Source organism: Ictidomys tridecemlineatus, chromosome 9 (genome assembly GCF_052094955.1).
Source record: "Ictidomys tridecemlineatus isolate mIctTri1 chromosome 9, mIctTri1.hap1, whole genome shotgun sequence".
Lineage (NCBI taxonomy): Eukaryota > Metazoa > Chordata > Mammalia > Rodentia > Sciuridae > Ictidomys > Ictidomys tridecemlineatus.
In genome coordinates this window covers 79,916,858-80,051,660 of record NC_135485.1, presented here as the reverse complement: position 1 = coordinate 80,051,660, position 134,803 = coordinate 79,916,858, and the positions used below count along the sequence as shown (strand labels likewise).

At 53.8% G+C, this 134,803-nt stretch overlaps 2 protein-coding genes, 2 long non-coding RNA genes and 1 pseudogene across 15 annotated transcripts; 2 read left to right on the top strand and 3 right to left on the bottom strand.

Moving 5' to 3' along the window:
• Positions 1-26,893: 26,893 nt before the first annotated feature.
• Positions 26,894-60,869, bottom strand: LOC144366821 (uncharacterized). 3 transcript variants are annotated; one of them, XM_078021657.1, is made up of 15 exons: positions 58,962-60,869; positions 56,810-56,967; positions 55,740-55,833; positions 43,685-43,897; positions 38,680-38,867; positions 37,508-37,713; positions 37,067-37,272; positions 35,879-35,993; positions 34,383-34,498; positions 33,987-34,217; positions 32,777-32,891; positions 30,374-30,474; positions 30,091-30,207; positions 29,002-29,116; positions 26,894-27,104 (listed from the first exon to the last, which is right to left on the bottom strand). In XM_078021657.1, exons 4-15 carry the CDS (start codon positions 43,724-43,726, stop codon positions 26,899-26,901), a joined length of 1,758 nt encoding a protein of 585 aa, XP_077877783.1. In that variant the 5' UTR covers positions 43,727-43,897; positions 55,740-55,833; positions 56,810-56,967; positions 58,962-60,869; the 3' UTR covers positions 26,894-26,898. The 3 variants fall into 3 exon arrangements, with proteins under 3 accessions (XP_077877783.1, XP_077877784.1, XP_077877785.1); XM_078021658.1 differs by lacking the exon at positions 58,962-60,869 and adding an exon at positions 58,144-58,479; XM_078021659.1 differs by lacking the exons at positions 55,740-55,833; positions 56,810-56,967; positions 58,962-60,869 and having other exon boundaries at positions 43,685-45,911.
• A 1,909-nt stretch (positions 60,870-62,778) lies between these two features.
• LOC144366825 (adherens junction-associated protein 1-like) lies at positions 62,779-106,113 on the bottom strand (annotated as a pseudogene). Its single transcript, XR_013425962.1, has 3 exons — positions 105,367-106,113; positions 69,925-70,718; positions 62,779-62,869 (listed from the first exon to the last, which is right to left on the bottom strand). The product of XR_013425962.1 is annotated as an adherens junction-associated protein 1-like (transcript).
• Positions 102,291-104,197, bottom strand: LOC144366827 (uncharacterized). Its single transcript, XR_013425965.1, has 2 exons — positions 102,966-104,197; positions 102,291-102,588 (listed from the first exon to the last, which is right to left on the bottom strand). It is a non-coding gene; the product is annotated as an uncharacterized LOC144366827 (long non-coding RNA).
• On the top strand, positions 104,205-126,432 carry LOC144366826 (uncharacterized). 2 transcript variants are annotated; one of them, XR_013425964.1, is made up of 2 exons: positions 104,205-104,489; positions 121,997-126,432. It is a non-coding gene; the product is annotated as an uncharacterized LOC144366826 (long non-coding RNA). The 2 variants fall into 2 exon arrangements; XR_013425963.1 differs by lacking the exon at positions 104,205-104,489 and adding an exon at positions 119,503-119,806.
• Positions 106,147-119,293, top strand: LOC144366824 (uncharacterized). Of its 8 annotated transcripts, XR_013425961.1 has the most exons (9): positions 106,147-107,283; positions 107,594-107,678; positions 109,267-111,008; positions 112,199-113,005; positions 113,098-113,211; positions 113,633-114,251; positions 114,362-114,455; positions 114,585-115,347; positions 115,449-119,293. XR_013425961.1 is itself a non-coding variant. In XM_078021668.1 (8 exons), the coding sequence occupies exon 1, from the start codon at positions 111,035-111,037 to the stop codon at positions 112,550-112,552; it is 1,518 nt and encodes a 505-aa protein (XP_077877794.1). In that variant the 5' UTR covers positions 111,015-111,034; the 3' UTR covers positions 112,553-113,005; positions 113,098-113,211; positions 113,633-114,251; positions 114,362-114,455; positions 114,585-114,756; positions 114,888-115,017; positions 115,109-115,347; positions 115,449-119,293. The 8 variants fall into 8 exon arrangements, 6 of the variants coding, with proteins under 6 accessions (XP_077877794.1, XP_077877793.1, XP_077877791.1 ...); XR_013425960.1 differs by lacking the exon at positions 106,147-107,283 and having other exon boundaries at positions 107,291-107,678; XM_078021668.1 differs by lacking the exons at positions 106,147-107,283; positions 107,594-107,678; positions 109,267-111,008 and having other exon boundaries at positions 111,015-113,005; positions 114,585-114,756; positions 114,888-115,017; positions 115,109-115,347.
• Positions 126,433-134,803: the final 8,371 nt, after the last annotated feature.

The window sequence follows — 134,803 nt, the reverse complement described above, 5'->3', positions numbered from 1 at the left end:
GTGAAGAAATTGTGCATATTAAAATTAGAATAAGAAAACTATTTCCAATTAATGTCCACCTACCCTATGCATGGAAGCAGTGTCAGAGGATATGTGATTAGGAATGCATAAAACTCACTATGAGTGTCAAGAAAAAACCTTTATTACAATAGGCAATTTAACACTGACTCCCTAAAATCTTCTAAAACATTTCTGTGATCACATTGTAGAACACCCCTTGACCATAGTTCACACATAGCTCACAGTTTTCAGTATTCATTGTGAGTCTTATTCTGTGATTCCAGGGAAATTAAGCACAATTGCTATTCACAGTTTAGAGCATTAGCCCACCACAGACACAGTGGTCAGCCTAGGCCCTTCTACTTTCCTTCTCCTCAGGGGATTCCCACAACCACAGTGGTGTCACAGGGTTGTGTGTCCTTCTGATGAACAATCAGTGGCCATGCTGGAACTGACCTCAACACCAAATCAAGCTGGGCCCAAGAGTCACTAGTCTTGGGTACCTTGTCAGAAACATAAAATATCTCCCCCTGCCTCCTGCCACCACATGATATGGCTACTGCCATGGTCTGGGGACATTTCTATCAAAGTTAGAAATACATTACAATTCCTTTGGGTCAGATCTATGGGATCTCCCCGTTAGATGTCTAGCTGACTTAGATGCCCTGGCCAGAGCAGGAGTTCTGGATAGAGCTCTGGACACAATTCCATACTGAGATATTGACCAGGTACCTTATGTCATTGTCTGGTAAACATTTCAATGAACTGAACTAGTTGATATTTAAAACTTACTAAGAATAAAAAATGCTTCATTATTCCCAATAAAAACAAAATAGTTATCAATTGCCATGTTAAAAATGATTCAAAGTTCAAGGCCAACCTCATAAACTTAGCAAGTCCCCATGCAACTTAGTGTCACCCTAATAAAAAATGAAAGGGGCTGGAGATGTGCTCAGTGGTAAAGTACCCCTGTGTTCCATCCTTAGTGTGAAAATTAAAAAAGAAAAATGAGTTGTTTCTGGAAGGTTGACCATTTGTGAGATAAGTGTTCTTTTTTACTAACTCATGATATCTTACTGGTTATTGTCATTAATCCATTTCAATATCCTTTCTACCCTCTTTTGTATCAAGTCTTCACTTTTCTCTTGACTATGATTGTAGAATATAGAACATGAAACTCAGAATCCAGCAGAACTTATTGGAAAGAAATCAGATGACAAAGTTCCAGATAAAGCTATCCATTATACCACATTTGATGTTAAAAAGCAGAAACCATGCCAAAATATTCATCATGTCCTGCTGAAATCATGATATAATTTATGCCTTTATCATGGGAAAAGGTTTTCATATTTTCTTTTGGTCAAAATAATTTTTTTAAAAAATTGCTGAATCTATTATTGATTCCAACATGGTGGTGGGCGCGGAGAGATCAAGTCTCTGACCTCTTCAGCTGTGCAGGCATAGGGAGTCGTAAACAGCCTAATTCTGTTTGCTCAGGATCACTAGGCAATGCTGAGCTGACGTGGATCTGGAACGAGCAGTCTGGGCCTCTCAGAACACACACTGAACCTGGATTGGCTGAATTCAAGCTCCCCTTTGCCTGCTTCCCGCAGACAAACAGCTGTGACTCAGCACTAATCCATCCGGCTGAAACAACCGGTCAGCCCTTCTGATCCTACAGAGGTAAATGCCAACCGAGCCTTCATAGGTAGTGGCCACAGGTTTGAAACGGGGCTTGGGAGAGACAGTAAGGACCCACCTGTTGCATTGGTCACCCGGCAAAGGGAAACGAACTGTCGCCATTTGCAAGAGATACCACCATGGCAGACAACTGACGTCATCAGACTGTGGCGGAGGAGATAACTTCATTGAAACCTGCGGCTACAGGTGTGTAATTCCCTAGCCTTCCCTCTCCACACATCGGGGAAACCTTAAGGGCCAATCTCAGCTCTCCTGTAAGGGCCCCTCCTAGCTCTCCCGTGAGCATGGTACCCATACCGAGGGAATTAGAGGTGGCGCGGGACCTGCGGCTCAGGACTACCGCTCCCACCAGTGCTGACAGCTGAGGTCTCTTGCACCAGCTACCGGGGGTGTGGCTACCGGAGGGGCAGTAAAATTCGCTGAGGATTCTCAGCCCCAAGCTCTACAAACTTAGGGTCTGAGGGATTGGCAAACTGGAAGAGTGTGCCCAGCCATTCATGACAACAGGGCTCCCGGGAGCAGAAGACCTGGCGTGTACCCAGTATTGTGGTGAGCAGCACCCGTGAGAGGGGCCTGGCTAGAGGAAAAGTGGGGAAGTGACTAGACACAAGAGGACGCCCTAGGCACCCAGGATTGCAGACTCGCCCAGTCTGGGAGGAGGAGCTGCTGCACAGTGATTGGTTTCTGCGTATTGATAGGAGAAACTTGGCCTGGTGGTCACAGCGCCACCTACTGGAAGAGAAGTTAATCAAACTCTAAGACTGCATTTATTAGTTTTGTTGTTGTTGTTGTTTTTGTTGTTGTTGTTGTTGTTGTTTTTAATTTTGATTTGGGGTTTTCTTTCATTTTCATTTTTCTTTCTTTTTTTTTAAATTTTTTTTTACAATTTTTTTTAAATTTTTTTTTCCAATTTTAATTTTTTTTATTATTTAAATTTTTTTTCTTTTTTTATTTCCTATTTTTTTCTTCTTTTGTCTTTTCATTTCTTTTCAATTATCTTATCCCCCCTTCCTTGAATTCTACCTGCTTACTCTCATTCTCTTTAGTGACTTTTTCCCTTCCCTTCTAATACCTTTCCTCCCAAGCATCAAATAAATTTATAGGAGTAAACAGTAACTCAGCAGTCAAACAGAACAAGAAGTAACATGAGCAGCTTCAAAAAGCAAGGAAGAAAAGGAGTACAAACAATGCAGGAAAGCCTAAATATTCAGGAGGACCTAGAGTCATCAGAAAAATGGTCATATAAAGAACTCAAGGAACACCTTAGACAGATGGAATGGAACCTTAAAGAGGATACGAGACAGCAAATTCAAGCAGCGAAAGAACACATCGAGAATGTATTACACAAACAGATAAAAGAAGAAGTTAAGCACCTTTAACAGGAGATAGAGATTATAAAAAAGAATCAAACCATAATCTTAGAAATGAAGGAAACTATAAACCAAATTAAAAACTCAATTGAGAGTATCACTAACAGAGTGGAGCAAGTAGAAGCCAGAACGTCAGATAATGAATACAAATTATTTCATCTTGAAAAGAGTCTAGCCAACTCAGAAAGGCTGGTAAAAAATCACGAGAAAAACATCCAAGAGTTATGGGATAACATAAAAAAGCCAAACTTACGAGTCATCAGGATAGAAGAAGGTACAGAGATTCAAACCAAGAAAATGAGTAACCTGCTGAATGAAATAATTACAGAAAACTTTCCAGAAATAAAAAAGGAAACAGATATACAAATTGAAGATGCATACAAGACACTGAACACACAAAATCACAGTAGACCAACGCCAAGACACATTGTTATGAAGATATCCAATATACAGAACAAAGAGAAAATATTAAAAGCTACAAAAGAAAGGAGACAGATTACATTCAGGGGTAAACCAATAAGGTTAACAACGGATTTTTCATCACAGACACTGAAAGCAAGAAGGTCATGGAACAATGTATTTCAAACACTGAAAGACAATGGATGCCAACCAAGAATTCTGTATCCAGCAAAATTAAGCTTCAGGTATGACAACGAAATAAAAATCTTTCATGATAAACAAAATTTAAAAGAATTTGCAGCCAGAAAACCAGCATTGCAAACCATTTTGAGCAAAACACTACACGAGGAAGAAATGAAAAACAATAACCAAAACCATCAGAGGGAAGTGCCTCGATAAAGACAGAGGGCGAGGGGAAAAATAATCATGGAGAAACAAACTAAATTTTTTTTTAAAAAAAGGATAAATAATCAAACATGGATGGAAGTACAAACCATATATCAATAGTAACTCTGAATGTTAATGGCTTAAACTCTCCAATAAAGTGACATAGGCTGATATCATGGATTAAAAAAACAAATCGAACAATATGCTGCCTCCAGGAGACACATCTGATTGGAAAAGACATACACAGGCTGAAGGTGAAAGGATGGGAAAAAATATACCACGCACACGGTCCTCGTAAGCAAGCAGGGGTGGCCATCCTCATATCGAATAAAATCGACTTCAAGACTAAGTTAATCAAAAGGGATAAAAAAGGACATTATATACTGTTAAAAGGAACCATTCACCAACAAGACATAACAATTATCAATATTTATGCACCAAATAATGGCGCTGCAACATTCATAAAACAAATTCTCCTTAAGTTCAAGAATCAAATAGACCACAACACAATAATTATGGGTGACTTCAACACACCTCTATCACCATTGGACAGATCCTCCAAACAAAAGTTGAATAAGGAAACTATAGAACTCAATACCACAATCAATAACCTAGACTTAACTGACATATATAGAATATATCAACCTTCATCAAATGGATATACTTTTTTCTCAGCAGCACATGGATCCTTCTCAAAAATAGACCATATATTATGCCACAGGGCAACCCTCAGTAAATATAAAGGGGTGGAGATAATACCATGCATTTTATCTGATCATAATGGAATGAAACTGAAAATCAATGATAAAAGAAGGAAGGAAAAATCCTACATCACATGGAAAATGAACAATATGTTACTGAATGATCAATGGGTTACAGAAGACATAAAGGAGGAAATCAAAAAATTCTTAGAGATAAATGAAAATACAGACACAACATATCGGAATCTATGGGACACAATGAAAGCAGTTTTAAGAGGAAAATTCATCGCCTGGTGGTCATTCCTCAAAAAAAGAAAAAACCAACAAATAAATGAGCTCACACTTCATCTCAAAGCCCTAGAAAAGGAAGAGAAAAACAACAGCAAATGTAGCAGAAGGCAAGAAATAATTAAAATCAGAACGGAAATTAATGAAATTGAAACAAAAGAAACTATTGAAAAAATTAACAAAACTAAAAGTTGGTTCTTTGAAAAAATAAATAAGATCGACAGACCTTTAGCCATGCTAACAAAGAGAAGAAGAGAGAGAACTCAAATTACTAACATATGGGATGAAAAAGGCAATATCACAACAGATGCTACAGAAATACAGAAGACAATTAGAAATTATTTTGAAAACCTATATTCCAATAAAATAGAAGATAGTGAAGACATCGATAAATTTCTTAAGTCATATGATTTGCCCAGACTGAGTCAGGAGGATACACACAATTTGAACAGACCAATATCAATGGATGAAATTGAAGAAGCCATCAAAAGACTACCAACCAAGAAAAGCCCAGGACCGGATGGGTATACAGCGGAGTTTTACAAAACCTTTAAAGAAGAATTAATACCAATACTTTTCAAGTTATTTCAGGAAATAGAAAAAGAGGGAGCTCTTCCAAATTCATTCTATGAGGCCAACATCACTCTGATTCCGAAACCAGACAAAGATACCTCAAAGAAAGAAAACTACAGACCAATATCTCTAATGAACCTAGATGCAAAAATCCTCAATAAAATTCTGGAGAATCGAATACAAAAACACATCAAAAAAATTGTGCACCATGATCAAGTAGGATTCATCCCTGGTATGCAAGGCTGGTTCAATATACGGAAATCAATAAATGTTATTCACCACATCAATAGACTTAAAGATAAGAACCATATGATCATCTCAATAGACGCAGAGAAAGCATTCGACAAAGTACAGCATCTCTTTATTTTCAAAACACTTGAAAAACTAGGGATAACAGGAACATACCTTGACATTGTAAAAGCTATCTATGCTAAGCCTCAGGCTAGCATCATTCTGAATGGACAAAAGTTGAAGGCATTCGTTCTAAAATCTGGAACAAGACAGGGATGCCCTCTATCACCACTTCTATTCAATATAGTTCTCGAAACACTGGCCAGAGCAATTAGACAGACGAAAGAAATTAAAGGCATAAAAATAGGAAAAGAAGAACTTAAATTATCACTATTTGCAGATGACATGATTCTATACTTAGAAGATGCAAAAGGGTCTACAAAGAAACTACTAGAACTAATAAATGAATTCAGCAAAGTGGCAGGTTATAAAATCAACACGCATAAATCAAAGGCATTTCTGTATATCAGTGACAAAACTTCTGAAACGGAAATGAGGAAAAACACTCCATTCACAATATCCTCAAAGAAAATAAAATACTTGGGAATCAACCTAACAAAAGAGGTGAAAGATTTATACAATGAAAACTACAGAACCCTAAAAAGAGAAGTAGAAGAAGATCTTAGAAGATGGAAAAATATACCCTGTTCATGGATAGGCAGAACTAACATTATCAAAATGGCGATATTACCAAAAGTTCTCTATAGGTTTAATGCAATGCCAATCAAAATCCCAATGGCATTTCTTGAAGAAATAGATAAAGCAATCATGAAATTCATATGGAAAAATAAAAGACCCAGAATAGCAAAAGCAATTTTAAGCAGGAAGTGTGAATCAGGCGGTATAGCGATACCAGATTTCAAACTATATTACAGAGCAATAGTGACAAAAACAGCATGGTACTGGTACCAAAACAGGCGAGTGGACAAATGGTATAGAATAGAGGACACAGAGACTAATCCACAAAGTTACAACTATCTTATATTTGATAAAGGGGCTAAAAGCATGCAATGGAGGAAGGATAGCAACTTCAACAAATGGTGTTGGGAAAACTGGAAATCCATATGCAAAAAAATGAAACTGAATCCCTTCCTCTCGCCATGCACAAAAGTTAACTCTAAATGGAACAAGGAGCTTGATATCAAATCAGAGACTCTGCGTCTGATAGAAGAAAAAGTTGGCTCCGATCTACATATTGTGGGGTTGGGCTCCAAATTCCTTAATAGGACACCCATAGCACAAGAGTTAATAACAAGAATCAACAAATGGGACTTACTTAAACTAAAAAGTTTTTTTCTCAGCAAGAGAAACAATAAGAGAGGTAAATAGGGAGCCTACATCCTGGGAACAAATTTTTACTCCTCACACTTCAGATAGAGCCCTAATATCCAGAGTATACAAAGAACTCAAAAAATTAGACAATAAGATAACAAATAACCCAATCAACAAATGGGCCAAGGATCTGAACAGACACTTCTCAGAGGAGGACATACAATCAATCAACAAGTACATGAAAAAATGCTCACCATCTCTAGCAGTCAGAGAAATGCAAATAAAAACCACCCTAAGATACCATCTCACTCCAGTAAGATTGGCAGCCACTATGAAGTCAAACAACAACAAGTGCTGGCGAGGATGTGGAGAAAAGGGTACTCTTGTACATTGCTGGTGGGACTGCAAATTGGTGCGGCCAATTTGGAAAGCAGTTTGGAGATTCCTGGGAAAGCTGGGAATGGAACCACCATTTGACCCTGCTATTGCCCTTCTCAGACTATTCCCTGAAGACCTTAAAAGAGCATGCTACAGGGATGCTGCCATATCGATGTTCATAGCAGCACAATTCACAATAGCTAGACCGTGGAACCAACCCAGATGCCCTTCAATAGATGAATGGATAAAAAAAATGTGGCATCTATACACAATGGAGTACTATGCAGCAATAAAAAATGACAAAATCATAGAATTTGCAGGGAAATGGATGGCACTAGAGCAGATTATGCTTAGTGAATCTAGTCGATCCCTAAAAAACAAATACCAAATGTCTTCTTTGATATAATGAGAGCAACTATGAACAGAGCAAGGAGGAAGAGCAGGAAGAAAAGACTAACATTTAACAGAGTCATGAGATGGGAGGGAAAGGGAGAGAAAAGGGAAATTGCATAGAAATGAAGGGAGACCCTCATTGCTATACAAAATTACATGTAAGAGGTTGTGAGGGGAATGGGAAAATAAACAAGGAGAGTAATGAATTACAGTAGATGGGGTAGAGAGAGAAGAAGGGAGGGGAGGGGAGGGGGGATAGTAGGGGATAGGAAAGGTAGCAGAATACAACAATTACTAATTGGGCATTATGTAAAATTGTGGATGTATAACCGACGTGATTCTGCAATCTGCATTTGAGGTAAAATTGGGAGTTCATAACCCACTTCAATCTAATGTATGAAATATGATATGTCAAGAGCTTTGTAATATTGTGAACAACCAATAAAAAAATAATAATAATAAATTGCTGAATCTTTCAGAAGATTTGGAGAGTTTTCTGTGGGTCAGAAAGATAACATATGTGATGAACAAGTCAGTGAAAAGAACTATTTAAAAAACAATAAATGTAACAAAAGTGTTTCATCAGCCACTACAGGAAAGGGAAGTTTGTGGTCTAAAACCACAAATCACCTGTCCCCAGTTTCCCTCCAGAGTTCTGGCTGATAAGGTAAAAATACACAAAATTTAGCCAGAGGTGGTAAAGACACTTCACAGAAGGCTTTATATATCAGAAGGATTCATTCATTCAAAGATACTTATTGAGGGGTCGTTGTGTACTTGGCAATCTTCAAGGTACAGTTTAAGGCAATGAACACAATCAAACTCTTTTCTTGTGAAAATTACATTGTACTGATGAGAAAAATGAACATGAATAATATATGTTAGCTGGGTGTTTTAATATGACACAGGGAAAGGTACTAGGGATTACAATACAAGAATTGAAGGAATCTCTTTTATTCTTCCTCAAAATTATACCTTCGACTTCCTAGGCTTGGTCAGATGATATGCAACAGGGAACCAGAAAAAGACAACAGAGGCCTCTGACCACTTATTCTTCACACAGTGGTCTCAATGCCCAATACCCTTGGCCAGCCAGGCAGTAGCCTCTCCCTGAGTCACAAACCAGTCTCCCATTGATTTGGGTTTGAATGAATGGAATCACAAGGCCACCTGCCTCCTGGCTATTGGTGAACACAATGAAAAGAATAGGCCAACTCTGGACAGGGCAGACGGGTGAGAGGGGAAGAGAGGGCACAGGGTGATGTGGAATGATGGGGACAGCAATGATGGTGGAATGTGATAGACATCATTATCCAAAGGACATGTACGAAGACATGAATCGGTGTGAACATACTTTATATACAAACAGAGATATGAAAAATTGTGCTCTATGTGTGTAATAAGAATTGTAATGTTGTAATGCATTCCACTCTCTCGTTGTTTAAAAAATAAAATCAATTAAATATTTTAAAAATAAAAAATAAATAAAAATAAAAAAGAAGTATATGTCATAATAATTGGAACTTAAATCTCATGAAAGAGAAATAAAAACTCATTCTCAGGGCCCAAATGACCTGGAGAAGAGGAAAACTGCAACTTCAGGCTGTACAGGCTGGCATGGGGGGAAGGGAGATTATGAACCCCTCTAACCTTCCATGTGGAGGAAAAGAAATTCTAAACATGAATCCCCTCTAACTTAGTCCTCTACAACCTAAGGGAAGGGTGGAGGAGGAAGTAAATTTCACTGAGGATGATCAGAATCCCACACACATGCTCTCCAAAACACTAAGTTATAATCCCAGGACCACAGAAAATTCCCTTTCTTCGACATCTTACCCACACATTACTCAAGGCCTATGTATCTGAATTCTTTTAACAAGTACATCATGTCCAGATTTCAAGAAAAAATTATTAGGCAAAAATCACAGCTTGTAGAGACAGTGCATGCATCAGAAGCTAGACTCAGATGGCAGGCAATGATCAGACCAGGACTGTCAAGCAACTGTGACTCATAAGCCAAGCCTGATGATCTGCTATTTATGCCTATGCTAACTCAGGTCTTCGGGAAAAGGGGTGAGGGAACTGAGAGCAGGGCAGGCAGAGGGAAGAGGCCTCATTAGCATGAGAGGAAAATACACCTCCTAGGTCAGGGAGAGAAAATATTGAAGGGACATGAGTAACTAAAAATAAGTGAAACTGAGAGGACCAGGAGACCTGTAAGTTTCAGGGTTTAATCAATGCTTAACTTGTATATGTACTGCACTAGAGGAGAGTTAGGAAAAAGACAAAAGGCTGGTCAGTTTGTGTGTTCATTGCACATTCTAATACATATTATGTCCCATGTGAGCATGTGGCTTAATAAACATTTTTCTGATGTCCATCTGTTACAATTCGGGTATGAAGAATTGTAACAGATGGACACACACACACAAAGCTTCTATGTTAACACCACAAATTTTCAGAAGTGAAGTGATTGGATTGTGAGAGCTCTGACCTAAAGAGTTCATCCTAGTTGGAATGACAGGGTAGTAACTCTAGGCAGGTGCGATACTACTAGAGGAGCAGGGTTACTGGGGCTGTGCCCTGGCAGGATGTGTTGAACACATGTCCCCTTCCCACTTCTCTTTGCTTCCTGATCCTACTATGCGCTGAGCAGCTATTCTCTGCTGGGCTCTCCTCCATGATGAGCTGCCCCACTCCAGAGAAATCGAGTCAGCCATCTAAGTAGGGACTGAGTCCTCTGAAGCCATGTGACCCCAATAAACTTTATCTCTATCAGTTGTTCTTATTGGCTGCTTAAGTGACAGTGGGGAACAGCAAATGACTACAACAACAACAAAAAATCCAATAGACTGGAGGCAAGTACCAAGATTTTACATAGGTTTGCTAGATTATGGGTCTCCCTGCTGGACACAAAGGATGCAATAATTCTGAATCACCAGATCCTCCCAACCACTTGGAGTCACCTATAGGGATTAAATCTGGAAAACCAAAGTCCATTTGCAGAGGATTAAGAAAAAAATATCCCATAGACATTTCCTGTCCCTGGAGTGTTATGCAGTGGATGCTTTCTTCTTTCTATAGAGTCATGCTAATTCTCAGGCTTTTAAGTTAGCCTCATTTGGATAAGACACATCCAGAGTGCACATTTTCCAGCACTATCTGGAAAGCAAAGATTTCTGGACACATGTACTAAGTCCCCAGACATTTGGGCTTATGGAATACTAAACAATGACTAATTGATGAGTCAATAAAGCTGTCCAGGTCATGTTTACATCAAAATGGGAAAAATCTTGATTATTCCAATTAGTGAAAAAATGCACACGGACACAATGTCAGATATAAGGAATCCTTAGTCAGAGGAACATTTTTGCATATAATACAAAACAGAGAGAGAAAAAAATGCAACACTCATGTACCCACTGCTTAAGATATCACCAGCACAAGGGGAAGCCAATGGATACCATCTCAGAGAGCATTCCTTTTCCTTCTGTCTGATATTTGTGATTCTCATTCCCATGTAGTTTTGATACTTATTATAACCAAGCTTACAGATTTAAATCATCATACTATAGATACATATTCTTCCCCAAATTTCTTTTTCTGTTGGACACTATGTCTGGCATATTCATCCATGTTCAAACAGAGTCCTGGTTCTTTCACTGCAGTTTAACATTTCAGAAATGAGTAGAATAAACCCGCTTCTCTCTTGGTTTTATCATAAATCATAATTTATTTAGATATCTATTCCCCTATTGCTAGGTGGTTAGGCTGATTCCAAGACTTTGCCCTACCCTCAATGCCACTCTGATTATTGCGACCATGTTGCCTTGGGAGTTTATATCCAGTTTTCCTGGGTATAAACCAAAGTAGGAAATTCCTGGGTCACAGTGCTATATATTTACATACAGCATGACCAGATATTGAACAAAGGCAAAGTAGATTGAACCAGTTTACACTCCCAAAGTTGAGAAAGGTAACCTTTTCACTTCTTGACTGGTCAGTGGTTTAAAGATCTCATTAAAATTCAATACTTTTTTATGATTCTATACCCTTAATATGAATTCTTGTTTTTCAACACTTTCCTCTTTGCAGACATCATTGCCCACACTAAAATACCCTCCTCCCTTTTTAGACCTTAACGTTATTTCACATTCAAATATCTCCTGCTCTTTTTCCAGTAGAGAATGTCATAGACTATAAACCTAAGATACACAGAAATATAAATCTTCAAATTTTTCTATAATTAAGCTTCACTTCTGACTATGAGCCTCATGTTATTAAAAAATAAGAAATCAGGCTGAAATCATGTCCTGGTGAATATGATTAAGTTGACTATTGCTAGATCACTTTGAAAATTATTACCCAAATTCAGAATTTTACCATTCCCTCTCTGTCTTCCAAGGGGAGAATCTATATTAAGGGATGGAAAGGAAATAATTGATGTTACTGGGGAAAAAAACTGCATTTAGAAACATGGAGACTACTTGGAAAGAAAATCAGACCAAGATAAAATGGGACAGCAGCAGCAAAGACAGTGAAGGAGATCAAAAAATTTTGCCCCAACTGTGAGCTGAAAACCATGCCAGAAAGGTAAGACATTTTATATAGAATCTACAGCTAGTCAGCCTCCACAGAAGCAATTAAATAAATCCAACTTATGCCTATGTATAAGGAATTACAAATAAAACCCAAGGTAATGCCTCTGAAATGGGTTTTCTCAGTAATCTTTCTAAAAGGAACTCATTGAGGGATCCTTGCTGGATGAAGGCTATGGAACACCCTTAGTGGGGTGGAGCTGACCCCAAAGCAAATGGTTCCCAGGCAGTGCTAACCCCACCTCGTGCTACAGTCACCACAGGACTCAGGTGAGGGCCAGCCAATTGACACCCTATCCACTTCAGGATAAATGGTAAAAACCAGTGATCTGCAGGATCCAGCATAGAAGCTTCTAAACCACAGAATGCCTGGCCAGCCTGCACCCACAGGTCCTGCACTTGTACACAGGTAGCAAGCACTTAGCACTGCTACACAGAAGCCCCACTGGAGGGAAATAGGTGCACAAGTTCAAAGCTGCCAGTCTCAGGAGCTCAGATAAGAGCAGGTAAACGGACACCCCACCCTAGTCACATATTGATACCCAGGTGATCCTCATCAGCTAGGGTGCGGCTATTATGCCACAGACCACCCACAGAGAGCTGGCATTCACAGGGCCCACAGTTGCAGTCAGACACCAAGGCTACTGCTACTAAGTCGCCCCTGCAGAGGGAATCAGTGCTCAATGTTCCACAGCAGCCAGGGACAGTCCTGCACCCCGCACTCCTGCCTCCAAGGGAAACGCCAGCAGATGTGAGGCCCTCCAAGTATGCAGACTCAGGACGCTGGGCTGACTATCAAGCACCAAGTGGCAGGAAAAATCACAGAAGCCAGGGAAGTAGCTCCTATGATCCAGCACCTCTAAGATGGTCCATGGCTACAAGCCCCAGAATTGCTAGTCAACTTGATTCTCATTCAAACACATGAACTCACAGAAGGCAATGGCTGAGGAGAACCCCAAGCAGCCAGCAGAGAACACTGCACAAACATAACAGCAGTATACCCCACAAAAAGGCTCACAGAGGAGCATCACACAGAAAACAGCCACCACCCAGTGTGCCCAGATATAAGCCCACCAACCTGCATCCTCTGCACTCCAGAGGATGCAAAAACTCAATTCATAAAGGAGAAAACACAACTTTTCAAGCCCAAGTTCAAGGTTTAAAAAACTCATCCAGGAACTGCATGAAAAGAGAAAGGGAGAAAACAGATGAGTCCAGACACTAGATGATGTGGAGCCAGATCCCATTGCTGCAGATGAGGCTGCTCCCATGAAAGCAGCAAAAGTTCCTCAAAACCTGGAGAACTTCAACATGAAATGCAGTTTAGAGGAGCAGAACATTCTTTGGGCAATATCCTTTTACACTTATTAAGTTGTCAACATTTAAAACCTAATGAGACGTGAGAAAACCTATAGCTGGTGTAGATATGGATCCTTAGGTTCCCCGTACATTACTAGTTGAGGTGAAACTTATTTCAAATACTTTGCCATTTGGCAATATCTTCTAAAGCTGAATTGTCATAAATTTTCATGCAGCAATTCATCCCATTTTCCTGTGAGTATACTTTTCACATTCATAAAGAAGACACATATTACAAAGTTCATGGCCAAGTACTCTAATTGCATGAACTCTGGCATGACACCAGTGCCAGTAAGCAGTGTAGCAATCATGGTGAAGTACAATGATACAGATGGGCTTTAGGGAAATAGTAAATGCAAAAAAAGCCCTAATACATCAGAAACAACATGACATGCTATTCATGAAGTTAAAAACTAACATGGAAAAACATTTTCAATGATACTTACAGATGCAACGAAACTTCACACAAGGCAAAGAAATCATGAGCATGAATTTAGGATGATGGTTACCTTGGGTGTGGAAAAGTAGTGGGTGGGATAGGAAGGGGTGGAGACCACAGAGGAAGATGCATATCATTTTTTACATCCTAGCCTTTCTTTTGCATTCACAGCTGATTCAATTACAAATATTTCACTATGATGGAATCAGAGACTGCAAAAGTAAAAGTCAACTTTAGAAAACATGAACTTATTACTTCAGAAAGACAGAACATGTTCTATATTTTAAAGATATATGAAAGAATATTCAGATATCAAGAATGAGCTTTTTAAAATTAAACATTTAAATCCCAAAATAGAGTGGTAAGAAATCAGAAGTCAGTGACATTTCTTAGACAAAATGAAAATGAAAATCAAATGGACAGGGCCCCTGAAAAGGAGCCTGCCATTCTCCTTGTCTGCAAGGGGATGCTGTGACATAGGCCAGGCAGGGAGAGTGGTGGCCCAGAGCAAGGCCCAGACAGAGCGCTGGATGGGCATTGCTTGTAAAATGACTGCTGTGGGTCAGGACGCCAACAACCAATTGCCATCTGCATTAATAGTCATTAGGAAAATATCACTCACAACCATTTTTCTACCTCTATTTTGTGACTGTATTCCATTCCCCATGAGCAAGGTCATGGGCATGTGTTATTCTGTGCTTCCTCTGTTTCTTTGGGCTCCAGGACTGGAAGCTCTCTTACCATAGGGTTTTTTTTTTTTTTAATTCGGTATATGTGACAGCAGAATGCATTTGGATTCATTGTACACTATTGCAACACAACTTTTCATTTACCTAATTGGACACGATGTAGCATTGCATCCTATGTTACTCATCCATGTACCTGGGGGAATAATGTCCATCTCATTCCACCATCTATCCTGCCCCTATGCGCCCTCCCTTCTCTTCCCTCCTCTTTGGTCAAAATTTCTCCATTTCTCACATTCCCCCTATTTTGGATCAGCATCCAGTTCTCAGAGAGAACATTCAGCCTCTGGGTTTATGGGATTGGCTTACTTCACTTAGCATGATAGTCTCCAACTCCATCCATTTACCTGCAAATGCCATCATTATATTTTCTTTTAATGCTGAGTATTAGTTCATTGTGTTTATATAGGACAATGTTTTTGTATCCACAGCAGAACATCTAGGTTGCTTCCACAGTTTCGCTATTGTGAATTGAGTTGTATAAACATTGGTGTGGCTGCGTTACTACAGTATGCTGGTATTAAGTTCTTTGGTTATAGATCCAGGAGTGGGGTAGCTGGGCCAAATGGTGGTTCCATTCCAAGTTTTCTAAGGAAAGATAGGGTTTTGAACTGGCCATTGGTCACCTGATGGTACTTCATGGGTTCCTCCAAGCCTGGCTTGAAGCTGCCTCCCCCCATTCTCTGGGATGAGCCAGATGCTCAATCGTGCCATCTGCAGTAAAGATGGCTTTCCTATGTCCTGTTCCTCATCAGCTTGCAGTGCTGGGTCTGCCCCCAAGATGGAACTGAGCAGTGGATGCACAGGCATTGCTCCAATGTCCTGCTACCTCCTGAGATGGAAGGAATATCTCTGAGGTTTGTTGTATATCCACCCCTGCCCCTGCATTTGCTGTCTCTCCTTGAAGTCTTAAGTACCCTCATTCCACTTGTTCTAACTTGTTCCCCTTCTCCAAAACAATGACTTTTCTACTCTGATAAATACCCCTCATTCAACACCCACATTTGCAAGTTGCTGCAAAGACGAAAAAATTAGGTGCTGTACTAAAATTCTCAGAACAGATGCTCTAGCATTGAAAATGCTGCAGAGACACTTGGCTATACCACGAACTAGCTCTGCCATTGACTTCAGATCCTTCCCTGCTAGGAAAGGAGGCCAAGTGCTATCCAGATGCAGCTAATAGAATTATCTCTGTTCTCTGGCTTTGATTCTTCAGAATCAAACACACACACATTCTCTCTCTCTCTCTCTCTCTCTCTCTCTCTCTCTCTCTCTCTCTCTCTCTCTCTCTCTCAATGAAATACAATTTGGACCACAGCACATATATCAATATGTTAAATACTAATTATTTACAGAAGAAGGTTCTAGACTGTGTGTTTGCTTGATGTTGTTTTTATTATTTTCTCAAGAGGCTAGGAGCAAAGAGGATCCTGTGGCTGTCCTCTTTAAAGTCTTCCTTGGCTCTTCCTTTCTGGAAAATCTCATGGGTTGTACAGCCAGGAAGGGGAATGACTTTGGAGACTAGAGCTAAGGACAGCCCAGCCTGTGAAATCAGATTTGGTGTTTTCTGGCACAGTTTGGAACACTGACCACCTGAGTCCAAAGGTTTGTCCAGAGAGTCACCTTTGAAAACACTTGTCATTACACATGGAAGGCACATCTTCAGGGAAAGATTAAAAGAAGGAAATGTGACTTATAATTACTGTTAAGCATGTGTTAACATGGCCCTTGATGAATGCCAAATTTATGCCCTTTTTCCAAACCACACACACACACACGAAAAAAAATTCTAACACTTAAAACATCCATGACATCTTTTCAAATAATATTCAAAAATAGGTAAAATTAAATGTATAGCAAAGGAATTTCAGAATAAGCTGCTGAATTTATAAAATGAATCAATTTTTAAAACACATCAATATGATGTCTCAGGATAAACTATATCAAATATATGTTTATTCAGTGCAAAGTGTTCATTTCCTTCAAGAAAATGTTTCATGATACATATAGGCCAAGAACCAAAACCTGGAGATTTTTTCAGTTGAGAGAAGCCAGGAACTTTGTGTTTCATTGGAGAATTTCTGCCTAAATCTCAGAAGTTGGACCTCAATGACATGACCAGATAGTGGGTTTATTGGATAATGTCCCCCATTCCTAAAATGATAGTATGGACTATATCCCGCTAGGCCAAGGGTAGTTTTGGCTTCTGCCTTCTATTTGATAATATTTTCCCCTCTCTGCTCCCCCCAGCTCACTCTTGAAAGGCCTTCTGTTCTGCCAGCCATAGTGACATCTGCTGGCGGACATGGGAAGTCACAAATCTGGGGGACCCTCTCAACCAAACCTTGTTAATGTTGCCATTTATCATAGGGGCAGGGGTACGGGCTCTGGAGGGCTAGGCGTCCTGTCATTTCTCCCATACCCTCTCCCAAGAGAGCATCCATGTCTCAAGCAGCCAGTTTCCACCTTCGATTCGCAGAACTGAAAGTCAGGCAGATGCAAACCCCAATGCTAGCGTGGGCCCTGGAGAAGAAGCCACCACTCCAGGTGACAATAGACTTGACTGGATGCTTGGGGACTGAAGCAAGGCAGTTCTCACCCACCTCTTCTCCCTCCTCATTTTCAGCAGGCCTCTGCCTGCGGTTAGGAGAGGAGTGGAGCTCTGTCCCCCACCTGGCCCCGCTGTCTCAGCACTGCTTTAAGGGCAAACTTGCAACTAGGTGAGTCCAAAGAGGATTATTCCAACTCAGAGTTTCTTTTCTTCTAAATTAACGCAGTAGATGTCCACTTTGCGTTTCTGAGAAGTTCATGGTGTCCTAAGAACTCCATGTCACTTTTGCTACTCAAAGTGGGGTCCCTTGGTCAGCAGCACTAGCATCCCTGCTCAGAGCCTGTGAGAAACACTGCTACTCAGAGGTGCTGGCGTTTTGCACTGACAGAAGACACTTTGAAAGAAGCCCCGAGGCTATATCTGCACATACCCAAGTTCATGTGCTTGTACTCCACACTGGGTTCCTCACCTTGGCGCCCTTGGCCCATCAGGCCATATCCTTCTTAGTCTGTAGAGGTCTTCCCCGTGCAGTGTAGACATTCAGCAGCACCCATGGCCTCTACCTGAGTTGTGCACCAACACCCCTGACTTGTGATAACTCAAAAGGTCTCCAGGCATTGTCAAATGACCCGAGGGGAGGGGGAAAGTCACCTGTGTTGAGACCCATCAGCTTCAGGGTCACCTGAGACCTTGTTACAAACACACATTCTCAGACCCCACCCCAGACTGGCAAAACCAAGAGCTCCAATGGGGACCAGGAATCTGATTAAACTCTCTGCAAGACACAGGAACTCTGAGGTAGATGAGGACTCAGGAAAGGCCCTGTAGTGAATCACTGTTTGGTGACAGACAAGTCACAGGGGCCACAGCATGACCAAGAGGTTGCAGGCCGTGGGGGATAAAGAGCCCAAAGCTGGAGCCACATGGGAGGGTTTGCAGCCACACTTCCCCCTGTACTATCTCCATGACCTTGGCCAAGCGACCTGATCTGTCAGTGCCTCAGTTGCCACCTATGGACAACAAAAGCACTGTTCCTCCTGCAACTATTGAATGATGAGGAAGTTTTTACGTTAAGGTGCTTAGAAGAGTGCTCCGTACCAAGAGCTTCGGACACGTCACCTACTGGTCTCATCTTCACCATCACTTTCCTGTCTTGACCCGGATTGTTAAGTCCCCTACAAGCCAGCCAGGCAGGTGCTTCATTCTCTGCCACATCCTCGGCCGGGAGCCCTAGCCTGGGCTAGATCAGGCTCTCAATGAACATCAGTGGAGAAAGGCATTGCAGTGTGGGAAGTCGTTCTCGCACGTGATTGGGCAGCTCCCTGACTGGGTGTGAGGCCTTCCGGCTAAACTGTGTCAGAACTAATCCCCACCCTTTCTAGGTGCGAGAGCCCATCCGTGTGGGGGTGTGACTGACCATTGACCCTGAGACCAATCACTGACCCTGACCTTGGAATGCTGTCCCCCTCGACCTTCATTGGATGGAATTTTCCCCTGAATTTCTTGTTCCCCAATAAAAGGCCATCCTCTGGCGTGCTCTCTGTCTCTCCTGATAGTCTTGTGTAACCTCACTGCCCACCCGGTGGCTCGAGGCAGGAGCCAGAGGGAGAGCCGTCTCAGACCTGTTGAAAAAAAAAGGTAAATTGAGTTTATGTGTGTTTATTTTGATCTCACTAGTTAACTTCTATGCTTAGAACCTCTAGTATGAGGCTAGCGTGCTGGTTGCGTGGCTGAATTTGCAGTGCCCCCAAGGATATGAGGACACCAGCAGAAGCCCTCTGTCTCAGGGACTTGAACTTTGCTATGGATCCTGTATGTTCTGCAGAGGGACCCCAGCTTCCTGGATCTGATTCTATTAGAAGGTGGCCTTGCAAATGTGGCAACTGGGCAAAACTGAGCTTTTCCGTCCATGTGGATTAGACGGAACCTCGGGTAGATCTACAGGCATGCTGTAACCAACAGTCAATCAACACACGCTTAGAAAATCATAAAAAGGCTAATGATGGGGGCGGGGTGCTTCACAGATGCTGTGTGTTTTCTTCCTCTACTTCTAGGAGTCTCTCTACACTCCTCCTGAAGTCAGTCATACAACTATCCCCATTTCAGATATGCAAATACTGAGGCCCCAAGAGGTTACAGACATGCCCAAGGTCATTGTCTAGTAAGCAGTGAAAGTGTTCTTCTCATGCTGGTCTCTGATTCCAAACCCACACCTGCCTTTCTTCCCAGGGCACTTCCTGGTCTGCACACAGGGATTATATGCCTTAAGATTGGGAGGACAATCCTACTTTCAAACCTTCTACCTCATGTTATGCTGAAGACAATCCTAAGCAGCAAAGCACGTGTATTATTTGGTTTAAAAACTCCATCTCTGGTAGTAATGAGATCTCTCTGCCACAGCCCCACCAGACAGCCACCTGGGATGAAGGCAGAGTGACCACAGGAGTGTGAAGAGAGAGGACAAGATTCAGGAAATTGCGAGACATAGAAGCAAGAACTGAATACACTAGCACAGACAGGACTTGCAGAGAGTGCAGCTGAGAGACCTGGAGCAGGGAGGGAGCGAGCCAGCGCATTCCACGGGTATTGATGAAGGTCTGCTGTGTTCCTGGCACTATGCTGAGAAGTAGATGCTGCATTGAGTACAGTCTCTGACCTTGCCCTGCTAAAGATCCCAGTCTGGGAATTTAAAGCTGGATGATATTGTCTAGCACTATGCCATTTCTTCACACTCCAGCTGACCTCTAGCCCCCAGCACCATGGCCCATTTGCCTACAGTGAAGGCCAGCAGCAGCTTTCCGTCATGGCTAGCAGGAGTGGGTGGAGAACCCCAACTCTCTCACTCTGTAGGAAGGCTTCTATTAGTAGCATGATCTACATGGACCCCCAGCACTCCTTAGCAGGACTGTGCTTAGTGGCTCAGTGACAACAACTGGCTGGTACACCCTGTCTTCCAGTTCCTAATCACTTCCTGTTCCCACCTGGAGTTTTCTAGCATCACCTCCTAAGAAAACTACTTGCTAACAAATCTGGATCGCAGGTTCCCTACACTTTAACCTCAGGGAAGCCAGAACACAAAAGAAGGTTCTAGAAATGTTTGCAGTGATCCCAGTCTATCTAGCCATTTTACCCCTGTTGTTGGTTCTCCTTGGCTGCTCTGACTGCCCTGATAGGTTTAGGAGAAAAGACAAGCTGTATTTTGGCATGTAAAAAGAATTCAGGACAAGTCTCTTTCACACAACTTACCAAGTAGGGGCATATGATGTACCAGAGTTTAGGACTTCAAGGCTGCTGTCAGGTGGTTCCCGGGCTCTTCTGGTCCTCACCCTCACTCAATGTCTTTTTGTTGGTGATGTAGTTCAGCAATGGATTACTGGCCCAGAGACTTGTTCAATATTCCTCAGCAGTAGCAAAACACTGTTGCCATTATAGGTAGCCAACTCCAGTAGTAGCATGATCTACATGGACCCCCAGCACTTGCCCCCAATCTGCCCCGCAAGCAACCATGCTATCTAAAATATACATCATGCTTAATTGTGTGGAAGAATTCTACATCTAGCCAAACCACAAGAGCTTGCAAAAGCCAGCCCAATAACATTTAGAGGATTCTCTCTCCAAAGCAAGCTTGCCAATGCCTGAGTGCCCACACACTCTATTGGCACCAACCTCACTTCCTTTTACAATGCACATCCACCAAGATATCATCGCCTGTGGTGGTTGAGCAGGACTCTCTAACAAACAAGGTGTTTTCAGATGCACATGAATGAACTTACCAAAAATACTGGAAGAAAAAATTCACTCTCTAAGATATAATGACGGAGCTGCTCTGTGATCTAGACCATCCCCCTCTCCTGCATTCTTTCTGTTTTCCTCTGTCTGGCTGGACCTCCACCTCAGCCCAGAAGGATGTGTCCTTTCTAGTCAGAAGCCCTGTCATGGCTTCCATTTCCAGGCCCTGCTTCCTGGTTATCTGCAGCCAGGTCTCAGTTTCAAGGTAGTCTCTTCAGATCCCTTCCCTACCCTAACCACAGTGTGGGCTTTGGCCCCATCCTTTACTCTCTACACCACCATTCTACATTATAGTCTTTCTGTCCCTCTCTTTGACCCAGGACTACCCATGACTGACTCCTCCAAACAACAAGCTGTTGAACCAGGTGGCATCAGAAGGTAGAAATGACCTGATTGCTAACTTGAAGATTTCACAGAATAGTTCAAGAGACAAGGAATATCCTGAACCAGTGAAATGACATAAGAGGAAGTCAATGAATTCTAACCTCAAGGATAAATTCTACAGTACACTGGCTGTCAAATTCAGCTACACACTGGAGCCACCTGGGAGCTGTGCATAGTACTGACCGCTGGACCACCCACTGGCCCTGGGCTGATGGAATGGCTCTGGGCTAAGATGAGACAGTGGGGTTTGTAAATTACCAGTTGAGTATAATATAAAGCAAACTTTCAGAACACTGCTTTTTCCCCACATGAAGAACTGTGTGCATACAGATGCAGAAGTACACAAATCTGCAGGATAAGGCTCCTTGAGGGCCATAGATTAAAAGCACTGTAGTTACCAGCACCCTGGCTAGGCACACCACCAGCCCCCTGGAAGCCTCCTATTTCCACCTTCCAGGTTTTTGCAGCCCTGCCATCCAAGCATGGAGGAGTCCTCCCTGCTGAGAAATTTCAGTGTGCATAATGGAGAGCCCTCTCTCCTAGGAGTCCCTGCTTTGACAATAAGTGCACTGGAGAAGTTTAAATCAAGTGGGAGGCACATGGGCAGGCTTCCTGGATGAGGCCCTATTGAAGGGAGGATAGAATCTGAGGAGTGGACCAGAGAGAGGAAAGATGGGAAAGGGAGGGAAGCGGGTGAGGGCAGGGCGGCAGCATCACTGGAAAAGAGGCCCCAGGAGGAAATGCTACAGACTCTCAGCTGAAGACACCCATGAGGGCTTGAGGAGTTTTCAAGCACAGCCTTCCTTGCCAATATGTGTGAGCTTCCTGTTCAATAGACACTTTACAATACTTTTTTTTTTTTTTTTTATTCCAAGAACCACTACCGTGTGGAACTTGAATGAGTTTAGTGGTAAATGACATGGAGGGACCCGCATTTAACAAACAGGTTTACTGATGGCACAAAGGCTTCAAAGTGAAACTGTGTCTGCCAGTTATTACAAGTCATTCTGCGGCACTCTAGTTCAAACAGGGACAGCCACAAATTCCTCACTGGGAACACACTTTACTGCCAAAAGTGGAAGCTGCTTGGATGAACCGCTTCACTTCTGAACTTCTAAGCTGTCCTGAGCAAGCACATTCAGAACCCACTTCAGGCCCAATAGGAAAAGTGTACCTATAAGAGAACCCTTGTAGCTCTGATCACCAACGTTAAAAAGGAAAGCTGCTCTTTGAAGAAAATCCATTTGCCAATGTTTCACTGAAATCAATGGTTCCCCCTTACTCAGAAAACAAAATAGAAACACAGGAGCCTTCATGCAGGGAATCTGAATTTCCAATGGAACAGATGCTTCAGAGAGAAACTGAGAGTGCCGGCTCTGAGAAGCGGTTCCACTTCATGCAGCTTCAACCAGAAACAAACCTCAATGTGCTTACAAAGAACAAGACTGTTCCTTCAGTTGGAAGCTGCCTGCACAAAATGTTTCTGTCCTGCACTTCCAAGCTTTTCTCAGCCAGCAAGTTCAGACGACGTTTACACCCAAAGTGCAAATTGTGCTACTCAGAGATCCCTTGGGACATCACCGATATTCACATGGAACATTGGACGGTTGACAAGATAAATGGCCGAGTTTCATTGAAATATTTTTCTCATTTTTTTTCTGAAAACTCACTGGAAATGAAGGCGCCCACGAGCAACAAACTCTGCTTTATACAAGACACAGAAACTTCTAAGTAAAGCCCGTGACTGCTGGCTCTGAGAAGGGGTTCCAATTCCTACTAGTTCAACCAAGCCCAAATCCCAATATGCTCTCTAGAAACACATTTACATCCTGCAATTGAAGCTGTTGCACACCCTGCTTCTCTTCTGCACTTCACACTCTTCTCACCGAGCACATTCAGAGAGCAGTGCAGGCTCAGTATCCGAAGTGTGCTAGCAGGAGAGCCCTTGTACCTCGGAGCACTTGCTCAGATAGGAAGCCATGGGACTGCTGGGTGGATCAATTCCTCAAAGATTCTTTGGAATCCATTCCTCAAGCAGATTCTGAAAACTATCTTGAAATTGCATGAGCCTGTCTGCAATGATCTGTGCTTTACTGAGTGCAAAGATGGTTCCAAGTGAAACGGTGCCATCAGCTCTGACAAGAGGTTCTGCTTCCTGCATGTTCAACCAGGGAAAAACCGCCACGTGTTCACTGAGAACAAAGCTACTTTGTGCACAAAATTTTTCTGTTTGCCCCCTACAAATGCATCTCAGGATGCACATTCAGAACACATTTCCTGCAAAATCATGACAAAGTATCATTGCAAAAGTCCATTCTGGTCTAGCATGACCAACATTAATTAGGAAATGAATTGCATAGGTTTCATTGTATTCCCTTGGTCTCCTTCTTCTAAAAACTCATTGAAATTGCAAGTGCCTGACAGCAAGCAACTTACCATTGACCAAGAGCACAGTTGTTTCCAATAGAAACTGTGCCTGCTAGCTCTCAGAAGCCACTGGATTTAAGGCTACTTCAGCCAGGATCAAAGCTCAATGGGCACGATGAGAAAAATGTCATTTCCTAATATGGAAGCTGCTTGACAAAATTCTTCTATGCTGCACTTCCAAAATATTCTCAGGAAGCACACTCAGAGCACAGTTTCAGCCCATATGCAAAGAGTGCTAGCAAGAGAGCCCTTGGACCTAGGTTCAGCAACTTTGAGAACTGTGGGCCCACTGGGAAAAGCAATTCCCCAAGGTGGATTGAAATCCATTGCTCAATTGCTTGTCACAGAATTCACTTGAAATCCAAGTGCCTGCCTGCATTGAACTTGCACTGACCAATTGTACAGATGCTTCAGAGGGAAACTGCCACCTCTGAGAAGCGGTGGTTCTTCATGCTAGTTTAAGTAGTGACAAACCCCAATGTGCTCACTGAGAACAAAATGAGCTCCTGAATGTTGAAGCTGCTGAGAGACTGCTTTACTTTTGCACTCCCAAACTACTCTCAGCAAGCACATTCAGAGCCGAGGTCAGGCCCAAAATACAATGTTGGCTGACAAGAGAGGCCTTGCACCCAGGATCACCAATTTTGAGAAGGCAATGAGGACTGCTGAAAAGAACAATTCCACAAAATTCCATAAAAACCCACTCATCAGACCTTTCTGAAAACACTGGAAATGCAGGTTTCATGCAAGGAACTCTGGGTGACAGATGGCAAAGTTTGCCAAATGCAAACATGCCTACCAGCTCTGAAAAGCCGTTCTCATTCACACTGCTTCAACCAGGGAAAATCCCATGTGCTCACTGAGAACAAGTTAGCTTGTGCCACTTGAAGCTGCTTCCACAAACAGCTTCACTTCTGCATTTCTAAGCTGTTCTCCTCAAGCCCTTTCAGAGAACAGTTCAGACATGAAACACAAAGGGTGCCAGAAAGAGATCTCTTGAATCTAGCATCACCAACTTTCAGGGGAAAAGAGTACCAGCTGAGAAGATCAGTTCTCCAAAGTCTCACTGACATCCATTTGTCACACTTGTTTACAACATTCACTTGGAGTGCAGGTGCCTACATGAGTGAACTGTTTTTGATCAATGGCACAGAGGCTTCAATGTGAAAGCATTCCTGTCACCTGTAAGAAGCAGTTTTGCTTTCTTCTTGGTCACACAGAAAAAACAGCAAGAGCCTACTTACAAAAAAGTTAATCAACAAAGCAAATTGAAACTGCTTGCAGCAAATGGCTTCCATTCCCCCACTCCCCAGCTATTTTCAGCAATCACATCCAGAGTCCAATTCCAGCCCAATATGAAATGTGTGCTCCCAAGAAAGCCTGTATAATTTACATCACCCAACTTGGGGAGGCAAGGGGAATGCTGAGAAGATCAGTTCTCCAAAGGTTCATTGAAATCCAAAACTCCTATTTTTTCATAAAACTCATTGAAAGGCAGGGGCCTCACCTGCAGCCATCAGTGGTTTAATGATGGCACAGAGGCTTCAATGTGAAACCCTGAATGTCAATCATTACAAGTGCTGCTGACACACTCTAGTTCAACCAGAGACAACCCAAAGTGCTCAAGGAGAACAAACTTTGTTCCTGCAAGTGGAAGCAGCTTGCATGAACTGCTTCAGTCAGGAAATTCCAAGCTCTTCTCAGCAAGCACATTCAGAGCACAGTACTGGCCCAATAGAAAAAGGATCCTAGCAAAAGGGTCTCACACCTACAATCACCTTCATAAGGTAGCATCCCATCTTCTGTGTGGAAGTGGGTTTCTTCTTGGCCCTTATGCTGTGGAGGAGACCACTAGAAGCTCAGCCTCATGCAGGACCATCTGACCTGGACATTTTGCAAACCCTATGAAGCCCTCACACAAGCTCAAATGCTACAGGACTTTGCAGAATAGTCCAGGTAACAGTAGACATTCATTCATTGTCTAGAGTCTACAGATTCCTATATGCATGTCATTCATTATCATCAAATGCACAATTTTGATTAAAAATTATATAGCTAGCTAGCTAGATAGATAGATAGAGATATCATTCCAATTTGAATCAAAAAAATCAGAAATATTCCCAAATCCAAAGAGTGGATCCCCATTGTGATGCTACCAGTGGAAAATTCCACAGCTGACCTCATGGGATGGTTCACAGTGAAAACACAGCTGCATGAAAAATATTACATGACATGACCTTCTGGTTATGTGGAAAGTGGCATGTGAAGTACACATGCATGTCTTCTTCAGACATGGGATTCATTTGCAAGACACCTTATGTAATGGAAAATACTCCAAAATGGGAGAAATCAGAACCACATCTCCAAAGTATTTCAGAAGAGACCAACTTCATCTGTGTATCTATCGCTCAGTGAGTGTGTGTGCTCGTGTGTGTGTGTGTGCGCTCTAGTGTGTGTTTGTGTGTGTGTGTGCTCTAGTATGTGTTTGTGTGTCTTTGTTTGTGTTTGTACCATGATAGCCGATACTTCATTGCCCCCATTGGAAAACTGACTCAGATAATGCCATCTGCCAAACTCCTAAAAACCAAACTTCTTGCTGATACAAGGAAACATTCCTTCCTGTTGGTTTGGATGTGTCCTTTAGAAATCACTGCTACATTTAGTATACTCAAATCATCACAGTAGATCAGGTAACAAAAACATATATATTTTTAAATAATAATATATTAATGGAAACAACAAATACAGGATAGAGTAACAACTGTGTTACTAAACAAGGTCAAGGACAATGGCAAACTATAGATTCATACTTTGAAGAAAATAATTATCAATGTAAATATTCCTGGGCTGCCTCAGTCCTGCCCAGGCACACAGCAGCAGAATGGTTTCGCAAGCATCCTCAGGAGGGTTGCACCCTTCTTTGCAGGACGAGAGGGAGGTTGAGGCTGGATCCACAAATCATTCTTTTGGGAGAGGCTCCTTTTCCTCAGCACGAAGTTGGGTTTTGTGTGAGGGTTCTTTGCATAAAATACATTGGCCTGCACTGGAATCCTCAGCTCTGGGGAGAGAGGGGTGTACACAATAAGGTGGCTCAGGAGGTGCTCTCTGGGACACCCCAACATCTGAGAGCCTGTGCCAGAAAAGGCCAGAGCCACACACCTGAGAGCTCTCCAATTCAGCACCAATACCAACAAGACAGCCTCCACAGACCTCCCTGAGGAAGAACTAGGCAGAGCACTTCCACAGACCTAATGTCGGTTCCTACCAAAGGCTTTGGACTCCAAAACATCCCAGGTCCTCTTGCATCTGCCAAAGCACACCACTAGGGTTTGCATCTGAAATCTCCCACAAAAGGCTCATGTGCCAAAGATTCAGTCCACACATGAGCCATCTTCACAGGTGGGTTTGGAGGGAAGCATTGGATGGTGAGTGCTCTGGTGTCAACATGAAATTCTCATTCAAGATGAATACACTACTGGGGGGTGGGAGGGACTGGAAGAAAGGTTGAGCATGCTTGGAGGAAGACATAAACAGGGGTGCGCCCTGGGCAATAATACCTTGTCCCTTTTGGCTTCACTGAATCCTCATTCTCCAAGTAGAGGTCCTCCTTCTCCTCTCCATCTTTCTCTCTCTCCCTCTCTCCCAGCCTTGTTCTCTCTCTCCCAGTCTATGCCTGTTTGGCAAGGGCTGAGTAGCTCTCCACTTCCACACACTAGACCTTTAAGGACAGCTTCAGTGCACAACCAAAGAGAAAGTTGTGAAACCCAGAGAAAAGGCCTAGGATTCCTCAAGTATGGCCACAGTGAGGACAGGCTGACCAGCACAGATACCAAATTAGAGCCATGCTTCTGCATTGGTGGAGCCTGCCTCCATGTGAACCAGGCTTCTGAGAATGGAGGCCAAATTCCAAATGCTGCCCAACTGAGAACAATGGTTCCAAAGACCAGCAAAGGGAATGCTTCCCTCCAACATGGTGTATGGTCCAGTGGTGCCATAACCCCAAGTGGGGGAATACAACAGCCTGCTTCTTCTTCCTCTGAAATCGTGTTTCCTGTTGCCCTTCTCTAACCTAGAGCCTGTTCTTTATCCCTTCTGGGTTGGATGTGGGGATCTCTGCTATGAATTTCTTAGGCTACCAAGGCCCCAGACAGACTTCCTCTTCCATTGATTCTACTAACCTAACAGTAGGTTAAGATAGGAGACAAGTGATTCTAGAACTCATAGGGATGGTGGTCTTCAGCATACATAGGCTGGGATAATGGCTGCTGTGGTGTTTGGCTCACAAAAACCAACCAACCAACCAACGAAAAAGCGCTGGCATTATTATCAGATGAGCTTTGTGGCTACGTGCTCAGGAAGCCCTCATCTGACTTTAGTTAGGGATCATAACCTGGCTATTGTGATCACTCCTTGGCAAGCACTCTGGTACAGAAGACCATGGAATTTATGCAAAGACAGATGATTCAAGCTGTCTCCCAGGCTGTTTTCTTCCCAATTTCATCCTGTTACTGCTTGCTAGAATCCTGGCAATGCTCTGCCAAGACAGTGGTTTTCTGGTCACACAGAAGGCTTTCAATCCTACTGCTTCAGTCCACAAAATGCCAGTTCCATCTTTAGCCCATGCATTCCCATGTTCCTCTGAAACCACTCTTATCCCAGACCATGAAACCATACTGCTCCTGGAAAGAGGATTTCCTCCTCACTACTCAAAGATTTCAGCTTTGGATGCCTGTTGATGTCCAGGGGAGGCACCTGTTAAGGAGCCAAAATATCCACTGGGGTATACCATTGGACCTTGAGACCTTCCTCCAGCAGAAGTGCAGTTGGCTTTGTGCACGAACCCAACACACCTGTTGGAGCATTCTTGCGGGTTCCGAGACTACTCTTTGGTGATAAGAGTTGACCTAAGTACACATCCTGACCCTTGTTCTCTGTCATCTGATTGTCCCACTTACTCTGACGGTGAGAGATGATTTGGCCCAGCTCATAATCCTCCGGCTTCTCCTGAGTAAGCAAGTGCAGCTCGAGGGCCCTGCGGATGACGACAGGAGCTCGATCGTGGCAGGTTACCTGAAGCAGCATGGGAGACAGGCCTTCAGGAAATGGGCCTTGAAGTGACTACTCAAGGACAGTGAGCAGGGGCATTCTGGAGGCACCTCCACTCTAAATACAAGGGCAACATCCATGACCCTACTACCTGAGGCTGACCTCCTGCTCATCACGTGGGCTCTTCCCATAGGCTACTAGCCCAATCCTTGTACATAGGACTTTCTGGACCTGCCATTGCTCTTTGTGGAGCTGCACTTCTCTCCAAGTGAAAGGACCCCACTACCTGCATACAGATGCAATCACATCCCACAAGTTGGGAGGAATGGGACAATAGCCTCCAAGATCCCAGGTCTACCCGAGGATGCAGGCGGCATTGGGAATGGCCTAGGCACAAAACCTACAGGCTTTGGTCTGGATTGCCAGGGTCCAAATCAGACCCAGGAACATGACCACACACAGGAGTGACGAAAGATAGCCACAAGAGCTCCTGGCCTCCAGAGGCTCAGTGCTGGCTGGGGTATAAGAGGGCACCTCATACGGCAAGGGTGGTCATTGGGTTACCAGGACATGTAGTGTGCCTGCTCCACATCCATACTGACTCTGCAAAGAGACTCTCTCAGCTCCTTGTTCAAGGAACATGCAGAACCTCATACTGGTGTCCTGCTCCATAGATGCCAGCATCCCATACAGGGGAACCTGCAACCTAGGTCCTGGCCTGTTCTCATCTGTCACCCATATCTGCCTCTGCCCTTCTGGACTGCATGCTGCCACCTGACACACAGAAACCCTCAGACATGGTGGTGGACAAGCTGCTGCTCTCCCTCATCTCAGCTCCAGCCCTTCACACTGACCTCTTCCTTCTTGATTCCCATCTATCCTCCTGATCATCCAGAAGCTCCAAATTCAAGAGGGCATGAGTAGTCCATGGTATTGGACCAGTGTCTGCTCTCCACCCAGGTGTAAGCACCAGGGGACACCCTTGCTCCCAGGCTTACCAAAACAGTCTTGGCCATCTTTGGACTTTGTGTTTCTAAGTGGACATGAATTAAGCAGGTGTCTCCCACCTGCTTTTGGGAAAGCGGCCTGGAGGACTTGCAGGTTGATTCTGAGAACTGTGGGGGATGGAACATCAGCAAACCCAGAAACAGAAAGCCATCCCAGCCTGTCAGTTGGCTCTATGGGCTTCTAGCACATATATCCAGCTGCTCAGGCTTCTTATTTCCCCAGGTGGGAGTGGAATGGCAGCACAAGTACAGCTTGAATAAGGTAGGTGTTTACCTCCTTTCCCGTGACCTCGCGGCATTTCCTCACGATGAAATAATATTTTATCCGCGGATTCATGGACTGATACATGAGTGAGTGGTCAGGGACCTTGATTTCTGCAGAGCAAAGTGGAGAGAATTGTTAGGTGGCACTCAAGGATTATACCACAAAACACCCACAATCCCTGAGAGTCTTTGCCAGGGTGAGCCGGCACCAGAATTGAGAGCCCTCCTATCCAGCTACAGTGCCACCAAAGACTCCCTTAGTGATTCTTCCCTGGAGAAGATGATGTACAGGATTCTAAACCAAAAGAACACCTGGCAATGGAAACAGCACATTGGGCACAGAACTTCTCAGTGCAGGTTGGATCTGCCAAAGGGACACTGCTAGGCTTTGCATCAGGATTGGCAAAGGCTTTGGTGCTTAGGCCTTTCTCCCCAGGGCAGCCATGCTCACACATGGGCATTCAGGGAAGCATTGGATAATGGGCGAATTCATCCAATTGCCCTGGATGAATCCACTCATGGATGAATATGCGGAGGGGAGGTGGTATCCATCAGAGGTGTGTTGGGCATGGACATGAGAGAACTTGAGCAGGGTGGTGCCCTGGAGAACTCTATTGTTTTCTAGGATCGCTCTCCTTCCCCTTGTTTCTCATCATGAGCTGTCTGCTTGGTACTTTTATTCTGGTTCTTGTTCTACATCTGGCTCTTCTTTCTGTCCTGCATCTTCTTGTAGTTCTTTCTGGGTCTTTTCCTTGTTCCTACATGATTTCTTCTTGTTCTTCTTCTTATGTGTCTCCCTCCACCCTTCCTTCTGTTCACCTCTTTCTTTTTCTTCTTCTTCCTCCTGCTCTTCATTGTGTGATCCTCTCCCCACTCAGGAGTGTCTCTTTCTCCTCCTCCTCCTTCTCCTTCTTTCTCTGGCAATGGTGGGGCATCCTGAGGAGTTCAAATCTATCACACTCTTCTGCCCAGATGCAGCTTCTGTTCAGTAGTCCAAGATGAAATCAGTTCTCAATCAATGGCCAGGAGTGAAACCAAGACCAAAGACAAGTGACTTCCTTTCTTTGTCATTGTCACAGTCAGGAAAGACTGAATGACAGACACCGCATTCTGGATAGGCTTCTACCTATGGTAGTCAGCACCTCATCTGGACCAGGATTGCTAAAATAGATACCACCTCCATAAAGCTTCTCCAATGAAAACAAGGTTTCCAAACTCTAGGAGAGGGCCAGCATCACTGCCACCCTCCTGCCATAAGGCATAGATGCCATCACACCTAGTGGGTTCCAGGCCCCCCGTAGTCCTCCCTTTTGACGTCTGTTACACACAAACCTCCCCTGGTCTGGAGCCTGCTCTCAACTGATGCTAGGGTTGAAAGTCTGTTTCTGAAATCACCTTTGTAGATTCTCGGTTTGGTAATTCCTTTTGACTGGCTTATTTTTTTACTAGGGATAAAGCCAGAGGCACTTAAGCACTGAGACCATTCCCAGGCCTTTTTACTTGGGTACAGGGTCTCCCTAAGTTTCTGAGGCTGTTTGGAAATCCCCATCCTCCTGCACTGCCTCCCAAGTCCCTGAGATTCGCAGACACTGCCCCTTGCCCAGCTCCTTGCACCTCAGTCTTCCTCATGTGTGAGACAGAGCCAACTCAAATGAGGCAGTGTGTGAAAATCGGAAAACTCACTTACATGCCCGACAGATGGTGGGTTCTATTGTGGACAGGCTGGGATGGTGGAGGCTAGGAGTGTCTGGCTCACAAGAAAGGAAAGAGCACTTGCATTGTGGATAGCTCAGCATTGTGGCCTCTGTTCTTCAGATGCCCTTTTTTGTTGCTGGAAGGAATAATAACCTGGCCATTCTGATATCTTCATGAGATGGGCACCCAGGCACAGAGGACTTGGAATTGTTCAAAAAAGAACCCAAACAGGCTGGCCCCTGGCCTTGACTTCCTCTTCGCTGAGTCCTGTTCCCAGTCTCTGCAATACTGACATTCTTGAGTAGGCAAAACTTCTCATATCCTGGCCATGGATTGGGACCTGTGCTGCTTCTGTCCATAGCTATGCTGATCCAATCAGGACCCATGCTCTGCTCCTCTTCATTTGAAGGCATCTTTATCAGTGAGCCATAAACCAAACTGATGATGGATTGAGCCTCTCTCTGCCTTGCCCTCATCGATATTAGCTTTGCATTGCCAGACCAGGTTCAGGGGAGAACACATTTAGGGAGGTTCAGCAGCACCCTCGGGCCTCATTGAGCACCTCTAAATTGTACATGCCCATCACTGCACTTGGTTTCCTGCACCAGGCCCACCACACCCTGGCTATTTTAGGGCCAAGGCCCACTTTCTCTTGGCTGTGAGTTATCCTGAGCCCACTGTGGATCATGTCTCCCCACTGTCTGATTGTCCTACTTACTCTCATGCAGAAACATCATTCTCAGCAGCTCAAAGTTGTCCACATCCTCATGCTGCAACAAATTTTGGTCCAAGGCCCTGCGGATGAGGCTTGTCACCCTCTCCTGACATGTCACCTAGATCAGAGTGAGACAAATGTTATCAGAAAATGGCTTTTAGAGGAGCTACCCAGAAGACTGTGGTCAAACATTCAGGAGAAATCTCAGCTACATATACAAGGGCACAATCTTGTTATCCTGCTACCTGAGTGTGGCCTCCATATACCCCCTGGGTTCTTGCAACGTGCTTCTAGAACAATCCTGGTACAAATATCTGCCTGTACCTGCCATCTCCCCTCCCCCTGGGGAGCCACATTCCACTCAGGTCAAAGGACCAAACTGCCTATGCACAGACACACTCTCATCTCACTGAGATGACAGCAATGGGCCAGGGATCTGCACACCAAGTGTGCTCTGGGATGCAGGCTGCCTTTGTGGGTGGAAGAGGCAGATGCACTGAAAATTTTGGTCCTGACTGCCACTACACAAAACAGACTCAGATACAAGAGTGTGTACTTGAGTGCTTCATGATAGCCTGGAGAGGCCCTGGGCTCTGGAAGCTCGGTGCGGGTCTGGTTCTAATGATATACTTGACTCAGCACTGGCAGTCACTGAATGTGTCTCCTCTGCAGCTGGACACCTGCAGCATTAGCGTATCTACTGCACATCCATAGAAATTCTGCCAAGAACCCCTTTAGCTCCGTATTTACATACATGGAAAGACTGACATTCTGAAGCTTTGGCATGACCCCCCAGGTTATCCCGACCCCAAATTTCCACACCTAGTCATGCTAAGGAGGTTCTCTTCCCTGCCCCCAGGAACACACCCTTTCCTACACATGTGACAAGTCACTGCCAGCTCCTCTGTTCCAACCTCACTCATTGAGAATACCAAGTTCTAGGCACTGCAGCCTGCACCCTGGACATATCTCTGCCTTCATCTGTCCACAGCAGATGCCTTCATCTGTCCGTCTGCACTTCTGGCCTGCCAAACCCACAATACACAGGCCCACTCACCGCTGCAGCTGGGCATGCTGAGACTCTCTCCCCTCAGGTCAAGCCCTTAAGACTGACCTCTCTCTTCTTAATTTCCAACCACAGCCCCAGGGTTGGCTGTGTCTCCTGCCTTCCACTGTGTGGACACCCAGGAGGCAGCCCTGCTGTCAGGCTTACCAGGATGCGCTTTGTCTCTCTCAGGCTCTGTCCCTCTAGGAGGACGTGGACAAAGCGGCTGTCTTCCACCTGCTCGCTGGAGTGAAGCAGTGAGGAGCTGCTACTGGTGACTTTTCTCATGCACAACTCATTGCTTTGGGTGGCCTGGGGCAATGGTGCTGAGGCCACTGCAGAGCTGCTGCTCACAGCTGCTGGGATCCTGGATGCCACTGCCACAGAAGGCTCCAAGAACTGTGGGGGATGACAACATCAGCAAAGCCCAGCACCTGCACCCCACCCAGCCTGGCATTGGCTCTGTGGGCATTCTACAACATCCATCCAGAACCTGAGGTTCTTGTCCCCTTGGAGGATATGGAGTGGCACCAGGAGTAAAGACTGAAGAAGGTGGCTGTTTACCTCCTTTGGCTTGACTTTAAACAACTTGCTGGCAGCTGTTTCCCGAAGAAGAAAGTTATAATCCACTCTGCCATCCAGGGCGTAATATACATTTCCATCAGCAGGTATCCTCAGCTCTGGAGAGGCAGGGGCAGAGGCGTGGTAGGTGACACTCAAGGAATACACTACCCAACATCCCCCACAACTGAGAGCCTCTGCCAGCTCTGGTCTCACACACAGACCTGAGAGCCCCCGAATCCAGCTACTGTTGCACCAAAGACTCCCCACTGATTCCTCCCTGAGGACCCTCTATGCACAGGAATCCACTACAGGAACACCTTTCAAGGAAATAGCCCCTTGTACCCCAGACCCTCTTAGTTCACGCTGGACCCACCAAAGCGAAACAGCTAGACTTTGTATCTGGATTGGTCCCCTAAGACTCATGTGTTCAAGGTTTTCTCCCCACTGCAGCAATGATCACAGGTGGATTTGGGGAAAAGCACTTGATGGTGGGTGCCTCCACCTTGCCAGTGGATTCATCCACTCATACAGGGCTACACTAATTGGAGGGGTATGGTTTGGAGGTGTGTTGAGCTTAGGTGGAGGATGTCCACAGCAGGGCTGTGCCATTCAGAGATATATATTTCTCTTGAGTTCCCCACTTCTGCATTTCCTCCTCCTGAGTATAATTCTCATTCACATTTTTAATCAATTTATTGTTATACTTCTTGTTCGGCTTGTGTTTCTCCTACTTGTTCTTGTTCTTCTTCATCTTCTCCTCATGCTTCTTCTTATATTCATCTTGACCTTCTTATTCATGGTCTCCTCCTTCAACCTATTTTCATTTTTCTACTCCTCCTCCTCCTCCTCCTTGTCCTCCTCCTCCTCGTCCTCCTCCTCCTCGTCCTCCTCCTCCTCCTCGTCCTCCTCCTCCTCCTCCTCCTGCTCCTCCTCCTCCTGCTCCTCCTCCTCCTCCTCCTCCTCCTTTTTCTTCTTCTTCTCTCTCTCTTTCTCTCTCTCTCTCTCTTTCTCTCCAAGAAAAGTTTACAAGCTGTGAAGGGTTATATTCTACCACACTCTTCTCTCTAGAAATGGCCTCTGGTCCTAAGTGGACTCAGTTTGCAATGAATTGAAAGATTGAAAGCCAGAAATGATTCTTCATTGAACTTCTTTTCTCATGTACTCATCTAGGTCAGGAAAGGCCGCCAAATTAGGAACCCTGTGGTTGTCTGTCTTCTTTGACACAAGACAAAGAAGCCTCTCTTCTTGGCCCCTTGTGGATAATAGCTTTGCAATGCCTCCTCAGGCCAAGGAAAGAACACAAGTTAGGCAGGTCCACAGCCCCTGGGGAACATGAAGAACCTGCAGATTGATGCCCCATCATTACACTTTGTTTTATGCACAAGTCCTACCATACTCATCCTGGGCATTGGGTCAACGCACACTGTGTTTTGGCTCCCAGTTATCCTGAGCCCACTGTGACTCACTGCTCCCTACCCTCTGATGGTTCCACTTACTCTGATGGTTCGAGACAATTTGCAGAAGCTCGTAGTTTTCTGGATCCTCCTGCTGGAGCAAGTGTGCATCTAAGGCCCTGCGGATGATGACTGGAGCCCTGTCCTGGCAGGTCACCTGAGCAGGGTTGGAGAAAGCTCATCAGAGAGGGAATTTGGGAGTAGCTATTCAGAGGACAGTGCTCAAGGACAATCAGAGACAAGTGAGCTCTCAACACAAGGGCACCATCTTGATACCCTGCTACCTGAGGCCTTCATGTGATCATGTGGGGGTCTTCCTATGAGCCTCTAGTCCAATCTTGGTCCAAGAGTTTGCTTCAACCTGCTATGCCCTACAGGGACAAGGGAATAAGGACCAAAAGGCTTTGTACAGACACACTCTAGTCCCATCAAGATGGGAGGAATGGTCCAGTGCATTTCCATATCCCTGCTCTGGTCTGGGATGCAGCTGCATTTTTGTGTGGACCAGGCACAAACCCTAGGTGCTTTGATCCTGACAGCCAGGGCACAACACACACTAGGACTCTTTAATGATAGGCATAGAAGCTGATGAACTCTAGAGTGTCAGTGCTTGCTAGGGTGTCAGGAGGTTCGTAACCAGCAGGTGCACTGGTTCAACATGGCTCCCCTGGAGGTGGACACCAGAGTCTCATGATGGATACTCCACACCCAGGAAAATTCTGCAGAGAGAGTCGCTGATTCTCTATTCACATACATGCAAACTAGGACACTAATGGGCCCCTCCAAGGCCCCCAGTTCTCTGTGACCCACACCTACCCACCCTAATCATTCTACAATGGCTCCCTTCCCTTCAACCAGCAACATATCCCCTTCCACACACACGAAAATGACTGCCAACTCCTGTGCTTCAACCTCCACGGTTCAATATACTCCTCCTCAATACCAAGGTCAGTAGAGGATGGCCTGTACCCTTGATATTTCTCTGACCTCCTCTGAACCCAGCACTCACTCCTACACTTCTGACCTGCACACCCCAAAACACACAGGCCCACTCGCACCCAGACCTGGCATGCTGCTGCTCTCCCGCCTCTCTCTTCCTCACTTTCTGCTCTCCTTCCTGATCTTCCAGAAGCTCCAGTTCAAGAAGACAGGCCTAGTCCAAAGTGTTTGCTGTGGACTCGGTCTTCCCCACTGTGGGCTCCCAGGAGACTCCCCTGCTCGAAGACTCACCAGGATGCTCCTATACTGTGTTGTCCTTTCGTTTTCCAGGTAGACGTGAATGAGGCACCTGCCTCTCATCCGCTTGTTATATTGGGGCCTTGGGGAGGACGGAGTGGAGACCCCTGATGTCCTGGACTCCGGATCTTCCCCTTCCCTGGGAGAAGGCTCTGGCTCTGGGGTTGGCTGAGGAGCCGTGACAGGAACTGAGCTTGTAGCTAGAGGAGAAAAGATGCCAACATGACTGCCTTGCCCTGACCTTCACACAGACAGACAATACCCCTGCTGCCAGGAAGAATTCAGGCCCTTAGCCCACACAGGACCTCTTTGCAGACTGGGGTCACTTCCTCAATGGACTAAGGCTTATCCTAATTTCCACCCAACACCAGGCATACAGACTCCCTGCAGTGGGACAACAGTCGGATCTTTCCTCATATACCCTTAGGTACTCACCACAGTCCGCCTGGCTCTCAGGCTTTGCCTGGCTTGATTTGCCATCTTCAATTGGAGCCAGGAGGTGGTGTGCTTGGTGTTCCAGGTTCAAGCCACCCAGCAGGAGCCACATGGATAGCAGCTGCTGCAGACTCAGAAAGCCTGGAGGCTGATGGGAAGCCTCGGAGTAGAGGTTCACCCAGGTCCCCAGGAAGGAAGGTGAGGCACTGTGGAAAGGAAAATGTGGAGTCAGCAAAACCCTGGCCTTGTCTTCGCCACAGCCTCCAGAGAAAACCTCTGACCCTACACTGGGGAGAGCAGTCTTTCCTCAGCCTTCCCAAGTCAAATCACCTTGCAGGTCCCTATTCTGGAAACAGGAGCCCATCCTCTTAACCCCAAGCCCATTCCATGTTGAAGTTGGTCCAGGGGTCCACCACAGTTACTGAAGAGGACAACGTGCAGTTATGCCCCATGGAGTCAGGGATGCAGTCACATGTAGGATATGTACTCATGGCACCTGTGGTTTGAGGCTGACCCCCATGAAAAGGGACACAATGGCAGTCATTTGCACCCCATTTTTCAATGAATTATGAAACATGACTGGAAACGTGTCTTCACACAGTGGGTCCTTTCTCCATGTTCATCAGTGAATGAGCCCAAACTGCTGATTCCCACATATCTCTGGGTGTGGTAGCTGCCAAGACCAAAGCCCCTGTCCAGCTATGTCCCAGATAGGATGCTCTGTCCCACTATGGAAATTAACATGTCTTTATTAACCCAAAAGTGCTTTTCCAAAGGCCTGAGTTTTGAGACGCCTCTGGCACAGATCTACGTTCTTCACGAAGCCAACATCACACCAGAAAGACCACCTGGCCTCGCTGAGTCCACCTGGGAATGAGCTCAGTGCACACCATTGAGCTGTGGTGCCCACTGTGTGGGGACTGCTCCACGGACCTCTGTGGATCAGCTGGAGTCAGGATGGTTTCTCTGCCTGAGAGGGGAGTTCACTCCCCTTGCAAGGCTGTGGCAGGCACCTCCAGGACTCGTCCCATTTGGGGCTGACATTCCACTATGAGTGTGGTCCTCTATCTCATTAGGTATCACAAACCTTTGGGTCCCTGAGAGGTACATGGCAGCCCCAAGACCCAGGCATGAGGGGGCTACACACTTGGGTTTGGTGGTCTGGTGCTTACCTTGGGAACAAGAGATCCAGCACCTGCTGGGTGGGGATGGAATCCCAGGAGATTAACCCCATGTTGCTGCTGAAATGTAGGTTCCTCCCACAAATGACAGGCAGGAGCTCATTCCTAAGCTGGTTCTGCCTGTAAAGTTCAAGGCTCTGTACCCTGAAGGGCTCCTCCGTGTTCTCATCATTTTCACCCTAGGTTGGGACCAAGAATGGTGGGTTCAAAATGGAAATGGTGACAAAGAGAAAAATGGCTTGTGCCAATACACTAGAGTCAAAGCACAATGGGACAGTTCCCATCAGTACAAACAAACACACACACACACACACACACACACACACACACACACAGTCAGAATAGGAGTCCTGGGCCATTCATCAGGGATCAGACTAGAGGGCCTGCTGGGCTCACCTGCCCTGTGCTACTCACTGTTACTCTTGAGCTCCTGTGCGACAATCGCCAGAGGCTCTGGCGTCTAAGATGAAGCCTCACCCAGTGCATCCACAAAAGGGTTAGTTGGCCCCCCTGAGATTCCTGGGAGCCTGAGGCTCGGCATTGTTTGCAACCACAGGAGAACATCCTTCTCACTCCAGTTTCTCCAACCAAATGAGCTCGGATGGCTTGGTCAGTTAAGTGGGTGCCTGGATACCAGGGTTCCATGTTCTGTTTGATCCATTGTCAAGGCAATGATGTCATTTCCTGTGCCCATACCTGAGCCTCTTTTCACATAAGACCACTTTCAAAAGCCCTATGAGCTGCTGATTTCTCCATGCCTAAACATCTCAGGTGCACAGGTGTTCACCAACAACAACCCAAACATCCCCACCAGCGTCTGCCCTGCTTGGTGCCACTAGAGTTCCAGCTTGGAGCCTTCAAAAATGCATTCACAACCAGTCCTTCCCTCTCAGCAGCTTTTGGACCCTGGTCCCATTAATGTGCAACTCATGCTGTGCCCAGTCTTTTCTGGAAAGTAGGGTAGCATCTAATCTCTAGGGTTTATTGTGTCTATTGGCCCATAACACCCTCTATTCTCCTGAAACCAGAGATGGGACTCACAGGTGGCTAAAGCACAAATGTAGAGATGGGACAATCACAAAAAGGGGAGAGACAAAGAATGCACCCCAACTTAATCAGGCCTGTGTCCCACACAGGGACGTGGCCAATGTCCGTCCCATCGTGGCTGCAGTTCCCTCTCTACACCATGGCAAGTTGGAGGGGACTGAGATGCAGAGGCTGCTCCCCTCTGCCATACAACTTCCCAAGGCTTCTCCTAAGATTTCTAAAGGGCCAAGTGTGTCTAGTGTTGGGGTCTCACAGAGACTCCGAGGTACCACAGCATCCTGCTGCCCAGAACCGGTTCACCCCTCACCTCAATGGGGCTCAGCCTCTGGATTCATGGGAATTGAAGTGGGTACAGGTGATGGGAGCTATGCCAAGTCCATGATCCCTGTCTGCATCCCTGTCTCCAGCATCACTCCCCTTTCTCTCTTTCCTCCTCAGAGCAAACAAATCCATTTAGCAAGTGTGTCCTGTGATAAAGACATGACAGTCACCCATCCTCTCATTGCAAAAACACTGAGGCTCAGCCAACATGGATCCTACCAGGAACACAGGCATAAACTCAGAGTCCAATCCTCCCAGCCGAGCCTCAGTGAAGCCTGGACTCCCAGCCTCCTGAGTCAAGGAAACAGAGGTGCCTAGCCGAGCCACCTTGGATGCAGCCGCACACAAACTGAACTCATAAATGCCCCTTGCTCTCAGTTGTGAGTAAGAGGGGAGGTGGTGTTTCACAACCCTGGACATCAAGTGCAGTCTCCAGGCTTTGGGGTGTGCCTTGGCCTCTCTCTATCTGCCCAGGCCCTCCAACTCACACTGGCCTTTTACCCAACCTCCTCCTAGGGCCAAACTCAATCCTGCCTCTCAATTTCTGCTGCCTTCCCCAACACACTGCTCCCCAAAATGAGCAGGGCTGGCTCTCTGTTATCATGCTGGTGTCAGCAGCAATGCCACCCCACTGACATAATTCTGAGTCCCAACCTAGGCACTCCAGCTGTCTTTGCCACACCTGGCCTGTTTGGGCTCTGGCTCTTGCTCTTTTCTTTCATGTGCATGTGTTTTGAGGTTTTGAGTTTCTCCCACTGCAGAACTGCAGCTGTGGCAGGGTAGAGCTCATGAGGGTGACATTCTGAGCCACATCCAATCCCATCAGGACTGTTAACTTGGGTGATGCTGAAACACAGTGATGAGTGAACACATGGGAGGTGGTTGGACCCACCTTGCCTCTGAGTGGTTTCCTTTCAGGACAGGAATGTAGGGATGGGAGCCCCTAGTGTGGGATGCTTTGCACAAGGCGTGACCACGGGCTCTTTCCTGGCAAAAACTGGCTCCACTCAGCATGGAGAGCACTGTCATTTCTGGTGGCTAACAACAGCCCTTGACCCCAGAAAGGAACCCACACTCAAGATTAAGGTCTGAGTGTGCGTGTCCTCGAGGAAATGAGGTCTCCTGATCCCAGGTGCAAAGGGGTAAGGCCTCTAACTCCAGGAGCCATGAAGGGACATCTGAGTTTCCCTTGTGCTTCTTTCCCTCTCTGAACCCATGGTGTCCTCACACTAAACACAGTTAGGACCCTGGCCTCATTCCCCAGTTGGGATCATTAGGCTCCATAAAGGACAGTCTCTAAGATGCTTAGTAAACCACCACCCTCTGCACAACCCATAACCCTATTCACCCAGGAGGCACGAGGATTTCTATTCAGGAAAACCAGGAAAGGGAGAGCCTTTCTCAAGGACACAAGGACATTAGTGAGTGAGGGAGTGATTAATGGATGGAGAACTATTTCCACCACCAACTTCCAGGAGCATATATGGCCCTTTGGGCACAGGTCCGTACCCTTTTTTTCCAATCAAGTTTTTCAGAGAAGTGAGGCTGCCTTCTAGATGGCACCTCCACACTAAGGGGGTCTCCTACTTCTTCCACATGTACATATTGCAACGGGCCTCCCACTGTGCATCTGAGAACACTCTGTGGGCATCTGTAGCCTTTCAAGACCCCAGAAACCATGCGGGCACCCCAGCACCAGCAGAGCATTTGTGCACATCACAACAATCACCCCGGGTGAGAACTCTCCATTCCACTCTGTACTATGCCCTGCCATCTGTACTGATCAGTCCAACCCCTCTCCTTCCTGTTTCTTGATTATACTACCATGGTTCCCACACATGGATGCCAGGGTGCTTGTGGCCCCCCCCCCAACCATTTGAGTTCCAGGAACAGTGGAATGTGTTTTGGAACTTCTTGATGACAGGAAGTCCCACCCTCCAGGTTTTCATCTTCAATGTAATGAGTGCAGAGGGAGCCAGGAGGGCTCTGTCAGGTAGAGAGAGGTGGGAGCTGATGGAGCCTCAACTAAGTGCCCAGGACTCTGGGTTCAGAGCTGGTGTTATGTGGAATTGTTGAGAGACGTGAAGAAAACCCAGATCACTGTACGCAGAGACAGCAGATGCCCTCACGTGGTCAGGCTGCTGTGCTAATCAGAGCCCCAAGATGTTAAACAGGTGTGGAGGTGGGGAACCCACTTGCCAGCCCAGGCTGCTCCTGAGCACCTCTACCTGGATTCGAAGCACGTGACTCTGCATCAGAGTCCTCACATCAATGTATCCCGGCCCCCCACCCCAAAAGTTCTCTCAGAGACACTGAGGTTCCACTGCTCTGGACTTGCCCTTTTCTCTGGGATTCTGGGGGCCCATTAATTAGGAGGTCACAACAATTCTCAGCACACAGGCTGAGCCTACTGAGATCCCAGGAGTATCCAGGCATTGCTTCTATTTATAGTCCATCATGTCCCACGACACTGTGGACACGTATTGCACTCACCTAAAGAAAACACCAGGCCCAGGGCCTTCGTGCCACTGGCCTGCAGACACCTGGAGGAACAGGCAACCTATAGGCTGTGTGGAACCAAAGACCCTAGATCCTGGGATCTGAGCTGGACACACAGCTCATGTGCACACAGTCACCACTGTCACTGAGAGTGCAATTGAAACACCCGCAGAGTTAGCAGTGGACCTGATATGCCCACGAGTGGGGGTGAACTGCATCCCTTGAAAATGATCGTGTCCAGAGAAAGGCAAATTTTGTAGGATTTCACTTATCTCAGATTCTCAATTATCAGGTTCATAAAAAGATAGAATACAATGTTCTTTTCCTGGGCCTCAAGGGCACTAGAATTCAGCATTGATGGCAAGAGTATGTCCACATGAGTTCTGGAGATGCATGGTGGTGACGCCTATACACCAACATGAACATGCTTAATGCCACTCAACTGTGTCCTACAAAATGGTTTAATTACAAAACGGATGTTCGGTGTCAATTACCACAATGTAAACCCTTGGGAGACTGCTGATTGACTCATCTTAGCATAAGTCAATGAATAAAGGTCTTCAGGTGTCAAGCTACAAAATGTGGGATGAGCATGGATGAGGATGGGCGGGAGAATCCTCCCCCTCTATCACAATTAGGGAAGGATGTGCTGCCCTCAAGTGGCTGGGGGGCCTGGGATCCTACCACAGAGGGGGATTCCAAACCTCACATCCCCTGACCCAGGCCAGAAGACCAGGTAGAGTCCAAGGACCCTGGGGCGGCTCAATGGCAATAGAGGTCAAAAGGAACTGGGATCTGCCTGGACCCTCAATCCCCTACTCTGAGCAGGGCTGCATGACGAGGCCAGAGGCCATCCACAGCAATCTGCCTTTACAGGAAAACAGGGACTGCAGGCTGCCTCTGGCTCACTGACTCAGGGTGGTGTTTTCATAAAGCAAGACCACTTCCTCACATTTGACCAGCAGCTCATGCGCTGACAGCACAATGGCTGGCTTGACTCAGGCCCTGAGAAATGAAATAGAAAATTCATAGCAAACCCATCTTTAGCTCTTCCACATCATCAGGGGGTGTGATTCATTTCCATCAACAAAGATGTCTGAAATGATGTCTAAACATGCTGGGGACTCACCTCCGTGTGGAACTTTTCAGGAAAAAGGGGATCAAATCTCATGAAGCAACTCTTCTCTCCTCTAGCCCATGGGCAATGCAAGGAACCTGCATGTTACCAGAGGCTCACTCTCTCTTCTCATGTCTTCTGGAAAGGATTCATTAATGCTTTTTTCAAGGTGAAGCAGAAGCCTGCATTCCCAGCTGCACAGAAGTGTTTGAGGGCAGTGTCTCCCTTAAAACCCAAGAAGAAAAACAGGTCATTAAACAGGCACATGGATTAGAGTACATGATCAATGATCCCTCCTCCCTGAAGCCTTCCACATGCCCATCTTCCACATTCACAGAGAAATGCTTGGCCATTCTCAAGACCAGGAGACCATGATGCTCATCACCAGGAAGTCAATAGGAACATGAACAGAGCAGCATGGATTGCACAAGGTGGCACACCAAGGATCTGCAGCACAGCTGCTAGAACACAAGAGCTTAACTTCAGTATTGACTTTCTGTCACCTGCCAAGTACGATGTTAATGTCAAGCACAACATGCAGATATGCAAGTAGTGGGTGACACGGTGCATCCATTCACAGAAGTGGGCAACATCTTCATTGGAACAAGGAAGTATCTTATCCTTACTCATCAAAATCATCACAAAGAATAAAATGGATGCACTACTTCTCATTTCACTATCATGTAGCTGTTGGAATTCCCTATGAAATAATACCTCCTCCAAAATAAAAAAATATCTCAGACATGTGTCAACTATTCAATGGATGACATTTTAAAAACTAGGCCTTTACTTCATATTTATGTATGCTATAGCCCTGCCTAAGGCTCTTTGAGAAAGGAGCACATAGAATTGGATCTTTGAAAATCTCACATTTGCCGATAAATATTACCGACAATGTCAGGCATGGTGAAGTGAACAGTGGGACTTTGGATACTCAAAGAATGCTATGTTGTGAGATTGGTGTCTCTGACTCATAGACAGCATGTGGTTTCTATGAAAGCTGGTGAGGGAGCAGGAGTAATGAAGCTCATTGAATGATGACCTCAGGGAATACTGACAGATAGGCCAAACTGGAGAACATGTTCCAGCTAACATTGGTATTTGGGCTCCTGAGCCCAGTCCTGTTTTAAAAAAAAGTTGCAGACACGCAGTGTTCATGTACAAAATGTCTACCATGTAAAAGTGGGTAATTGAAATGTCATCTAGGTACGCATCTTATGGAATGGTCTGCCAACCTATGAATTTCATTCTAAGAAATAAAAAGAAAAACACAGACATGAGACATGAAGATAAAACCTTGTCTTCACCAGGATGCCTAAAAATAGGTTTTATTTGCCTCATGCAAATAGCTTTCAATAGAACTTCTGATTTCTGAATGAACCCATTCAATTTTATAATGCACAGATCATAAGGTTTTCTTTACAGAATATTCTCTTCTTTTTCTTCTTAAAGCCTCACATAGAAAATGTCTCACAGGACATAGGAGGGGAATGACCCAAAGGATGAGAGAATGGCTGGAACCGTTCTCAAATGTGCCCATGTAGCCTAAAGTTTGAAGGCACCTAATTGTACTCTAAAACAATCATGAACCCATTTGATCCATTAATTAATAAATAGCACCGATTTACCACTTGAACCAAATCACAGAAAAATGGAAACAGATGATCGAATTCCTCTTCTCCCATCACCTCCTGGCCCAGACTCTCCCCAGAGGTGGCTCTGGTCATCTGTTTGTGAGGGAGTCACCCGTGGTCCCCTATCTCTCAGAAAAGAAAATCCCCTCAGCTACTGTCCCTAAAGCCAAGTGATGGCTGCGGTTTCCACACTGTGTGGATCTGGAGAGATGCACAGTGCCGCTGGACCAGCCTATGTTCAGGGCTGTATCTGTGTCCCACAGCTGAAACATGTGGTCCAGGGTCTTCTTTCCACCCACAGGTCCTAAGAACTTGCAGTCAGCACGTGCCTCCTTATTCACTGTGGCCACAGACTTCCTGCCAATGGCCATTGCATTGTACATGTCTTATAATTTAACACAGTATTGAAATGAACTTCCTTCTGGGAGCTTCCCAAGACCTGAATTTCTGTGTTGTAGAAAGCATAGCATTGGTGCATTTTTTAAGTTTCATGGATAATGTTAAATGTGCCTCCAAAGTGTATGAAAAAAGCTTATCTTCCTATCCCCTCCCAGCACATATTATCAACATCCTTAATTTTTGTAAAAAAATAAATAAAATACATCATTTGAGCCTGTGTTCATCTTCTTGCCAGCTGTGTTCGAGTGACCTCCTCCCGTGCATAGTGCTCATCTGTGTTTCTCCTCGTGCCTCCTGTTCTACTGGGTTGCCATTTCCTCCCAATCAGTCCCTCTGTTTTGACAATGTTTGGGGCATATTTCGTTGGAGAGTAGTTTCTAATGTGGATGGTCAATTGAACCATCTTGACAGCTTTGGGTTTTGAGGATTGAAGCCAACCCTCTCCATTTCTAGGCCACAGCCTCTTCTCCTAGATTTCTACCAGTATTCCAGTAAATATTTCATTTAATTTGGTTGGTCTCTGTGTCTGGGTTTAAGACTTAGGTCCTGCACTTGCTAGCAGGGACATTGTGCTTTCTGGTTTGTTGTGTTGGCTTCTTGGGGACACTGTGAGGATCAGGTAGGCAAGGCAGGTAGAGTGGCTGGCCTAGAGCATGGCCCAGAGGGAGCGTTTGATCAACATTATTTGTAAAATGACAGCTGTCAATTATCACAACCAACATGAAAGGCCATCATAATAATCATCATTATTAAAATATTGGTCACAATAATGTTTTCTACTTCTATGGTACAACTGTATTATACTTTCCATGAGTGAGGTCACAGGCCATGTGTCATTGTGTGCCTGCTTCTGTCACTTAGCCTGGAGGCCCCTGGCATAGTTTGTGCTTCAGGACTGGAAGCTCTTTTACGATACAGTTTTGAAGTGGCCATTGGTCGCCTGATGGTACTCCATGGGGTCATCTGAGCCTGGCTTGCATCTGGCTCCTGCAACCAACATCCTGTTTTGCTAGAAACTCCATCGAAAGAGGCTTGGAACTCCTGCTCTCTTGTTCATCTCTGAAGTTCTGCCATTTCTTCTCAGATGGCTCCATGTCCAAACCTTTCAACCCCCTCCCCTGCTCCAGGGCTTTGAAGCGGTTTTTTTGGAAGCTTCTGCACAGGGTTAAGGACAAGCTATTCCTCACATGCTCCTTCAACAGGAGGAAGAGAGGGACCAGAGGGGCCACAGGGAGCAACCTCCTGCTCTGTTCCAGGCAGCCACTTCCAGGCTGGGGCTGCAGCCTGAAGCTGTCAGGACGGCTCTGGCTAAGGGGGAAGCCCTACCCAAGCCTGGGTCACAGCCTCCCATGCCCCAGGGCAGCTGGTGAGCACTGGTGGAGGGTGGAGGGGAAGGCTTGCACCCCAGGAGTCGGGTCTGGACAGCATTCAGGTGGGAAGAGACCACTGGTCACCAAGGGGATGTGAAGCAGGGGGTGACCCAGGGCAGCCATGAGATCTCCTCTAAAGACCACTGTGGTCCCAGCAGTACAAAGGGACTGAGTGACATTATTACTCTTCCCTGTTTTAAGGACAGAGGTGTGGAAGGGATTCCTGAGAGTCACAGAAAACATGGCTCACAGGTTTCATTTAGCCATCTAGGAGTGACCTTGGCCGCACTGGTGGCAATTCCCCGAACCTTTGATGAGCCCCCTGGCATCCTCCCAGTGAGTCCTTCTGCTCCCAGTCTCAGGAGCAGACAGCTGCTCTGACTGCTCTCCCTGGACCTGAGGATCACATGGGGTTTCAAAATTCTTTTTGTTGCCGCACTGGGCATTGAACCCAGGGCCTTGCACATGCTAGGCAAGTGCTCTACCACGGAGCTCACCCAGCCCTGAGGGTGACAGGTTTGGAGAGCATTTGCTGAGTCTTGGTGAGGTGAATCCTCATAGCCCTGAAGTCAGCACGTTTCTCTACCAGCTGCGTTTGCAGGGTTAAGATCTTTTTTTTTTTTTAATATTTATTTATTTATTTTTTTGTTTCTTTTTTTTAAATTTTTTTTTAATTGATTGTTCAAAACATTACAGAGCTCAAGACATATCATCTTTCATACATTCGACTCAATTGAGTTTTGAACTCCCCAAATACATAATACAGACTCACTTCTGTTACATACTCACGTTTTTACATAATGGCATATTAGTGACTGTTGTATTCTGCTACCTTTCCTATCCCCTACTATCCCCCCTCCCCTCCCCTCCCCTCCCATCTTCCCTCTCTACCTCCTCTGCTGTTGTTCAGTTCTCTCCCCTTTTTTCCCCCCACCCCCTTTCTCCTCATAACCTCTTATAATTTTGTGTATCACTGAAGGTCTCCTACCATTTCCATATGTTTTCCCTTCTCTCTTCCTTTCTCTCCCCCCATTCGTCTTAGTTTACTGGTAGTCTTTTCCTCATGCTCTTCCTTCCTGTTCTATTCTTAGTGGCTCTCTTTATATCAAAGAAGACATTTGACATTTGTTTTTTAGGGCTTGGCTAGCTTCACTTAGCATAATCTGCTCTAATGCCATCCATTTCCCTGCAAATTCTATGATTTTGTCGTTTCTTAGTGCTGCATAATACTCCATTGTGTATAGCTGCCACAATTTTTTTATCCACTCGTCTATTGAAGGGCATCTAGGTTGGTTCCACAGTCTAGCTATTGTGAATTGTGCTGCTATAATCATTGATGTGGCCGTATCCGTATAGTGTGCTCTTTTAAGGTCCTCAGGGAATAGTCCAAGAAGGGCAATAGCTGGGTCAAATGGTGGATCCATTCCCAGCTTTCCCAGGAATCTCCATACTGCTTTCCAAATTGGCCTCACCATTTTGCAGTCCCACCAGCAGTGAACAAGTGTGCCCTTTTCCCCACATCCTCGCCAACACTTATTGTTGTTTGACTTCATAATGGCTGCCAATCTTACAGGAGTGAAATGGTATCTTAGGGTGGTTTTGATTTGCATTTCTCTGATTGCTAGAGATGGTGAGCATTTTCTCATGTGCTTGTGGATTGATTGTATGTCCTCCTCTGAGAAGTGTCTGTTCAGGTCCTTGGCCCATTTGTTGATTGGATTATTTGTTATCTTATTGTTTAATTTTTTGAGTTCTTTGTACATTCTGGATATTAGGGCTCTATCTGAGGTGTGAGGGGTAAAAATTTGTTCCCAGGATGTAGGCTCTCTATTTACCTCTTTTACTGTTTCTCTTGCTGAGAAAAAACTTTTTAGTTTAAGTAGGTCCCATTTGTTTATTCTTGTTATTAACTCTTGGGCTACGGGCGTTCTATTAAGGAATTTGGAGCCCGACCCCACAATATGTAGATCATAGCCAACTTTTCCTTCTATCAGACGCAGTGTCTCTGTTTTTATATCTAGCTCCTTGATCCATTTTGAGTTAACTTTTGTGGCTGGCGAGAGAAAGGGATTCAATTTCATTTTGTTGCATATGGATTTCCAATTTTCCCAACACCATTTGTTGAAGATGCTATCCTTCCTCCATTGCATGTTTTTAGCCCCTTTATCAAATATAAGATAGTTGTAACTTTGTGGATTAGTCTCTGTGTCCTCTATTCTGTACCATTGGTCCACCTGCCTGTTTTGGTACCAGTACCATGCTGTTTTTGTTACTATTGCTTTATAGTACGGACACAACATCTTTGTTTGTATGTGGTGCTGAGGATCGAACTTGGGCCGCACGCATGCCAGGGGAGCGTGCTACCTCTTGAGCCACATCCCCAGCCCCAGGGTTAACATCTTAGCTTGAGTTTTGTTTTCCCTTATTTCTTCACTTCTCTCTCTCTCTCTCTTTTGGTACCAGGGGTTGAACCAAGGGGTGCTTTACCACTGAGCCACATCCCCAGCCCTTTTTAAAATACTTCATTACAGACAGAGTCTCACTGAGTTGCCAGAGCCTCACTAAATGGCTAACGTTGGCTTCAAACATGCCATCCTCCAGCCTCAGCCTCCAGAGTGTCTGGGATTACAGGCATGTACCAATGCCCCCCAGCTCTGCACTATTCTTAATCAGAGAACCTGTGGGGCTATGTTTACTAGATATGAATTTAGTTTCCCTCCAGAGAAAAGAAAAAGTAACAAAGCACTGCTGTGTGAGCAAATCAGGGATGACCCCAGGACAGGCTCAGCTTTCTCTCCAAGGAAACCCCACTGCCAAAAAGGAGCCCCTTGGCCAATGCAGTGGTGCACTCCTGTAATCCCTGCACCTCGGGAAGCTGAGGCAGGAGGATCAAAAATTTCAAAATCAGCCTTAGCAATGGCAAGGCACTAAGCAAATCAGGGAGACCCTGACCCTAAATTAAATTCAAAATTGGGCTGGGGATGGGGTTCAGTGGTCAAGCATCCCTGAGATCAATCACCGGTACCACCCCCCGTGAAATAAAAGAGCCTCTCCTAAGGACTTCCATGTTGGCTGAGGCAGCTGCCTGCAAGTGGGTGTCCTGCAGAATGCAGTCAATCTCCCCAGGCCTGGGCTGTGGGGAGGGGTTGGCCCGGTGACCAGGGGTTAGCCCCCAGCTAATGATCACTTGGTATTGTGGTTTGGATGTCAAATGTCCCCATTGCCCATGTGCTAAAGGCTTGGTCACCAGCCTGTGGCCCTTGGGACATAATGGAAACTTTAGTAGGTGGGGCCTCGTGGAAGGAATGAGATCATTAGGGGTGTGACCTTGAGGGGGATATTGGGACCCAGCCCAGTCCTACCCACCCTCTTCCCAGTTACCCAGAGATGAGCAGCCTCCTCTGTCATGTGCTCCAGCTGCCAGGATGTCCTACTGGGCTGCCACAGGCCCAAAGCAACAGGGCTAAGGTGCCATGGACTGAGACCTATGCAGCCATGAGCCAAAAGAAACCCTGTTTCCGTTTAAGGGGATTCTCTCAGATGCTTTGTCACAGCAACAGAAAGCTGACAGCACCCTTGGTCTGTGCCCTTGCTTTATAGATGGGGATGCTGAGGGCCCACAGGAAGCCGAGCAGCCCCAGGTCACATGGTCCTGTAAAAACAACTATTATCCATTCATTCACTGACTACATGGCAGGAGCTGGACTCCAGATCTCAGTGTTTGAAAAAGTTGTGTTTCCTTCCTGCCCCTTAGTCCCTCGCTCTCTCTTTTTGTATGAATCCAAGAAGGACCTTCAGGAGATTGCAATGCCACCCAGTCATCCTAGCCAACTTTGTACTTGAACATGAAGTTCATGGGATGTTTCTGCTTCACATTGTGTTAGTCACTAGTCATCAGAGAGCTCTGTGCTTTCACCTACAGAGTGCCACCCCACTTCCCTGCTGCAAGGGCTCTTCCTGCCAGGTCACCTGCTGGATGGAGGGCACTGCCCAGTGCCCTAGATCTCTCCTGAATGTCCTGTGACCAACCCACTGCAGGCCAGGCAGACATCCACAGAAAAAACAGCGAGAGGGTCTGGCGCCCCCTGCAGAAAGCACCCCCGTCCAGGTACTGTTATATAGATGCCCACAGAACATTCCCCAAACCTGCAGCAGCTTGGACTGCATCCAAATTGCAACCACAGGCCGAGCACAGTGGCACCCACATGTGATAGAGTGACTCAGGAGGCTGAGGCAGGAGGATTGTGGGTTTGAGGCCAGGTTTAGCAAATTATTGAGGTACTGTCTTAAGATAAAGAACTAAAAGGGCTGAGGATGTAGCTCAGTGGCAGAGCCCCTGGTCCAATCCCCAGTACCAAGAGGAGGTGGAGATACCAGAGATGGGAACTTCTGAGTTGGGTCAATGGTAACTCCAAGTCCAATGAGACTGAATGCACAGGGGAAGCTTTAACCCGGAAAAGAAAAGGAGGCAGGGAGCTTCAGCTCCAGGTAAAGGACTAGGAATTGAACCCGGGTACCTTACCACTGAGCACACCCCAATCCTTTTTATTCTTGTTTTGAGAAGGGGTCTTGTTACGTTGCTGAGGGTCTCACTAAATCATCAAGGTTGACCTCAAGTGATCCTCCTGCCTCAGCCTCCCGAGAATCTCTGGGATTACAGGCATGCACCACCATGCCCAGCAGGAAAGGAACTTTTATCAGTGCAGCCACACGGGGAAGGCAGGGGGACCCACATCCTTCACCTGTCTTCAGGGAGTGACAATGACTTGGAGCTTTTATACAAAGGGGAATGAGGGCAAGGGCTTGGGCTTTGCACAGCTGCCAAAGCAGGTGGTCCTGACCAGGTGAGGTCTGTCCATCTTCCCAGGATTGGCCAGGTGGGGCCTTGTCAGGAGAGCTGTGTCACCTGCTTTGCCTCTCAGATGCACATCAATCAGACCTTGTTCCTGGGACATGAAACAGACTGCATGGGGGCGGGGGTCTGGATTCTGAATTAAGAGCAAGTTCCTTCTGCTGAAAATAGAGAAGGGCTACAACCCCATGCCCACCTCAGGAGCCAGGAAAGCTAAGATGGGTCCCGCCCTTCCTCAGGCCTGGGCACAGGCCATCTGCCTAGGCATTTTCTGTGTTTTTCCCATTTTTGCTTTTCTTCAGGCCAAGGAAATTCACGTATGTAGATCACTTGGGTTTTGTTTCTATAAACTGTAACCACTTCTGTGGGTCAGGGGCTTCCTCCACGCCTTCTGGCTGCTTCTCCCCAGTTTGATCAAAGTTCTTTATTTTTTCCTTTTTCTTTCTTTCTTTCTTTCTTTTTTTTTTTGCCTGTTCCTTGTGCTGGTGGGCACTGATGCAGCCAGCAGGGTCCAGTAACAAATCCAAGATGACTCAGGCAAAGGGGATGGATGCGCCATATATTGAGGCAGAGATGCTGCCCTTCTAATTCTGCCTTTAGCCATCCATTGGACGTCGGCGGGTAGAGGTGGAGGGCTGGAGTCCTCCTTACAAACTCCCCAGGACTCAAGTCAGCAAACACTGAAAGCCCTGTCGCCCTCAGGGACAGGGCCCCAGACAGTTCCTCGGTGCCTCCCAAAGGCTGCCAAGGGAGAAGTCACTTGGGGCCCGACTCCAGGAGGATCATCAAGGGGCGGGACAGGAGGACTTCAAGTAAAAAGCTGCAGCCAGCTCGCCCTAGGACCCCAGCCCTCACCAGCCCCAACCCGTTCCTGGACAGAAAGGTTTCCTCGAGCATCCTCACTGGGTGTCCCTGCAGCAGGGCCCCAAGATTGCCCTGGAAAGGGATCTGTCAGGTGGGAGCGACCCATTTCCCTGATAGATGCTGCTCAGTGCCAGTATCCCCTTCTCTAGGCTCGGCAGAGTCCCCTGAACCTGCAATGTGCCCAGATGTGCCTGGCCTGCAGCCCTGACTCTGAACCAGCCTCATGGAACACTGGATGCACAGTGGAGGCCCATGTGGAGTGTCCTCCTCCCAGTGCGCACCTCCTACTCATCCCTTGGCACATCCCCAATCCTCTTCGCTCCTGGGACCCCTCAACTTTCTTTCCAAAGGCCTTGGAATCGCCAAAGGATTGATGCATGAGGGAAGGGACCTGCATCTGGGGGCAGAGAGAACTCGCTTTAGCATCATGTTGCCTACGTGGTACTTACACCCCTGAAGATCTCGCCCAGCATTTGAAGCAGGATCAATTTAGCCACGCAGCAGGTAAGCACTGTTAAGCTCAAAACATTGCATGGACAGGAAAGAGATTTCTTCTGCAATCAATTTCTACATCATAGTCTTCAGTAAAGGAAGACACCACTTAGGGGCTTCTCTGTCCCCTATTGGTTGTAGCTAATTTCAAAAAACAGTTTCAATGAAGGGCAGCAACCTGCACATTTCAAGCACACTCTGCTGAGTTCCAATACTATGCTTCAGCTGTGAGGGCACCACAATCAATATAAACAACATGTCTATCACCCTAAAAGTTTCCTCCTGCCTCTCTGCAATCCCTTCACACCTCCACCATCCCCCCTCACATCTCCAGGTGACCCCTGATCTGCTTTTTGTTACTATATACTTTCTAGAAGTTTCAATAAACGAAATCATACAGCATGTTTTTTTTTTTAAATCTGGCTTCTTTCAACATAATTATTTTGAGCATCAAGAGGGTTAAGTGCCAATAGCTCACCCTTTCCTATTTTTGAGTGATCAACTGTCTCTTAAGGTGGGCCTGGGGAGTCTGCATCCACTCACCTGCTGATAGACATCTACACTGTTTCCAGTTCTTGTCTATAAACAAAGCTGCTATGAACATGTGTATACTAGTTTTGGCAAAGGCAGGTTGTAATTGATGGATTTCTGGAGGCTCAGTAGGCAAGTTGAATATTGAAAACTCCAGGGAGGGAACCCAGTGGGAGAGCTTGTTCTGCAGAGTGAAGTCCTGAGTTTAACCCCCAGCACAAAAAAAAAGAAAGAAAAGAAAAGGAAAAAGAAAGAAAGAGAAAAAAGAAAAAGAAAAACTCAGAACGACTGCCAGATCACAGGGGCCCTCCACCTTTGTGGGTTTCACCTGCAGGAGTTCAGTGTTCCCACTGAGACTGTCTACAGGTTCCTCATGTTTCTGGACCTTTCTGACATATGCCAGAGCATTCTGTTCCTAACAAGGCTGCCCTCTAGAGAAACTGCTTTATCAGAGTCTGAACAACTGGGAATCACCAGAGCCTGTGTCACCTGGGGGAAGGCAGGCACCCAGCTCCAGCACCCTGAGTCCTGCTGTTCCACCTAAGAGGGCAACAGGGAGAAGCACTGGGGACATTCCCAGCCCAGGATGCAGGCTCAGGAGACAGGGACCCGCTGGAGGGGCCACAGAAAGCTTGCCTCCCACTCCTGGACACTCCCCAAGGCCTATTTCCAGGAGCTCCCTTCCCCAGTGCTAGAGTTACAAGGCAGACTAAAAGGCAAAGGACTGAGAGAGGAGCAAGCACGGACACTAGACTCCCACCAGGAGGGATGCTGGGACCCTCAGACCAGGAACCCCTCAAACAACCATGACTAACCTGCCAAGGGCTCTCATGGAAAGACAGAGAACAGGCACCAGCAGAGGGGACAAGGCAGAAAGAGATGGAGACACAAAATGCTGGGACACAAATGAGGAAGAGCTTTGATGAGCTCATTAACATACTGGACTCCACTGAGCAAAGAATGTCTCAGCTTCCACAACACGAAAGCAAAGCAAGATAGGGAGAGGGAGAGAAAGAAGAGGGAGAGGGAGAGGGAGAGGGAGAGGGAGATGAGGGAGACAGGGAGAGGGAGATGGAGTGGGAGAGGGAGATGGAGAGGGAGAGGGAGATGGAGAGGGAGAGGGAGAGAGAGAGGGAGAGAAGGAGGGGGCAACAAGGGAGAGGGAGACAGGGAGAGGGAAAGGGAGACATGGAGAGAAGTGGGGGAGGAGAAGGGAAAGGTAGAGGGGGAGAGGGGGAGATGGAGAGGGAAAGGAGGAGAGGGAGAGGGAGAGGGAGAGAGGCTGAGGGGGAGGGAGACAGGGAGAGAAAGAACCAACATCTAAGAACTGTGGGAAGATAAGAGGTGTCATGTAGACAAGATGGGAATCCAAGGAAGAGAAGAGGAGAACTTCCCAAATTAGTACCAAATCAAAGTGGCTCAGAGAACTTCAAGCAGAAGGAACAACAAAAGAACTCCACCCAGCCTCAGCCTCCAGGAATCCAAACTGCAGCACCAAGAGAAAGCCAAGCCAACACCAAAACAGAACCACCATCAAACACACACACCCTAAAGGGGCCAGAGGAAGAAGGCAGCCCTCTGGGAACAGAGACACAATATATCCAACTGCTCAGAAAGTATTCAAGAAAGAGCTCAGAGCAAAACACTTAGAAGTGTTGAGGTGAAAGCCCCCCAACCTACAGCCATGTCCTGAAAACTCAGCCTTCAGAGTGAAGAGAAATAGAGACTCCCAGACACACCATGGAGGGACTGTGTCACCAGGAAGCTGCCTGGCAAGAAATGCTAAAAGAAGTCCTTTAAAGACAAGGACCATGATCCCGGCCAGAAAGAGACTGACATAAAAAAGAAAAACAACTTAAGTTTTCTTGGATAAGTTTGTTCAGATCAAAATTAACAAGTGTCCTCGATGAGAACTGTATACGTACATGTGAGATGACAGTGTGACGCGGGGTGGCAGAAGCACCAGGAATGCTTTGTTGCTGTGAGGTACTGACACCAGTCTCAACCAAGCAGTGTCATCTGAAAGTGGAGCTGTGTTAGTTGTCAGTATACACTGCGACCACTAAAAAAGGTTTTTAAAAAGAAGTATAACAGGTGTGCTGAGAAATGTGAGTAGATGGAATCAAAAGGCAGGAAAAGAGGAGACAGACAAAAACAGGCACAAAGAACCAGGGCAATTACACAGAATGGTACCAAGCACAGCAGATGCTATTTCAACTGGATCAATAATCACATTATACGTCAGGGGCCTAAACGTACCAATTATCAGAGATTATCAGAGGGGTTCAAAAAACAGGTTCCAACCCTTTGGTGTCTAGAAGTCCACTTGAAATATACAGTAGTACCCCCACCCAGGGATACATCCCGAGACTCCCAGTGGATGCCTGAGCTGCAGATGACACTGAGCCCTATATACACTGTTTTCCCCTATATCTACATTCTTATGACTGTTATAAATTAGGCACAGGAGGAGATTGACAATGGAAACTAATAGTAAAATAGAATAATTTTAACATAATTCAATAAACTTCCAACCATCGCTCCCCTTAAGCTTTAAGTAAAATCAGGGGTATGTGAGCGTCAGCACTGATAGTGCAACAGTCCATCTGATAACCAAGATGGCTACCAAGAGTGAGTAACAGGCAGGGAGCGTATACAGTGTTGACACACTGGACAAAGGGACAATTCATACCTCAGGGGGACAGTGCGAGACTTCATAGCATTACACACAATGAAATATAATTTAAAACTTAGGAAATTTTTTTATTTCTGGAATTTTCCACTTAACAGTTTGGGACTGCAGTTGACCACAAGTACCTGAAACTTTGGCGAGCTGAACCATGGGTAGGAGGGGACCACCGTAGATTAAGAGTGAAGTGTTGAAGAGGGAAACACGGGGCCAACTCTAGTGAAGGAAAGCAGTAGTCACTGTTTGAAGCTCAGACTATATTAACTACGTGCAAGGAAAACTGCCAATCATATAGAGGGACACCACCTGAATGATGATGGGACAGTTCTCCAAGATGTACCATCCTCAGGGAGCACGCACTGCACGGCAGAACATTAAAATACTTGAGAACTGCGAGGAGAGGTGGGTGACGCCATGACCAAAGCTGGAGACGGGACCAGCCTGCTGCCAGAAGTGGACAGACCCTGAAGGGGAACACCAGGAGGACAAAGTTAAGCTCAACAGGACACAGCACAGTGCGCTGACAGGATGTGCACAGGTGTCCAGAGGGCTTGCACTTACTGCGGTTGAGGAACGGCTGGTTTGAACTTTTCAGGCTTCTCTTTGGGGCCGCCTGTTCCTTGTTCCCCTTCTCCTCTTTTCCTGCCTTCTCTTGGATTGAGGGTTTTTTGAGTTTGTTCTGTGGTGCTGGGGATGGAACCCATAGCTTCCCACATCGATGCAAGCAATCCACCACTGAGCTGGGTCCCAAGCCTTTTTTTTTCCCCCCAAGAAAATCATTTCTTTAAAAGCTTTAAAAACAAATAATGCTGTTTTGCAAATATGACTTTGCTTAACGAGGGCCACCAACTTACAGCACTGTGATGTCAGGAACACAGAGTGTGCAGGGAAACTAACTAATGCTGCTACAGTTGGGAGATTGGCTGGTGTTGCTGACTGAAGTGTGGGTGACACACATTGGGACTTGTGACCCATCAGATCAGCGTAGTTAATGGTCACCCAACTCCCTGCACAGGCTTGGGTCTGATCACATATTCTGCCTGGATAGACATTTCAGCCTCTTTTGTATATAAAAGACACACACATACTCTCTCTCTCTCTCTCTTTCTCTCTCTCTCTCACACACACACACACACTCTCACACACTCTTTCTCTCTCACACACACACACACACACTCACACATACATGTATGTCCTGTCATACAAACATGTAAACTTGTCTGCAAGGGCACACATTAAATAAACAAGTATTACGTGCCTCAGGCAATCCTATTCTCTATAAATACATACACATTTTTTTGCATTTTGTTTTTTTTGTACCAAATTTCTACATTATCTAGCAACTTGCAAAAGAAAAGTTTCTATTTTTCTGATACAAAATGTCTCTAAAGACTCGTTATGTTTGGACTTTAATCAAAGGATATATATAATCAACAAATCAAGAGCATTGTATGTTTGCCCAGCCCTTTCTGAGACAGGGTCCTGCTAAGTTGCTGAGGCTGCACTTGAACTTGTGCCACTGCACCAGCACAATGAGTTATTTTTAAGATTGCACCTCATTCTCTTCGCTGGCTTAATAGCTACAGCTCTGTGTCACGCTAGTGACTCCTTTACAATAGAGTTTAAGTGCACATCTTTACCTTAACCAGTCCACCTTCAAATGACCCTTTGAGAGAACCAAGTGACAGCATATTTCCAGGACTCCTGCCTGGTCTCTGTGTTGTTATCATACATTGCACATCTACATGTGTAAAAAAAATGTTGGCATTAATTGTGCTTTAACTACTCTATTGTCTTAAAGACCATAAACTGGGGGACTGTGACAAGGGCCTACCTGGGTAGGCAGAGGATTGGAGGAGGATGGGGGCAGAGAAAGTATTCAAAGAAACAGGAAATGATGATCTGCCCATGGAGGAGGAACATGATGAGTCACACCCCTTACAGGGGCCTGTGTCCACAAGATTAAAGCATCTTTACAACTCAATGATAAAAACACAAATAACTCAATTTTTCAAATGGGCAAAAAGAGGTGAAGAGACATTTCTCCAGACACCACCCAAGCGGTGTCAAGCATGTGACAAGAGGTTCCTGGTGCTGGCACTTGATGTGCAACTTGGAACAATGAGGCACTTCCTGCCACCAGGGCAGCCTGGGCCCTGCTGGAGGTGGGTGCAGCTGTGAGGGACAGGGCAGGAGGTCATCTCCCAGGGATGGGTCAGCCCGAGTGGGCGTCGGGCACAGCCACCACAGCCCTTCATGTCCCTGTGCACATTACCCCTGGGTGGGTCTTTTCCTGTCTCCCTGCTCCATTTGCTTTTGCTGGTTTCATGGAGTATTTAAAGTAGTCTTGAACTGAGGTCAGTACATAATGTCCCTGTCACACTGCCTGGCACAGATCACGTGATCAATAAATCAAAACTAGAATTATTTATTTGTAAAAAAAGAAGGTTGAAATTACCTCAAAAAAGAAAAAAGAGGTGACACAGCAAGATGTGACGGGGGAGTCCCAGGCGCCTAGGGCAGCAGGCTCGGTGTTGCAGTGGGGGAGCCAGGTGGCAGGAAGGTCAGGTGGAGGCCCTCTTGAGACCTGACCAAATAGAGCGCTTCATTCCCTGTGCAGCCTTCACCTCTTCCCAGTCCAGTCTGATGTCGGGAACCTCCTCTTCTGGCTCAGGATCCTTCCTCAAGGCCCCCCGGGGGGAGGCGACCAGGATGGGCAGGGGGCCACATTCCTCCCGGAATTCCACCACATGGAGACCCTTCTTGTCGGCCAGCTGTTGGTGGGTTTCCTGGGCAAGACCAAAGTGAGAACAGCAGTTAGGTCTCCGAGGGTCCCTGTGGCTATAGGAGTGAGAGGCACCACCACAGGGTGGGGTGGGGGTGGGGGTGCAGTACCCACCAGAGAGCTTGGGGGAAAAGAGCAGTGCCAGCTGATTCTGGGTGGTTAAACCACAGTGGCTGTCACAGGGGGATGCCTCAGCCCACCTTCCCACCCCAAACTGGGGTACGCCAGGCCTCGCCTTCCAAACTCCCTAAGCACGTGCCTGCTGGGCCAAGCACCAAGCCTGAACCTGGTGGAGCCCTGAGATCTAACAACCAAATCACAGGAGGTCCAGGGGGGAAAGGACATCAAGGACCCCACGGGTGCTCAACCCTGGAAACACCATGGGACAAAACACCTGACTTCTTCAACACAACAGCAGCAAGGGGGGAAGGGGGAGGGACAGACCAAGAGAGACTTAAAAGACACAGGAGAAACTTTAGAAGTGCTGACATCTTCTCAACTGGATTGAATCAAATCAACAAGATTGAATCAAACTGTGTAAAAAAAAATGTTTTTAAATCGGACGAATGGATAGATTTGAATGAACAGATTCGATACTTGATAATACTGAGTCATGATATTTAGGAATGGTAAGGGTACCATGACATTTTTTTTCCCCAGTGCTGGGGATCAAACCTGGGCCTTAAGTGTTCCTAGCAAGCGCTCTACCATAGAAGTAAATGGATCCTTTACATCCTCTAAAGGATCAGAATCAGAAACCACTTCTCAGATTTCTGATTCTAATCCTTTAGAAATACACTGAAATATTTACGAATGAAATAAAATGGGACCTGAGATTTGGTTCAAAAAGACTCGGTGAGGTGATGTTGAGAAACAAGATTAGCTCTGGTTGGGCAGCAGAGCCCTGGGGTCACTGCAGCAGGTGGCCGTGGGAGCCCCTAGGAGACCCTCAGCACCTTGGTCTGCAGCACAGCCAGACCTGCTCAAACCCCAGGTAAGGTTACCTGGCGGGAGAGCCCATGGAAGAGGCCCCGGGTGAGGTTGAGCATGTTGACGGACCCAGAGACCTTGGCATACATGTCCTTGATGCCAATGAGCCGGCAGATGGTAATGATGGCCCTGTGGCAGTGCAGGCCGTATCCTAGGAGACAGGAAATGGACTGAGCACCTGCCAGCATGCTGTCTTTCGTGTGGCTCTGGGTTTAGGGAATGACATTTTGGCTTCACCACCCCCAGCTGGTGTGACTTCTAGGACGACATTTATTCAATGGTATGCACAAAAATTAAACAGAACATCTACCTTAAACGTAGTGGGGGGGAAACCAGGATATTACTTACATTAAAACTTAAGTGCCTGAAAACTCTTGGCCCTCTGCCCAGGCCAGCTCCCGTGTCCATGCCTGTTTACCATCAAGGGAGACGCCTGTCCTCACCCTCCTAGACCACTCAGCTGCCCTGGCAGCGACACCACTTCCCTCTCCTGGGAACACCTTCTGGCCTAAGTGGCAGCGTCTCCTGAATTGGTGGCTCCTGGAGTGCTTTCTCACCTCCCTGATGGCCTTCAGTGCTGGGGTGGTCTTCTCCCCTCTAACCATGTGCCCTGCTCTTGGCCACCGGCAATCCCTCCTCCAGAAGAGCTTCAAAAACACAAGCCAGGGCTGAGGCTCTAGAGCAGAGCACTTGCCCGGCATGTTTGAGGCACTGGGTTTGATCCTCAGCAAATCAAGGCTCCGGGGCACAACCTCTCACTGGCCATTGCTCTCTGAATTAAACAAAGACATCTGCAGGATCTTCCCCCTAGAATATCATTATCTCTCTCTCTCTCTCTCTCTCTCTCTCTCACACACACACACACACACACACACACACACACACACACACCGTGCCTGACCCCACTTACTGCACTGTCCTCACATGGCCTGTGCACGAGGGCACACTGCAAACTGGGGCACGCACCAGCCTGGAACGTTCTCCCAGACCTGCCCCTCTGCTCCTCTTCCTTCAGGATCTCACTCACACTGCCCCTGCCTAGAGGCCACCTCTGGCCACCCTGATGAAGGTGGCCCTCCTCCTCCTCTTGACAGCACTGAGGAAGGCACAAGGCAGTAGCTCAGTTGCTTAGGGCCTCACTAAGTTGCTGAGGCTGGCCTGGAACTTGCAATCCTCCTATCTCAGCCTTCTGAGTGTCACTGGGATTACAGGTGTGCACCACTGCGCCCAGCTCCTGACCTGAACTCCTGAGATTTAAAAAACTACCGTCAAATGAAACAGGTTCTTACTACAGAACTGCAAGCAAAATGCAAATCCAAATGTTTAAGAATTCTGCACCAAGAGTGCACTGGGTGTGACTGTCCCCATAACCAACACTGCCTGTGGCCTGTCCACAAGACAAGAAAGGCCATTTCTGCTCACCCAGTGCCTCAATGAATAGAGATCATAGAAGTTCAACAGTACTCAATGGTGAGGGGCTGGGGGAGCTCCGTGACAGCGCATGCTTCACAGATGTGGGGCTCTGGTTTAATCCCCAGCATCAAATAACAAGCCTAACACCACGACATTTGTAGAGGAACAGCACGTGACTGGCAGGAAGGAACACCGTCCAGCTGGGTGAAGGCTCCAGGAGGAACCACGTGCCCACTCATCCAACCCGTGCCCACTCATCCAACCGGACCACCTCCACCTGCTCCGCCCACCTCAGCCACTCTGGGAACAGGCCTGGGCCTGTGCAGCCCGACCTTGGCTTCTTCCCCAGGAGCCTCGCCTTCCTCAGCCTAATTCAGGCCTTCCATCTGTCACTCTCAGGATTAGTTCAAGAGAGCAGTGGGTAGCCATTCACCGAGGGTGACTCCTCAAGGGTACGAAGGACATAGAAACCTAGTGGCACATCCCCTGCTCAGGCACCATCTCCCCAACGCAGTCCAGGCCAGGTGGCTGCAGGTGACCTTGGGCCTTTGACTCCATCAGCATCTCCTTATGCTCACGATGGCATCCGCCCTTCCCACAGTCGACCTGATCCAGGCTCAGAACAACCCGTGAGAGAAACCACCTCCCAACCATGCTGTCCAGGAGGCCGAGGCCCCACGAGGTCACAGCCAAGGACAAGCGCTGGCCAGCCACGGTGGGGAGCCTGGGGGTGCAGTGGGCCGGGCAGGCGCTCTCACCTGCACCAGTCGCCCCCCCTGCAGGATCTCCATGGCCAAGTCTGAGCCTCTGTCCCCAGGAAAACTGCAGCTTCCCCCTGCAGAGAGAAACTTCTGGAAAGAAAAGCTTCCCCCTCTGTGACGCTGATCCTCACGGCCTTGCAGCAGGCTGCAGGACAGAGACTCACTGACCCACATGCAGAGCAGAGGCCTCGCACCTGCCCAGGGCTCCTCAGTCCACCACCCGAGTGTCTGATGTGACTTTGGTGGAGTCTTGGACCTGGACGGCTGCAGCTGGCGGGGAGGCCTCCAGCGTCACCGGGAGCTCACCTGCTGCAAGGTGAGGGCGGTGCGTCTTTTGCGGGAGCATGCCCGTTGGCCCCTTTCCAACTGCACGTCACTAGGCAGGCCACTCCTGGGGGCTTGGGACAGGGGTGACCCCTAAGGAAAGATTACTCATCACCCCAAATGGCAGCTCTAAAGTCCAGTCCAGAGCATTTCCTGCCAACCACTGAGCTCACTGTCAGGCCCCGAGGACGGCCTGCCCTGGACATGAGGAGGGCCACCCTGGGAGGGCCACCCTGCCCCCGGCATTCACCTTGTAATGAGAAGAGAATGAGGAGGGGCCTGTGCAGGCCACTTCCCTAGCTGTCCACAGGTGGCATCCAGGGGCAACCCAGCCTTACATCAGTTCAGGGCTGGGAAAGGGACTTCCAGGTGGTCTTCTCCAGCCTCTGGGGCCAGGACACTGGGTTCCAGGGCTGAAGCCCAACTCAGCTCCTCGCAGGATCCAGGCTTGTGGAGGCTCTGCCCACTCTGCCCACCTGCCTGCCACCTCTGCACAGCATCTCTCCCTGGGCCACCCACCCCTTCCATCAGAACTTGGCCCCTGGAGGCCTGGTCTGGCCCCTGCCACCCACAGCAGACCCTTCTTCCTCTGACTACCGCTGCCGGAAAAATTGGACAATCGATGACACTGGCTTCGTGACATTTCCCGCACTGTCCTTGCTCGTCGGCTCTCTCAGTAGGGATGCGTCCTCATCTATCTTACTTGGCCAAATAAGCGTCTAAACCCCTTGAAGAGATGGAGGGGCCCCATGCCCCCAGCAGCTCGCCCTCCTACCTGGGCGGGCACTTTAGCACCGACTAAGTATAAAGTTGGCGGTTCATTGCATAATTGATCAAGAAGCCAGAAATTCTAAAACTGGTCCTTTTAACACAGTCAAATAAAAATTCTAAAAATGGTGTTCTGTCTAATGTTCAATCTCAGCGCTCAGGATTGTTCCCCTGCACGCAGATGAAATCATAAATTCAATCCACAGAACGTCAGACAGCTCTGTCATCCAGCACTGTGTGTCCCACACACAAGGCCAGGGAAGACATGTTCCACAGGAGCACTGGCACGGCTCCTCCCCACCTGCTCGGCCAGTGACCCCACAGTCCCTTAGAGGAGACCAGAGCCTAGAGGGGGTGTCACAGAGGCCCCTCCCTGCCCCATACCCCAGGCAGCAGCAGCATTTGAGAACCTGGCAAGGGAAGGGAGCACCGGAGAGTGGCCTTCCCGGGCCCTGAAGAACTGGCCCTGTCTCTGCCGCTCTGCGGAGAAGGACGAGGCCCTGGGGATCAAAAACGCTTAAGAGGCACTAACTGCACTAAGCCAGAGCAGCATGTGGGGAATGGGAATGAAAGGAAGAGGAGTCTCCAGGCAGAGTCAGGGCGGACTTCACGGGTCCACTTGGTGTGAACCGGCTTCGCTCAGCAGAAGCACAGGGAGTTCCCTAAGGGCCACACAGCCCCAAGGGCTGGCGGCTGGCACCCGTCTCCACCTGCGATTGTGCTCAGTGTGTCCTTGGTCACCAGCCAGAACCGTGGCTCTCAGGATGTGCTAGGCCACCCCTGCTTCTGAGACAGTCCCAATTAAGACTCTAAAGACCGGCCTCGGTGTCTGCCAAGTTCAGGGTGCTGCAGGAACTCCAGCCGCTCATTTGTTCTGTGATGCTCTTACCCCAATTAAGCTACTCAAAACTTTTGAAGTTCATGAGTCATTTGCTTCAAATATCTTTAAATTCAGGAGAGATTCACTTTCCTGGTAGCAAACACCCAGCAACTTAATTAAAAGGGGTTCAGCATTTAAGCTGCCACCAAGGCTTTCGACGGAAGGGAAAGGAGCTCGCTTCTCCCTGCTGCTCTGCGTGGATTCCCTTCCACTCCGACTCTGGCATTTAGGAGGTATTTCACTGTCACGGACTCGCTCCCAGGGTTGGCTGGCACCCACCGCTGCTCAGGTCAGCTGGCCATCAAGGTGCAGAGGAAGTAAGGCCAGCCTCCCTGCTCACATGCCTAAAGGACACTGAAGGCCCCCTGGTGACACAGACAAAGCAACTTTCCAACTGGCCTTGGGGAAACGCCTGAGTGAATTGCAATGTAAAAATTACCAGGCAGGGCTCTGGTGACATCTGAGCCGCTGCGACCTTGAGCTGCTGATGTCATGGACAGGACTGATTAAATGGAGACAAGCCTTGAATGACACTGGGGACCTGCAGGGCTGCATGGCCCCTCGTGGGTGGTGCACCTCCCGAGAGACCCAAGCTTGCTCAGCTGGGGAAGTCGAGATTCACCTGAGCAGGCCAGGGAGGCCCAGGGCAGGTGCCAGCAGGCAGGGTCCGAGATCCTTCCCGAGCACTGACCTTGCTAAGCACAGGCCGGGGCCAGGCTTCCTTGCCGTGGCCTGTCCAGTAACCAGAACCAGGCGCCTTGACACGCACACACTCGCCATGAGCTTTAAGACCAGCACTCAAGGAACTGCCCTCTGGCTCTCTCCTACCAGACACTGTGACTCCAAACTCAGCGTATGACAGGCAAGAGGCTGACACAGGCAGACGGGTCACACTGGGGCCTCCTGATAGAGCCTCAGGCGAACTTCTGACCCATCTGACGTCCATCCTTTGCCAGCACTTAAGAGAGGCTGAGCTGTGTGCCTCTGCGAATCCACGCCAGGTGATTTTCCATCCCAAGCAGCTCCCAGCTAGAGCTCTAGCTACACCTCTGCAAGAAGCACCAAGGTCAGAGACAGGCCTTGGGACCTGTGAAATGATCTGTCAAAGCTGGTAGCAGAAGATCAGCACATTAATAGCAACTGACATCATCGTTATCATCACCACCACCCTCACCACCATCATTATCACCATCATTATCACCATCACTACCAACACCACCATCACCATCACCACCATCACCACCACCCTCACCACCATCATTATCACCATTATTATCACCATTACTACCAACATCACCACCAACATCACCACTATCACTACCACCATCACCACCAACATCACCACCACCCTCACCACCACCCTCACCACCATCATTATCACCATCACTACCAACACCACCCTCACCACCATCATTATCACCATCACTACCAACACCACCCTCACCACCATCATTATCACCATCACTACCAACACCACCACCAACATCACCACCATCACCACCACCATCACCACCACCCTCACCACCATCATTATCACCATCACTACCAACACCACCACCAACATCACCACTATCACTACCACCATCACCACCAACATCACCACCACCATCACCACCACCCTCACCACCACCCTCACCACCACCATCACCACCACCATCACCACCATCATTATCACCATCACTACCAACACCAACACCAACATCACCACCATCACCACCACCATCACCACCACCCTCACCACCATCATTATCACCATCACTACCAACACCACCCTCACCACCATCATTATCACCATCACTACCAACACCAACACCAACATCACCACCCTCACCACCACCCTCACCACCATCATTATCATCATCATTATCACCATCACTACCAACACCACCATCACCATCACCACCATCACCACCACCCTCACCACCACCCTCACCACCATCATTATCACCATCACTACCAACACCACCACCATCACCACCATCACCAACACCACCACCAACATCACCACTACCATCACCACCACCCTCACTACCATCATTATCACCATCACTACCAACACTACCACCACCATCACCACCACCCTCACCACCACCCTCACCACCATCATTATCACCATCACTATCATCATTTTCATCATTATCACTACCAACACCACCATCACCATCACCACCATCACCACCATCATTATCACCATCACTACCAACACCACCACCATCACCACCATCACCACCACCATCACCACCAATATCACCACCATCACTACCACCATCACCACCATCATCAACACCACCCTCACCACCACCCTCACCACCACTATCACCACCACCATCACTACCACCATCATTATAATTTCTAGAATTATAGCATTATCATCACCACCACGAGCACCACTACCAACACTACTACCATCATCATCATCAGTGCCACCATCACCACCACCATCACCACCATCATCGTCACCATCACTACCACCATCACCACCATCATTATGTGACATCACCACCACCATCATCATAATTACTAGTATTATAGCATTACCATCACCACCACCATCACCATCACCACCACCATCATCATCATCACCATCACCACCACCATCACCATCACCACCACCATCATCATAATTACTAGTATTATAAATCATTACCACCACCAACACCACCACTATCATCATCACCATCACCACCACCATCATCACTGTGGTCACCATCATTGTCATCATTACCAACATTACCATCACCACCACCATCACCATCACCACCACCATCATCATAATTATTAGTATTATAGCACCATCATTACCACCACCAACACCACTACCAACACCACCACTATCATCACCACCATCACCACCATCATCATCACTGTGGTCACCATCATCGCCATCATCACCAACATCACCATCACCACCACCATCACCATCCTTCTGCTCATATTAACAGCAGCCAACACTTATTGAGCAACCCCCGTGCGCCAGAAGGTCAGCACATGACGTGCACTGTCTCCTTTAACCTTTGATGACAATGTTAGGAGATGGTCAACGCTACTGTCCAACTGAGGCACAGAGCAGACAAGCAGGTTGCCCAGGTCACACAGCTAATATGAGGACTACGAAGCCGGGCAGCGAGGGGCTTAACCATTATCCTAAAATCTGGAGAAATGTCCCAGTTATTTCACCTGCAGGGTGATTCCTGAGGGAGGGGCTTTCCTTGGAGCCTTGGTTCTGCGGGATCTCACAGTGCCCTAGGTCACCCTCCCCCCCATCTGTCCCCAGGAGTGCCTGTCCTCCAGGCAGCAGCAGTGGGACCTGCCCGTCCCTCTACGTCTGTCCACAGAAGCAGGAGTAGACCCCACGGATCCCCAGCCCTGATCTCAGAGACCTGTCCTGGATAGTGGGCCATCTTGGGGTGCTGGGGTCATGTCCTAGGCCGAAGCCTGGGTTCAAGGTGTCCCCAGGAGCAGTGGCAAGGCTGGGTGTGACTAGGTGACAAGACTCTCAATCCCTGGTGGCCGGTTCTGCCTTTGACAGCTGCGGCACTGTCCTCCGAGCCTCTCTGGCTGCGTGAAAGCAGCTGACGCTCAGCAGTGACCTGCTGAATCCTCGCAGCCACTGTCCAGAGGAGAGCCTTGCAGGCTCTGGGTTTGCTGGTGAGGACAAGGACATCGAGACCCTGCCCAGGGTCACAGAGTGACGTGCCGTGGAGCCCAGACTCCCCCCAGATGCTGCAGCCACCCAGCAGGGGCCATGCAGCTTCCCAGAGCGCAGCCCGGGAGCCCACAGGTACCTGCTGCGCAGGTCCGAGAAGTGTGAGCAGCGGCCAGCTCCACCCCGTGTGGGGCCAGGCCGACCCTGGCGACTGCTGAGGCAGGAGGGGTCTGCAGGGGTCTGCAGGGGTCTTTCCTGCCACCCTCCCACTCAGAAGCTCATACAGAGAAGGAGATGACACCGCCGGCCCTCCGGAGTCCAAGAAAATAGCTCACTTCAGAGTCATCAGCCAGTCCTTCCCAGGGTCTAACTTGAATTACTCCGGCTGGGGTCTAATTCAATTAGGTACGACCAGCTGTGCTGTGATGAGCCCAGTTAGGAGATCATCTCAGCCTTTCCTCTTCACCCCCTTCCCTTCGCCTTGACTTGGTGAAGCTGCTCAGCCGCTGATGGGGGCCGTTCCCTTCCCTGCCGGCCCGCAGCGTTTTCCAGAATCAACATTTCTCTACATTAGAAGCAAACACACACATTTTCCCCCTTTTAAATTTGCTTTGCTAAACAAATTAATCTAGCACCAGATTATATTATGAAGAGGCACAAATCTTTCCCGAGATAAGCATCTGTCGCTGGATTAGCAGCAGCCAGTGGGCTGTGGACGGGTTTGCTGAGCCCTGTGATGCCGCCCTGGGCGTTAACTTGAGTAATCACGGATGTAATTAGGGGTAAACGGAACCTGATTCCACTTCCACGGCTACACAGCAAGTGGGTCTTCAGAGGAGGCGACGGGGGGCACCTGCTGCGTCTACTGAGGTCAGACTCTCAGAGCCCCTGACCAGAGCTACGGGCGCCATGCTGGGGTGGCTGAGGCAGGCCCTCCAGGGAGCTGCCAGCTCCTGGCCTTGGCCTGGCATGGGGCTCCGGCTCCCTGGACAAGCTGCTGTCCAGGGGTGACACGAGGCACACACCATCTTGTCCAGTGAAGGGAGGAGGAAAATGGTGAGCTGAAGGGCCAACACCAGCCACCCCACAAAAACCTGTCCCCGGCTGCCGGCTGCCTGCCTGGCCAAGGTCAGGGAACCTCGCAGGACCCGTCCCAGGGACTCGGCCCCTCTGCACCGGGGAGCTCTCCGCAGCACTTCTCCTGCCCCTGGATCCCGAGGAGCCCCAGGCGGGGTTGGTGGCGCCCAGACCTGGGTGTGGAGGAGCCCTTCCCCTCATGGCCGACGCCTCCCATAGCTGCTGCGGGAAGTGGGGGGGGCTGCGACTCCGGGTGCCACTGGGCCACAGCCTGTCATCAGAGGCCAAGGAGTCGGGGCACCAGCTGCTGGGGCAGGGACAGGCACCCAGCCGTCCCCGGGAAGCCTCCACCCACCGCCTGTCCGCAGAGCTTCAGTTGCCAGCGCTGGGCTCTTCCTACGGCCTGGCCTGGCCGCTGACAAGGCCACTCCTGGTCCTGGACCAGCTCCCCTGGCGGGGCCTCTCTGGGGCCTTGGAGGTTTCTCAGGACTCCGTCCAGGCCTTGCTCCGGCAGTACCAGTGTCCGCGTCCACTCCCAGGTGGATGGGAAGGAGGGAGGCCCCCTTTTCACGTCCACCTGCTTCCCTAGTCCTGCTGACTGCCTGGGTGTCCCGACACCGGACGCCATCTCTCCCTGCGATCCTGCGCCTGACCCCTGGCCTCTTCCTTTTCAGTCTGGCCCCCGTGAACCACCCTGCACACCTCGGAGTCCCTCCCTCCCAAGCCGCACACGTCCCAGCCCCTAGACAGACCCAGAGCTCCGTGGTGGCCGCCTACCTGAGGTCTCCCCCAGAATCCGGGGGGGCTTGCTGTCTTTCCCGTTGTTGCTGGACCTGGGAGAAGGCTCTGTTGTGCTAGCCCCAGCGGGGATCCTTCTCCGGGGATCCGGGGAGGCAGTGACCCCCTCGGTCTGCAGCGAGATGGAGGTGGCCATGGTGGCAGCGATGGTGGTGGTGGCCACAGTCGTCTTCCGTGTTTGTAAGATGGGGACCGTGGTGGGGCCAAACACGCCCGGGAAAGTGTTGGCCTCCGGGGCCTCCTTGTCCCCCGTGGGCCCCCAGGCGATGAACTCTGTCTCTGTCGTGGGCCTGCTGCCCCTGAAGTTGAAGCCACTGAGACCAGTGTCCTACACGTGCCTCTTCCCCCGCCGCAGGAGACTCTGGTGCTCGGGGGCCCCTCCGGCCACCGCGGAGGATGAGGACGAGGAGGAGGAAGTGAGGGACGGGCTGGATTTGGCAGCAGCTGGGGGCTTGGCGAGACCCCCTCTGGGCACGAGGGAGGCCACCTGGTCTCTGGGCCTGTGGGCTCTCCTGGCACGGGGCATCTGCCCATGGGCCCGCTCCGCCCGGGGTGCCCGAGGGCTCCACACAGGGGCAGGGAGCCGAGACGGCTGTCCACTCCTCAGGCTCCACAGCCGCGGGGGCCTCTGCGGTGGTCGGGGCAGGAGGCGGAACTCGGGGCCTGGGCCCAGGGACTCACAAGACGGGAAATCCACAGCAAGCTGCAGCATGGCTATCAGGATCCAAGCATGGCTTCCAAGGGAGCGGCCCGGCCAGTGGATGGACATGGAGCTGCGAAGGAGAGAGAGGAGAGTGGTCAGCAAGGCGGGCAGGGCTCTGCGGGGCCAGGTCATCACCCTCCATCAGGACAAGGCCAGTCTTCTCTTGCAGGAGGAGCTCAGCCTCAAGGGCAAACCCCTCCCTCTGAGGGTCACTGGAGCATCTCCCTCTCCACCTTGAGAAGACCATGCCCTCCAGGTCCCCAGAGGCTGCCCCAGCCAGCTGACAACCACAGGGCCCATCTCCTGGGAGGAGGACCAAGACCAACGGACCCCATCATCCCCGATGTGATGACCTGCCAGTCCCCTTCTTTTGCCCATAATGACAGGAGGCACCAAGAGGACACAGACTGAGAACCGTGGGACTGGCCAGCCTCCGGCCGGACTCCAGGCCCAAGTGCTCTCCTCTAGGAAGCACAAGAGGCTCACGGCCATTGGCCATCGGCTCTCCCAAGGCCTGGTGGGACGAGGTCTGACTCGGGCAAGGAGCAAACAGTCGGTGGCCCCTGAGCACCACCTGCATGCACTCTGCAAGGCCCCTGGCCCCGGCCCTGGCCCCTGCCGTGGCCCCTGCTGTGGCCCCTGAGGTGAATGTGACTGACTTAGAGCTGCCAGGGCCTTCCTCCCTGGACGCCAGCCGCCCGGGCTGGGCCTCTGCCGAGGTCGGAGGGACCTGAGACCTGCTCCAGATAAGCTGGGGGTTCACTGATGCCGAAGTGTGGTCCTGCTGACATTCCCACCTGTTTGTCCCGGGTGCAGGTGGCCTTGAAGCCCTCTGTCCACCTCCTCAGCCCCAGGAGCTGGAGAAAGGCCAAACCCTGCAGAGCCTGGGGGAGGCCGAGCTGCGGAGGCCGGAGCCCCGGGGAAGCATGGTGTCCACGGCCCGTGGAGCACTCCACAGAGAGCCCAGGCCTGGAGCCATCTCCAGGAAGGTGGACGCTGGAGCGTCACGGGAAAATCCGGAGCACAACACAGAACCACATGGCAGGCTGGGGGACGCGGGCCCACGTGCCCTCTCCCACGGCACGGATAACTGAGGACTGATTACAGGTGCCATTCAAACTCAGCTCTTGTCACAACCTCAGGTCTGAAAGTTAAAATGAATCCCAAAACTCCATGCTGCTGTGGTGGGGGTGGGCAGGGCGGCGGAGCCTCCGGGACACGCAGGCCACTTTTCCTTATAGGTGTCATGTGACTTTAAAAAGGACGGGATTGGGGTGAGTGTGAGCACCCTGTCGAGTGTGCACACACACCAGTGTGCAGCAGCGTGTGCATGCATGTGTCAGTGTGTGTGCTGGGTGTGACTTTGACAATCCTGTGTGTGTCCTGTCGCGAGGAAGAGACTGTGTGCAGTGTGTGTGTGTCAGCATGTGTGGGTGTGAAGATGCGTGTGGCTGTGTGTCCGCAGATGTGAGTCAGCCTCACGCACACCGTGCCTGTGTGTCCGTGTGAGACGGGAATGCGCTGTTGTGCCCCGTGTGCCCCTGCATCTGCCCATGGGCACCTGCACATGCCCACGTGTGAGACTCTCTGGTGTGCCTGCATGTCAGTGAGTGTGCAAGGCGTGTCTGGGAGTGTGTCAGTGTGTGCAACTGTAACTAGGTCCCAGTGTGTGCACAACTCTCCGGGGCCGAGGCCTCCTGGCACTTGGGAATGAGCTGGTCCCCAGGGGTCATTGAGATGTTGAGAGAAAGAACCTCACATTAGTGAGCATTAATTATCAAAAAGGGCTAATCCCCAAATAATAAGGCCCTAGTTTCTTAATCAGAATCAAAGTGCTTTGCTCCAGAAATTAGGAAGTGTTCATTATGCTAATGCCTCCTCCCTGGGTTGCTGTGTTGTGCAATTTCCCTGCACAAGCAGCCGAGCTTGGTGCAGGGACCAGGGCCATCATCACTGCACGGGGACATCTAGGTCAGTGTGAAAGCCCCCGCACGTGCTGAAGGCAGCTCCTCTGGGGCTGCTGGCGACCTAGCGAGGGTGGGAGATGGTGGAAAACACAGCTTTCTCCCCTGCAGCTGGGTAGGAGTCTGGCCCCAGGGGAATGAGATTCTGCTTGGAGTAGGTGCTGGGCCCCACCAGGCCCCACGGGGCCCCTCCAGGCGCCTCCAGGCCCCACCAGGCCCCACAGGAAGTCATGAGACCCTCCCCCAGGCCCCACTAGGACTCACGAGGTCTTACCAGGCCCCAGGCCCCCAGGCCCCCAGGCCCTACCCAGCAAGCTGCACTAAGAGCGAGCAAGGGCACACCTGCCGCCATCCAGGCTTGGAGAAATATCGCCCCAGGAAATTAAAACCACAGCACCTCAGCCTGGGCCTGCCTCCCCGGCATAACTTCACACACAGGATATTTCTGTGATTTTTCACCAATCACGGGCTGTAATTGGTTACCATAGAAACCCCTCATTTCCTAGACACCCAGCTGTTATGCAGAAAACCAGCCATGGCCATGTGGCAGGGGAGGTGGATTCGCTTCTCCCCAAGTCCAGCTTCTTTTTAAAGTGACACATTTGTTCAGAGGGAAAATAGAGGGCTGGTGGGCGAGTCAGGACCCAGCCTCCCCCTCCCCGGCATCCAGGAAGCCCCGCAGGGACCTGCTCCCCCAGGAAGGCCCAGGCTGATGGCGTGGCCTGCGCAGAGGCACCAGGGGCCCTGTACAGGGGCCAAAGGCCCTGGACTCTGCCTGGCCCCGGGCCCAGCCTGGCCCTGAGTGCTACCAGGAATTTCTTGGTCTGGAGAGTGCCCTCCAAGGACCCTGAGCGGCCCCATGCCACTTCCCTGTGGCCCCCAGCCAGCTCTGAACCAGGCCGAAGCCCAGGATGCTCTCTGACCTGCGCAGGGCTGGACGCCCCCGGCTGCTCTCACTTCATGAGGAATCCGTCTCGGAGGCTTGGAGGGGCTCACCCAGGGAGGGACCATGGCGCTGTCAGCCAGGCACCGAGAGGTGGGGGACCCCCACACCCCAGGAGGGAGGCCCCGAAGCACGGCTGCCCTCTGTAGTGGCCCCAGAGGCAGGCAGAGGTGGGGTCAGCTTCCCCAAACTCCGGACCATCCACAGACCCCTTAAGAACATGTCACGGCCTCACACCCACAAGGAGAGCACCCAGCAGAAGGTGGACAGTGGTCAGTGCTGCAGGGGGCGAGCCCGTCACGGCAGTGGGAATGCACGTGGGCGGCGGGAAGCAGCTGGGTGAGTCCTGGAAAGGAGTTAGCGCTGCCCAGCAGCTCCACTCCCAGAGGCCCACGGATGTCCAAGGCAGCACCTCAGTGACCCAGAGAGAAAGCTGCCCCAGTGCCCATCCAAGCGCACAGTAGGTACAACAAAACATTGTCCAGACATGGATAGGGCAGGAAGACTTGGCCAGGGACAAGGATGGACCCTGAAAATACTGCCCTTGGTGAACCCACATTGCTGCGCGTCGGCTGGTTGCTCCGTGCAGAACGTTCAGAACAGGCAAATCCAGACAGGAAGTAGGCTGTGGCTGAGGGTGGGGAGGACGGGAGCCACTGGGATTGATGCGGTGGCTGCGTAGCCCTAAGAGCATCCTCAGACCGCTGGCCTGACTGCTTCCTAGGGTCCACATGACACACGTCCATCAAAACCCAATACCAAGAAAGGCAACGGGCAGAGGAGGGGTGTGTGCAGGGGTGCTGAGGGGCCAAGGTGGACACGTGTCGACCCTGGACCCTGGTCGGCAGGTGAGAGGGAGGCCAGCCCGGCCTCCCTGACCTTCAGACACGGCCACCACGGGCAGCCTGGACCTGCAGGCTCTTTCCCGCAGTGCTCCCTGGGACTCCAGGAAGGAGAAGGACCCCCTTCCTGCTCAAGGGCAGCACCAGGCCACGCCCTGCAGGGCCCGGCCAGGGTGGGCTCGCCTGGCAGCCTCTGATGGACACTTTTCAAATGAAGAATGACACCGGCAGGCACCCCGTGCCCAGGGGGAGCTGCCCATCTCTAGTGTACAACAGTCCTGCTTCCTTTTTTATTGAAATTTCCTTTTCCCAAGAATCGTTTAAGAAGATCCAGAGAACTGAGATTGAATTCGCTGCCTCCATAGGTTTTCCCCACAGAAGAAAATCACTGTCAGTTAAGGGAGACAAGGTCAGCTCTGTACCCAGGGTCGCACTTTACTGGAGACCTGTGGCTAGCGGCGAGCGTGAGCCTTCTAGAGGCTGCTGGTCCCTCTCATGCTGGGGCATCGGGGCAGGGAGGATCCAAGCTGGGCGAGCCCTGGGATTGTGCAGCCAGGGGCCACCTCAGACTCTTCAAGGTGGGACGAGACCTCAGAGCCCTGCAGCAGGTGGCCCGGTCCACCCAGTTCTCTGTGGATTCCTGCTCCCCTGCCTCTTCACACCCTGGCCCTGAGCCCCTGTGAGGTCAGAGCTGTGTGTTGGGGAGTCAGCCAAGCCTGGGCTTGCTGCTTCACTCTGCCACCCCCAGTGTGCTGGTCCTGCCCAGGGGACACTACAACAGGTGTCTGTGTTCTCCTTCCCTGGGATGGACAGTTCTCAGGGTAGAGCCAGGAACAACCCGAGGCACGCTCAAGGACACGGTGCGCAGCACAGACAAGTGTCGGTCAGTCCGTCTTCCTCTGTGGAGTCCCCACACCTGGCAAGGAGGACCCCTCACCTGGTGCACAGGACTCACCTGGGAAACTTCTGGTCCTACTACCCAGTCCCCAGGACCCTGTACCCCACCGGACTGCCCCCCACCCACTTCAGCGAGCTTGCTAAACAAACTTTTTCATCTTAGAATAATTTTTACACACACAAAAAAAGAGAGCAGGGAGTGCCTGGGACTCAGCTCCCAGTCCCCCTGGGGGTCATCTGGGTCCCTGTGTACCTGTCACCGCTCGGGGGCCAACGTCAGGACAGCGGGCCGCGTGCTCAACCACACAGCTTGCCCAGGTCTTGCTAGTCCACCACGCATCCTGTGCCTGGCCCAGGTCCCCGCCCAGGACACGTCACCTTCTGTCCTGGGGCTCCTTGGGATGCTCTCGGCCATGACGGTTCCTCAGACTTTTCTGCAGTGGGATCTTGGTGACTGTGGAGTCCTGGGGAGCTGCTCCCTGCCTGGCCTTCCTGGGGTTCACCTAGCACTTTTCCCACATCAGCCTGGGGTAACGGGCTTGGCAGGTGGCCACGGGGGAGGCATCCTCGGTACCCCTTCCCATGCAGGGCATCTGCCCACTAAGGCCCCTTCCTGTTGAGGCCACCTGGGCCACTACATGGAGGTCACCTCTGCACCACTGGAAAGCACCCCTGCTCTCATCTTGGGGACAGGCCACTGGCACAGTACACACAGGGGTTTCCTGCCTCTTCGTGATTCCCCACTGAGAGCCAGGCCAGGCAGGAGGCAGGATGGGAACTGTCCCCACAGTAGGTGGCGCCCAGGGGCACAGTTTTCCCCTTATTTAGTCTTCCCCAAGTGTCCCTGTGCCTTGGGAAGTCCCTAGGGAGTCAGCAAGGAGAAGCCCAAGCCCCAGGGCACCTCACTGACCCAGACTTGGCCAGGGAAGTGGTGGAGGCCTGGGAGGGCGAGGCCCGTGCAGAGCCCTTCTCCTGGAGGTGGCAGTGGACTGTGCTCTCTGCAAAGACGAGACAGAAAGGGGTGGAGGCTGGAGTCCAGGGGCTGGATGAAGAAGTGACTTCTGAGGTCCGGGGAACGGTGGCCACCACGCCCAATGCTAAGCTTCGGGAGAGTGAAGCCTCCAGGTAGGCGGGCCTTCCTACGGCTGGACCTGAATGACCCCGGAGGCCCACATGGGAGAGCTGAGCCCCAGCTTGGTGCTGCTGGGAGCGGGTGGGACCCTTAAGAGGTGGGGCCTGGTGGGAGGTCTTTGGGTCGTGAGGGGTGTGCCTGAGGGGGCCTGCAGGACCCCAGTCTCTTCCTCTCTCTCTTCCTTCCCGGCCACGGCCTGAGTGGTCTGGCTCCACCCCATGCTCTCACCATGATGTCCTGCCACAGGGCCGTCCACCATGGACTGACCCCAGCGCCACGAGCCAACAAGCTCCAGTGTCTGGGTGGGGAGCTGGGTCCTCCCGTCCTCTTCCCTCCACGCTGACCTCTGAGAGAGGTGTGTTCCACGGGGACGGGAATCTGTGCCTGAGGGGAAGCGAGGCCTCGGAGATTGGAGGGGAGTGGACCCACCACCCCTCCCCTCTCCTCAGAGCCCACGCTGCCCAGGCCCCAGAACTTCTGTGCTCGAGAGCAGGATGCCACTCCCCAGCACCTGCCTTTCCCCTCCACACAGGAGGCTCCGGCTGCCCCGGGCCAGAGGGTCCCCAGGCTGCCCGTCCAGGAGGGCGCAGGTGGCCGCCCACGGGAGCCCGGGCAGCCACCTCCCTGCCCTGCTCAGGGACACCGCCCTGCAGCTGGCTCAGAGGGAAACACTTTCCTCTGGAGGCAGCGCGAGGCTGCTCCTCCCTGATTCATCCTGACGTCAGTCCGCGTCCCGTAAGCGCCCACCGCGCCTCTCTGCCTCCCGTTGAACATGATGGAAAACATCCCTCCCTTCCAGGACGGAGCCACAGCAGCCTCACACGCCAGATGTGCAAGCCACGTGGGACTCCCAGGGAGGCAGCGGCACAGGGTGACACAGTGGCCGCAGATGGGAAGCTCCGGAGTGGCCAGAGGCCTTCCGAGGCCCCTCCCGAGGGTCGGCCCTCTTCCCCCTCCTCACCCCAAGTCCTGGGGTCATCTCAGCACCACCCCCGTGATGGCTGGGCCCAGTCCTGCTCCAAGGTCAAGGCCCAGGACTTCCCCTGCTTCAGAGGTAGCTCAGAGCCAGGGGTCATGGGGCAGGGACGGGGCACACACTGAGGGCAGCACGGGCCTCCCCTGACTCCAGCAGCTGAGCCAGCACCTGTGGGAGGGTGTGCTGCCGTGGCTTGTCACCTCCCCTGGCAGTCACAGGATGCTCCAGCTGAAAGGGACAAGAACAGCGGTCCCAACCGGCCTGCTCCAAGATGAGCTCCTTACCCTGGGGCCCTGCTCCCAGCGGGCTTGTGAGCCTCAGCCAAGGGCTCCACACCACGTTCGGGGGGCCGTGGGCCAGGCAGGGGCTCTGAGTTCTGCATGTGAAGCCCCACATTCTGCCGAGCACGAGCCGGGAAACAGCTGCAGACCAAACCCTCAGAGCCAGACGAGGCCCCTGTGAGACCCACAGATAGACGGCCTGGCTGGGACCCCAGCATGGTGGCCTCCGATCTGGGCCCGGAGTCCAGGACCCAGGAATCCTAAGATCTCTGTGCTCAGGAGCTAGATCCCGGGCATCTCTACCTGCAGGACGAGGGACCTACGAGAGAAACCAAAACCCAAACCATAACCTGGAAGTGGGAGACCACTCCTGGGCAGTCTGCGTGATGGCATGGTACCTGGGAGGTACCCGGGGTGTGCACAGCACCCAGGGGACATCCCCATCCAGTGGCACAGCAGGCCTCAGCAAACTACCCCATAGCCCCGTGCAGGCCGTAATGCAGGGCATCCTGTGGACACACCGCTGGTTCTCACCTAGGAGTGACTCTGACCCTCCAGAGCACATGTGGAAACGTCTGCGGACACGGTTGTCACTGTCTGGGGGTTTGTGGCATTCTGTGGTGCAGCCAGGAGGGCAGGGAACCCCTGCAGAGAAGAAAGCCCTACCTCAGAGACTTCTCCCACTCCAAATGTCCCCAGGGCCAAGGCTGTCTCCTGTCCCTCTCACGCCTGACCAGCCAGAGTGGTCATCTCATCCTCAAGAGGAGGGAGGCCCGCAGATGACCCAGCTCCAAAGCCACATGGTGTGAGGTCTTGGCATCTTGGCACTGAAGACTACCGGCTGTGTGAGCTCGGGTGCTCCTATGACCACTCTGTGCCTCTGTTTCCCCACCTGAAAGGCAGCCTCAATGCCTGTGCCCTGGTGGCAGCGTGTCTTTGGGACAATGCAGCCTGGCTCTTTCTAAGAGAGCCCGCGGGACCCTGTGGTCCCTCTACCCTTCTGAGGAGCCGCACATGTGGAGGAGCCCCTCCCTTTCCTGGGTGCTGGAGCAGGGAGCCTGCAGGGTGCTGGGCCGGAGGCTGCTCCACAGCCTTCGCAGGGGCTCGAAGGAGAGGAAGGATAGCAACGCGCTGGCGTTCTGGTTGCCTGGGCAATGTGCCCGCAAGCATTCTGGGGGAGTGAAGTGGTGACAAGCTGTGGGTGGGCAGGACAGTGGGTGGCAATGTTCTGGGGCCCAAGTCGGGAGTCTGGCTTCTGTGTCTAGCTGAGCCCCCGCCACAGTGACCCCACCATGGCCCCAACGGAATGCCACGGCGGTCAGCGGGCAGGCCACCAGCTCCTCGTGCAGGTCTCCGGGTCTGCTGCACCTCCCACATCCTCTCGCGTCTGCGCTCTTGGGGCAGCTGCCCAGCTCCACCTGGGCCTCCCCGCCAGGAGCCCTGGACCACGCCTCCTGGGCTCCTGGCAGTGAGGACCAAGGTCCAGGACTTGCCCCTGCACAAGCTGGCCCATCCCAGGGTTGGGCCCTGTCCCTTCTCCATCTTACCCTAAGCAGACAGACTTGGATCAGGGCTGGACCGTCTCTGCTGATCGGTACTTCGCTCTGGGAAGCCAGCTTGGAACGGGAATCTCGGGGCCCTACTGAGGCCACGTGGGTTCTGCACAACCCCACAGAGTTCTGGGCTGGGGCTTCCCGGGGATCCTGGGGAGTGGAGGGCCCTGTTCAGCAGACGCAGGACCCTTGTCCCAGGAAGGCTGGTGCAGCAGCTCCGGGGGAGCCCAGCATGAGTGTGTCTGAGGCTCCTGGGGGGCACTGGGGGAGAGCTGGGCACCATGAGACCCGGCCCCTCCCAGAGCCTGGGTCCCCTGGCCAGGGCTGTCTGGCCAGGAGGACGCTCAGCAGAAGGTTCTGAGCCATCGCGCAAAGACCCAGGAGCCACCGCAAGGATGCATATTTAACTACAAGAAAGCAAACCCAGGACCGAGGGTGGAGGGAGAGACGGTGGGGAGCAAAAATACACCCGAGGACACATGGAGCCTCGCCCGGCACGGAGCCCGCGCCTCGCGGGAGCGGCTCCTGAGGTTCTCTCAGGAAAAGCGGCTGCTACTCTCCCCCGGCAGAGAAAATAAACACACCAAAATAGTAGCCGTGCCTCTCTGCAAGGACGCCTCTCAAAAATACGCGGAAAGAGGGCGGTGCCCGGAGGACCCAGCTAGCCACAGAAGTCCTCCCGCAGGGACGCAGGACACCTCCCGGTCTCGGGTCCCGGGGTGGTGCCCTCCTAGTGGACAGAGTTTTGTGCCTCACTGAGGCTGGCCCTGGGGACAGCCTTGTCGCTCAGCACTGAGATTCTGTCCCTGAAGAGGGGACTGAGAGGGTGTAGATGTCAGGGTTTCACCAACTTCAAAAGCACCCGCCGCAAGCCCCACATCTTCACGGGAAATGTCTACTTTGGGTTTGGGGCCACTGTCCTGCTGGTATTTACAAAACTGCGTCTGCTTGCCAGGCCCCCATAAAGCCAGCCACGGAGGCTGCAGGGAGAAGGGTCCCTCAGAGCTCACGGCTGCCTAGGGCCTTCAGGATCTGCGGAGACAGGAAAGGGGCAGTACTGACCGAGGCGGGGTGCTGGCGAGGGGACCATGAGCGAGAGGCTCCAGGGAGACACTCAGGGCCAGGTGGGTTTGAGCCGACAGCCCTGGCCACAGAGAGTGCCCTGACCACTTGCCTGGGGTGTGTCCCTTGGCCTCTCCTGGCACCTGGTGGGTGTGACCGTGCCCAGACGCTGGCAGAGCCCTTGCAGAGGCCCAGCTTCACGTGTTAGGAAGGGAGGTGAGGTTCTGGACTCTGGCCACAGGAGGCTGCGGTTCCCAGACCAGCTGCATGCCCAGTGCTGGAGGGACAGTGGCCGAGGCAGCAGCAGGAAAGCTAAGGCCGGGCACCCTCAGTTCTCTGCTCTCCAGCCAGCCCTGCCCACGCTGCTCCTGGGCCTCCACAGTGTCCCGGGGACCATGGTGGGAAAAGCAGGGAGGGAGGGGGGCTTCATTCTGGGTGCCGCTGTGCCTGGCCCCCAGGTGGGGAGGCAGGTCTGTGCTTTAAGACCTCAGGCTGGGCCAGGAGCGGGTGGAAAGGGGCTGAAACCTCAGAGGGACGCTGGAGGGACTCAGGACCTCTGGGGCTGTGACGCTGAGCACCATGCGGGAAAGCCCGCCGTCCAGCTGGGGCAGCCGAGGGCTGAGAACCCACAGGTCCTGCCAGTCGGTGGTGACAGAGGGGACGGCGAGTCGGGCCCTAAACGCCCAACACAGTGCAGCCCACCCTCAGGGGGTGCTTTCTGCCCTCGGGCACCGCACCTCGGGCCCTTGCAGCCACTGAGGACAAGCACAGCCCCACGGAGGTGCCGAGGCCACATGTCCCTAGCTCCAGGACCCCTTGGGCCCCACCTGTACCCACTGAGCAGGGTAGGGAACCGGTGGCGGGCAGCGGCTGGAAGGGCTGGTCAGGGCCCATCTTGGCAAACCATGCACTGTGGGCTGCTCCGCCTCATCCTCGGCTGGAAGGTCCGGTTCCCACCAGGAGACCGAGTGGGAAGGAAGGAAGCCCTGCTGCTTCCCGGCTCTCAGGGCACTGGCCTGTCCCTGGGGTCTACTCCCCCAGCCTGCCTGACACCCCACACTCGGGCAGCAGGGGCCCACAGGGCTCAGTGGGTCCCGGGCTCCTGCTTCTCCTCTGGCCACCAACATGCTGGCAAGGCAGGCGCAGGCTGAGCCCATCCGCTCTGGTCACCGGGACGGGCCCCAGGCTTTTCCAGTTGCTCCCAGGGCCGCTCAGACCCCCCCCCCCCATGAGCCCCAGCCTCCAGACAGAAGCGGTTTCTTCTCCTCCGCTAAGTTCCGAGAGGCAGCACCCTGAGGGCCCTGCCTCCTGCCTGAGGGCCCCAGCTCGGGTGTGCTGCCCCCGGGGCCTAGCCCCTTGCAGCTGCACAGGTGAGGCAGGCCACCAGCAGGCCAGGGAGGAGCCACCGGGCAGCCACGCCCACTGTCACCACCAGCAATGGCTTCTCAGTCTCTGCTTGAACACACACGATGGCTTGGGCTCCCTGCATCCACAGACACCCTGTGACGAGAGGCGGCCCCTCAGAAGAGCCCTCCTGTGACGCCGGCTTGGCTTTCTGTGACCCCTGCCCCAGTCCAGGCACCCCGGGTTCAACTAGCCTCGCTGCCCTGTTCAGCTCCCCGTGTCCACGTGACCCATGTGTGTGCACACAGAGCACAGGCCAGCGGTCACACCTGCACACAGATGCCACCACGCGCACACACAAAACACAGCCGCCCTTCTCCACTTCTCCCAGGGTCCCCTCCCGTGGCCAGCTGTGAAGTCCCTCCATGCTGGCCACCATCAGCCAGCACAGGCCGCCCTCACACCAGTGAACACGGCTTCTCGGGGACCTGCTGTGCTGGCGCCCGCTGGCATGGGACCTGGAAGCTGCAGGTTGGGGAGTTTCTCCCCAAAGGAACATGGCGGAGCTGGCCCAGGTGGCCAGGCACGGTCACTCCCCAGCCTGGAACTTGCAAGGCTTCCTGAGGACACAGCCACGTGTTCCTGGGATGTGGGTGTCAGGGTCCCCCCAGAAGTTCCACTCGGCCCTGAGGCTTCTGGGCTGAGACTTGACCTCTGGCCCCCCCTGCTTTCCGCTGACCAGGGGCCATGCCGCCCACCTACACCCAGGCACCTGAGCTCCAGGACCTCGGCTCTGAGGAAGGGCCCCTCCATGGCCCCCGAGCCCTCCCGCGGAGTGTGGTTCAGAAACTGAATGCTGCGCTCCAGGGGCCCTGATGCCGCTCTGGGGAGTTCTAGGGCAGAGTCCCTCCTGCGTGTGAGTTTCAAGCTCCAAACAGAATTCCCAGCAGGCGGAAATGGCTGCTCCCGTGTACAGATGGGATGTGGGGCTGGAAGGTGACCAAGGGTCATGTGCAGGGAGCTCTCAGGACAGAATGGGAATCTGTCACCTGGCCCACCTTCACCTGTCACCTGGCCCACCTTCACCTGTCACTTGGCCCACCTTCACCTGTCACCTGGACCACCTGCCAGCGAGGTAGTTGCCTCCCAAGGTGCTGGTGGCCTCTCATCGTGCCCTTAGCATCACAATCACAATCAGGAACTGCAGGACACAGGACCTCGACAAGGCCACCCATCCAAAGCAGACCCTGGGCAGGACGGGAATGAGTGACCTCCTGAGGACCAGTGGCCTGGCCGATTTACCCAGGAGGAGGGGGAGGGTGGCTGTCCACTGAGAGTGTCCCTTCCAGGCAGGTGGGGCACTGAGCCCCCGCTTCATGGGGAAGACACCTAGTGCTGTGGCACAGTGACAGTGCCACTTGCTGCTTGGGCCACAGGACCAGCTCTCCCGGGCTCACGGCCACCCTGCGCCCCACTTGCTCCAGCCTTCTCTGACCAGCCCCCTCACCCACTCTATGGGAAGAGTCGAGGTCACTCACAACTGCCACACCTCCAAGCCCCATGATGGGCCTCACCGAGTTGACCTCTGTACTGACCTCCCCTGGCCAGCCCTGGCCTAATGACCCTCAGGGCTGGCTCAGAGCAGAAACCCAACAGAGCCCTCAAGACCCTTGTCAGCTTCAAGGTGTCATAACATGGGTGTGCCCAGGGGACACAGCCATCACTAGGCAGCACAGCCAGACATCTGCAGCCACGCGACCCGGCTGTCCTCCCCACCCCAGAGCACACGGCCTTCCCTCCTCCATGGGGGCTCTGGGCCTCTGCACTGGGGGGTTTGGGCAGGACTGCTCTTGGCTTGTGAGACAATGCAGGACACCCTGGAGGGGCATGGCTGGGTTAGGAGAGCCTTGACGCAGGGTTAACTGGGGGTCACCACCGGCAGGTGGGGTGTGGCGGAGGAGGCAGGTCATTGGGCTGTGCCTTTGGGTTTGGATTCTGTCTGCGGTGGGTTCTTGGCGGCCACGTCCTGAGCTGCTCTCCTCCTCCACACTCTTCCACACCTGGGCCCTGGGGAATGGCCGCAGCCATCTGTGGACAACCTCTGAAACCCTGAACACCAGGTCACCCTTCCCTCCTCTAACTGTTCTTGTCGGGCCTTCGGTGACAGCGATGAGGAAGCTGCCTACCCGCAGCGGAGGCGTGTCCCAGGCGCTGGACGCTGCAGGCCCTCTGGCGCTCTTTCTGCTCCCACGAGATGACGACATAGTCCTTCCCCCGAGCCCCCGAGCCAAGGGCACCTGTCCCTGGACTGGGAGAAACGTGTCCCCGCGATGGCTCCCCCGACGGTCATGACGCAGCCGACTCCCCCGTGAGCCTGGGGAGGGGTGTTTGGCTCCAGGGCTGGAAAACGACTGTTCTCTTTACAAGTCACCGGTCTGAGGAGCTCTGCTGGGCAGCAGGAGACGGCAGAGCAGGCTCCTGAGGACGGGGACGTGCGCAGGGGGCCGGCAGCTGCCCTGAGGCTCTGTCCTCAGAGCGGGAGGTCACCCGAGTGGCTGGACAGCTCTCTGTCTGCAAGCCCTGCTCAGCCCCGGGGGCCTCGGGGTGGCATGGGGGTGGCACGGGGGTAGCCGGCAGCTCTGCTGAGGGGACAGCGAGGGACGGCAGGTTGACCTCAGACTGGGAAACCGTCCTGTGTGGGCCCACGGGCAGCCCCTGCTCAGCTGCCCAGGGGAAATCCCGAGCTTCCCTGGTGGTGGGCAGTGGGGTGGTCCTGCCCAGGCTCTGTGTCCCTCCAGGGAGGGGACAGATGCACCTTTGTGCGAGTGTGGGAAATAGACCGGCAATGGCCAGGTGGGTGCCAAGTCCCCACTTTTGCCAGGGACTAGGGGACTTTTCAGGGTCATGGGGGGGGGCCGCCATGGAACCCAGACGCGGCCCCAGGCCTGGCAGCCTGGCTGCGGGACTTTTCCTGGTCTGAAGGAAAGTCTCCTGCTTGACCTGGGCAGGTGTGGACCCGGAAGGGGCAGCACCCCTTCACCCCCCCCCGAACCCCCCGGGGCTCGCAGGGTACAAGGGTCCTTCACCTGTGCCGGCTGCTTCCCAGCTGCAAGAGACATGGCCTTCACACTCATGCCCGATGTGACCGCCCGGGAGCAGGGTGGGCCCTGCAGTCCACATTTCAAGTTGAGCAAACGAGGCTCAAGTCCCCCCACCGACAGGTGACACCACCCAGGGACTGAAGCCATGCCAGGTCCTCCTCCCCATCTGCTTCCTGTCCCCATGCCACCTGCCCCCATATCCAGCCTGGGGTCCAGGGGAGGGAGCTGGAGACCGGGGCCATGGTTGTCCTCTGTCCTGCTACATTCCCGGGACTCTGTCCACCCTTGGCCTCTCCTGGGTGGGCTGCTGGAGGCTCTGTCCTCCTTGACATTAAGTCAGAAAGGAGGTATTTTAGGTGCCACCAATTGGTTCTCAGTGGTGACGGGGCAACCCTTCAGCAGGGGAAAAGGACAGAACCACCTCAGTCAGCGGAATTCCTACCAGCGCGTCCTCTGATGGTCAGTAACAGTTTCTGAAGCCTCTTTGGGGACAGGGATGTCCCTGTGCTTCTCTTCTGTCTGTCAGGAACTGTTCTAGACCTCCCTTCCCTGTACCTGACCTCAGGGACATCCTGAGGACACAGCCCCTGGGCTGTGCTCAGTCGGCAGCCCTGCCCACCCAGAAGAGGGGTGGGCAGGAGAGGACCTGACTCAGCCTGAGCCCACTTCCTGAGGCGCCTGCTGACCCGGTGCTGGCCCATCTGTGGAAGGGGGACTGGGGTGGACGATGAGGGACCTCCCTCATATCTATGAATCTAGGAGGAATCTTTGCAGGCGGAACGGCCAATCAGGGTCCTTGTTTCCCGAGAATTCCATTCTCATGCTGATCACTTGTTTGTTTTCAAGTAAGAAGCTGCACCTTAAATGTTCTCACTAGGTAAGGCCGTGCTCTGTGTCCGTCAGGGTGTCTGGACTGTGTCTGTCAGGCGGTCTGGACAGTGTCGGTCAGGCTGTCTGGACAGTGTCCGTCAGGCGGTCTGGGCAGTGTTGGTCAGGCGGTCTGGACTGTGTTGGCCAGGCAGTCTGGACAGTGTTGGCCAGGCTGTCTGGACAGTGTCAGTTAGGCTGTCTGGACTGTGTCTGTCAGGCGGTCTAGACAGTGTCCATCAGGCTGTCTGGACTCCTCACAGGCTGCAGTCCCCCAGGATGTCCGTCTCCTCTCCCTCCCCATCTCTGCCATCCCCTCACACTCCTCCCCTTCTCCCTCTGTGCTTTCTGGTCACCAGGCTCCAGGTCACCTACGGCGTACTAGTTGGGCCTGGGCCTGCCAAGACCCTGGACAGACCCCGAGAGGATGATGTGGGGTACAGGAGGGCAATGACCTCGGCCAGGAGGCTGCTGGAGCCTCCACAGCCTGCAGCCCTCTTCTGCACCCCAGCCACGGGTGGAAATACCCTTTACTCCTCAACAGCCACTCAGAGCCACAGACCCTGCCTCAGCCGCAGCCAGCGTTTGTCCTCAGCCTCCTCGTGGCTCAAGGTCTCTGTTCACCTCAGTGTCCCCCAAACCAGCAGACAGACGGGTCGACAAAGGGGGTTGGGGTGCACAGAGACATGGAACTCAGAGGGGGGCCTGAGTCCATGCCTCACGGGAAGGCCTGCAGCACGCTGCGGCCATGGATGCCCCAGAGGGGAGCACGCGGTCCTGCAGGTGCAGACACACCAGGCACCACAGGACGTCAGTGTCGCCAGGAAAAGGCAGCGGTTCCCAGACCACAGGAGAGTGGACCCTCAACCCAACACGTGTCCAAACCAAAACTCTAGACCTAAGCCCACCTGGGAACTGCCCAGAGCTAACAGACCATGGGACTAACCAAACCAAACTCCCCTAACCACACCCAGCACCACCACTGACCCTAAGACGGGAACTCCCCCAAACCCAACTCCAAATAGATCCCTAAAATATGGTACATCTCAAATGCCCCGTCTTTAAAGTAAAGCTGGCCTGAAACCTAATGGTAAAGCGAGTAATGACACTACCCTCCGAGAACTGAAGATAACAGGTTAAAAAAATAGCATAAAACCAAACTTCAACGAGTCCTAAATCTATGAATCCTAAACCCTCGCCCTAGGATTCCTCCTGCAAAAACAAAAACCTGAGATGACCTTAAGACTGAACACACACACACACACACACACACACACACACACACACACACACCTAGGCCTAGAACTAGCCCCAGGCCTAACCATAAACCTGACCCTAGAATTGGCCCTAGCCATGCACCTAGACCTAGCCCTAACCCTGGCCCTAACCCTAACCCTTGGAGCCCCAGCCCTCACCCCAGCCCCAGCCCTGCTCCACCCCAGCCCTCACCCCAGCCCCAGCCCTCACCCCAGCCCCAGCCCTGCTCCACCCCAGCCCTCACCCCAGCCCCAGCCCTGCTCCACCCCAGCCCTCACCCCAGCCCCAGCCCTGCTCCACCCCAGCCCTCGCCCCACCAGGTCACCCCACACCCTTCTGCCTCTCTCCGCGAGGAGAAGCACAGCTGACTCAGCACGCGGTGGCCGAGGAGCCGCGTCAGGCGTTTTCTGCTTTCTCACGCTGCTCCTCCCGGGACACTTATCTCCACACATCAGCTGAGACAACAGAGAGTTCTGGAGACCACAAATTGATCCACAGCTTCCCAAAATAAACCCCCCTGGTGTTCCACTAAATGGTGGCGGTGCCCACGTGGGCTCCGAGGCGTTTTCAGGTCCTCGAGCCTAGATTCTCCCCGTGATCTCCATCGTAAACGTGAACTAATTCCCATGCTGCTGGAATGTTCTGCAAAGAGCAGAAGAAAGGCAGACGGGGTGCCAAGATGCTTAAGGGTGGCCAAGACAGAGGGCCCAGGGGACCAGCAGCACCCACCACCATCTGGATCCCGCCACCATCTGGCTTGCGGGGAGGACCCAGCCCTGAGGGGTTGGCTGTGTCCAGCGGCTGAAGGGGCAGCCATGGTCAACTCGGGACAGAAGCTGGAGAGGGCCCTCTGCGTGGCAGGTGACATCTGAAAGAAGAGCTCAAGGCCAGGACATTGAGAACCAGAGTCCTGACCCTGAGACCAGAGGGCATGTGACATCCACAGTGGGGAGGAGGACAAATGGACAAAGGGGAGCCTGCCCTGAAGCCCATGCCTGGGGCGAGGTGGTGACCACAGCCACAGAATGCGGGGACATTCCTGAGCAATGGTACTGTCCACCTGAGCCCCTTCCTTCCTCACCTCAAGGCACCGTGATCACTTGGCCAGCAGAGGGGACAGATTCCTAACCAACCCTCCTGCTAAGAGAGCTGGAGAGGCCTGGGGTGAGCTCAGCCCCAAGGACAGGGTTGTCACTGCATCCACTCGAGGGAGCCCAGCATAGAGATGGGCTTCCTGAGGCCCAAGGCAACTGGCCAGAAAGAGCACCTGAACACAGCTCCCTGAACCCAGTCCAGCTGGGGGAAGGACAGGGTGACCAAGGCCAGGACCTGGACCCTGCCGCCTGGCAGTCCTGGGCTCCCTGGTTTATGGTAGGCCGTCTGCCCCTTGTGACCCTCGGCAGTGGCACCTGAGTATACACGTGAGGGGTGCTGCCCTGGGGGCTTCAGAAACAGCAGGAACGATGGGTGCCAAGTCTCTGGCTGTTGCAGGTTCTCCATGTGACGAAGCCATTGTACATCAGACTGAACGGGGGTCCCCAGAAGATAGATCCACTTCCTAGACCCCTGATTCTGTGAAAGTGATGTTATTTGGAGACAAAAAGGGTCTTTGCGTATATAATGAAGTTTATGGAGGGGTCTTGAGATGACACCCACCTGTTATCCAGGTGCACCCCAAGCCCGAGGGGAAGTGTCAGGGAAAGACAGGGGGAGGCCATGAGAGGACAGAGGCAGCGCTGGGAGCCGAGGAGCGCCTGGTGTCTGCGGGGGCTGGGAGACACAGGAAGGCCCCCCCCTCCAGGGCCCTCAGGGAGAGGGCCTGAATCTTCCTCTGGTTGGCTGAGCCTGAGTCCCTTCTGAGAAGTCTACCCTGTGGAATTCTGCCTGCTGTGACACAGCAGGAGCTCTGGAATTCCCACATAAAAGGAGGTCTTAGAAGAGTGGAAGGGCTGTGGGATCATGGAGGTTCAGAGTCATGAAGCAAGCCCTTTGTCTCAGAGCTTCAGGGACTTCAGACTCTCTCTGAAGTCAGTGAGGACTGTTGAAGGCAGCAGGGCCAGCAGGCCTGCCCAGTGCAGGCCGTGTGCCTTGGACATGCAGGGCATGCACGGAGAGCCCGCTGGCCCTCGCCTCCTTCTCCCAGGAAGGAGGCTGGACGGTGCTGGGGAAGAGTCAGGGGCACGTTCTGTTGGTGTCCAGGTGCTGCCCTGCCGACTTCTGTGACCTCAGGACAGCGGCAGAAGCCCCTCTGCCTCAGTTTACCATATGGGAAAGAAGGCCAAGGCCACTTCCTGACCCTGACCTCGACTGTGAGGTTTTAACTGAAGTCTGTGAGCTGCCTGGCAGCTGAGGAGGAGGAGGGCAGACCCGCAGTGGGTGGTGACATCCCAGGTCACGGACACCGAGCAGGCAGACACACACCCACCCTGCACGTGGCCCTCACACCACTTCCCCTGGTGATGGAGGAGCCCCAGCCGCACTGACACACAGGTTCGGCCCCCACAGGGGCTACGGAGCCCACCACCCTCTTGACATTGGGGGAGGAGCCAAGTGTCCTGTGTCTTCTCTTGACGGAACGTACGTAGGTACTGACCAGGGCTGCTGGCCCCACCTGGCACCGCAGGCTCCTCCCCAGGCTCCACCCCAGGTTCCTCCCCAGGCTCAGCAGCACGGCTTAGGAGGAGGAAAGCAGTGGGGGGGAGCGGGCTGCCTCTGGGTGACCAGGTCCCCGGGAAGCCACTGGGGAGCTTTGAGGGTGGGAGGACAGCGGGGGCCCAGGGAAGGAAGGGCCCGGCCCGACAGCAGCTTCCCCACGGGGCCTCAGACACCACTGCAGCCCGGGGCCGGGGGCATGGGCCCCTGGGACTCGTCCCCGTCACAGCCCCCAGGCTGCCTTTCCTGCCTCTGGACTGAGGTGTCCCTGGACCTCAGGTCTGCCTCCCTGCTTCTCCAGGCCTGCTCAGTCCACCCCTGCACCTTCCCGGCCAGGGCCGTCTTTCTTTCCCCCTGGACACACTCAGGCCCAGAGCCACCCCTCCTCGCCGCGACCCCCGTAGTCCGCAGTCTCCAGGACCCAGGCCAGGGCCCAGGACCTCTCCAGCTGCCTCCCTTCCACTGCCCCATGCGCCCAGCGCCGCACGCTCCCGGGCACCTGCCTCCTCCTGGGGGTGGGCGGGGCATCCTGGGCAAGGTGTGCAAGTGCCTGCTCCCACACTCACAGCAAGTGTGCAAAGGTGCACTGAAGCCACCCTGCCCGCTGCCTGGGTGTCCCTCCCTTCCTCTTAGGCCACCTGGCTTCCCTCCACCCGTCCCCTGAACCTTGGGCCCAGAGTCTCTCCCTCCAGGAAGTCCCCAGAGCTCCAGGGGGCTCCTTCCAGCTCCTGCGAGTCCATCTGCACCTCCCCGCCCACTGCCCTGGAGACTCCGGAGACACCAGGACGTGGGTCCTCCTCCTGCCCAGCACAGTGCAGGGCTCAGCCAGATCACCTGCGTCTGCCAGGCCCACAGCCAGCTCCTCCCTGGACAAAGCTTGCCTGCGGCCTGCCTGGCTCTTGTCAGGGACCGCAGGCCCTGAGAGCCCCCTGGGTGGCTGGTGCTACAGAACCACAGCCCTGCCCTCTAGGTGAGACCTCCCCAGGGACACATGACGGGGGCGGGGGGGGGGGGCGGCGCCGTAACAGGTCGGGTTTGCAGGAGTAGCCGGCTGCTGTGGAGAGAATCAAACTGCTGCCAAGTGCTGAGCGGGGGGGGGGGGGGGGGGGGGAAGGAGCTGCAGCCTGGGACTCCCGGAGGCCCTCTGAGTGGTGCTGGGCAGGGGACCAGCCCATTTCCAGGGCTCCAGCAACAGCCCGGGGCCCTGGCAGCCTGTGGGGGCCAGGCCACAGCACTGGGGGACTAATGGGGCCAGTCCACCAACATTTTCTGGGATTTTGAAATGCAGTGTCATTAAAATAAACATGCTTACTCTTGTCTTGCATAATTGGCTCCCTAAAGAATCCTTGCGCCCGGGAAGCCGCTGTTCACCCAGGAAGCTGATAAACCCAACCTGATCTTTTATTAAATTGGGAGCCATCTTGCCACAAAGCGATGAAAAGCTAATTTCGGCTTTACTATAAATTACTGCAAATTCTGAACCTGCTTGGAATGCCTGCCCGTGCCTTGAACTCACCCATGCCTGGCTCTCTGACCAGATAGCAGCCCTCTCTGAAACTTTAGTGACGCCTCATAAATATTGGCCTTCCCTGGCCAGACAATGACCCTCTCTGAGGCTCTAATGGTCTTCATAAATTCTGATGTTGGAGCCAGCAAAAAATGTAAACTACCATTAGTGTGATGCTTGTCAGAGTTCTGTTATCTGTAACCCCCCTTTTGTGTAACTTTCTGGGCTATAAAGCTGGGCTGTAGGAAAGCTGGGGGGCTGTCTTGTTCCTGCCGTTTTGGGAGGAAAAGGCAGTCCGGCCGGTCGAAATAATAAGCTTGCTTTAATTTGATTTTAATTGGAGTCAGTGGTCTTTTCTTGCGTCCTGGTCTAACAAAGCGCGGCTCTTGTCAGCATCTGGATAGAGTCCTGACTCTTGGCCGTGAAGTCGAGGGGTGGGGCCTGGCTGAGCACTGCCTGCCTCCGGGGGGGTCGTCCCCCTCCTGATGACAGCTCTTTCCCACGGGGGAATGTCGGCCTCCGCCTCTCCAGAGGTGAAGGCTCGTCTCAAAGACTGGCCTGGTGACCTCTTGCTGAGACCCTGCCTAGGAGTGGACTCTTAAAAACAAATACCCTCCCCCCAAAACCAGGGATGCACGCCTAGAGACCTCGCGGCGTCCATGGGAGTCCCTCCCCTCGCCTGGACGGCTCCTGTGACAACTCACAGTGGAACTTCCTTCCTCCTCAGGGTGGGCGCTCTGGGAGGGTGGCCACGGGACACTGACGTCCAAGGTGAGCCCCACTGCTCTGACGCTCCCGAGGAAGCACCTTGGCACCATGTGAATGTCACCATGGTCAGGCCCAGGAAACGGAAGCCAGGGTGGGCTGGGCCCGCCCCACACCTGCTCTCCCAAGAGCCATTCCCGGCCTGCTGGGTGGCACTGCAGACCCACAGCTGGCAGGTGGGCCCCGGTGGAGGACCCCCAGCAAAGGTGGGGAGAGCTGAAGGGACGTCCCCACCTGGCTGGCCTCAAGCAAGAGCAGCCCACGCGTCCCAGGCCAGGCCTGACGGACACTGCCCTGACCACCAGCACGGGCTTCTGCTGTCCCTCCACCAGGCTCAGGCCTTCACCTCTGTGTCCTGAACTCTCTGTGTGTAGCTGGGCTCAGCCTGGGGGACATCATGTTCCTCAAAGACATTCAAACCCGGTGGGTCACCTTCTAGAACAGGAAGCTCAGGATGTCCCGGTTGGGAGGATGATGCTGGAGCCCACTGCCTGGGGCTGAGTCCTGGCTCTGCTGTGTGCCTGCTCTGTGACCTGGGACAAGTCCCTCAACGTCTCTGTGCCTCCCTGGGGGGAGGGGGAGATAACCAAAGCACCTGTGTCACAGCAGTATTGCAGGGGTGAGCTGGGACGTGCAGGGGACATAGAAGGGTGGTGGCCTGCAGGGTCGCCCCCCATATGCCCTCTGGTATACTGCACACTTGCCCCTGCGCCTGGCCCTCCTGCACAGGAAACCATCTCCCACCTGTGCCCAGCCTGGACAGGACCATGGTCTACAGCATGTCTCCCTCTCCACGCCCCAAGACCTCAGGGTCCTTCTCAACCTGGGGCTGCCCCGCAGTCCACAAGGGGCAGCAGGTTAAGATGTCCTCTAGCCCCAGGCCTAGAGTCCCTGTCCACACCCACTGACAAGCCACAGCCAGGGCCCTAGGGCAGCTGGACCCTGACCCACTCCATACATGAGGGGCCAGCCCAGGAAGGCCACCAGGAGCCCACCGCCACCCCAAAGCCTGAAAGCCAACGTGGCCAGGGCCGGGGCCTTGTCCTCCCTCCCAAGATGCTCCTTATCTGCTTCCGCTTCCTCGTCTAAGAAAACAGGCTCCTGTATCGTCCGCCACTGGAGCCCACTGTGCATGTGGGTGAGGGAGCCTCCAGACCTGCTGCAGGATGGGGCAGAGAGACCCGAGCTCTGGACCAGCCTGCGACCCACCATCGCCTCTTCCCTTAAAGAGGACTCTATGGGACAGAGTCCACAGTGGCTTCCTCCCAGGACATCCAGCCTGGGTCCCAGAGCCCCACACCCGTGTGGGGGGAGAAGGCCTGGTGTGTGTCCTTTAAGAGTGGCCACACGAAGCCCTTCTTCCCATGAGTCCCAGTGTCCCCACCGCAGCGTCTCTGTACCAAGGCAGAATGGAAAGTTTTGCCCTTGTCTTTGTGTCACCGGGACACTGCACCGTGGAGCTCACACTTGTCACCCAGTAATGTTTACTGAATGAGAAATGAGGACGGGGCCGCGGCCAGTGCGCGCACGGGGAAGGGGCGGATCTGGCACAGAGGCGCGACCAGGCACCAGGAGCGCTGTGGCTGCAGCGTCCACAGCGTCCACCCCAGGGCAGGGAGCGCGCAGGCGGCAGGAGAACCCACTGGTTCCCGGCAGCGCCCGCACCAGACCCGAAGGGAACCCAACCGCAACGTCCACCAGCGCCTGGAGGGACACACCGCAGTGTCCACCGTGTCCACAGTGGAGCCTGCCCCGGGCATGGAGGAGTGACGTCATGCACCCCAGGGACCCCAGGCCACGGAGAAGGAGGCCGGGGAAGGACCACAGGTGCCCGCTCCACCCCCGACGGGACGGACGGTGCGGACAGGCAGGTGAGTGGCTCGGAGGCCGGGAGGGACGGAGGGGAGCGGGGCAGAGGCCCGGCCAGGGCTGTGGATGCGCCACAGGGACAGCGCCCAGCACTGGGCACACTCACCCGCAGCCGACCACTCCGCACCTGGCCGTGCGTCAGGAGCGCTGTCCCGAGCCCTCGTGGATTCTGCGACATGTTTATTTTTAATTATTAAGTAGACTGAGCGGGAGGATCCGTGTCACGGAAACGTCTTCATCTCCCCTCGGCATTTCCTTAACTCTTGGCCATGAAGTCAGCTCTCATCTGGAGAAGCCTCTGACTGACACCTGGGGGTGGGGAGACTGGCCAGACCCAGGTGCTGACTGGCTCAGGAGCAGTAGCTGTTGCTTTTATCTTTTATTATTTTTTTAAACTTTGTTTTCTTTTCCCCAAAAGGACCATGTGTAACTTAATAGACAGTTTATATAAAACAGAAATAGAAATGGATTTTATCTAAAACAGGAGTGCCACAGGGGATGGAAGAAAGTGCATAAATGGAGTTGGGAGTCCCCGAAATCTGGATTCAAATCCCAGCCCTCCCTCCAGTAGCTGTGTGACCTGGGGCAAATTACTCTACCTCTCTGAGCTTCAGTTTCATGCCGTGTAGAATGAGAGCAACAATTTGAGCCTCACAAGGATCACGTGCCTGGACGGCAACCACTTAGGTGGGGTGGGCAGCTCAGTGCATAACCACAAAGCCTTGGTTATGGAAAGTCCTGGAAACATCGCTGGTTTGGGCACCTCCAAGCTGGGTGGGAAGACAGGAGGAGGATGAGAGGCACCCCTGGTAAGAGCTAGAGGCCCACGGCTGGATGAGTGGTGGCACCGGGCTCTGCCCCTTGCTCACAGGGCCCCACCCCAGTTCTTATCCTTCAGACCCAGTGAAGTGAGGAGGGCAGAGCCGGGAACCAGCGCCTGCCTCTGACAAACCCGCAGCCCTGGCTTCACTGAACCAGAAAGAAGAGGCCCCAGTCCCTGCCTTTGGCTCCGGATCCTCCAGCCTGGTCTCGAAGCACCCTGCACGCCAGCGTGGAAAGTGGGACTGACCCCGAGCAGCCTGCTCTATTTTCGGAGCTGACCTGATTTACGTAAGGATCTGGACAGCTCCTCTTATCCCATAATTATGCACCGGGTCATTTATTACTGTCACTGATGATGGATCTCCCAACAGCAGCAACGTGCACACGCTGCACCCTGTCCCCAGAGCTGTGCAGACGCCGCCCAGGCTCCTGCCAAGGCTTTGCAGTGCGCTGGCTGCCGGGGAAGCCGTGCCCACTCCCACATCACCGCTGACCGCGTTCCCCAAGAGGGAAGCACCGCGCACCTGTACACACCCAGCTCCCCGCCAGACGGCAGAGAAGCCTGCAACCACGCTTGCCTCGTCTGCCAACTGTCAACTCGGGGACCTGCAGACAAGCACTCAGCCAGCCCTGCACCCCTGACCCCCCCCCCGGCTCCCCTAGTGGGAACATCTTGCAAAAACACAGTAAATGATACAATCAGGTCATTGACAGGCAGGCGGTAAAGGTGACATCTCCACGGCCACAAAAGTCCCTCCTGTTACCCCACCTTGATATCCCTAGAAATCACTGTTCTATTCTCATTCCTAGGACTTTGCCACTCCAGTGCTGTGGGAACACCACACCATCTGCCCCCTTTGGGAATGGCTCCTTTCTCACTGGGCGTGGTCCCTGGAGGTCTGTGCAGACAGACTGTTGGGTGCACCAGTGACCCTCGTTCTTACCATGGAGCACTCGTGGGGCAGGGCACCAGGGGAGCTGCCGCAGACTCTGTTGCTCTTCCGGGCAGCCAGAGCACCTTCCTTCCCCACCAGCACCCTCAGCACCATCTAGTTCCTCTGTTCCCTGCTGGAACTTGGTGGTCAGGCGGGTTTTGCTCCTGCCCTCCAGTTCCTTTCACTAGTGGCCAGTGGAGCCCAGCATCTTCCCACCACTCTTTGCAATCTGAGTGCCTCCTCTGTGGAACATCCTTCTGATTTTTCTCCTCCCATGAAGAGCCCTTCATACATCCCTGATGCTACTCTGCATCAGATGTGCAGTTCAGAAATACCTCCTGCTCCGTGCGTTGCCTTCTCAACTGAGGAGTCCTCCATAAGGTGCATTTCATTCTGAGGAGGTCCAATTTATCAATTTTTCCATCAATGGATGTTGTTTTGGGTGTCAAGTCTAGAAACTCTTTTCCTGAAGAATTCTTCCTGTTTTCTGAAAGTTTATGGCTGTATATTTTGCACTGGATTCTAGGATCCGTTCTGAGTTAATTTCTGAAAAAAGCATGGGACTCGAGGTGCATTTGATTTTCTTTTTGGTGACGGATGTCTGGTAGCTCCGGTGCCCTTTGTTGAAAAGGACACCTCTTCCCCACTGATCTGGCAAATTTAGTTGAGCACCCTTGCAGGGTCCCCTTCTGCCTGTTCTGGTTCACAGATCTCTGCTCCTTCACTGCTGAACACCATCCCACCTCCTGCTGCTCCACAAGTCTCACAATCCGCTGTTCTTGTCCCTTTGCCTCTACCTATGAGTTTTAGAATGATCTTTCTTCTATGTATGAAGTTCTTGCTGAGATTTTGCTGTAAGAATGGCATTAAATTCTCCTGCAGTTAGACAAGCAACATCCTGGGTGTGACGCATCCTCCAATCCATGAACATGGTATGTCTTTCCATCGACTTACAATCTTAGATTTCTTTTATCAACTTTGTGCCATTTTCAGCATAAAAAATAAACTCAGGGTAGCTTTTGTTGGTTTCTTGCTACCACCAAGCATTTAATCTGGGCAGCTATAAATGACGTTTGTTACAGGCTGCATCCAGCATGTCTGCCAGAGGCCCCCAGGTTGGCGCTGTCGGGAGGAGGTGGAGCCTTTAGACGGTGGGGCCTGCTGGGAGGAAGTGAGGTCCCTGGGGGCATGGCCTTGAAGGGGACCCAAGGACTCTGCCTCTCCTTGCTCTGTGGCTTCCCAGCTGCCGTGCCCGGGGCATCTCCTCTGCCACACCATCTGCCGTGGTGCACGGTGCTTCCCAGGCCCCAGCAGCACTGGGCAGAGGCCTCCGAAGCCATGAGTCAGAATAATGTCCTCCGTTCAGGCTGATTCGTCCAAAGCTGGATCTTTGGTGTTAGTTTCTGATCTTCCTGCTTGTTGACAGAAACACAACTGATCTTGTACAATTAGCTTGTGCTCTGTGACCTGTGGAACCGCTGGCCAGGGTTTTGCTGAGACATGGTACAGTCCTTCCATTGCCCAGGTGGGCAGCTGCATTTTTCTGCTGGCCCTCGTCCCTCAGTGTTCCTGTATCACACCGGTTAGGAAGTTGTCCTGGTCTCCTGGTAAATGAGCCGTTTCTCACGACGAAAAATGGAGTGTGAGCAACAGGTCTGACAGGGGTCCCCCGTGGGGTTGAGGACGCGCCCGTTCCTACTGCACTGAGGGGTGCTGTCACGAGCACAGGTCGGCTGTGTTCACTGCCTTCTCTGGGCCAATCGATGTGGCTCCCTAACTCTCTCTGTAGATGTTTGACATGCAGACAGCACTGACTGATTTCCCAGTGTCAAACCATCCTTGTATTCATGGGATGAACACCACGTGGCCACGGCGTAGACTTCTCTTGGCATATCGCTGAGTTCTATGTACTAATATTTTATTAAAAACTCTTTGCCTTTGCCTGTTTTCACAAACAATATTGCTGTGCTGCTCTGTGGTTTGATGTTTCTTGTGCTTTGGTTGGGCTTTGATTTCAAAGTGATGCCAGTTTCATCAAATGAGTTGAAGGCATTAATGTTTAATGGCATCTCCTGGTGCCAGGCTCTACCCATGGGGATTTTCCCCTCCTTCAGCCTAAACATCTTCCAAAACCAGGCCTTCCAGGAAACAGCGTGAATGCACCCCACAGCCCCCTCACACCATGGCTCCTCCGCCAGCACGGAGCCCTTTGGAGACCCTGCTCCTGGAGCAGCTGGTACCTGAAGCCTTCCTGGCCCTTCAGGACGACAGACAGCAGGATCCATGTGTCATTCAGAGAAGGTCTTCACATCAGCCCTTGCTGTCAGAAGCGGCTTGGTTTGATGCTGTCACAAGGATCCATAAGTTCAAATCCCAGGGTCTCGGTGGGAATCTGCCCTGCTTAACCCAGTTGGTGCATTCAAAATAATGTAAATCAGATCAATATGGAAGCTATCTCAGACCTTAGAGAGCTTCTGTTTAAATAAGATACAGCTCCAAATGGGGGGTTTTTCCTTCAATACAAATTACTGGTACCTAAGGAAGGGCAACCATGGGGGATCACATGGTCCCTGGGAACCCATGCTCACTCAGCCCACCGTTGAAACGCCACCTCCTGGGGGCAGTGTCTGGCAGCAAGCTACCCATCTGGTGGGCAATACCAACTCACCATGACAGCCCACTGTCCTACCCAGCCCTGGCCAGGCTGGTGGGACCAGGTGTCCCTCTGGTCCTAACCACGCCTCCTGCCATGATTCTTGGTTCAGATTCAGAGAAGGAGCACTGCAAGTTTGCAACGCAACCCTGTGAGGGCCGGGAGATTTGAAGAACTTGTGGTTCACTTGGCGACAGGGTCCCTGGTCATGTCTGCACCGATACCTAGGACCCCAGCTCCTCACACGACGTGCTCACCTGCCCCCCCACACACTCACACACAACACACGGGCACACTCACACGTACACAAAAGTGCCCGACCAAGTTCCTGGCGCAGGCTCTCAGAAGCTGACATTCAAACCAGGCCTCTGTGCCCCTTTGCCACGTCTCCTCCTCCTGGAGGCCCCACACGGGAGTCTCTGGGCCTCTGTGACGTGCTGGGTTCAGGGGACAGGACCAAGCTGAGCCTGTGCAGATGAAGCTCAGGGACCCTGGGACGTCTGACCCCTGGGGCATCCACTCAGGAACTGTGTAGTGCAGGCCCAGTGCTGCCTGGGATGCCCAGGGGAGCACACGTGCCCTCTGAGAGGCCAGCTCTCCTTCGGCAGCCAGCCCAGCCTCTGACCCACCTTTGCACCTGCTGGTCTCACCGTCAGCCACCTGACTCCTCCCTCCTGACTTCAGGAAGCCTATTACACTGAGCAGTCTTCCACCCCCCACCCCAGGATCCTGCGGCTATGCTCCTTACACACTGGTGGGAGAGGTGCCCAGAGGGTGTAAATGCTCAGCTGGCACAGCTCTCTGGGCCACAGGCCTCAAAGATAGCAGCCACAGCTCCCCTTGCTGTGCTGCTCTGGTGCTGGCACACCCTGGATAGCACGGGTGCTCACAGTCATCCCAGCGGGTAAGGAAGGAAGCTGCCCTGGTGGCCTCCAGCGCCCACGCTGGACAGGGACAGTGCTGAAGGCAGACACTCGGGGGTGTCTCAAGAAATCACTGGTCCTAAAGACACCGCTTCTGGGTTTCCCTCGGAAATGTCTGAACTGACCCGACACTCACCAGTCCCAAGTGGCAATCAGGAAACCGGAAACGCAGATGTATTCTAAGAATAAGTCACACACCTGATCCCAAGGCAGCGAGGGACAGTGGACACTCAAGCCCAATAACACCGTTTCTCCTGGGTTCACATCGAAATGACCACAGTTGGGTGGGATTGGGTTAGATTAGACACATTTCCAATCTTTTCCATCTGTGTTCTCATGCAGCTCCTGAGAGTTGGGAAGCACCGACGGCTTGTGTCTCTGTCTGCAGGGAGTGCTGGTCTCTCCCTGGGGAGGAAGACTGTCCCCTCCCTGAGGGCAGAGACCAGCTGGCCCGTGCGTCTGCCGTGCATCTGCTGAGGATGGTGGGTGCCCCCACCCGAGCACCGAGGAAGAACGCAGGGGAGGATGAGGCTGAGAGCAGAGGCCAGTCCCCAGGACGGGGGACACGGAGGGCAGCCGCTTGTCCAAAGTGACTTCTGAGGCTCCTTCGGAGCCCAGGGAGCCGGCAGATCAGAGTAAAACCCCAGCAGGTCGGACACACACACCCAGCGCTCCCTGCCCAGGATGGAGGCCGAGGCTTCTCTCTCTCTCAGAGGCACCTGACCTGCCTCCAACCCCTTTCCCCAGGGCAGCGACTGCTCCAGTCCCCACCAGGGCTGCAGGCAGGGTCTTCCGCCCCCTCTGCCAGGGCCAGCAGCAGCTCTGCTCCCTCACCCACAGCCAGGCCTGCACCGCACCCCCCCCTTCCCGCCCATGGCACCCCCTCCCTCCAGGCAGCTGAAGGTCTGACACAGTCACTCCTCCTGAACTGACAATGACGGCAGAGCTGGTGGCATGGTTTCTCCTGAGCACCTCTGTACTCTCATCGTGACAAAATCCTTGAGCCCCAGGAGCCGTCGCTGTGGGTAGGATTGAGAGCACGGAGCAGGGAGCCAGGCTGAAGAGCCAGCCTCTATCTGGGGCAGGAGAGCACCCAAGCCTGAGGCTGCGAGCGCGTTCCTGGAACTCCGTGCGCAGCCGGGCACAACCCGTGACTGGATGAAACAGGGGCACTGTGCCATGGCGACACACTTTCCATCCACAGACACCCCAGCGTCTCCTAGTGCCAGACCCTCCACAGCACTGCCCACAGGGACGCTCGGCCGGGACCCTGCACTCTGCTCCAGGGCAGAACAGGAGCCTTGCACCGAGGTCCTGTGCGTTCCCAACCAACACAGCCCCTGCTCCTCACAGCCAGGTTCACGTTCCTGCTGCTGCTGCTGCCGCAGTGGCGACCCCTTCGAGCTTCCCCAGAGGTCACAGGCCAGCAGAGTCAGGGAGCAGTGTGACTTCCCTAGGACAATGGGCAGCAGAGCCCATTGGCTCAGGGAACTGCCCACAGGGCTGGCAAAGACGGGAAGGCAGACAGGTGGGGTCCCGCCTGGCCCCCCTCCTGGGCCTGTACCAAGGGAAAGCACCATGAATAGTTGAAGTCCAGGGAGCAGACCACACAAGGGCAGTCTAGGGTGAGCTCAGAAGGCACAGGCCACAGGATGTGAAGCACAGGAGAATTCAGCTTTGAGCCACCAGACTTTTGGGGGATGATAAAGAAACCAAGTTGGTCTGGAGATGCAGCTCGTAGTAGAGAGCTTGCTGCAAATGTGCCAGGCCCCGGAATCCATCCCCAGACCACAGGGGAAAAAAGAAAAAAAGAAGGTGTGGCCTTTTCCAGAGCTCCCACCCTGGACACAGATGCAGACGGCCCTGATTCCTCTCTCTGGGCCTCCCGTCCAGCTGTTGGAACTCCTAGGTCCTCTGCAGACACACTACTTGGGGCACACTGTGCTCCCCTGGGGCTCCTCTGGTTTTACTGTGAATATTTACCAACTTTAAGATCTCAGGGACCAATGGTAGGATCCTGGTCCTATAATCTGTCATCGGAGGAGCTCTTGGCCAGCAGGTGGGGGAGGGGTGGCACAGCGCTCAGGCCACTTCTCTGTGCCTGCCTGTCCTAGTTAACTCGGGCCATCCACAATCAGGCAGGTGCCAAGCTCCCCAGCAGCAGGACAGGCCCCGTCTTCGCCTGAGTCCTGGAGGGGCTTTGGCGATCTGGCACTGAAGCAGCACCCACCACCCCTGGTTGGTTATGGTGGGGTTCAGGTTGTGGCCCTGACGAGGGGTAGCAGCTGCCCTCCTCCACCTGGGTCTGGCCCCAGCCCCGACAGGGATGGAATCCAGAGGGCCCAGGGCACCCTGAAGGCCTGACTCTGCCATGGGCACACTCCAGCCCGACTTGCTGCTCGCAGCAGATTAACTGAGAGTTAATCTGAGTTATGTAACCACCGCTCCCCACTCAGTGGCCTCATGAGTCACCAGCCCCTTTGAATTCCTGGAAGGGGTCTCCCAGAAACAAAGAGCAGGGTCAGGCGCACCCTGTTTGTCTGCTCTGGCCCCAGCGAGCCCCTGCTCCCGCCTCCCCCTCCTGTCTGACTGGCACTGGGCAGGAGCAGCCCTCTCAAGCCAGACTTCAAACGTGGAAATCTAGATCAAGGATATATTTGGCTTTCCAAGCTAATCTTTACATCAATTTGGTCTCTACTGACTTGTAACCCTTTGAAGAAAACTTGGCAGCTCCGTATTTAAAGCAGATGACTCCAACGCCACCCCAGGGAGGAGCCCTGGCTCTCTGGGCTCCATGCAGACTGCAGCTGAGCTCTGGGCCCACCCACCTCATGGGGACCCAGGGAGCAGCCTTCTTCCACACCCTCCAGGCGTCCGGTGGGCTCCCACCCAGGCTCAGGGGCACAGGGCGCAGGGGGCACAGAGCCACATCTTCCGCATGCCTTGTTTGTGTCAGAGACAGAGGCTGGGACCAGGGTGATGTGTCTGGGGTGGGGCACGGCCATCCCCAGAGCCACCCCTGCCGGAAGGCTGAGGCACACAGAGGGGAAAGCAAGCTGATCCCTCTCCAGGGACCCACAGACAGACGCCCCAGGGAGGCTCAGAGCTGTCTCAGCTCAGCTCCTGTGCTGCCTGGCCTGCTTCGCTCTCCAATGCACAGAGGCAAAGGACGAGGTGATTAAAATAAATAGACAACAGAGACCAGAGATGGCTGGGAGGGGTCCACCCCCCCCCCCCGCTCCCCAGCAGGACCGCAGATCCCCAACAAGGGCCGAGCTTAAGGAGGACGGACTCATGTTGCTGAAGATTTGAGCTGCCTCCTAAATTTGTGATTTATTCGAGCATTATTGTCCCTGATGGGTGTCACAGAGGCTGACACTACACAGATTCCAGTGGCAATCAATTTAGTAGCAGCAGCTGGAAGTCGGCACCAGCCAGGATTCACCGGGGGCGCGGCGCTGTGGACAGAGTGTTGGACTCCATCCGTCGGGCTGTTCAGCTCCAGCTGCTGGGGGACTTTAGTCAGGGACAGTGTGAGCCAGCTCCGCGGGTCCCTGCGGGAGGCCCGGGCACATGACAGCAGGCACACTGAGGACTTGAGGAACCGAATAATATGGTTAGACATGCCCGGGGCCCAGAGAGAAAGAGGCAGTGGAGTCTTGGGGGTGAGAAGAGATGAGTAACCCCGAGGCACACAGCCTGGGAGTGAGCACGGGCCCTCTGCAAGGGGTCGCAGTCCTGAGCAGGCTGGGATGGACGTGGGAAGCTCCACTTGCCACCAGGCAGCCAAACTCAGAACTCGGGGCAGCCTGCTGAGTAAGCACACCCTCTGGGCTGCTGCTCCAGAGTCTCCTTCAAGGGCTGCCCTTCCCTGTGCTGGGAAGTAGCTTTGCATTTGGATGCAATTAGCACCACCACCACCACCAAAAAAAAAAAAAAAAAAAAAAAAAAAAAAAAAAAAAAAAAAAAAACCAGAAAAGTAGATCGATTAGACTCCATCTGCTTCTCTCTCCTAAAAAGTCAAGGCTCCAAGTACAGCTCAGCTCCAACACAAAAGGAAATAACCAAGCCCAGACTTCGCCTTGGAGCTGAGAAGCCCCTCCCCCAGGTTAAAGGAGACTCTTCCAGGCAGAGCTTGCACTGTCTTCTGTGGCCTCCACGGGAGGTTCAGCCTCTACCTGTCCGAACCAGCCTCCAAGCTCGGTAGCAAGATGCCCAGTGCTCACCTGGAGAGCCAGGCAGCAAACCTGCAAGCAGAGGCCCAGGGCTTTCTGGAAAGGAAAAGTGCACCTCCAGATCGTGAGCAAGAAACCCTTGTTCCCAGCCCCTGTGCCTCCAGAGAGATGTGCAGCCACCAGACCCCCTGGCTCAGGCCTCTCACCCTAGCCAGGAGTCGGCACTAGCAGATATGACCGAGAGCTCTGCCATCAAGATCGCGGAGAGGTGACGGCTCATCCGTAGAGGCACATTTACAGAATATCTCCCGTGCTCACATCGATGGGGAAAAACTAAAGGTCATACTTCAAAATCACCAACAGAACTATTTCTGAAAGCAAAACCTCAGGAAGCTCTTAGGTGGGGATGCTGTAAAGGAATTGTTTTAGAGAATTTTGAATCAAAAGAGAGGTTTCTGTGCATAATATTTGTTCTCCTCTTCCCTTATCAAAATGTATTCATCTTTCAATCTAATAACTTAGCAATAATAATAAAAAAAAAAGCCTGAGCCTGTTCAAGTAAGTTGCCATCAGCAACCTAGTGGCAGGAGGCAGCTCCGGAAGCATTCAGGAGCTAAAGGCGACTGCCGGGCAGGGTGGAGAACTGTTTGGTCATTCACCAGGCCCATGGGGTCTGGCAGAGACCCGGGACAATCCAGAGCTGAAGCGCATACTGCAGGCTGGCAGGGCACCTGGATCCGGGTCATCTGGGCAAAGCTGTCCTTGCTCCCTTTTGCCGACACCCCAAGCCCAAACCTTATCTAGCCCAAGCACACCAATCAGTTGATCCAGGCCCAGCAACAACCAACACCCCACAGGATCAGCTTCATGATTAACCTCTTAAATCCCACAGCCACAATCAAGTCCCGTGGACAGGCAAAGGGATGCCAATGAGAACATTTGACAATTTTCATGAGATGTGTTAAACAGCATTTACCCCTGCGTGCCAAATCCACTCATAAATCAAGGGTAGCTAGAAAACCCTTGGCAGGCTAGTCCCCTTTCCATTTCTCAAAATCAGGACGCGCACTCGTCCTCCCTCCCTTTGCCCCACTCCCCCCAGCTTCACGCCAGGTGGGGGCGGCGGAGGCAGCCTGTTCTAGCAACTGCTGACCCCCTTCAGCCCCATCGCGGGAGCGCAGTGCATCCCAGTGGACAAACTCGAGAACCGCAAGCAGGTTTTCTCCGCCTCCACCTTAAGTCCTCTTGGCTCTGGGCTCCATCCTGGACCCCAAAGCACCAGCTCTGCAGGAGACCCTGGCTGGAGCGAGAGGAGTAGAAGGTAGCTCTAAAGGGGACAAGTGCGTTCTGGTTGGCCCTGGGGCCCCCAAAGCAGGGGCCGATGGAGTCAGAGTACCCGGGTGGGTGGGCAAAGTTTGCTGAGAAGGGTCCTTCTGAAAGCTCCCGCCACAGTGTCTGGGCTAGAACCCTGTTTGAGCGGGCCCTGGAGTCGGGGACACAGACCAGCACCCTGGCTCACCCACGCGGAGTGTGTGCATGTGAGTGGTTCGGAAGGCTGCCTGCTGTTGCTCCCCCAGAGCCCGGGGCTCTCCAGTCTCAGTTGCCCGCCAGCTGTGTGCGACAGTCCGCCTGGAGCTCACCCAAACACAGCTGGGTCGTCAGCTGGGATCCTAGGAGGCTCCGGTTCAGTCCCGGGCCCAGAGGAAGAGAGAAGGGCGGGTGGAGTGGCTGGTTCAGCTTTCCTCCGACTCTACCTGCAGCGCTCTCCCCGGGAGCCAGGAGCGCTGGCTTTCCCTAGAAGCCCAGATTTCTGCGCCCGCCGCCGCGCCCAGCAGCCCATGCCTCGCCCTGGGCTCCGGAGAGGAGGCGCGCTGGGGCGGCCGGCCAGGACACTGCGCTGCTGGCGCCTGCAACTGCGGGCGCGCCCGGCCAGCTCCGCTGCCCAGGTTGTTGGGGCGAACGCCGCTGCCCCGACCCCGGGACACAAGGGACCTAGGAAAACCGGCCGCTCCCTGCGGGGCCGCGGGGCTCTGGTCTCCAAGCGGCCGCCCTACCGCCCCGGTGCGCCCAGCTGGCCGCTTTCGGGAAGCGCGCGCGGGGGGGGGTCTCTTTATTTGCAACATTGAGGAAAGCGCCGCTTCAGCCCAGCCCATCACCCACGCACCCACACGCACCGTGTTGTCAGCCAGGTCGCTCACCTGAGTCCTAAAAGGTGTTGAATCCACATGGTCACGTTTCGGGGAGCAGAGCCTCAGACCTTGCTCGCACTGGCCATCTGCGCGGCGCCCGCGCCCGCTCGCTTCAGTCGCGGTCCCGTGGGGCCGGTCTCCGGCTCTCAGTCCGCCGCCGCCCGCAGCCCGCCGGCCGCGGGGCGCACAGCGAGTCAGAGCGCGGCCGCGCGGGGCTCCATGCCGGCCGGCGCGCCGCCGCCATTGGGGCGCATGGCTCAAGCGGGCCGGCCCGCGGGGACGCACATCCTCTGGCCGGGCGCGGGGGCTGTGGCCCCCTCCAGGGGCGACACAGCGAAGGTGGCGGCGATGCTGGGCGCGTTCCGGTGCTGTAGCTGCGAAGCGAGAGTCTGAAAAGGCGCGGCTTCGCCCTCCTGGGCGGCGGGGAAGAGGCCGGCGGCCCCACCGCGAGCGGTACGAGTCTCGCGGTGCGCGGCTTTGCCTCCAGCCGGAGCCCGGCGCGGAAGAGTCGGCGTTGACCGCTGATTTGGACGACTGTCACTCCGGCGGACGAGACTCCGCTCACTCGCCTCAGGGTCAGGGGGCTCGGTCCAGGGCTCCGCCGCCGACCGGCGCTGCTCAAGTTGCCCGGGAGCTCCGTCTGAGCGCTCGCTCTGCAGACGGCCGCGGCCCGGAGGCTGGCAAGAGGCGGGCAAGGGAGGCGCGCGGAGCGAGGGCGCCGTGGAGCGCGGGGCGTGGGGACGCGCGGCGGCGGCGGCGCGCGCGGAGGAGGCGCGCGGGGATCCCGGGGCCCCGCCGCCCGCGCCCACCGCGCCCTCCGCAGAGCCGCCAGCGCCGCTCGGCCGCCTCCCTCGCGCGTCTGCCTCTCCGCGCGCTCGCCCCCGCCTCCTCGAGCGGGTCCCAACTCCGCCCGCCCGGCCGGGCTCACGTCACCCGCCTTCCCCGCCCCTCGAACGGGAGCCCGAGCCCCTGGCCGGCCCCGGCTCTAGTTCACCACCACGCCTCGCTGTAGCGCTGCTCGCCGTGGGGGTCTGTGCCCAGCCTGGGCGACTCTGCCGGGGGGCCTGGGTCTCCCCCGTTCCCATCCCCGGCCTTGTCCCGGTCCCCACCTTGGAAAGGCTCGAGAGAGGCCTCAGGCTCCGATTGGACCGCCTGGCGCCGCCGGATGGTGTTGCCAAGGTAACCGGATGGCATGCGAAGCAGTTAGAGGTTCCGACCCGGTTACGAGTACGCCCAGTGGACTCAGAGCGCTGATTTGGGGAGGGGGCGTCCTCGAGGGAGGACTGACGCGTGGAGCGGGGAGCGGGGGCTGTGCGAAAAGTTTCCTCCCGCGGGAGCTGACCGAGCGAGCGCTGCGCAGAAGGCTGCTGAGGAGGCTGGGTTGGGTCCTGCTAGCGATTCGTTCTAGGGCTGCCTGTGCCTCCGACTCGCTGAGTTCCTGGTTGGAGCTTTAGTGTTTCTGACCCGATTATCCAACAGTCCCTGGGCAGCCCTCCTGGCTCTCCAGCAGCTGCTGCCTGGCCAGGCCCCAACTCTGGAGCCACCAAGAGTTCCAGGGAACCTGGGCCTCCTTGACTCTCCACCAGTTCCTTCCCCACCCCAGGGCTTCCTTGGTGTCTACCCCAGGGAGCTGTATCTGCAAGAGTGTGAGTAGAGGCTGACAGCTTCTGAGGGTCCCTTCTGTCAGAAATAACCGTCCATGGAAGGCCGGATCTGCCAGCTCCTCGAACTGTTTGGACAGAGCCTACTTCCAACTCTCCATGTTGCTGGGGGAAATACAAAATCAGGAGTCTCAGAAATCAAGGCTGAGCACCGAAACATGCAGTAGAGGAGAAGCCAGACCAGGACCACAAGGAGAGTCTAGCTAGGGCCTCCCCCTGCGCTCCCGCACCCTGGAGGGATCAGTCAGCACAGCCTGCTTTGCAGGTGAGGCCTCCCTGGGAGGGGCAGCCAGTGGGCAGGCAGAGCCAGGCCAGCTGGGCTGGGACTTGCCATATCCCAGGAGGCCTCTCACCCAGAGGCTTCCAGCCTGCATCCAGCAGGAAGGAGGGACCCACCTGCTGCCCTACCAAGATTTCTAGGAAGTGGCGGGTGACATTGAAGCATGCTGGGAGGAGCCTGGACATGGGTAGACCAGGTGCACATTTACTGACTGGAGTCCTGGGTCCATTATCTTCACCTCCCAGACCCTCAGTCTCCCCGTCTGTAAGATGGTTTCCTATTTCCTTCGACATAGGGATTTTTGCAAGGACTGAAGGAGTTGACCTCCCACACAGTGTGACTGTTGTGGTCTGTGTGCCAGTCACCCCAGACAGACAGCGGTGAGTCAGCACTTTGTGTGCCCAGATCTCCCGGGTCTTCTTCCCCCAGAACCCTCATCTGAAGGGATTCTATTAAGCAGCCAGGGAGACAAGGAAGTCCTGCCAAGAACAAGCTGGACCCAGGGGCACCAGCAGAGGCTCAGTGCCCGCACTGCTGCCACCTAGCGGTGGCAGAAGCCGGGTGCTGCACTGACAGGCCTTTTCTGCAGCTGGAATATGGTCCTGGAAGAGCGGGGCTTGACAGTCTGGGGCCAGCTGGGCTGGGGGAGGGCAGGCTTGACTGGGTCTGTGCTGGGGACCCCGTCCACAGCCTCATGGAAGCTGCTAGCCTGTTTCAGAACATTTTAAGTGCACAGATTACAACACACAAGATCATAGACACTGACATCAAAATGAATTATCAAAAGATCAGCCTAGCTGGCGGGGTGCAGCTCAGGGGTGGTGTGTGTGCACAGCATGCGAGAGAGGCCCTGGGTTCCATCCCCAGCAGGGCCCAGGAAGATTAAGGGCACACACTTGCGGAGGGCAGTGAGCTTTCCTCTTTATTAATGCATTAAATAAGCAATTGTCAGATCCCAAAATACCACAGTTTTGATGCCAAGATGAATGGAGATAGCTGCAGGTCCTGTAGTATCTTGTGGAGATGGCCGTGGTTTCGAGGTCAGACTGTCACGAGTACTGTCCCGCCACTGTCATCTGTCACTCACACTTAGGGAAGGACATGATTGAGTTCTCTGAGGTTAGCAAAAATAAAGATGCTGTTATCCCCCAAACAAGCTTAAACAGGCCCCTTGAATTCCACGCCCAGGTCCTGGGGGTCCCCGGAATAAGGAGATAACAGATGAAGTGTTTTTCTGGGACCAACAACAGGGACAAGTGGCAGCAGGAGTCACCACGGGATGGAGGGACCGCACCGTGGCTGGCGGCTCCTCCACTGCTGGGCAGGTGGGGAGGACTGGCTGGACCTTCCCGAGGCGGCTCTCGGCCAGCTGTCCTCGAGGCAGTGCCCACCGACTCGATGACCACATGGCCATTTGTTTTACATATTGTGAAATGAAAAACACAACCTGGGGAGATGTGTCCCCCATGCACACACACACGCATGCTCCCTCTCGACGCACATGCACACCACATGCCTTCACACGCACGCATGCACCCTTGATCACACCCACCCGCTTCCGCGGGCACAAAGGCCAGCTGCTCAGAGGACCCGGCATGCCGGGAAGCCTGCAGCTCCGCTGGCCCGTCTGGCTGGCCGTGCCCACCTGGGAGACATCACGCCAGGCCCACCGTCCACCGTGGCAGGGTGGGCCGGTCGCCTCATCTCTGGCCTTCCTATTTTCTCGACAAAGGAGCTGGCCGGCCCCGCGGGAGGCCCTCCCCGAGGCTCTCCGAGGCCATTTACCTAATGGCCTTCACAGACTCGACTATTTTTAAAACCCATCCAAAGCCAAATTGAGCTGCCATTGTTCATTTTTCTCTCAAGGAGGTAAATGTGGCTTAAGCATGATGTTTGATTAAGTAGCAGAGTTTGGGGTTTTAAATGGGAGGGAATTGCTGATTAAAATTATTACGAGTTTCTTTACAGCCTCCGCGCTGACGTCTCCCCGGCCTCTCCTGCTTGCTTTCCCTCCCGGGGAGGCTGCTGCTGGGGGCTTGGGGGCCTGCCCTTGGCTGGGTCACAGGTGAGAGCCAGGAGCTGAGAGAGCCCCTGCAGAAAGCAACCGACCAGGACAACCACCCCACAGCCCAGGGCCACCCGAGGGGCCCACTCCAGGCCCTGCGACCTGCCGGAGTCCACCTGGGGGAGAGGGAGGCCCAGGGGCCGCTGCTGGCTCTCGGTGGCAGTGGACTCCCACGCAGCAGGTAGGAGGGCTGCCCGAGGACTCCGTCTGGCCCTGGCCGCAGGTAGGTTCTCCTTTCCAGGCTTTCCCAGGTCTGGGTTGAGGGGCGAAGAGGAGGAGGACCCATCCGCCTGGCGAAGTTGGGGGCACAATTTGAAAGTGGTTCTCTGGCCCCAGGTGGCCTGCTGGAGAGGTGCTGGGCAGGAAGCTGGAGGGAGAGGGGACATCCCAGCAGAGGCCGGGCAGAGGAAGACAGGGAAGCCTAGTTGGAGGCTGAGGAATCCCAAGGAGGGGCCACAGGGACTTTCTCATACCTGTGACAAGGACCCAGATCTAGGGCTCCTGCTGGAGTTACGGGTCTGTCCACTTCACAGTCTTCCAGGACTTCAACTTTCCTGTGCTACAGCAGGGGGGCGGGGTCTTGGCCGTGGACAGCAGCAGGGGACAACAGCAGTGGTAGAAGGCTCCAAGAGGGACTAGGATATGTGACCAGGCAGGAAGGCCGAGGGGGGAAGGGCCCCCTGGAGCTGGGGACAGCAGGGAGGTGGACTGCACACCGTTCTCGGTTGGGCTCTGGGCAGATTATTAGGCTATAAGTGGCGGTGAGCATCCATGGCCTTCACTCCACTGTGACGTCCACTGGGAGTGGAGGGGGGCATAGGCACTCTGGCACTGACCCAGATGAGGGCCTGGAGGAAAGACCCCTAAGAGGACCCCTGGGAACAGGCGTGACCTGTCAGAGGAGGGCGGAGAGGAGGCCAAGGGGCCGTGGCTGGCTCTCAGCAGAGGGTGAGGGAGGCCCACAGGGTCCGGAGACCCTCGGCTGCAGGCAGAAAAGGCAGAGTGTGCCCAGAGTCTACACTATCGATCTCTCCTGGATCAGCTCATGAACCACACAGTTCAGCAAGGACTGGATTATGTTGTATCAACAAACACGCCTAGAGCTGGGCGGCGTCGCTCAGCCAGGCCCGTGGCGTGGGCATGGAAACAGCCATCGACAGCCCATTGGCCTTGCCCTTGGTGTCTTCGTCTGAGCCAGACCTGGAGGAGCTTCCTCGCTGAACACTGGGTCACTCACACAGCCAAGGACAGGCGTCAGGAGATGGCCCTGCTGGGAGGGGTGTGCCACTGCTGCACATCTCGGTGGCCAAAGCAAGTCACTTGGCCAACCAGTGCTGGTGGGTGAGGAAGGAAACCTTGCCCCAGGTGGGACAGGCAGCTCTGGGGACAGCCGTGCTGGCTTCATGCTCCCCAACGCCAGCAACTCGCAGCAGAATCTCTGTCTTCTCCCGGAGCCGCTCAGCATGGGATCTGTGGGAGGGAGGTTCTCCTCAGGGGCTGAGCTGAGACCTTCTTCTGCCTGCAGCCCCGACAGAGACCCTGAGAACCCAAAGCTGGGGGATTCCAGAGCAGAGCTCACCTCTGCCCAGGTGTCTGCCTGCCATGCAGGAGAGCAGAGACAGACGGTCAGGGCAGTGGGCGTGGGGTGAGTGGTCCACCTCTAGCTCCGAGATGGCCAGCACTGTGCTTCTATCTAGGGAGGAAGCTGAGACCAGTCAGGAAAAGACCATCACCATCCTCATCTCCACCACCATTATCCTGTCTCCTCCATCATCACCACCACCATCACCTCCATCACCACCATCACCACCACCATCATCCTCACCTCCATTAATACTCTCACCTCCATCACCACCACTATCAATTATCCTCACCCCCCAATCTCCATCACCATCACTATTCTCACCTTCATCACCACCTCCATCACTACCACCATCCATCATTAATATCATCACCATCATCACCACCACCATCACCTCCATTACCCTCATGCCCATCACCATTATCGTCCTCACCTCCATCACTACCAGTGTCCATCACCACCACCAACATCCCCATTACCCTCACTTCCATCAACACTACCATCCTCACCTCTATCATGTCCATCACTACCACCACATCCTCACCTCCATCAGCTCCATTATCACCATCACCACTACCCTTACCTCCATCACCACCACCATCACCCTCACCTCCATTATCACTTTCACCTCCATCACCAGCACTATCAATTATCCTCACCACCCTCATCTCCGTTACCATCACCATCCTCACCTCCATCACCACTTTCATCACTACCACTATCCATCACTATCACCACCATCACTATCACCACCACTATCACCCCCATTACTCTCACCTCCACCAACACCACCATCCTCACCTCTATCACCTCCATCACTACCACCACATCCTCACCTCCATCACTACCACCACATCCTCACCTCCGTCACCACCACCACATTCTCACTTCCATCACTACCACCACATCCTCACCTCCATCACTACCACCACATCCTCACTTCCATCACCACCACCATCACCACATCCTCACCTCCGTCACCACCCCCATCATCCTTACCCACATCATCATTATCATCACCATCATCATTTTCTCACCTTCCACTGGAGCCCAGACCATGTGGAGAGGACTGTTGTCCACGCACCAGCAAGCAGCTGCCCCTCCACAGCCCCTTCTGGGCCGGCAATTCTCAAACCCCATCTTCCCAAGCAGGGGCACTGGTGGCATCCGGGCTGTTTGCTGCCAATCTAGAGAATAATGGAGTGGAAAAGCCACTTCCTCTAACGATGCCTTGTCTGCGCCTCTATCCTCAGGCTGGAAGAGGCTTCAGGAACATGCTGAGGAGGAGGGGGATGTGTCACTTACTGAGCAGCCTGATGCGGGACAGACATCTCCCAGTGCCTGGTGAGGTCTGCGGTTCGGCCCAGTCCCTGAGTCAGTCTTCGGGGCGAGGTGTGCCTGTGTGGTCTTGCTCAGCCTCCGCAAGGCCAGAGGGCTTTGCAGTGACATCCCCGCTGGGTCTAATGTTCCAAATGTTTGTCACCAATACAGCGGGCTCTGGAGCGGAGGGTGGCCATGCCCACAGGGCCAGCAACAGTCGCTTTTCCTGGACTGAGAGCCATCCCAGGGGTCAGAGTGGAACCGTGTGTTGGGGTGGGTGGAGCTAGGCGGGGCCTGGCTGTCTGCCAACTGAGGGACCGCCTGCTGATGTGCAAGAGGGCTGTCCAGGTCTCTTGGCGGGAAAGAGACTGTGGTGGGGTCAGCTGTGGCCTGGCTGGGGTCATGGCCTCTTTAGGTGCACTGTGGAGGACACCCCAGGGACAAGCACCTCCCACCCCACTCACACCCTGCTCCCTGAGTCTGTCACAGAGCGGGACCCTGATGGCAGTGTGTGCCCAGGGCAGGGCCAGCCACTCTGCCAGCTGCTGGGTGGGGGCTCCCCGGTGCTCGGTTCAGCTGGCCCAGGTTCACCTTGGACGTGGGCTCATTCACCCCTCCTGGCACACACTGCCACCGCAGTGCGACACCTCCTCCTTGCCAACAAGACTGGTAGGGACACCGCGTGGTAAATGGGACCCACGGAAGGCTCTGCTTTTCAGGAGCAGCTATGGCCAACGGTGGTAAGCTGAAGTGGCTTGGAGGGACATCTGGCAAACTCTGAAGGAGGGGCTGAACCTCTGGCTCACACTTTTACCTTCTTTACCTTCCCAAGCCCTACCTGGGATGCAGAGGGGAGGCAGGAGATGGAGCAACGAGACCATCACCATGAGGTGGCAGGTCTGCGAGGGAAGTGGTGTGTCGAGAGCCTGAGCTGCAGGACAGGAAGGTCAGGGCCCTGTGACATCGTGGGTTGGGATCAAAAGTCTGAACGGGGAGATGCCCCTCAGTGCTGTGCTGTCCCCGAGGTCCCTGTGGTCCCCCGCCTGCCTCTCCGAGCTCCACGCCCACTCCTGGCAGTTTCCGCATTGGGCAGGAATTCCAGGTCCCCCCCCACCCCCCCCACCCTCATCTTCAGGGAAACTTCACTGAAGGAGGAGGTCAATGCTGAATCCCGCGGGACTGTGGCACCTGGCCTGGGGGCACCTGAGGAGGCCCTGGAGAGGGCAGGGAGCCCCCAGGTCTGAGCAGATTGTAGAAACTCACTCAGGCCACAGCTCCCGAAGGAGTGGCGGGTCCCCTTATTCAGGGGACATGAAGCAAGGAGAGCGATTGGGACACTCCCCTCTGCCTCCCCTCCCCTCCCCCAGGGCAGCCCAGCTGAAGGACAGGAGAGGTCAGCACAGGGGTTTGTCCCCAGCAAAAGCAGCTCACAGCATCGGGGAGAGTTGGTGCCACTTGCGTGTTGGGGGTGGGGAACGAAGCGAGTCCCCCGTCCTGTCCCACTGCTTACCAGCTGCCATCTCAGAGGGTCACCTCACGGGCCACGATTCCCTCCGGGAAGCGGGAGGAAATCACTGCTGCCCCTCGTCGCCCCCGGGAAGGGTCCAGGACACCCTGGGTCGCCTGACCCAGGGAAGCCCGAGTCCCCGCCTAGAACCCGCCACGTCTCTGCAGACTTGAGATCCTCTCCAGGTGACTCCGATGCCTCACGCACGGTCCAGGTCTCCTAAGGAGCTGGCAGCCATGCTGTCAGGAAAGGCCTCGGCACGTGCTCAGTCCACAGCTGGGCGAGTCTGAGAGGGACCGGCCTTGGTGGGGAAGGCCCCCGTCAAGGAACTGTGGCCCTCTCCTGTCACCATGGCTGACAGGCAGCACCCAGGGACACACCCAGATGGGACAGTGCTTGGCATCCTGTGCCTGGACGCCAGGTCTGACCGCTGCTGGAGCAGGCCAGGGTCACGCAGCTTCAGCCACACAGTGCCTCAGGTGATGGCCCGTCTGAGACGGACCCCGGGGGAGGCTCCGGTCACCCTGGACATGCTGCCTGGGGCTGCTGCCTCCCTTGACTTCTCAGAACATCCCTCCATGGCCCGTAGGTCTGCAGTGACCCTGTGTTTTGGAGGTGGTCCGTGTTGGGAGCTTGGTCCTGGGGTGGCTCTGTGGCCCCTGGAACCCAAGAAGCAGAGTCTGGTGAGAGGTCACCGGGGAGGCCGGCTTGGAGGAGTCAGGAGCTCTGGCGGGCCCCCCGTTCTCTGGCTTCCTGTCTCACCCTGTGCTGTCCCCACACACAAGTTCCATCCATGACACTGTCCACTGCAGATGGATGGGGTCAAGGTGGCCCTCGCCGGAGCTGGCCCCCTGCTGTTTGGACGTTTGGCCTCTGAACCTGGAGCAGCGTAAACCTCTCTTCCCCACAACACCGGGCCTCGGGCGTGGCACGTGGAGATGCAGAACAGACGGACACGGGCCACCTTGGCTCTCTGAGGCCACTGTAACTCAATCCCCTGGGGCGGCTCGGCCAGCGGCTGCTTATCTTCTCCCAGACCTGGGGGCCCAGGAGCAGGCCTGGCAGGTGGGCTCCTCCGCAGCCCTGACCTTGGCATCCAAATGGTCTCTTCTCAGGGGTCCTCGGTGGTCTGGCCTCTGCAGGGGACCCCAGTGTGTCCTCCTCTGGTGACGAGGCCACGCCCTGCCCATGAGGGCCCTGCCCTTCCTTCAGCCTGGGTCATCTCCTCAGGGACCCTGTCTCCAGGTGCAGTCCACAGCCCAGGGCTTTACAGATGGAAGTCAGGGAGCATGAGTGTGGTCCAGAGCCCTGACCCGTCCACCACGCTCTCCTGCAGCGAAGCCTCAGCACCACAGAGATTCCAGCTACAGGGGTCTGAAGCCAAGTGAGAGCCACAGGAGACTTGCACTCCTGTTGACCAGAGCCAGGAGGTGGACACCACCAGAGTGTCCACAGGTGGGTGGCCGGGTGGGCCGCACGTGGTCCCTGCCTGTGGTGGAGTGTTATCCGACCCAGGCTGCGGCGTGGATAGACTTGAAGACTCACTGAGCGACCGAAACCAGACAGAAGCTGCAGGTGATGACATGGTCGAGGCCACCTGATCCCAGGGGGTTGGCAGGGACGGGGGAGGTGGCTGGGGGACAGCGGGGGTTAGTAGGTACAGCTTCTCTTGGCAGTGATTTCCATGGTTGGCTTTGGTGCCGGCCACACCTAACTGTGGATGGAAAGTCTGCTCCATGTGTTGAATGGCGTGTCTAACGGGGAATCTCAGAGAGTGGGTCAGACTCCATGAGGCTGCAGGGAATCACGCAGGTGTGGAGACCCCCACGCCTCGGGAGACGAGCCCGGATTCCAGCAGCACCGCTCCACTGTGGCCGACCTGGAGGAGGGCCACGCGGTCCTGTGATGCAGAGCCAGGCGGGGCACGGCCATCGTCCCAAAGCCACCACGCCACTCAGCTGCTCCCAGCTACGTGCACAAGGGAGGCCGAGTGTTCTCCACGTCCTTCCACCCGGATGACACATGGCAGAAGGTTGAAGGAAGCAGCATAGAGGAGCCCAGAGCCCCGCACTGCCTCTTTCCAATTTGGAAATGTTATTTTCAATAAAAACTGTCATTTGAGAACATGGATAAAAAACAGAAGAACAAGGAACAAGCGGAGCCTCCCAGGCTGGGCACGGGCTAGGGCGAAGCGGGCAGGCCTCGGGTCCCGGGCCAGCTGCAAAAGGCGGGCGAGCACTTGTGAGGGTGACGGCGATGGTGTTAGCACAAGCTGATCCCATCAAACTAGCCACTGTATGGGGCCACCAACCCCCCGGCACCCGGTGAAGCAGGAATATCACCATCCTGGGATCCAGAGTCGGCCACTGCTGTCCAGACTCTGCCCTTGAGAGGCCCCGGGCAGGAGGCACAGCCTCTTGCCTCCACGGCTCTGGCCTGTGTCCTCCTCGGGGGCAGGTCCTGGGCAGGATGTGGAGCTGGTGCCAAGGCTTCGCAGTGACTGTGGAGGGGACATCCGCCCCGTTCTCATGCTTCCCGGTGGGCGCCCAGAGCTGAGGCGCAGGTCTCGGGGACTGGTTAGGGATGCAAATGCCCCTCCTGGGGACACCTGGAGCACCTCTGAGGGTGGCCAGAGGCGCAGCAGGGCCCAGCCAGTGGGGTCGGATCTGGACGCCTCCTCTTCTGACCCAGTTCGGGCAGGACGCATCCCCGTGGGGTGGGAGTTACAGCCCCCGCGGCGGCCTCCATGCCCTGCTGCTCAGGACGAGGCCAGGGTTGCCCCGTGGGGGCCTCTGAACCCTGTATGGCCACGGGGTGGGGCCCTGAGGGACTGAGGGTCCCCAGCACTGGGAGCGCACCATGCTGGGGAGGTTGTGACCAGGGGTTCACCTGCCAACACCTGAACACTGAGGGCTGAAGCTCATCGCAGTCACAGCTGACCCAGTGCTGGGGACCAAGGGGAGGACAGGGTGACCAATCAGCAAAGCTGGAAAGACAGTGATCCCCGGAGGAGAGTGTGAAGTGGGACCCCGCCTCACACCGCTGGCAGCCGCGGAGCGCCCTCAGACTGCAGGCCCTGCCCGGGGGACAGGTCCTGAACTAACCACACTGGGCACTGACAGAAGAGGAAAGCCGATATGTCGGCCGCAGTAAGATTGATGTCAGAGTCCCTTCCAGAGAGGGAAGACAGGCCACAGCTCGGGAGGTGGCCCCAACACAGAATGGAGGAGCAGCGGCCCCGAGGGCCAGGAGACCCCCAAGGAGCAGCCCACAGAAGCTCAGGAGCAGGCACTGCACGGGGGACCCCAGGCCCGCATGTAATCAGGTGGAGTGGAGGCACTGAGACAGACGGCCTGCAGCACGAGATTCCTTACCTAATAAAAGCTGCACAGGAAACAAGATCCTGCGTGTGCTTGGGCATCCCAGGGACACCAGGCCACCACTTTTAAGGAAGGAGAGAGAAGCACAGAATCCCGGGAAGTGTGGAGGGGCCTGCAAGTGGCCGCTCTGGGCGTGGAGTGCCCGGACTCCTGGGAGGGCCCCGTGCCTCACAGCAGCAGTGACGGCAGTTACGAAGAGGGACAGGCATGGGTGGTAGGTCCCCCAACCAGAGGAAAGGTTAATGACACTGAGCAACCAAGGTTGGCAGAAGGAGGAACTCGGAAGGAGGGGTGCGGGGCTGCAGGGCGCGCGGGGCTGCCGGGTCGCAGTCCCCTCATCTGCATTCCCTCCGCGCCCTGAGCCGAGGCAGCACCGTGTAGAGACCCCCGGCTGCAGGTAAAGGTCACGCTGTCCTCCCATGTAGAGACTCCGTGTGAGGGTTTTCTGAAGCTCAGGAACCCCGGTGTGCTGCAGTGCACCCCTCGCTAACCAGAGCCCAAGCCAGGCCCTCCGGCAGCTGAGGCCTGCTCAGGAAGGGGCTTCTCCAGGGCAAGGAGGCCAGCAGACAGCTGCCCACGCCGCCATGGCACCCGGTCAGGGATTCGCAGAGCTTCCTGCAGGCCCGTCTTTTCCCCTTTGTTCAGCACCCAGACTCCTGGGAAACCCCAGGTCATTCTCTCAGGGCCCCTGGGACACTGCCACCCTGAGCCTGCCCCAGACGGGAAGGGGCGGAGGCGGGGGATTGAGGGTCCCTCCGCGGAGGCTCTCCCTGGTGAGCACACAGGAGGACGGAGAGCACAGCCCATCCCACCCGTTCCTCCCGGCCTTTCCTTGCTCTGGGTTCCCCCTTATTTCCCACAGCTCGGCCAGGACGGTCCTCTGAGGTGGGCATCTGGCGATCCCCTCCCGGCCAGCCTGCCCAGCAGCTTCCCACGCACCCAGCGAGAAGTGGAAGCTGACCTTCAGCAGCGGGAGGAGGACGCAGCCTGGGGCTGGGCCTGGTGGCGGGAGCTCACGGCTCTTTCCACACTTACCACTTGCCCTCCAAGGAGGGGCTCCCGCAGTGGGGCAGACAGGGTGACCGCCTCCCAAGAAGAGCAGCGTGGAATGGACACGCGGCCCAGCCCCAAGATGGTCCTGGGCGTCCTGGGTCCCAGGGCCACTGCTGCTGGGACCCTGCAGAGCTCCGGCCAGGCCTCACCCGGTGGGAGGTGAGAGGCAGGAGAAGGCTCCTCCGCACCAGGCCCCAGGTCCCCCAAGGTCACGGTCACTGCCGTCATTCCTGCCTTCAGCGCCCTCGTGAGCAGCGGCCCTGCCCCCTAGGGTTTCAAGAGGGCTTCTCCGGGGGACACACTGCTCCCTGGGACCAAGGCGCCACCTTTGAAATGGAGCTCGCAGACTCCGCGTGGAAGAGACTGCGTTCTGCCCAGTGGTTAATGGGCCCTGGACGCCCTGGAGAAGGGATGTGTCATTAAGTGGGGGCCAGACCCTGAGGCCAGAGGCTCAGCAGGAGGGGGACCGTGGGTGTCCACACTTCTGAGATCCTGGGGCCACTCTGCCCCCCTCATGCCCGCCCTCTGCACAGGGCAGCAGGATCAGTCGAAAGTCCCAGACAAAGTGGCTCTGCTGAAACAAGCTTTGCCAGACTGCTGGGCCCAGACCTTGCTTGCTCCTGAGATTGCAGCTGTGTGTCCTTGGGCAAATTACTTAACCTTTCTGAGCCTCAATTTCCCTTCCATAAAAGGGAGTTACTAAAGTTTTCAGCTCTTGTGTGCTCTACCATGCGGATTGTCACAGCCCTGCCCTGGAACAGCATTGGCACACAGCGGTCACTTGATAACTGACGACAGCCAGGCACAGTGTGGTGATGTCATTCCTTGGTGAAAATCTGACCTGGCCTGGCCCTTCTCTGCCGCCCTCATCCCCTCCTCATGGACCTGCACTCGGTGCACCTCGTCCCCAAATCTTCCATTGTCCTGCACACTTGTCATGGGTCCTACACGGCCCAGGGTCCCTGCCCTCACTCGCTCTGGGCCCTGTGCTGGCCATGTCCCCCTGAGCTGGCCAGGTCCCTCTCGGGAGCTCTCCCTCCTTGCTCTCACGTCCTTGGCCAGAGTGGCCTGGTCCTCTGGGTCTCCTGCCCACACCCCCCCCCCCGCCCAGAAGTCTCGCCTTCCCTGCTGCCCTGGCTGGGTCTCCCCCACCCGCCTCCTCCCCCTCCTCCTCCTCCCTCCCCCTTCCTCCCCCGCCCCCTGCCCCCTCCCCTGCCCCCTGCTCTCCATCCCCCTGCCCCATCTTGCTCCCCCTCCCCCTGCTCTTCCTCTTTCTTCTTTCTTCCTCATCCCCCTGGGCCACCATTTCCTCCAGGGCAGGACTTGCAACTGTCCTCTGGCGTCAGGTCCTTGCTGATGCCCAGGCACCTTCCTGGGGATCGCCCCCTGGCCCTGGGGGATGACCAGCCTGAAGATGTGGCTAGGCATCGTGGGCAGTGCTGAGGTGCTTCAGAGGTCACTGCAGGCCCAGCATCGGGATGCCTGAGCAGCTGTCCACAGAATGGACAGTGGGCGAGGGGGAGATGGACGGTGCTCGGGCAGCGGGCAGCGGGCAGCCTGGCTCGTTCCCACCAAGGCTACAGCCCCCCTTTGTCCTGCAGGTAAGTCCCCGGGGCCACCTGGTGGATTCACTGGCCAGTAACACCCTGAAACCCTGACCAGGGCTGGGCCCCTCTGGGCGAGCCCAGGGCCTACACGGTGCCTTCCTTGTGGTCAAGTCCTTCACCAGAACCTTGGGGTCACGAAGGCCCCTGGCTTTGCTGGGCTTCCTGGCTGAGAGCAGGGTGGTCACACCAGAGGGACGCCCAGGGCTGCCCACGGACATGTGTTTCCCAGACCTGCAGCATGGTGCCCGGGTCCCCCTCGCCTGGCCTGTCCCTGGACGTAGTAATTAGTTTATTTACTAGAGTCATTGGGCGGCAGCTCTGCTGGGACCTTCCCCGATGTAAGAAAACACATGGTGCCCGGGTCCCCCTCGCCTGGCCTGTCCCTGGACGTAGTAATTGGTTTATTTACTAGAGTCATTGGGCGGCAGCTCTGCTGGGACCTTCCCCGATGTAAGAAAGACAAGCAGCAGCTCATGGGAAGCTGTGAGATGACCCACGTCCAGGGCCGAACTGTCCTCCGGGGACCACTTAATTCTGCCCACAGTTTCCAAGTTAGTAAATATTAAGTTGAGGCCTCAAGGCACAGAGAAGCAGACACACTAGCCTGAGGCCACACAGCATCTGGGTGTAATCACTCTGCTGGGTTTCAACGGGGCCCTACCAATTTGCAACCTGGTCATTTCTTCATTGCTCAACACAAGGTCCTCATGGGGTCAGGAAGATGCCTTGCACTGGCCCTCCTGATAACCTGTCTTGTGCAAATGTGCAGAGGACTGTGGGTAAGTTCAGCCAGTTCCCTTGGCACTCCAGCCCTTGCGGGCGCTTGGGATCTGTTATCAGGGATGGTCCCAAGGCTCGGGCTTTCTTGTGACCTTCGTGTTGGGGGTCGCAGCCATGGCCAGCTGGTCTGGAGAGGAGAGAAGCTCTCTGCTGACAACCCCAGGTTCTCAGCTCCCACAGTCACCACCATGAACCAAGGGGAGCCCGCAGACTGCCCTTAGCTGTCCACCCTTGCTTCCATGACCTGGGCTTGTCCTTCCCTGTGTGGGCCCCTCCTTGAGAGCCAGAGGTTCTGGCCTGGCCCTTCCTCTGCCCCTTTCAAAAACAGTCCTGTCACCATCCCCAGGCCCCGCTCTGTCCCCAGCCCTGGGCAGCCTGGCCCCTCCAGCCTGCTCACCCTGCCAGCTGCCTGCCGGACCCTCCCACCCTGGCCTGGCTGGCGCGACCTCCTCTGGATTCCACCCGCATGGCTACCTTCTGTGCCTCCGCCCTGCACTCCCACTTGAACCCTCCTTGAGCCAGGCCTCTCCTCCAGAGGCCAAGTTCTTCTGAAGCTTCCCTGGTCAGCATTAGCGGTCACCTCCCCTCGCCATCCTGCTCCTGCTCCTGGACAGCCCACTCCAGATGATCTTCTGCATCTGGGGAAACCAGGAAGGCCCCTCCTGGCTGCCACTCAGTGCAAGGGTTGGGGTCCCGTGCTGTGCCTCCGTCAGCGCTAGCCAGGGGTCAGCCTCCTCCCTGGGTGGACATGGCTCCCATTCAGAGATGAGGAAACTCTGCTGATGCCCGTGGTGTAAATGCTGCATCAGGCGGTTCCTGCCGCCCCTGGAGCACAGCTCGGGAAGCCCTGCCTGCCCGCTGCCTGCCCCCTGCCTGCCCACCCCTGGAAGCCTCCAAGAGCCCTGGCCGTGGGCACCACGGCCGTCCCCACCAGCAGCCAGACCGCTGCTCGCCTTCACTTTCTCTCGACCGGGCTCTGCCTTCTGGGGGGCAAGCCTTGTGTCCTCCCCTGACCCACAGGCAGGGACCCCATGCTCAGCCAACACTGCCCACCTTGGCGCCGCGTGCTGGGCACCGCACCCTCGCCCGCCCGCCTGCCTCCCATCCCTGCTCCTGCAGCCTGGCTCTCACGGTCAGACCCTGGGCTCCGCTCCCAGACCCTGCAGCACAGGGCTGTCCCCTCGGGAGCCCTCCCTGACCAGCTCTCAGGACCAGGCTAGGGACCCTCAGCAGCTCCTGGGGTCCGGAAGGTCCCCCGAAACCCATGTGACTCAGTCCCCAGCCTGTGGCTCTGTTGGAGGTGGTGGAAGCTTTAGGCCAGGGGTCTGCTGGGAGAAGTCAGGTCATTGGGGTGACCTTGGAGGGGACATTGAGACCCCAGCTCTTCCTTTCTCTTTCCTCCAGGCGGCCCTGAGGTGGACAGGCCTCCACCACACTCCTGCCATGATGAACCAGGCTGCCACTGTCCCAAAGCAAAGGGGACCATATGCACTGGAGCCTCTGAATCCTGGAGCCAGAGGAGACCTGCCTCCTCAGCTGGCCCTGCAAGTGTCCTGTGAGGGGAACAGGAAGCAGGCTGAGTCTCCCGCTCCCTCCCGGACCACGTGGGCAGACCCAGAAGATACTCCCTGCACAGTTCACTCTGCGGGGCACCTAGTAGGTGCTCAATAAAAGCACAGCAGTGAATGAAGGTAGACTCCCACCAGAAGGTCGTGTTTACGGACTCACTTAGAGGCCTGGCAGCTGCAGTGGAGGGAGCTGCAGGTCGGCTCTGGGCCGCCACGTCTCCTGCCGGAAGCTGCTGGAATTAGAGCGTGGACAGTGATCGCCGCGGATGCCCTGGCAAGCCCTCCTGCTGGGAGTCTGGACGGATTGCCCTGCTGCCCTCGCGGTGCCAGTCTGTGAGTGACGGGCCTCAGTGGTAAGTGACACTGGCCCCTCCTCGGTGGCCAGTCGTGTGGGGGTGGGGACGTGGCCTTCTTCTCCTGGGGCAGCGGCTCGGTCTCCAAACTGGACGGGGTGCTCGTCACTCACACCTGTGGGGGCAGAGCCTGGAGGGCGTCCCAGCCCAGACCCGCCTCGTGTCCTGCCTCCCATCAGCAGCAGGCAGGGCTCGGGAGAGAAACATACGTGGAGGATCGGGTCAGTGTCGGGGACCAAGGCTGCAACAGCCGTGTCAGCTGTGCCAGGCCCTGGTCTCTGCCTCAGCCCGGGCCTGGGATACCACAGCACCACCAGCAGGCACCGCCTGAACTTGGTAGCCGGTGGCCTTGACCAAGTCATCGAGATGTCCAGCTTTCCATTTGCCCAGCTCCAGGAACCCGGGAGGGGAGCAGGCGACGTCACCTGCTCAGCCTGGCAGGGTGTGGTGTGGCACGGCCTCCCTGGTGGGTCTTGATGAGCAGGCCAGTTAGCTGCCCTTCGCACCCTGGCTGTTGCAGGACAGTCCATGGATGGCCCTGGCCTCCTTCCCTCCTGCTCGTGGGACCTGGAGACCACGTGGGGCCAAGCCAGGCCCTGCTCCACCAGTGCCATACACAGGTGCTCTTCCATGCCTTGGCCCAGCGAGCCCCTTGGCCTGAGGGCTACACCCTGCGCAGGCTGCTCCCCAGCGCCCTCTCCTGTGAGGCTTGTGGGACAGTACGCCCCTGCCCTGCAGCTGGCCGAGCCTTGAGGCCTGGCCCGGAGTCCAGGCTCCTGCCAAGCAGCTGATGGGTGCTCTGGCTCCTGGACCAGGCTGGCTGGTGAGCAGCGGGTGACGGCTTCCCAGCAGCCCTGCCCGAGGGGGCACGCAGGCCGGGTGGGCGCTGCCCTGGACCCTCCAGGACCTTCCTTCCTCCTCACTTCCTGCAGCCCTTTCTGGGGGTGGCTGTGGGTGCCCCAAGATGGGCAGAGTGAGGACCCCACCCCGGGCCTGGCGGAGCACCACCTCACGAGGTGGGAGGGGGCTCCTGACCTGCTGGCTGGGATGGAGGTGGCCTTGGGGACAGCATGCTGAAAATGGAAGCGCCGCACACTGAAGGAGTCTGCTCCGTGGACAAGCCCCTGAAACTCCCAGGATGGTGACTCCCGGAGGACGAGACACGAGGTGCCACTGGAAGGACACTGGCTTCTGCCGCGCAGTCGGCTCTCACAGACGGTCACTCTGCTTTCCCAGGACGGGCCTCTGTGGTTGGCATTAGACACAGAGGCAGGCTCTGGCCTCCCTGCCCCACGAGTGTGGAGGGACACCCTGTCACAGCATCCAGCCTGGCTCCACCACAGCAGGTGCTCCTCCTCCACTGGGGCTGGGACAGCTGTCCCAGTTTGTGGCCCATTGAGGACAGCCCTCTGCTCCAGGACCTCAGGGAAGACGGCAGCCGCCCTCAGCAGGTGGCCCTCAGTGCCGTCAGCGCCTGCTGCCCGCCCCTGGTGGGTTTTGCTCTTAGGCCAGTTCCTCACATGTGAACTGAGTGACATTGTGGTCACCTGGGTGAGGGCGAGCAGCTCGGGCCTGCTGGCCTCCACCTCGACCCAGCTTTGGCAGTGCCCTGCCCATGCATGCCTGAGGTGCCAACCTTGGGCCATGTGCTGAGGGTGGCTTTAGAGGAACCTGCAGCGGGAGACCTCCAGCCGTGTCTGGAGAAGCCCTCCCTGGCCCTTTCAGAGCCACGCCTGCTGAGAGCCTGCTGAGGATGAAGGGCATTTTTGGTTGAGAGGTGACTCCAGCAAGCCATTGAGATGATCATGGTTATGTTAAGATGTGCATTCAATTGGAGATTAGACCCCTGCTGTCCACCTCAGCCTGCTACTTTGGAGCTCTTGCTCTCCCTCAGGGGCAAGCAATTTCACTTACCCCAAGATTCAGGCGTTCCCCATACGGGCCACCAAATGCCGCAGTGTGGCTGGGCACAAAATCACGAGCCACTCAAGGAGGAACAAACTTTATTTCCAAAACTCCCACAAACGCCATGCATGTGGCCTTCTCCCGGGACACACCACACCATCCAGAAATCCCTCCTCCGGAATTCCCTCCTCCCACACTTCCCCAACCAATGGGAACTCTCCGGGAATCCCCTCGAGAACTCCGAAGTAGCAGGTGGAGGCGGACAGCAGGGGTCTAATATCCAATTGAATGCACATCTGAACCATTATCATCTCAACCAAAAATGTTAAGCTCATTCCTACTCAGCTATGGCTCTCAGCCTGAGATGTCCCAGTCTCCAGACACTTACCCCAAGATTCACTGACAGGTGAAGTTCAGGGCTGAGCAGCCACCCCACAGGCCGGGAGTGCGCCTTCCTGCCACAAGGTCAAGCCACAGCGAGTCATTCTACTGTCTCCTGATGATGTTTAAATTTTATAATGCAGAAGCCGGTGCTGAACTTTCCCTCAGCTGATGAGGCTGCAGTGGGCCCCCAGACAGAGTGCTGCTGGCTTGGGGACACTGGCCTTGAGGAAGCCCGAGGACCCATCCAGCATGGGGGGGGGGCTCCAGGAGAAGCCGCACCCACATGGATCTGCCCCGAGTGGGGAAGCAGGCTGGAGCCCCACGGCGGCTCCTGTCCCCTCAGCAAGCCCCAGATCATGGGGCCTCCTCGTGGGTGCCACATGCTGACCTGGAATCGAGCCCTCCCAGGAAAGTGCAGCTTCAGCCTTCCATTCTGCACAGGGAAACGGCGGGACTCTCTCCTGTGACAGCTCTGCAAGTCCCCACACAGAGGATGGCGCCCTTTGCTTCACTTGGTGGCAACGTGGCGCGTGTTCAACCGACATCTCAGGGGGAAAGTGACATTGCCACACAGGAAGTGACCTGCATGACCACTGAAAGCCCTGCCCAGTCAGGACGACCTGACCGTCCCACAGTGCGAGTCCCGGCTGCCCAGGTGGCTGAAATCCTGATCACTGAGTTGCAACACTTTGGAGCAAAGCTGGTGTGGAGCCTCTGAGAACCTGCAGGAGGCCTCACGGGGCTAAATCCAGGGCCCTGGGTGCCAGACCAAGGGGCCCAGCATGGCACGAACCCCCTTCCAAACAAACCTCAAGGTTGGTGGCATCCAATTACTGAACCGACTCGATGACTAGAGCAACAAGGACCAGCAGCTTCGTCTTTCAAAGCTTCTAGAAAATGGTCATTATTGAATCCAGGGCTGGGGAACAGGAAGCCAGTGAGCCCCGCCTCCAACAGGGAGGCAGGTGGAGGCAGGTGGAGGCAGGTGGAGGCAGGTGGAGGCAGCCAGAGGCAGCCAGGTCCCCTTGCAGGCGGAATGCAATCTCAAGTGACAGGACTGTGCCCTGGAGGATTCCGATGCATGGAAAGCATCTTTTAATAAAGCCCTATTTTTAATTAAACAAATTTATAGACTGTACCAGCATGCGGTGAGATCTACGAGTCTGCGGGATCTAAGATCTGAGAAACGTTCACAGGAAACATACGGAACGACTCCAAAATAGACCGTAGCTAGCGGCCATCGCTCACGGAGTCCTGTGGCCCCCTCACGCTCCTCTGAAGGCCATGGGCAGCAGGCAGGACGCCTGCCTGTGGACACCTTTGGGTGAAATATTTGCACATTCTAATGCGACGGAAGGTATTCAGCAGAGCAGAGTTTACCTGCCTCGCTCGCACCAGGCACCTCGGCACCTGCAGAGAGCACACTGTCTCAATTACAAATGTCACGGTCCAACAGAGAGGACCTGCTGTAAGGTGTCAACGATTTCAAATTTATTGCCCCCAAAAATATAACTTTGAAGAAGGCCTCAGCAATTTTATGGGGAAAAATAAAATTCCAACGGGTTAGCCATTTTACGGAAACCAACTTATCTGTCCAAAGATAAATGACTTTAATTATTTTTCTCTCTTATTCACATAACGTGTTTAATGTTAAGCATGATACGATGAAGGTGTAATAGAGACATTTGCGTGTGTTAGTGTGTAAATACATGTTTTGCGTATTTAGTGTTTTCAGTTCCCCTTGGCTCTGGGGTCTTCCTCTAGTGACAGGGTGAATGACTGACTGTCTCAGCCGTCGTCCCCATGGGTCTAGGAGGGCCATTCCCAGGGCGGCCTGTTCCCTCCGAGGCAGATGCCCCAGGCTGCTGACTAGGCTGGACCTGGTGGCAGCACAGCTGAGCCCAGGACTCAGGCTGGGGACCCCATCAGCATCCCCATGCCGATCCACCCTGGTCTCCAGCACCGAGCAACGAAAGCAGCCCGTCCTTCTCCCAGGAGAGCGCTGTCCCACCCCTCTGTGGCCACTCTTCTTCTGGTTTCTGCCACTGCAGACCCTGGTCCCCACGAGGTCTCTGTTTGAGGACCTGCACATGCCATGGGGTGCCCTCTTGGTCTGTGCTCCCCTCTGCCCTGTTCACTGCAGGGACCCGACATGCACCTGAGCCTGGGCCCTGGTTGGGGCCCCAGAGTCCTGGTGGCCACTTCTGGACGTTACAGCAGAGGGGCTGCCGGCTCACAGGGGCATGCGTGGGCAGGGAGGGCGTAGAGGGCGCCCTGGGGGCTCCTCCTCCCTGGGCTGACGCCGTCCTCTCCAGGCCTGTCCTGATTGATCTTCAGCCTGGGCCTCTCCACCATGACTTCCTGCCCAGGCCTCTGCCCCTGCTGCCCGGTCTCCTGGCCTCTCCTATCCCTGAAGGTTCTGGGGAATCTTTGCCTCAAACGTGTGGCTTCTGACACGGGCACCCGGCAAGACCAGCTGGGATGAGCGAAGCCGCCGGGCGGGTGACCAGTGTTGGGGGGTCTTTACAGGAAGAGAGGCTCGGGTTCTCAGAGAGCCGGAATCCCCGTCAGCCACATCTGGGCTCTCCATCCTGGCCCAGGAGAAGCGGCCAGCCCCCGTGTGGGTGCTCTGCCCTGCTACGTGGAGTCCCAGGGGGCACCTGGGGATTCTGGGGGTTTGGCCAGTGAGCTGAGGCTGGGATGGGAAATTCAGGACTGTCACACCAGTGGTCGCCAAGTGCAAAGAAGGAGACCGTGACCCTAGGAAGACAGCTCTCCAGCAGGACAGGCCCTGCTGAAGTTAGTCATTGTCCCACGTGGTGCCATGCCCTGTGACAAGCTCTGCCCTTCATGGTGGGGCCTCATGGGGGAGCTGGGGAGCCCCTCGCGGTAAGTCGAAGGTGAGGGAAGCCGTGGCAGCACATCGGCTGCAGGAGCCGGGTGGAGACCGCTGGGTGGAGAGCCCAGCTGGCCACAGGCCACCTGTAGGTGGTCACTCCCTTACTGACCCCTGAAGGCCAGGTGAGCCCAGGCTGGGGGGAGATCCCTGAGCTAGTGGGGCTGGCCCAGGTGGCCCACGGCTGGCGCTCAGTAAAAAGAGCATGTGGGAGATGAAGGAGAAGGGGCTCCGGAGGAGAGGTGCCCACCCGCGTGGGAGTCTGCCACCACCTCGCACAGATCTGTCCTGCTCTGCCTCACCGGCCACCCTAGCCTATGGCTGCCCTGCCCCTCCTGCTGCCTTCGCTGTCCTTCTTCAGACACACCAGGGACCTACACCTCAGGAATCCTGTCCTCTCCTGGGACCCCAAGGGGCTCTGTGGCTCCCCCGTGTCCCCTGCCCCTCCGGGCTTCACTTGTCTCTGGCCTTAGCTCTGACCTTCTCTGTACCAAGGAACTGACGGTCCCAGAAGTGCTGGGCTTTCACCTTAGCACCTGACCCAAACTCAGACCCAGAAAGTCGGCCAGCATGGAGTCGTGGAGATGTCGGCCATGTGGTCGGCCAGCGTGGAGTCGTGGAGATGTCGGCCACGTGGCTGCTGCCCTCTAGGCAGTCCCCAGTGCCCAGGGAGGGCTGCCCTACAGGCTCAACCTTAAGCAGCCCTCCGTGGCCAGTCTAATTGTGTCCATGATGAGAAAACCAGGCTCAGAAGCTGGGCTCCTACACCCCCCAGCTAGAAGCTTCTGGAACTGGACTGGAGTCTCTCTCTGTCTCCTCCCCCACTGTCCAGGAGGCTGTCCGCACCCCTTGCCAGGATCCCACTCTTGACTGGGCTTCAGGATCACCTGGCCCTAACCTCAGAGGCCCCATTGGCAGGGGGAGCAGGGGCCACCAGCTTGTCACACCCCTGTCTTTGGCAGCCCTGGTACCTCCAAGTCTCCCCTCAGCGTTTCCAACCCCTGCTGCCACCCAGGGGAGGGGGAGGGGGCTCGTGTTCCTGGCTCAGGGACGGGGGCTTTCTGAGACCCTCTCTCCTGGAGCCCGCCCTGGGGGCCTCACTGTTCCCCCCCACCCGCCCTCCAGGAAGCCCAGAGTGACTCCCCAGAAACCTGGCCCGCGCCCGTGCTTTGCCGAGTACGCGCCACAGGAATCATTTTTACCTGCGAAGGCCGTCGACCGCGTGTGATCTTTTACTCATAATGGCCTAAGCAGCTCAGCGAGGAGCAAGGGGCCTGAGTGACAAGCAAAATGGTTAGAAATTGTCCCTGTGAAAATAATGAGCCCCCAGACACGAGCCAATCAAAACAGCCTGCTAATGGCTTCCTGCGCCACTCGCAGGTGTGGCGGGCTGGGGGCCTCTCTCGGGGAGCAGGCTGCCTGGCCGCTTTGGGCTCTGGTTTCTGATGCTGGATCTGGGTGACCAGGGCCTTGGGGACTGCTCCATTTCTCGAGGCAGATGGCACTTCTTCAGCCCCTCCACCTTTCCCAGCACCATGTCAGGGGAGCCTGGATACGACCCAGTGGCCCAGCGGGGGTCCAGAGAGCCTGCGCCCTGGCCTGAAGAAGGACCCACGGCCACGTCGGCAGCAGCCACGGCAGCCCCAGAGGCCAGCCCTCCCGGAGGCCCCTGCCCTGTGGTTGCCCGTCTCCCTGGTTCTTGGCTTAGCTGTTGCCATCCGCGCTCCTCCTCCATCGGGAGGCCTCGTGCTTCACTCCCTCCTCCGGGACATCCCTTATCCCCTCTTCCCCTCAACTGTCCCCAAACAGTGGCCCCTTGGACAGGTAGACCCTCCTGCCCCTGACCGAACACGCTGGCTGCACCCAGCCCGTGGGACTGTGGGTAGTGTCTGCTGTCTGTACCCCTGCGGGAGCGGGGTCGTGGGGGGCTCTGGGGACACAGCTTCGTTTCTCAGGTCCCAACTGCAGGACATTGAACATGGGCCCGCCAAGCCTGAGCTTGCCCTGCAGCCTGGGACCTGGCGCCTCCCCCTCCCCCCAGCCTGGTCCCAAGACTGCTCTGCCGATGTCTCCCTTGAGCCTTGTCATTTGTGTCTCCTGTCCCCATCTTGTCTCCACCCCTCGGCCTCCCTCCAGGGCTCAGGGCTCCTGCCTACTCTCTCCCTGCGGCTTCTCTCTGGCTTCCCTGTGTCCCCCGGCACCTGATAATGGAGGCCCCCTCCTCCACGGCACCCAGCCCCCTGGCTGTGCATCACACAGTGTGCCAGCCAGCTGCCACCGCTGTGACAGAAGGCCTGAGATAAACAGCACACGAGGAGGAAAGGTTTAGGCTCAGAGTTGGAGAGTCCAGTGGCCACGGGCTGAAACGTCTCAAACCCCAGATCAACAGAGCCGTGGCAGCACAGCACACCATGGCGGGGCGTGTGGTGGACATATGTTCACCTCCTCATGGCCAGGAAGCAGAGAGAGAATGGAAGGAGCTGGGGTCCTCCTTCTCCAAACTCTTCCACATCCCCCCTGCAAGCCGACCCCAAGGCTTCCGAACCTCAGCGTCAGGCAGTTACAGTGACAACCTCACTGGAACCAGGGTCCTGCTGCCTTTCTGCTGCTGGCACGCAGTACCTGAGATAAGCGACTGACAAAGAGAAAAGGTTTCTTGGGGCTCTTGGTTTGAGAGTTTTCAGTCTGTAGCCCCCTGGGCCGTGGCTGTGGGCCTGTGGCAGGACAGACCGTCATGGTGGGAGGATGTGGCAGAGGAGGGCTGCTCAACTCACGGTGACCAGGAAGAAGAAAAGAGGAAGGGGCCGGGTCCCGATTCCTGCTTCAGGGCAGCGAGCTCACGTTCTCCACTGGGTCCCCTCCTGAAGGTCCATCACCGTTAGAGTCTGTAAACAAGTCAGGATGGCGCCTGGCAAATGCCAGGGGGAGTGGTTTGTGAAGTGGCGCCAGCGAGCCATTAAGTGTGGAGATTCCTGATTGGCTGACTGCTGTATCTAGTTTATGTTAATTAAGATAAGCTGTGTGGAGTGTATATAGACCCCTCCTGTCCTACAATAAACGGCTCCCACTCCTGCTGCATCAACCTTCACAAGTGGCTCGTCACCCCCCGGTTATTTTGCTGCAGCCGGACTGCGGCACATCACCCCCCAATGCCACCTTCAGCTGGGGACAAACCTCTGACACATGGCCTTTAGGGACACTGAAGATCCAAACCATGACATGGCTTCTGGCCTGAGGCTTCTCTCACACAGGGCAGCGCTAGGCCTGCACTAGGGCCTGGTCAGTCTGGAATGCCCAGTGCTGGGCCGTCTCCTGGTGCCCATCTCACCTCCTGCCTGCTTCCTGCCACGTGTGATCCAGGTGGACATGCACAGGCCTCCCGTGGCTCTCTTGGTGCCTCTGTGCGGCTCTGTGGTCCTCCGTGGGGCCGCCTGCCCACGATCTCGTGGCCTTCACGGGCTCAGCCCGACGCTGGGCAGGCTATTTGTCATCCTCTTCCTGCAGAAGGGTCGTGTGACGCGGGTGTTGGGGACTAGTGTGACAGTGTTTTGGGGACTAGGTCTAGTGGTTCCGGGCCCCACCCTGCCACTCTATGTCCCGAAGGCCCCCTGAGGACACCAGGGGCCGCTCAGCTAGAGAGGGGCCTGGGGCAGACAGGACCTGAGCCACCCTCCTGTGGGCTGGGGGACTTGGGGTTTCAAAGCCTGTCAATCAGATGTTAGGTCTGGGGCTCTTCTCCCAAGTCCAGGCAGCAGGGTGACTGTACCAGGATCCCCCCAACACACACACACACACACACACACACACACACACACGGAGCAAAGCAGGCCTGGGTGCACCCCACGGAAAGATCAGCCCAGGAAACCTTGTTACTCCAGACACTGGGGGACCAGCTGCCCAAGGGCAGAGCTCCGCTCACCGAGGCCTTTCAAGGCTGCAGACCTGTGCAGATCCAATGGCTCAGGGCAGGGACAGGCCTGCACTCCGAGGCCTGGCCGACTGAATGAAAACCCTCCCGCCATGTCAGTGAATCCAGAGCCTTTTCCATGCTGCCGCCAAGTGGCCCGTGAACGTGCCGGGCCCGTGTCAGCTCTGGGTTCAGACCGAGTCACGGATGAGGCAAATTGGATCATTATCCATTTCATAGGTGACTTATTTTTAGAGCAATTTAACAATTACATGTAAAGTGCAAAGCATAACCTGATTTACAGTGAATTGTGATTCACAGCCTGCACTTGGCACCAACGTGTGTGTGCGTGTGTGTGTGTGTGTGTGTGTGTGTGTGTGTGTGTGTGTGTGTGTCCCCGCTCAGCCACCCTCCTCCAGGGATGGATCAACATTGTCTTTCTATCCATCTGAGTGAGGATTTCCTGAGACCCAGCTGCTGTGGAGGAGGAAGCAGAGCCTCCAATGGTGGTGTCTTCTGGAGGTCCTGGGTGGGGGTCTGAGGGACAGGGCCTCTGCAGAGTGGCCCTGCGTGGTGCCCCAGGGCGCAGCACCTGGGCCCAGGCTCAGTGCACACTGGAATCTCCAGAAGTCCACTCAGGAGCCTCCCGTTCTCAGGGGTGGCCTTCCAGGTTGGGCTGCTGGGCCCTTCTGACTGTCCCTGTGCAAAGCACACCCACCCAGCAGCCCGGAGCGCCGAGGATTTCGACCTTCTTGTCAAGGCAGTTGTCCTGATGTGCTGATCCTGCAGACAGATCAGTGAGGGTGCCGGGGCGGAGGCCGGGGCGGAGGCCGGGGAGATGCCATCCTGCAGGTTCATGGGGCTCGCAGAAGACAGACCCTTCCACAGGACCCCTTGTCCTCTCATCTACCCTAGAGGGTCAGTGCCAGGCCCACCCGGGGCCTCTCTGGTTTCTCTCACTCTCTTCTCCCTGGAGAACCCCTTGGATCCAAGGAGCTGGGGTGCTGACTGTGAGGCTGCTCCCTGGTCCTGCCAGGTGGCCGCCCTCCCCCCCGCCCCTCCCCGAAGGCTGGAGAAAGGACTTTCTGTCTCCTCCGGTTCATCTATCTGGAAATGAAGGAAAACACTCAGCACTGGTGAGGAGCAAAGCAGAGCAGCGACCTGGCAGCCACCTCCAGCGGAGGACAGAGCCGCAGGACCAGCCTCGGTGGGCAGGGCTGGACCAGCCTCCTTGGCAGGGCTGAGAGGGGCTGTGGGTGGGGTCTGCAGTCCGGTTCACTCCTTCAGCAGGGCTCCTCCAAGGGGCCATTAATCACTCGGAGCGTTGGAGCCATCTGACTCAGGGATGGTCAGCTGCAGTGGCCAGGGAGGCGCATCCCCTCCCACCCTGATGGCGCAGCCAGGTGCCCCCTGCCACTGCTCATCACTGTCTCACCGTGGAGCTGTCCCTCTGTGCAGCAGTGAGCACTGTCCCCTTCCTCCTGGGGAAGGGCACCATCCCGGCCACAGGGCCCCTTCGCAGTGGGCAGATGTCCAGGGACACCTGTCTGAGTGAGCTTCTGCATCTTCTGGGACAGGTGGGTCAGATCAGGTCCAGGAAGGGCCCAGCTGGTGACCAGTGTGCTGACCATCTTCAACAAGGACGTGGGAGAACCAGCCTTGGCCAAGACCTGGCGGCAGGGAGACGTGGCCAGTGAAGTCAGATTTGGGGGCCTGGGTTGTCACGTCCCCACAAACTCATGCATCCCGGAACCCAGGATGCGGGGCCACTGCAGATGTGGGTGGTTAAGATGAGGGGCAGCGTGGGTGCTGACCGGATGCGGCCGGCCCTTGTTTTGGGTTTGAGTCTCGGCATCAGCCGGGGCTACGTAACCACTGAGCAACACTCCCCAGCCCTATTTATTTTTCTATTTTGAGACAGGGCCTTGCTGAGGCGCTGAGCCTGGCCTCAGCTTCCCCAGCCCCTGGGATCACGGTTGTGCACACCACACCTGGCTGACTCTGTCCATGGAGGAGAAGGCCATGTGAAGACAGAGGCAGGGAGTGGGGTGGCCACACAACAAGGGCCCCCCAATGCCAGGATCCCCGAGAAGCTGGAGAGGAGCCTGGGAAGGACCCTCCCTGGTGCCCTCGAGGGACTGTGCCCCACCAATGTGCACACCCCGTCTGGGGGCTCCAGTCCAGCTCCAGAGCTCTCACAGTCGCACCTGCCGTCTCCGGCCACCCACCTGCTTGCAACGCCCGAGGGAGCTCATCAAATATGAGTGGATATTGGGGGGGCTTCTCCCTCTTTGGCCAGACCATTGAGCCGGTGGGTTCCCAGATGCCTGGCCTTTCTCCTGCCACTGTGAAGTGGTCTTGGTGACTTATGACCAGCAGAGTCCTACCTGACACATCTCCAAAATAAAGGCAGGGCACACTTGGCTGGGCGGGAGCAAGCACATGCACCCCTCCCTCTCCACGAGCAAGCCCAGCCCCCTCCAGAGTCCCTCGGGGTCCTCGTGAAGTCTCACCATCGGTAGGGAGAGGCCAGGCCCAGGCCAGGTAAGCAAAAGGCAGCTCACTACAGAACATCTCGTGGGATTCAGAGGTGGTTCGACCCTCTCTGGCTGGTCAGATCATTGGGAGGCACTTAGAGAGCAAGGCTTCAAAGAAGACGTTTCCATCTTTCCTCTTAGCCGATTGGGGGAAATGCATGATTTCTGAGCAACATTCTAACATACTGACATTGTCCTTCCATTCAACTTCCTAAAGTGTATTACCCTTGTGTTCCCATGGATGGAGAAGGAGCTGTTCGGCTTCCTGCTGCTCAGGGTCGCTTCTCCAAGGGTGGCCTGGGCTGGACCTGTCACTTCATCATTCAGTCCTTGGTTTCATTTGGGAGAAAAGGAGAGCTGGCGGGTTCTGGGTGCCACAGGGCCGGAGTCGGCATGTGCATTTCCAGTTGGATTCTCTTAGCAGACCCAGTAAGCCTGGCGTCATGGTCTAGTTCAACTCAGGAGCCAGGTGGAGAAGAGCTCAGATCGCAGGTCTGGGTGGGGTCTGAACGCAGTTGTTGGTTCTAAAACTCACCCTTGGCTCTGCCTGGCCAACCCTTGCCTCTCCTCTGCAGGCTTTAAAGGGAAGGAGCCCGGATGTGGTCACAGCCCTTCCAAGGCCACAGAGAAGGCCTGGGGGCAAGGACTGTGCAGCCCTGTT

Bases quoted from the DNA above. Each gene is read 5' to 3' on its own strand.
- LOC144366821 (XM_078021657.1), bottom strand. From the start codon at position 43,726: ATGAGATTTGATCCCCTTTTTCCTGAAAAGTTCCACACGGAG. The intron at 29,117-30,090 runs GTAAGCCTGGGA...ATGCTGCTTCAG, and splicing joins AGATGGCCAAGACTGTTTTG to GTAACCTGCCACGATCGAGC. The intron at 27,105-29,001 runs GTAAGTGGGACA...CTCTCTCCCCAG, and splicing joins AATCATCTCTCACCGTCAGA to AGCTGAGGATTCCAGTGCAG.
- LOC144366824 (XM_078021666.1), top strand. From the start codon at position 111,035: ATGGCCAGCACTGTGCTTCTATCTAGGGAGGAAGCTGAGACCAGTCAG.